Raw genomic sequence first — 144,179 nt, 5'->3', positions numbered from 1 at the left:
AAAAGTGTGGAGAGCAAAACTTTGGGGAAATTTTTACCAAAATTGTTTTAAATATGTGTGATATCCGCCTTAAATTTTGGCATTTGATTTTAAAGCACAAAGTATTCTTGTGAAGAAGATAGGAAAATAGACCATGACCTTCTTAATAAAGGTACTAGATATTTTTTAATTCTAGGTTATTCTTTTCCTAGAAATTTAAACTTCCTTATCTCTTAATTCAGTATTCATCATGGGCTTAGAAATCCCATTGATTTATACAAAGAGTGAACTGGGCTTCACATTTATAAGTGGACGGCTTGGTAAATTTATTCTCTTGGGTTTAAAATAACCACTAAGTAGAAAATTGTAGCAGCACTATCAATGCAACAGAAGTAGGCTGATAAATTAGGAATGGAAAAGAAGAATTAATTGGTATTGGACATGAAAGGAGAATTTTAGTTATAAACATTTGTGCTGTAATCTCCTCTAAACTTTAATTAAACTCTCTTGAGGTTTATAATCTCAAAATACATTTATTTTAAATTTACCCACTTGCCAGAAAGATTTATTCAAGCTGTCAGTGTTCTACTTTAAAGCATTTCATTTTGAAGTGACTGATTCCAATCATCATCCCTCTAATGAGGTAAAGTCTTTTAAAGCCGACTCAGGAAACTTCTGTTTTATTAAGAAAAAAAAAAAAAAGGAAAGGAAAGATGAAAGGAAAGGAAAGGAAAGGAAAGGAAAGGAAAGGAAAGGAAAGGAAAGGAAAGGAAAGGAGGAAGGTAGGAAGGAAGGGAGGAAGGAAGGGAGGAAGGAAGGGAGGAAGGAAGGGAGGGAGGGAGGGAGGAAGGAAGAAGACTCTTCTACTACAGGTGTGAGTGTATACCATGGTACAGCCATTTGTATAACACTTAAGCACTGTTTGGGAAAGTTGAATGTGCATATGCTCTATAATCCAGTAACTCCACTCCTAAAAGGCATAGAACAACTCTTATGCATGTACAATTGGTGACCTTAATAGGAAACTTCACAGCATCATTGCTCATGATAACAAAATAAAAGGAAAAACTCAAAAACTCATGAAGAATACATAACTTGGAATGTATTCAAATAAAGAATATCATATATATAATATAACAAATATCTAGGAATATTAAAAAATTATAGCATTGACTGAAAAAAGGGATCACATTTATAAAATTCAAAAAGAGACAACATAAGTAAATCTACCTAGTAAAAGAGTAAAGAACCATAAAGTAATGATTAGCAAAAAAAAAATTGGGGAGAGAGATAAGTTTTATAATAAGACAGAATGGAAAATTATCTGAGAGAAGCACTTAGGGGATTTATAAGTCAATAGGCAAGTACCATTTCTTAACCTGGTGGTAAACATGTGGATATTTATTTTATTATCATTATCAAATTATGTCTATGTGTATTCCCATACATTTGCATATGTATGCTGGAATAAAAGTTTTAATTAAAATAAAAGGTACTGTTAGCCAAATGATGGTAGAAATTTCTAATTCACATCCCTCCCAGAACCATCAATTTGAACAACTATCCATGAACATGAAGAAAAATACCTTCACAAAAGCTACTTTCCAAGTGACAGATTATAGCACCTGGGTGAAGCACAGAAATAAGAAAAGATGTATTGAGGGGTGCCTGGGTAGCTTAGTCGGTTAAGCGTCCTACTTTCGCTTAGGTCATGATCTCGCGGTTCGTGGGTTCGAGCCCCGCATCGGGCTCTGTGCTGACTGCCAGCTCAGAGCCTGAAGCCTGTTTCAGAGTCTGTGACTCCCTCTCTGACCCTCCCCTGCTCATGCTATCTCTCTCTCTCTCTCTCTCTCCCCTAGAAATAAATAAAACATTAAAAAATTTTTAAAAAAAAGAAAAGATGTATTGAGGAGGTTAGAAAACATAGATTCACATTACCCTGTAACTTTTCTCCCTTTCCAGGCAGCCCAGCACAGAGAGAGACACTTTCCCTATGGGAAAAAGACCCACCCAACATCAGACAAACTCTTATAGTACTAGATGGCCCTTACCAGTCTCCTGTGAACCAGACACACAGCCCACACCAACACTTGCTGGATTCCAAGCCCCAGGAAAATCTCATGAACTTAAGTTCCCAGAGGCTTCCACAAATCTAGCTCTGGACACATCTCAGAGCTGGCAAATCCCATGGACCCAAATGGCGTTTGTGGCTCCAGGCTCCTAATCAACCTTTCTAATCCCAGACTTCAGGCAGGTACCTGACATTCCAAGCCCCAACCTGTGCCAACCTCCAGGCCTACCACCATGGACTTACACTCTCTCCATCCCAGTACCAGGCCAATCCCTAAAGACTTTAGGTCCAGACTATCTCCTGTGGATCCAAGCTTCCAGCCTGCCCTAGCACCAAGACAACCCACACCGCCCCAAACTCAAGGCCAGCTCTCTCTGACTCAGTCTCCAGGCCCACTCAAGCACCAAACTGGCCCCTATAGACTCAATCTCCATGTGGTGCCCCAGGTTACAAGCCCATATCTATGACCCCAGGCTATAGGCTTACCCTAGTACCAAGCCAATTTCCATGGTCTCTGACTGAAGTCCAGCTCCTATAAACCAGGCTCTCAATCTGTCCCAATACCAGTATGGCCCCCATAAACCTAGATGCCAACCCACACCAGCAGTCCCCAGCACCTGGTTGACCTCTGTAGACCAGGATGCAGGTCTATCTATGCAGGTCCCAGGTGCCTGAAACTAACAAAATTCCATTGACTGACCCTGAAGAAATAAAGATGTATGAACTGTATGAAAAAGAATTCAGAATAATCTTTTTTTCAAAAAAATCCAGTGAACTAAAAGGGAACAAGCAGACAACAAATTGAAATTAGGGAAACAATGCATGAACAAAAGGAGAGGTTAGCAGAAAAATAGATTCCATCAGAAAAAACAAACCTAGAATTAAAGAAAGTAATTCTGAGTGAACAACTCAATAGAGAGCTTCAATATCAGACTCAACCAAGCAAAGAAAGAATCAACTGTAAGGTCATTTGAAGTCATCCAGTCAGAGGATCATAAAGGAAAAAGAATGAAAACGTATGATGAACTCCTACATGAATTATGGAACATCATTAAGAGAAATAACCTATGCATTATTGGAGTTCAAGTAGAGAAAGAAAGGGAAAGAAAGAATCTCTAAAGTAATAAAAGAGAACTCCCCAAAATGGAGAGATAACTGGATATCTGACTTTATGAAGCTAATAGGCCACACTAAAATATCAGTCCAAAATTATCTTCTGATACACATTATGATAAAACTGTCTAAAATCAAAGAGAGAGAATTTTAGAAACAGAAATACAGGGGCACTTGGGTGGCTCAATCAGTTAAGCAACAAACTCTAGATTTTGGCTCAGGTCATGATCTCATGGTACATGAGTTCAAGCCCCACATCAGGCTCTGCACTAATAGGGCAGAGCCTGCTTGAGATTCTCTCTCTCCCTCTATTTCTACTTCTCCCATTCATGTGCTCTCTCTCTTTCTCTCTCTCTCAAAATAAATTTTAAAAAATACAATAAGCATCAAAAATTTTTTAAAGAAAAGAAAAATAAAAATAGTCACATAGAAAGAAACTCCAATAAGGCTATCAGATTTCTCAGTAGAAACCTTGCAGATGAGAAAACTGGCATGATATATTCAAAATGCTGAAAGAATAATACTGCCTATCAAGAATACTTACCCAGCCAAGTTGTCTTTCAGAAATGAAGAAGAGATAAAGACTTTCCCAAACAAAGCTGAGGGAGGTCGCCACTACTAGATATGCCTTATAAGAAATGGTAAAAAAGAGTACTAAAGCTAAAATAAAACTCTCTAATTAGTAACATAAAAAATATGAAAATATCAAACAAACTAGTACAGGGAGTTATATAGTCAAAGTTAGAATACTCTAATACTATAATAAGGTGGTGTGCTAATATCTTAACACCAGTATAAAAGTTAAAAGACAAAAATTTGAAAATAACTATGGCTACAATAATTTCTTAATAAATATACAATATAAAAACAGGTGAATTCTAATATCACATACAAAATTATGGGGAGAGGAGTAAAAGGATAGAGTTTTCATATACAAAGTTAAGTTGATATTTAGCTTAAAATAGACGTGTGTGTCTGTATGTGTGTATATAATGTTTTATGTAAGCATCATGGTAAACACAAAGTGAAAACCTAGAGTAGACACAAAAGATAAATAGAAGGTAATCAAAGAATACCATTATGGAAAATCATCAATCCACAAAGAAAGATAGCAAAAGAAGAAGAGAGTTACAAAGGAACTACAAAAGAAAAACCGAAACACAATTTGTAAGATGGCATTAGTAAGTCCTTACTAATTATCAATAATTACTTTAAATGTAAACAGATTAAGTATTCCAGTCAAAAGACATACAAACAGTGAATTAATGGATTACAAAATAAGATTCATCTATATGCTGCCTATAAGAGACTCACTTCAGTTTTAAGGACGTACCTAGGCTCAAGTTAAAGTGATGGAAAAAGATATTCCATGCAAATGAAAAAAAAAAAAAGAGAGAGCAGAGATAGCTATTCTTATATTAGACAAATTAGACTTCAACCAAAAAAACTATAATAATAGACAAAGAAGGTCATTATATAATGATAAAGAGACCAATTAACCAAAATATGTAATAATTGTAGAAATACATGTACCCGGGGTGGCTCAGTTGGTTAAGTGGCCCACTTTGGCTCAGGTCATGATCTCACAGTTCATGGGTTCAAGCCCCACATTAGGCTCTGTGCTGACAGCTCAGAGCCCGGAGCCTGCTTCACATTCTGTGTCTCCCTCCCCCTTTACTCCTCCCCTGCTCATGCTCTGTCTCTCTGTCTCTATATCTCTCTCTCCCCCAAAACTAAATAAACATTAAAAAAAAGAAATATATGTACCTAAGATCAGAGCACCTAATAAGCAAATACTAACAGATCTAAGAGATTAGAGGGGCACCTGGGTGGCTCAGTCAGTTAAGTGTCCGACTTCGGCTCAGGTCATGATCTCACGGTTTGTGGGTTTGAGCCCTATGTCAGGCTCTGTGCTGACAGCTCAGAGCCTGGAGCCTGCTTCGGATTCTGTGTCTCCTCTCTCTGCCCCTCCCCCACTCATGCTCTGTCTCACTCTGTCTCTCAAAAATAAATATATGTAAAAAAAAATTCTAAAGAGAGATTAGATAAAAATCACAATAAAAGTAGGCAAGAAAAATAAAGAATTCCGTTTTCAGAGAATATGGTCTTATATGTGGAAAATCCTAAACACTCCTCCAAAAAACTGTTAGAACTAATAACCTAATTCAGTAAAATTGCACAATACAAAAATCAATATAGAAAAATAAGTTATTTCTATACAGTAACAATGAATTACCTAAAAATGAATTAAAGAAAACAATCCCATTTACAATAACATCAGAAAATAAAATATCTAGAGGTAAATTTAACAAATGAAGTGAAAGATCTATACACTGTAAATTACAACACATTGATAAAAGAAATGGAAGAAAACACAAATAAGTAGAAAGATATCCCATGTTCATAGATCAGAAGAATTAATATGGTTATAACATCCATCCTATCCATGCCATCTATAATTTCAATGCAATACCTAAAAAATTCTAATAGCACTTTTCACAGAAATAGAAAAAAATCCTAAAACTGGAATGAAACCACAGAAGACTTCAATTATCCAAAGCAATCCCAAGAAAGAATCAAGCTATAAGCACCAAAGTTTCTGATTTCAAACTTTATTACAAAGCTGTAGTAATTAAAATAGAGTGTGCTGGCATAAAAACACATAAACCAATGGAACAAAATTGAAAGCCCAGAAATAAACCCATCCATATATGGTCAACTAAAGTTTAACAAAGGAGCCAAAAATAATAAGGAAAGAATGGGTCTTCAATAAACAGGGTTGGAAAACTGTATATTCACATGCAAAAGAATGAAACTGAAACCTTATTTCACACACACACACACACACACACACACACACACACACACAAAACCACTCAAAATGGATTAAAGACTCAAATCAAAGATCCAAATTTGTAAAGCTACTAGAAGAAAAGTAAAGGAAAAGCTCTTTGACAATGATTGGTCCTGGCAGCAATTTTTTGGATATGATACCAAAAGCACATAAAGCATACAAAATCAAATATAAACAAGTGGGCCTACATCAAACCAAAAAGCTTCTGCACAGCTAAAGAAACAATAAGCAAAATAAAAAGATAACCTATAGAAGAAAATACTTGCAAACTATCTGATAAGGACTTAATATTAAGAACACATAAGGAACTCCTACAACTCAGTAGCAAGGAAAGAAAACAATTTTTAAAATGTTTAAAGGACTTAAAAAGACATTTTTTTCCCTATTAAGGCATACAGGTGGCCAGCAGGTACATGAAAAGATGTTCAATATCATTAATCATCAAGAAAATGCAAATCAAAATTACAACAAGGTATAATCTCACACCTATTAAAATGACTATTATCAGAAAACAAGAAACAAGTGTTCGTGAGGATGTGGAGAAAAGGGAATGCTTATACACTGTTGTCTGGAATATAAATTGATGCAACCACTATGTCAAATAATGTATATGTCCCTCCAAAAAATTAAAAATAGAAACAATATTGTACTATATTTATATAATGTGATAAATTATATTATACTACACTACAACAGCAATCATGTTATAATATACAAATGTACTAAAGTATCACAATGTACACTTAAATTTATATAATGTTATATGTCAAATACATTCAATAAAAAAAATTAAAAATATAAGGGCCATATGATCCAGCAATCCTACTTTGGGATGTATACCCAAAAGAAATGAAATCACTATCTTGAAGAGATATTCACATTCTCTTGTTCATTGCAGCATTATTCACAATGGCCAAGGAGGGGACATAACCTAATTGTCCATCAATGGATAAATGGATAAAGAAGGTGTGAAATAGCTATACAATAGAATGTTATTCAGTCATAAAAAAGAAAGAAATTCTGACTCTTCCAATTACATGGATGAAACTTGATGGCATTATACTAAGTGAAATAAGTCAGAGAAACACAAAAAAAATTGGACTCATAAAATTAGTGTGTAATGGTGGTTGGGAGGGTCTGGCGGGTGGAGGAAATGAGGACATGCCGGTCAAGGGGTACAAACTTCCAGCTATAAGATGAATAAATTCTGGGGACCTAATGTATACATGACTTCTTCACAAGAGAGGCTCTCCTTGAAGACAGATGTTATGGTCTTATGTACTGTAACCGTGCACATCAAATTACCTTTGCCTAGTCATGTATACATGACTATAATTAAAAGTAATGTATTATATATTTAACAGTTGTTGAGAGTAGATTTTAAATGTTATCTCCACCAAAAAAAAAAAAAAGGTAATTTTGTGAGGGGATAGTGGTGTTACCGTATTGTGGTAGTCATTTTGCAATATATATATACACACTCAATCACCATGTTGTATATCTTAAGTATACATGCCATATGTCAATAATATCTCAATAAATCAGGGGGAAAAATTATAATTAAAAAGCACTGGACTAATCCTGAAGAATACAGTATTTCATTTTAAAAAGGAATTTGGTAGTATTGTGATTGATCTGGATGCTTGTAATCCAAATAATCTATACACTTTAGAATGCTGTCCATTTAGTTTTATAATACACCAGTTATTCCACATTAATGGGGTGAGAATGACAAAGACAAGTCTGTAATAGACATATCATAAGATGGCCTTCACAATCCCTGCGTCCTGGTATTCATGCCCTTGTGTAGTACCTTTCTTCCTCTTGAATGGAGACATAACCTGTAAATTGATCCTTACTGACAGAATAGGCAAAGGTAATTTGATGTGCATGGTTACAGTACATAAGACCATAACATCTGTCTTCAAGGAGAGCCTCTCTTGTGAAGACGCAACTGCCACGTATAAGCTGCCTATAAAAAGGCACGCAGCAAGGAGCTGAGAACAGCTTCCAGTTAATAGGCAACAAGAAACTGAGTGCTGCCCACAACCACATGAATAAGGAAGTAGATTCTTCCCCAGTCAAAACTCAGATGAGACCACATCCTCATCTGTCATCTTTATTGCAGCTTTGTAGAACCCAGCTGAACCATACCTAGACTTTTGACTCACATGGGGTTTAAGGATTACTGGACTCCCATTAATACAGGGAGTAAAATGGAAATAGAAGAGCTGGCAGTGACAATGAGAGACTGACATTGAGGTAATATTGAGGTTGAGAAAATGTTACTGACAAAGCCTGGGAGTGGCCAAGTAGTGAGTGATTAAGGCAGAATGAGCCCAGTCATTGGAGTATACCAGAGCATGTAAAGGCTCATCTCTGAGGATACTGAAATAACCAAGAACTACACCAGTGGTAGGATATGGAGAATGACATTGGGCCATCTTTAAGGAATAGGAAGATATAACCAGAAATCTGTAGATCAGACTATAAGAGATGATGAGATTATGGGCATTATAGAAGGAGGGATAATGGGCAACTAATCTGGTGCATGGAATTCAAAGCTGAAAAAAGTTTAGGAAAAAGGAAAAGACAATAGAAGAATGGCCTTGAAGCAAAAATGATGATCAAGGAAGTTCCTTCTGCCACCTCCAGAGAAGATAGCCAGCAGTGAAGAAGTCTGGAGCACCAAAGAGCTCAGGGAAGAGCCACATTTCTATGGCATAGAAGTGCCTTAGAATTAGACTTCAGAGTATGAGAATTTCTTTTTAGTAAGGAGAAAATCTTACTAGTTTGCCTATTATGGCAAAACTTGACTTTTTTGACTTAAAGCAGGAAAGGAAAACAACCAATAAAAAAAAAAGACTACTATACATTGATGAAGCCTACTAGCACTAACCTATGCATCTGATTTAATCTCTATTTGTGGTTTCAATCTTTGTAAGCAGTGATTTCCCCAAAAGCCGATTGCCCTGAATCCAAACTGGAATTGTAATAAACATTTCCTTAAATGTCTACTTTCCCTTAGGACTAGTTTTATGGGGAGTTTTCTTGTTAATTATTACAATAACTATGACAAAGTCAGACTCCCTAAAGATGTTGAAGAAGGCTATAACCACAGAATTGATTTTACATGCATCTTACAGGTAACCAGCAGATTTCAAAATGCCAGCTTATGCATTTATAATAGGTCTCGAAACTAACATCTTGACAATCATATATTAATATGTGCTAAATAGAACATTAAACAATTAACCACACTAATCTTAAGAATCAATTACAAGAAGGGGCGTCTGGGTGACTTAGGTCATGATCTCACAGTTTATGAGTTCAAGCCCCTCATCGGGATTTGTGCTGACAGCTCAGAGCCTGGAGCCTGCGTCAGATTTTGTGACTCTCTCTCTCTCTGCCCCTCCCCCACTCACACTCTGTCTCTGTCTCTCAAAAAATAAATAAATGTAAAAAAAATCAATTATAAGAAAAAGAAATATATGTACTCTTCCATAGGAACTTTTTATGTGTATTTAAATTGTGTAGTTGATGCTACTAGGAAGTGAATGTTCACTATAGACTTCATTTGTAAAAATTAAAACACCTAACTCTTCATTAATAAAAAGATTGATAAATCATGAAATGTTCATACTATTGAATACAATAAAGTCACAGAAAGAATGATACAAATTTCTATTAGCGTTTCTAAAACTGTGATCCAATGATCATCTTCATCACAATTACCAGCGTTTTTGATTAACAGATCCTTGAGCCTCACCCCAGACCAACTAAATTCATGGGACTTAGAATTTTAATTAGAACCTCAGCTAATTCTTATTTATGAAAGCTTGAAAATAGCTATTATATATTCCAAGAGGGACAGATCCCTAATTGTTAAAAAAAAAGGCAAGATATGGAATAATATATGGAACACAAGCCTGTGTTTATAAAGACAAAACTGTAGAGCTATGTGTATATTTGCGTGTACTTATGTGTATAGCTGTGCATACGCTTGTGTAGATTAATATGTGTGTGTAGCTGTGCATATGCTGGTGTATATTAATATGTGTATGTAGGAACATAAACAAGTAATATGGAAACGTCCAGGAAACAATATAGCAAACGATAAGTGAGCACAGAGCCTGATGTTGGGCTCAAACCCACAAACCGTGAGATCATGACCTGAGCTGAAGTCAGACGCTCAAGTGACTGAGCCACCCAGGCTCCCCTCATTTGATAACTTTAAAAGAAGAAAATCATATGACTAAAATATAATTGCAAACCAATGAGAAATGTAGAAGATTAGTGTCTTACCATGAGGGATAGGACAAACTTCAAAGCAAACAGTAAATACCAATTTTTTACCAAATGCATATCAAGCTCTTCTGGTCATCAAAGTGCACCACTCACATCTCCTATTATTATCCATTTTTGACTCATAGTACCAACAAACCGTGCTCTGATTCCACCACCACACGGGCACCACTGACACCATACCTCCTACAGGCTACTCCCAGCTAAAGAATCAGTGCCTCCAGGATCCTAAAGCAGACCCCTTTCCATGAAATATGACATTACACAGCCACTTGGTCTTGAAAAGTGACCATAAACCTTGCCAAAACTTTCTCAGGACTTCAGTGCCAATGAAGACTCTTCTCACTGAAACTTTCTTTTATCAACCCTTTATAGGGATTAGACTTGCAATGTGGTCTGAGAGCTCTCTCACCTCCACTGACTCTTTCTCCAGTTTTCATCACAGGTATTTTAGCCCAGTAAATAATCTACAGTTCTAATCTTTCTTTGGTACCTGTTTGTTAGAGAATCCAAATTAACAAACTATCTGAGTCAAAAGCCTGAACTCTTAATAAACGCATTGTACTACCTGCCAAGTAAAGTCTGTAACTTTACAGAACATTTCCCTACTTTTTAACAGAAATCAGCCAGTCAAATGAACAAATCTTTCCCAACACTGTCCCCAGATAAGCCCATTACTTGTCTAGAATGGCCTATCTGAACACCACCACTTGACTTTCCAACACCTTGAGTGAAGATTTGCCCAGAACCTCAAGAAGACCAGCTCAATTAACCCTTCCTTCATTCATTCAGTAAAACTTTGAGTACTTACTATATGAGAATTACCATTCCAGGCCCTGAGTATGCAGTGCAGACTAGGTCTCTGCTCAAATGTAATTTATAATCTGGAGGAGAAAAACAGACATAAAACACAAACTATCACTAAAAATTACAAAGAGTAGGGGCACCTCGGGGGCTCAGTCAGTTGAGCGTCCAACTTCAGCTCAGGTCATGATTCTGCAGTTCCTGAGTTCAAGCCCCACATCAGGCTTGCAAGCTGTCAGCACAGAGCCCTCTTCAGATCCTCTGTCCTCCTTTCTCTTCCCCTTTCCCTTTTGTGCTCTCCCCAAAATTAATAAATATTAAAAAATAATTATAAAAGCCCCGTGAAGGAGAAGAAACAGAGTCTCATGAGAGTATAAAAGAAGCAATTTTTAAGATCAGAAGGTGAAAGGCCTTCCAGAAGCTATGACGTATAAGCTAAGACAAAGGAAGAAATTGAGCCTGTCACATGAAGTTTGGGAAAGAGCAATTCCAGCAGAGAGACGCGCAGGACAGCCTGCAATGAAGAAGAGCTTTGTGATGGAAACAGCCCAGGTGAGAGGCTTGAAAATAGTTACCTGGGGTTAGAGAGGTAAAAAAAGGTCAGATCATTCAGGGCCTTGGGGGCCATGGGAAGGAGTTAAGATTTTATGAAATCGCTGACAGGTGTTAAAGTAGGAGCTGAGGAGGAGAAATAATAATAATAATAATAATAATAAAAAGGCTAGGAAGAATATGGTCCCATTTCAGTTCTTAAAAGACTACCTTGGCAGGCTTTTGGAAACTGGCTTAGCTGAGCATACAGCAACAAGAAAATGAGCTGAGCGACCAACGGTGAGGACAAAGGTAAAGGTTAAAGGGGCCAAACAAGAGCCTGATGCAATCAAATGCATCAGAAAATTGTGCAAATTGTCCCACATGTGGGACATCCCAAGAGATCCAGCATTTGGATACTTGCCATGCAGTCAGATGTTCACAGCCACTACTGGAAATAGAGAGCAGTAATCATCTAAGAGAAGACCACAGCCACAGCCACTTAAGTAAGAACATTTTTCTTTCCTTCTCTTTCCTATCCATTTGAACACACTGAGTGCTAGGGCACTAGAACCTAGAATGGGCAGGAGAAAAGGTATATAGCAGTGACTCCCATCATCAGCATCCCCTGGGATTTTATTGAAAACAATTATTCTCAAATCCTTCCAAAGACCTACTGAATCAGAAACTCTGAAGTTAGGGCTCATCCATTTGTGTTTCTAACAAGCACCCCAGGTGATTCTTATGTATGCTAAAGTTTGAGAACCAGCCATTGTAGCGCTGAACATAGAAATTTTAAGCTGTACTGGGATGAGCCTTAATAACTATAAGTGATCTCAAAGTTATGGGATCTGCCTGACATGTTATTAAATGATAGGAAAGGGAGATTGGAAAGAACACAGTTGAAAGTAGTGGCTTGAGAAAAATAAAACCCTGGTGATTAAAAGTTATGTATTTCTTCTTTAGGTGCATTGACAAGAACTGCATTTAGAATTTTATATTTGCAAATAACCTATTGCTTGAACAAGAGTGGAATGATATTCTTATTTTATTTTCAATATGAAATCTGATCCTAGGTTAAGCAAATACCTGCCCACAAAAATTGTGTACTCAAAACAGCCTGGTCTTCCAATATGAGAAAGCAGAGATTACCTAATTTCAGTTCCTCTTCACAACATCCCACACAACATCAAACAGATTTCCTTAAAATAATATAAGCAGTTTCCTATGAAGAGATATGGATTGGTATGATGAGCATCTGGTCAATTATTTACATATGCTATTTCTCTACTTCTACTTCTAAATTTACTGCTTTAATTGCATCTACTAATAGTTATTGAGTGCCCAGAATACTCCAGAGGCTGCCAGTTGATAAAATATCTTAGGTAAATTTGCTTCTAGAATTGTCAACTGAATATAGTTTCCTTATATTTGTCAAAATGTTTTATCCACAGTAAATCAAAAAGACCTATAAGTCATGAACTGTGTACATTTAGCCTTTGTATATCAAAGCCAGCATAGATGTAAACAAAAAAAAGCAGGGTCCTTGAAAAAAATTACAGAAATTATTTTAAACAGTTACCAAAAAAACTTGTTAGCAATTATTCCTGATATACCTGTTAGACCACCTTTTCCAAAGGAGAATCATTGAGGACAGAGCCCACAAACACAAAAGGAGTTGGTTATTCAGGTTTATTTTAGTCAGGCCTGATGGCCCCTCCCGAGCACCTGAAAAGTCCTCGGAAGAGCGCGCCATCGAGCCATAGCTTAGGGTTTATATAGGGAGAGGGGCGAAGCCTGTGTACAGAAGCAAGAATTTTGCGGTTAGAGGTGGGGGTTGCTTAACAGTCGCTTGAAGAACATGTTTGTTCTAATCACAATGTTCACTAAAGATTTACATCTCAGGGGCTTGCTGCAGCCAGGAGGAGCTAGGTTGCTCAACCCCTGACCTTTTACCCGAAGAGTTTGAGATCAAACAATGGTTGGTATGTCCTCATTTGCAAGCCCCTCGCCTTTTGGCTCAAGGGAGTTTTTACATACCTACTAAGCATTTTTTTCTGAGCACAAGGAGGAAAGACACTGTCCCATGCTCACTCTGTAACTCTGCATCAACACTGTTGAAACGGTGATGGCTGTCTTTGCATGTTTCAAGTAATATTAACAGTGCTTTCTTTACATTAAGAATTAAAAGATGCCAAATGCTATGCTAGGTTCTTTACTCATCCTATTTAATCATCACAACAAATCTTCCAGATGGGAATGATTATACCCACTTCAAAAATGGAAAAACCAAAGGTCAGAAAGATTAAGAAAACCACCAAGGTCATACCAAACAGTATATCTAAGATGAGAACCCAAGACTATCTTGTTCTTAAAAACTACCGGTTACTGTCTGAAACATCCTTTTGAATGCACAATTTAGAGGAATGAGGGTCCACAGTATCCCTATCATGAGGGAGAATCAATGCCATTTAAAGAAGCTACTTACGGGGAAGCCTGGGTGGCTCAATCAGTTGAGTGACTGACTTTGATATTGTGTCAGGTCATGATCTCTCAGTCATGAGATGGAGCTTCAAGTCAGGCTCCACACTCAGTGCAGAGTCTGCTTGGGACTGTCTCCCTCTCTCTCTGCTCCTCCCCCACTCATATGTGCCTGTACTCACACTTTCAAAATAAATAAACATTTTTAAAAAATTTAAAGAGCTACTGACATGAGCAGGGAAGTGGCAACTAGGAGACAGCAAAAGTGACACATTTCTTCACTTAGCCACATAAACCTGCAAAAACATCTCCCATTAATGGTTTGTGATTGCCCAGCCTCTAGCCTGAGGATGGCTGAAAAAGATAAAGGACTCATCTTGCTCCCAGAGGATACTACCACTCTTTTGGTTAGATTGGCTTATTGTGAAGGTAATTTTTGAAAAACACAAGATTCGCAAAATATACCAACAAGGGGAAAATCAATTCCTAGGTGATCTTAGCAGGTTTAGCAAAGCCACAGAGTCATAGAGATAGGAGAGCATGGAAAAAACATACTGAAGTCTTAAAAATACATAGAAACAAACAAACAAAAAACAGTATTTAGATTTTGTAACCTAAATTCTTAGGAAGATGGATAAATGATGATACACTAAAAATAACCCAAATAAGAATCCCCAAAACACATCTGCATGATTCCAAGTTCTTTGAGCTACAAAAAAACGAATGTAATTGAGTTGCATTAAGAAGTCTCTATCATTTAAATTTACTTTTCAAACAGATGTATTGCTATAGATCTGAAGCTATCATATCCAACCTTCACACCACTTAGCTCCCTCTGCTACTAAGAGTCAAAGGGATCCGGTTCCATCTGTATGTCACAACAGTGACATCCAGTGGCTAGTTCACTGAAGTGCATTTTCAGGGGAAAATTATACAACCTCCTTTACAAAAGTAATGAAAATTTTGGCACTTAATGTTTTCAAAAGTCATTTCTAGTATACGCCTTCATAAAGTATGAAAGGGTAGAGTGAAGAATTGTTCTCTTTAAGCAATTACATTCTGCGTTCATGATTAACACTTATATAAAACTAGAGAAATTCAGCACATAAACTGAGTCTGGAAATAAAGCCATATCTGGTAGGCAGTTACTGAAGTCATCTTTTAAGTAAAAACATATAGAATTCCTAATAACTCACTTTTATACTACTGTTTATTAAAGCAGAGGGAAATGTTTGACTAATGATTTTTGTTTGTTTTCTTCAACCTACAGTTTCTACTATATGTGGTTCTGAACTTTAGATCCTACGCAGTAGCATAGTGTTTTTCTTTAAGAGGAAAAAATAGAAACATTTAGCAAAGTGTTTCAATTAAAGAATTATACAGTTTTCTGGGGAATACATAATCCCAGAATACAGCTGGCACAATGGAACAATCTATGGTTGTTCTGGCATTGTGCAGGTTTTTTAGTTGGCAGGTGTAAATATTCAGGAAGAGATTTCACTACACAATGTTTTTTGTTTCTTCATTTTTTTGTTTTTGTTTTTGTTTTTTTTTACTGTGCGAAGAGCTAAAGTTCAAACCTGCAAGAAAGAACCAACCTTATATGTCAGCCAAACTGCAATAATCTGGGTGGGGGTATGATGTTGTAGAAGGCTGTGTCTCTATCCTAGCCCAATTCTGAAGCATTAGTATAGAAGTAACACTAAATCAGATAAGTGTGGTCCCTGTAAAGTGTTTCTCATCTCAGCCATAAGCACATGTAACATAATCATCACTAATGGCATCCTTCCAACATTAATTAAATCAAGATCTTACAGAACATCTTATAGTGCGAGGGGAAGGGGGTGAATAAAAAGACAGAATACAAAAAAAAAAAAACCCACAATGTCTTGGATTAATGTATACACCCAATGTTATCTGCCTCTGTGTTCTCTGGCCTTCTGATCACCGCTATTTACAAGTTGACACAAACCTCCCATGCCACATAGGTGAAGATGTACGCACATCTCCTTTCCCCCAATCATACTCCAAATGATCCTTATAGGGCTTACATTTACCTTACTCACCTCCTGTTATCATATCCTGCCTCTGCTGAATTCTCTCTAGAGTCTGTACCTGTAGCTTTGCTTCACTCTTATCCCAGCTAGACTGAAAAGTAAGTGGCTTCAAAGCAGGAGGCTTTTCAAAGAGTCCTGCTCCTTGTCCTACAACAGAATTCAGTTCAGGCTAGTCACAATATCCTCTCATTTTTTTTATTCAAGCAAGTCAGCGATGCTTTCATCTATTCTCTCCTTCCAGACCCTGTCCTAAGTTCCATCTTGTCATGCCCAAGGGACATAATTATATCACCAGAATATTCTACTACTTGCATATGATGTGCTTAAAACACATCTAGATACAGTGGGCTGATCTACCAGAAACTAAGCCTGATGTCTTCAACAGAAGAAGCTGAAACAAGCTCTGTGTAGTTTGGAAAAGAAAGTTACTGTGGGGTGGACCTGAAATGTCCATTTTTAAAAACAAGCCACCTCATCTCTGCACAACAATCCGAGATCTCAGCATAGGTCAGAGCAGGCTTGAGAGCCAGGGGGTCCTTGGAGGGAAACTGTGGTGTGCTGGTCAAGTATAACAAGAAGCACTCCAAGCTTGATTGCAGATGTTGGTTAAACTTTTCATTTCTATTAATGAGTAAGATGAATAGCGATGAATGATGGAACTTAACTCATTTGTTAATGATGTGGGAGCAACTGTTTTTGCTAAGAGAATAGTTTTCAAACACTAAAAAATAATTTTGTATGCTTGTCTCAAGGCAAAGATGATAGACACAACTTACTTTTCAGTTTAATCCGCATTATTAACATTTTCTCCATCACTTAAGTCTAGACCAAAGATCAGCAAATTGCAGCCTGCAGGTGAAATCCAGCCTGCTTGTATTTTTGTAAGCAAAGTTTTATTGGAATTTGGCCACTCTCAGTGTTCAAGCATTGCCCATGGTTGCTCATGAGCTACAGTGGCAGCGTCAGGCATTTGGGACAGAAGCCATATGGTCTGCAAAGCCTAAAATATTTACTATCTGGCTCCTTACAGAAAAAGTTTGCCAACCCATTCTGTACTCTCTCCCTTTCTGGCACCTTCTTCCCTCCATCTTAGGAATCAGCATCCTCCTCTGACTGATCAAAGTCCCTGCTGCTCCCAGTGACGACTGACCTGTTCCATTGCTTCTCTGACCTCCTTTTCACCCATGATATCTTCATTTTCATCTATTTTAACTAAAAGTTGGGGAATCAGTTGTATAATTATTTTATAGTAAGTTTTGACTGTGTATTAGATGCCATCCTCCTACTTTTAAAAAAAAGGAGCTTGGAGCTTGTTAAAGAAATCTTACTGAAATAACATCTGAAGAACATCAATATGTTTACAGCACCACCAGCCATGTTCCTGTCTTCTCAGTTTCTGTCACAGACTCACCAGGGAACAATAATGGAGTGGAGAGCAAGCCAGAGCCATCTACACTTCTGGGACCTATTTCTGAAAGGCAGTCACTTTCCATCAATTCTCTGTGAAAAGAATGAGACTAGGTCTGGCCTTAAGAGCTATTTTAAATTAAATTTGGTTCATGTATCTCCTTACCTCCTTTTTTTTTAAATTTTTTAAGTTTATTTTTGAGAGAGAGAGACATAGACAGAGGGTGAGTTGGGAGAGGGGCATAGAGAGAGAAGAAGACACAGAATCCGAGGCAAGGTAGGGGTTCTGAGCTGTCAGCACAGAGCCCTGACACAGGGCTCGAACTCATGAACCACAAGATTATGACCTAAGCAGAAGTTGGCTGCTTAGCCAACTGAGCCACCCAGGGGCAACATCCTTACCTCCTTTTCTTTTCTTTTTAATTTTTTTTGTTTGTTTTATTTATTTTTGAGACAGAGAGAGACAGAGCACGAGTGGGGGAGGAGCAGAGAGAGAGGGAGACACAGTATCTGAAACAGGCTCCAGGCTCTGAGCTGTCGGCACAGAACCCGATGTGGGGCTCAAACCCACAGACTGTGAGATCATGACCTGAGCTGAAGTCAGATGCTTAACTGACTGAGCCACCAGGTGCCCCCCTTACCTCCTTTTCTAAGGCTTTCTCCTACCTCTCTCATTTCCAGATAAAGATTTTATAGGAATATTTATATGTTATACCTTCTTTTTGAGAGAAAGAAAGAGCAGGGCAGAAGAGTGAGAATCTTAAGCAGTCTCCAAGTGGATCCCGTGGCAAGGCTCAATCTCACGGTAGTGAGATCATGACCTGAGTATTAATCAAAAATTAGACTCTTAACCAACTGAGCCACCCAGGCACCCCAGACATTATGCCCTTTGTGTTTATATTTTATATGAAGCAAAATTATCAAACCTTTGATAAATGTCTTTCTCTCAAATTTCCAGAACTTGACAGCTTCCCTTGAGGCTTATGTGTCTGCTTTTCCTTATAATTACTTACATTTTTAAAAAGGACTTTGTTTATTTTATATCATTTAAAAATACAAATAACAGAAAGAAAACTGAAAACCTACCACTCAGAAATAATCATCATGAAATATGAGGAGTACACTTATAGTCTTCTCTCTACACAGACACACACATGCACACCCATCATTAGTTACTATTTTAGACACTGCTGTTTTCACTGAGCTTTATATAGTGAAGATCTTTCATTATCATTGAATACTCTTCTACAACACCATTTGTATTGGCTATTTCTTATGTGAATATATAGGTAGACAATGATGAATGTTAAAAAATAGTTTTATGTACAGTATTCCATGGTTAAACATATTTTAAACACTGCAATAAATGCCTTAGGAACCTGTCCAGTAATTATTTCCTTGAGAAAAACCCTTTCCTCAAGGATTAGATATCTTTTGATACAAATTGACTTTTGATACATATCATTAACTTGCCTTTCCAAACTATGGTACTGTGATAATAGTAATGATCTCCGAAGTGGAATTATGAGTGGTGTAAATTACCTTTTTTATTACTTATCAGTTTTTCCATGTTTTCCATAATGAACCAATTGAGATATATTCAGGAGCATCTCTGACAATAGATAGATATATAGGTACATAAATAGACATACCAAATTGTGTACTTATGGGTCTAAGCTGTTTTTTAGTTATAAAATATAAAACAAGTCTTAAATGTAAAGTGCTTCTTTCATTGTATTCAGCCATTTAAAAGCAAATGGTCTATGCTGTACATATGCTTCAAAGTGTTAGAATAATATAACAGAATCTGTATCTTTAATGTGTACATTAGTGTCTCTCTCTAAAACATAAATGAGATCATTTTCCTTTCTACCAATAGAAGAGTATGTTTAATGAATATACTCTCAAGTGTTTCATGTCTTATTTCATTACCGACAGTAACAACCTACTTCTGCCATCTTCCTAATGACAATTTTCATTACAGAGATAAGAACAGGCATTACATTTACAAACTCAGCATCTCAGGTATAACTCCTACTCCTACTCCTATTGAGGGATATTTCCATCAATTCCTCTCATTTTTCTGTTCAACATTAATCAGCTCTGTCCCTATAAATATGCTATGTTTCATTTAGAGATAATGTTTAAAGTTAATCAACTGCCTACATTGTTGTTTCACTTTCAGGAACCATTTAGGTATGCATTAGGGGAACACAAATATTAAAGTTGTAAATGTGTTTCTTAATGAATTTACAGCAACATTTCATTAATTTGAAACCTCTTCATACAAAGAAGTGCAGCATTGGAAAAACCTCAACATTCTATTCAAGTAATTTGTGAAAGTGATTGTGCCCAGAAGGAGGTTTTCGGAGCACAGTTTGAGGAGGAAGGTAAGGAAGATCACCTTGAGTGGGCTTGAGATATTTCATTGCCGTTTCTCAAACTATACAGAACAGTTCCGGCTTGACAGTTTTCAGCAAATATCCAGACCTTTCCTTCCACAGATAATTCAAAACAACATAATTGAATTTCCTACTTACTGGTAGTTTGTGTCCTCAACCTGCCTTTAAACCTGTCTCACCATTCTTATTTATCAAGTCAGTGTGGTATGGATGTCACACAATGGACATCAGAATGATTCTTCAAGGAGTTCTTATAGTAGGAAACTGAAATTCCTAAGAATGGGTTGTATGCTCTATGCATTATTCATTCAACAAATATTTGCCAAATCATTACTGAGTGCTAGGCACTAGGCTAAGTAATGCTCCCCCTGTTCCTTGTAGATTGCATTTCCTATATTACTTTATTTGTTCCAACATTACTATGATATTTTAAATGTCCATTTGAATCATCCTTTGAATAACTTGGCTTCTGAGTTCCTTAATTTGGTTTTTCCATAGCATATCCTGAAAGAAGCAGTTGGCTTCAGGTAATTTTTTAGAGAGATGATTCCCAGAAGTTAATGGTGAGGGAGAAGGAAGGGGTGTACGCTACTGTATTAGTAGCAAGAATACACAATAGCCACTCAGTCCTTCTGAGGAACCATGTTAAACTGAACTGCCTTTCAAAGACAGGAAGCTGGGGCATTTGTCCATCAACTCATGATCCCAACTGGTTTAGATTTGTCACCAGAAGTATATACTCCACAATTCCAGACTACCCTTGCTTGCTCCGAGAGAGCTCTCAAAGGAAAACTTTGAAGCAGAAAAGCAGAGGCAAAATAGGTGCTCAACGTAGGAAAGCAAAACATACAAGAACTGTATGCCACCGCTGCTGATGAAATCCGAGCTAGACCAAGGGAATGTGATGCAGGGCATGAATACTGTCACTACTTCTTTTTCAGTAAAATCTTGTTTTCTACCCATTTCAGAGAGTCACTCGCATAGTCAACTACTGGTATTGTAGTCACTTCTTCCCGACTTGTACTTTTAAGAAATCCCTTCCCCACTCATTGCTTTCATCTTTCAAACTTACTGTCTCTAGCACCTGGTTTAAACAATTCTTACTCCCTATTACATCCTATAGTCCACTAATCCAACCACCTTTCTACTGGCCACCATTCTCCTCGTGTCCTCACTTCCTTCCACTGTCTAAATACACAGTCCATCTTTATCATCATTCCCTTGTACATATTCTCAACTCTTTTGCCTCTCTCCCACTTTCTCATTCTCTTGTAGCAAAAACCCGAATACAGGGTAAGTTCATCTCTCCATCTGCTTTGTGCCTGCGTCCTGTAGCTGAATGAATCTAGAGAAAACCTGACTATTCTCATTTCAAAGGGATAATCACTCTGCACAAGTAGCCTCTTAATGCTGCCCAGCAATCAAACCCTATTTCCCTGGTTCCTTCACACACCCATCCTAGATGGTTGTTTCATTTCTCACTTCTATTCTCGCTTCAATCCTCCGAAGTTCCTCTTTATCTTCGTTTCCAGTTGATAATCTTGCTTCCTGTACCTCTGAGAAAATAGAAGTAGAAAACAGAAGTAATTTGTTTTGAATTCTCCCTAAGCTTCATCACCACATCTCATCACATATGTGCCCATACACTCTAAATTATTCTCCTCTTAATATAGACCAATTGTCTACACAACTATCCAAGGCCAGTGCTTCAACTCATTCACTAGATCCCATCAACTTTCTCTTGCTTAGAGATATTGCTACTAGAAATACTCCCTCTTTCCTATATGATAAATGTTTCTCTCTCTGTTAAATCCTTCCCACAAGCATAAAAACATGCTAGTGTTGCACCATCTTAAGTTATCATCATCGCCACTGCTACCCTCATCATCATCATCACCATCATCTCCCTCATTACTTTACTATACCTCCAACCTATACTCCGTTACACTCCTTCACTTTATAACAAAACTAATTTGGAGTTGCCTATTCATTATCTCTAACTACACCCATTCTTTTTTCGAACCAAACCAATGCAATCCCAGCCAACATTCTCTTGTTCAAGGCAAAATATGAATTGCCTTCATATTTGACTATTATATTCAATAAGAAACATTCATTCCTCATATTCTTTGACACATCAACAGCATGTGACACAGATGATCATTCACTTCTTTGCGAAATATCTTTATCATTTGTCTTCTAAGACATTTCAAATACTTCATTTTCCTTAGTGGCTACTCCTTCTGAGTCATTTTTGCTACTTCCTACTCATCTTCCTGTTTTCTAAACATTGCAGTACACAACTGCTCAATCTTTAAGCTTCAATCTTTGAACTTCATGTAATCCATCCATTTCTATAGCCTTAAATTCCATCAATATACACGAGTTACACATTTACCTCTATCCTGGACCTCTCTTAAAAATTTTTCATTGGCTATTTTGACATATAATCTATATTCAATAAAATTATACAATTTATGAATTTTGACAAATGAATACAGTCAGGTAACTACCATCAAAAGCAAGATATGGAACATTTCCTTCATCTAGAATGTTCTCTCCTGCTCCTTTGCAGTAAAACCTCCCCCCACAACCTGCCTCATCCTCTGGCAACCACGAATCTGTTTTTTGTCATTAGAGTTTTGTCTTTATTTTTTTAATTTTTTTTAATGTTTTATTTATTTCTAGGCAAGAGAGAGAGACAGCGTGAGCAGGGAAGGGTCAGAGAGAGAGGGAGACATAGTCTGAAACAGGCTCCAGGCCCTGAGCTGGCAGTCAGCACAGAGCCCGACACGGGGCTCAAACCCACGAACCGTGAGATCGTGACCTAAGCGAAAGTCGGATGCTTAACTGACTAAGCCACCCAGGCGCCCCAAGAGTTTTGTCTTTTCTAGAACTTCCTTTCAATGGAATTATACATTATGTGATATTTTGAGAATAGCCCCTTTCACTTAACGTAAAGTTTTTGATACCCACTCATATTATTACGTCAATCATTAGTTCTTTCCTATCTACTGCTAGGAAATTCCATGCATTGATGTACAACAATCTATTGATTCATTCCCACTCAAGGAAAGTTTGAGTTCTTTCTAGCTTTATCTATTATAAATAGAGCTGCCAAAAATATGCACATGCGGATATTTCATTGTGATTTTACTTTGCATTGCCTTCATAACCAATAATTTTGAACATCATACATAGGCTTATTTAGCATTCATACAACTTATTTGGGAAAGTGTCTACAAATCTGTCATATTTGTTGTCCTATATTTATCTTATTATTTTTAAGTTGTAAGAGTTCTTCTATTACGGACACAGGTTCTTCATCAGATATATGTTTCACTAATACTTTCTTTCCATCTGTAGCTTGCTTTTTCCTTTTCTTAACAGTGTATGTAGAAGAGCAAAAATTTTACATTTTGATTAAATCTGATTTTACCACCTTGTTTTTAAAGAACGTATGGTTTATACATTTTGTATCCTAAGATATATTTGCCCAAACTAAGGTTATAAAGTTGATTTCCTATGTTTTCTTCTGTAAGTTGGTTTTAGCTCTTATGTAGGCGCATAATCCACTTACAGCTAATTTCTTACAAAATGTGTGCTAAGGAGTTTCACATGGCTATCCAATTGTTCGACACCATTTATTACAACAACTCTCCTTTCCCCACTGAATTACCTTGAAATCTTTGTTGAAAATAAATTGACTACACATGTATGTATCTATTTTGGGATGGTCTATTTATTTCCATTTTCTTATATATCTATTCTTATGCCAATACCGTGGTATTTGATTACTGCAAAACTTTAAAGTAAGACTAGAAATCAGATAGTAAACATTCTCAAATTTTGTTTTTTCAAAAATTGTTTTTGGCAACTTTAGCACTTTTAATTTGCATAAAAATTCTTGAATCAACTTATCAGTTTTTACAAAATAATAAAAGGTGCTAGGGTTCAATAGGTTGCATTGAATCTACAGATATATTAGGGAGACTTGACATTTTAATGATAATTAATCTTTCAATCTGTGAACCTGGTATATGTCCCCATCTTCGAGATTTTCTTTACTCTCTTCCAATAAATTTTATATTTTTAAGTGTATAATTCTTTCACATATTTTATAAAACAAATATTTCATATTTTAAAACTAGTAAATGCTTTAACACCATTAAAATTTATTATTATATTAAGTTCAAATCCCAATTCTTGGTTGTGAATTTATATAAATACAATTAACTTATTGAATATTGACTTTGTATCCTGCTACTTCGCAGGATTATGTATTAGTTCTTTCTTTTTCTTTTTCTCCCAAGTACCTTCTTTGTAGATTCCCTAATTGTTGTTTTAAATGTAGATGATCATGTCATATACAAATAAAAGCTGCTTCCTTTCCAATTTTTATGTCTTTTGCTTCTTTTTCTTATCATATTGCACTAGCTAGAAATCACAATAAAAATAGTAAATAAGTGGTGAGAATGGACACCCTTGCCTTGTTGCCAGTCTTCAAGAGAAAGTATTCAGTATGATATTAGTTGTAAGGATTTTGTAGATGCCCTTTATCAGATTGAAGACGTTCTCTTCTATTTCTGGTTTGTAGGGTTTTTATCATGACTGGGTGTTGAATTTTGAGGAAAAAAAATGCTTTTACTGCATCCACTGAGGTGATTACGAATTTTATCTTCTTTATTTTTTGTTAATTGGTGAATTCTATTTATTTTTGAATGTTAAACCAACACTGAATTCCTGACATGAACTTTCATTGGTCAAATTGTATTATTCTGGGGTTCTTGGGTGGCTCAGCTGGTTGAACATCTGACTTCAGTTCAGGTCATGATCTCGTGGTTTGTGGGGTCGAGCCCTGCATCAGGCTCTGTGCTGACAGCTCGGAGCCTGGAGCCTGCTTCAGATTCTGTGTCTCCCTCTCTCTCTGCCCCTCCCCCACTTGCATTCTGTATCTCTCTCTCAAAAAAAAACTGAATGAACATTTTTTAGAAAAATGTATTATCCTATACAAATTACAGCCACAATGAAATATTACCTCATGCCTGTTGAAATGGCCAACAGCAAAAAGACAAGAGATAAATTCTGGCATAGATGTGGAGAAAAGGAAATCGTTGTGCAAAACTGGTGGGACTGTAAATTGGTACAGCCCCTAAGAAAAACCATGTGGAGGATCCTTAAAAAATTAAAAATAGAACTACCATTGATTGAGCAATTCCGCTTCTGGGAATATATCCAAATAATGAAAACACTAACTTGAAAAGATATACACACTTCCATGGTCATAGCAGCATTATTTACAATAGCCAAGACATGGTTACCAGGGGTAGAGAATGGAAGGAAAAGAAATTGAAGGAAAGTAGTCAAAAGGATTAAGCTTCTAGTTATAAGAGAAATAAGTAGTAGCAATATACAACATGAAAATTACCACTAATACTAATGTATGATATTTAGGAAACTTGTTAAAAAGCACACCCTAAGACTTCTTATCACAAGGAGGAATTTTATTTCCTTTACTATTTTCTTCTTTTTTAAATATATTTGAGCTATAAAAGATGGATATTAGCTGAACCTATTGTGGTATTTATTTCACAATATACGTAAATCAAACCATCATGCTTAATGCCTTAAACTTATACAATGATGTATATAAGCTATTTCTCAGCAAAACTGGGATAAAAGATGTATTATCCTTTTTTATATATGGTTGAACTGTATTTGCTAAAGTTTTGCTTAAAGAATATTTCACTGATGCTCTTGAGTTTACAATATGTTATTCTAACAGCTGAGTTAATCAACTTGCAACATGTTTTCCAATGATCTCTATATTCTAATGCTCAAGCCCTAATGTAGTCTACTCCCACATTGAGTAGAGATGACCTGTGTAAATAATAGTACACAGAAAACTAACAGTGTGTGGCTTCTTAAGCTAGGTAAAAAAGATATTGTGACTTCCAACTGATTGTTTTGTTATTGTTGTTGTTGTTTGGTTGGTTGGTTTTGGGTTTTTTTGCATCACTCACTGAGGAAGCCAGCTGCGGCCCTGAGGACACTCAATAGCCCTATGGAAAGTTCACACAGAAAATAACCGAGGACTCTGGCCGAGACCTAGCACCAACTTTCTAGTCACCTGGCTACCTGGGAAGCAAATTCTACATCCCTAGTAAAGTGTTCAGATGACAGCAACCCCTTTTAATCTAAACTGCAACCTAATGAGAGATCTCGAGCAAGCGCCACCCAGCTAAGCCCATCCTAAAGCACAAAACTATGTGAGACAACAAATGTTCACTGCTGTTTTAAGTTGCTAAATTTGGGGTAATTTGTTATTCAGGAATAGGTAACTAATACAACCATCTACCTTCAAATGATAAGTCATTTCATGCACATTATGAGGAACTTTCAACCTGATACTTCTAATTCACCATCCTGTCCTTTGAGCTATTTTATAATATACTTTATTTCTACATATGTTTTAAACCCAACAATATGTTATTTCTATTTCACTTTAAGCAATCCTTACCTTTTAAAGACTTAAAAACTAAGAACATAAAGCATTTCATATTTACCATATACTTACCATTTCTGGCACTTCCCATCCCATAATAAAGATCCAAATTTCCATCTGGTATCATTTTCCTTCTGCCTGCATAAGTTCCTTCAGCATTTCTTGCTGACACTAATTTTGTCTGCATTTGTTTTTCTGAAAAGTGTTTATTTCACTTTCATTTGTGAAAAATCAGAAAGCTGGGTATAGAATTCTAGATTGACATTTTTAATACTGAGAATTGCTGGGGTGTCTTTGTGGCTCAGTTGGTTAAGGGTCCAACTTCAGCTCAGGTCATGATCTCGCAGTTCGTGGGTTTGAGCCCTGCGTCGGGCTCAGTGCTGACAGCTAGCTCAGAGCCTGGAGCCTGCTTCTGACTCTGCTCCTCCCCCACTCACACACTCGTCTCTCTCTCAGAAATAAACATTAAAAAAATTTTTTTTAATACTGAGGATCGTCTTCTGTCTTGCATAGTTTCTGACCAAAAAAAAGTACTGATATGAATATGTCTTTTTTATTCTGGCTACTATTAGGATCTAGGATCTTATTTTTATCATTGCTTCCTAAATTTTGATTATAAAATTTGAATATAAATTTGGTGTGGTTTTCTTTACAATTTTCCTCCTTGGGATCTCTTGGGTTTCTTGGATCTGTACACAGAGTTTTCATCATATTTGGAAAAAATCTGGCCATTTTCCTTTAAATATTTTCTGCCCTCTTCCCACCTTGCTTCTAGGATTTCAATTCTAAATATCTACCATCTCCTGATATTGTACCTCAGGTCTGTTCACTTTTCTTTCAATCTTCTTCCTCTCTGTACTTCATTTTTATGGTTTCTATTGCCCTGTTCTTTTCTTCTGAGGTTTTTACTTTGTCTACCCCATTTATTCTTCATCTTGGATATGTATTTTTTATCTCTTGAAGTTTGATTTGGATCTTTTTCATATTATCCATTTCTGTTTTCATCATATTCTGTTTCCCCTTACTCTTGTGTTAATATGAAGTAAATTGTAATAACCAATTTCAGTTATTCTATCACCACTGTAATTTCTAGTTCTATTTCTATTTATTGACATTTTTCTTGTGATTATAGGTCATGTTTCTGCATTTGAATTTCTGGTAATTTTTACTGAATACTGGACATTGAGACCTTACATAATTGGGTGCTATATTTTGTTGAGTTCCTTTTAATAGTGTTGGGCTTTCTTCTGGCACACAGTTATTTTGAATCAGTCTAACTCTTTTGAGGCTTATTTTTAAACTTTATTAGGGAGACTTAGAACATCCTTTAGCCTAATTCTAATTTAGCTTCACTACTACCTGACTACTAAGGTACCCTTCTGAAGTTTCTCCAATGCTCCATACAACACAAGGTCTTTCCTCTCTGACTGGTGAAAATACCAGTCATCCCAGTCTCACGTGAGCTTTAGGAATTATTTAGGTTATTGCTTTTCAGTGGTCCTTTCCCCTGCCTGGGGTAGTTTTCTCTCTCACATGCATTTATCAGTACTCAGACAAAGGTCAAGAGGCCTCTGCAAACTTCTGAATCAATCTTTCCCTCTCTCTCCCTCCTCCTTTCTTTCTCACTATTTCTCTTCTTCCCTCCCCTCACCTAAAATGACTCTAGCCTACTTGGCCTCTCTGAACTTCTGTCTTTATCTTCTCTATTCAGTTATACCACCAGACTTTGTTTGAGCTTTCCCTCCATCCACTGAAAACTGAAAACTGCCTCCAGATGGCAAGCCAAAATAGGGCAATAAGGTTCACCTTGTTTTTCCTTCTCTCAGGATGCCCAGGACCTGTTATCCAATGTTTTGGAAACACTGTTTTCCAACTTTCTAGTTCTTAAAGGTGGAAGAATAAATCTAGTCACTGTTAATCTTTCATGGCCAGAAGAAGTGGTGTTCTCCTGAAGACTTTATTTAAATACCAAACCGCTCATTGGACACCTCTGTTTGCAAATATAATAGGCATATCAAATTAACATATACAAAGTTTAACTCTGATCTTTTATGCATGCCCCAGATAATGTCCCTCTTTCAATCTTTCCTTCCTTCAAACATATATCCAGATTCTTATCCTACCACAACTACCCTATTTCACTCTAGTTTGCCATCACTGTTTTCCTAAGTTATTATAATAGTACCCGCATTAATCAGACTTTACTGCATAAAAAATATCTTTCCAAATCTCAGTGGCTTTCAACATAATTTACTTCTTGCTCAAAAATCTACAAATCTGCTGTGACTTTCCTGTGCTTGACTGAGCTTTGCTGGGTCATCTTGTCTTGGCTCTAGGATGCAGATCACGTTGCTGTCTGCTGCATGTCTCTCATTCTGGTGCCCAGGCTAAAGGAACACTGACTACTTGAGATTCACTTTAGACAACAGGGCTGAAGAAAACCAGCTGTGTCTTTTAAAGCTTCATCTCTAGGTTGGCATACAGTAACTTTTCACTCACATTTCATTGGCTAAAGCCAATTAAATGAGCAAATCCAGTTTAAGTGGGTGGGTAAAATTTATTCCACCTAATGTAGAGGATGGGAATGGGAATGTTTGTTGAATAATGGTCTACCACAGCTTCCCAGTTGTTCTTCCTGTTCTTTCTCTGGCCCTTTACAGTGTGTTCTTAATATAAGATTCAGAATAATCTTTTTAAAACATTCCAGGTCCCTTCTTTCCCAAAAACCCATCAATAGCTACACGTTTCACTCAGAGTCCACACAACGGCCTATAATGTCTTGATCAATCCGGCACCCAGTCAACTCTCTGATTTCATTTTCTACTATATCTCCTCACTTTCTCAGTCCCTGTTACATAGGCCTCCTTGTGAACCTGGAATACGCCATGCATATTCCTTTTTCGTATCACCTCACGCCTGTTCGGATGGTCATCATTAAAAGACAAGAGGTGGTACAATGGTGGTAAAGATGTGAAGAAAAGGGAAGCTTGGTACACTGTTGGTGGAAATGTAAATTGGCAGAAACATTATGTGAAAAGTATGGAAGATCCTCATAAAATTAAAAATAGAACTACATTATGATAAAGCAATTCCACTTCTGGGTGTTTATCTAAAGAAAACAAAAATACTAATTAAAAAAAAAATACCTGTACCTTTATGTGTCATTATTTACAATAGCCAAGACATGGAGAAAGCCTGTGTCCATCAATAGATGAATGCATAAAGAAGCTGTGATGTCTGTGTGTGTGTGTGTGTGTGTGTGTAAGAATATTATTTACTCATAAGAAACAAGGAAATCCTGCCACTTGTGATAACATGGATGAATCTTGAAGGCATTATGTTAAGTGAAATAAGTCAGGCAGAAAAAGAAAAATACTGTGAGATCTCCATTGGAAAAAGCGTGGGGTAGGGGGTAGGGTCAAGGTACAAACTCTCAGTTAAAGGACAAACAAATACTAGGGATGTACTATACAATATGAAAACTATAGCTAACATTGCTGAATGATAATATAGGAAAGTTTTAAGAGAGTAAATCGTAAGAGTTCTCATTATAAGAAAAACTTTTATTTTTGCTTTCTTTATTGTATCTATATGAGATGATGGATGCTAACTGAACTTATTACTACAATAATTTCACAATATATGCAAGTTGAACCATCACACTGTACACCTTAAATTTATATAGTGATGTGTATCAATGATTTGTCAATAAAACTGGGAAAACAATTTGCTTCTCAAAGCCCTTTTGCTTAGATTGCCTTCTATCTAAAACATTCTTTCCCCAGATATCTCACATGCCTTTCATCTTTCCTCAAACATGACTTTCTTAGTGAGCCTTCCCAGAATGCCTTATCATTTCAAACCATTCAATACTCCCTAGCCATCATTTCTCCATTACTTTCTCCATAGGACTTACTATACTTTACATTGTTTATTGCCTGTCTCCTCCCATTAAAATGTGAACTCCAAGAAGGTAGGTCATTTTTATATGTTTTATTCACTTCTGTATCCTCTGGAATAGTGTCTTATACATAATAGGCACTCAATAAATATTTATGGAATGAATTAACAGTAAGCTAGCATACATAACAATGCTCTATTATTATAAATAACTTGTCATAACAGGGAGAACTAGTTATCCTACCAGGACAAGTTTGATGTTCAATCTGCATCTATCCTTTGAATTCAGAGACCACATCTAGACTGATGAAGAAGTTCAGGAATTCCAGGGTAGCATTTTTTAAAAATAACAACAACAACAATTTTAAGGAGCTTTTAATTATAAAGAATATCTTTGAGGAACTTACTGCAAATTTAAAACTTGTGCAAACAGGAATCATACAATCTAGGAACCTCTAGAAAGAGCATACGTTAGGGTTTTTGATCATTTAGAGGAGGAGGTCAACCCCTATTCATCATTTTACATATATATATATATATAAATTAGATATATATATGGAATTCAATATATATGATAAGGCAATATATATGATAAACTGAATTTTCTTCATTTTTAAAATGTCTCTCTCCTGTGCATATGGAATGTAAAACATGCATACTAAAACTGAAGAAAACTCAGTTTTATGGTCTCTGAAGGGAGTCTATAGAAAGTAAACTTCGAGGACCAATAAAATAAGGTACACAAAAGTGCTTGACAAAGTTTAAAGAAATTAAGTTTTAAAAATGCAAAATATATTTTTTGTTTTTTATTATGATACAAAAGATAAGTCAGGCAGTTGGGTTTACCATGGCGTCTGTACTGTCAGGACAGGAAAAGCTTTGGTGCCCACTATCAGGACACATGGACAACTGTAGCCCCTTCAGTAGAGGGCACTGGTAGCAATGGAAGCATGGAGAAGGGGAAGGAAGAGAAGAGAGCTAAGTTATATAGTTAATTAGGGGCAGAAAAATCCTGCATGTCTCTAAGCTTGTGCTTCTCCAACTTTAGTGGGCAAAGTTCTTGCTATAAATCCAGATTCCCGTTCCACCTCCAGAGACACCAATCATGTTGAGTATGGGCTGGGGTCCAGCAAACTGCATTGAACAAGCACCACAGGTAGTTCTGGTGGTGAGGATGGGGTATCTGGCTTCAGAAAGCACTGCTTTCAGGCTCAATTCGCTCTCTCTCATGCTCCTCCCTCTTCATTTTAGGTGCGTTCTTAATAATGGCCAGAAGGTGGCATGTATCACACCTAATTCCAGAAATGTAGAATCAAATGTTCTCACATGAATTGAAGAGATATAACATCCAGAATATGTGCCTTCTGTTCCCAATGGAGACAACACAAAAAGACAAAAGTTAAGGAAAATGAGCAGCAGAAAGGCAGCACACACCATAACTACTATCTCCACCTTGACCACTAATACCACATGAGATAACATGCATTCTGAGAATCTTTTTCATTTTGAAATTGTAGTGTGCAACTCTTGGAGCACCTAGGTGGCTCAGTCAGTTGAACATCCAACTCTGGATTTCAGCTCAGGCCATAGTCTCACAGTTCTTGAGACTGAGATTGAGCCCTGCACTGACAGCCCCGCACAGAGCCTGCTTAGGATTCTCTCTTTCTCTCCCTCTCTCTCTGCTCCTCCCCTGCTTGCATGCTCTCTTCCTCTCTCTCAAAATAAATAAACAAACATTAAAAGAAAAAAAGAAATTGTAGCATGTAAAAGTATTGGCATATAGATTGTTCTGGATCTTTTTAAAAGCTGTCTGTTGTTTGGTCTTGCTTTGAGCCTAAATGTCCATCAACTGATAAATGGATAAAGAAGGCATAGTTTATACACAAATGAAATACTACTTGGCAATGAGAATGAAATCATTCCATTTGCAGCAATGTAGATGGAACTGGAAGGTATTATGCTGAGTGAAATCAGTCAGCGAAAGACAGATACCATGTTTTCACTCATATGTGGATCTTGAAAAGCTTAATAGAGGACCATGTGGGGAAGGAAGAGGAAAAAAACAGTTACAGAGAAGGAGAGAAGCAAACCATAAGAGATGCTTAAATACAGAGAACAATCTGAGGGTTGATGGGGGTGGGGGAGAGGGGAAAATGGGTGATAGGCATTGAGGAGAGCACTTGTTGGGATGAGAACTGGGTGTTGTATGTAAGCGATGAACCACAGGAATATAGTCCCAAAACCAAGAGCACACTTTACACACTGTATGTTAGCCAATTTGACAATAAGTTATATTACATATGTATATTAAATATGTTAAAAAATAAAATATTAACAATTTTTAAAATTTTTAACTAAAAAAATAAAGGAGTTAGGTTTTGCTAACAGCCACATAAACCTAAAAAATAAATAATAAAATAATAAAATAAAATACTGTAACCTACTCAGTTTTTCCTTTGAAAATGGCAGTGACAAACTCTCAAGGTACTTTACTTCAACAATTCCCATGATGTAATCTTTTTAGGCTCCTCCCCTCATACCAGATAAGCCTCTCAGTTCAAGGTTGTGAAGAAGTGATTGTACAGTCATCAGAGAACTTGCTCCTAAGTCTGCCAAAGAAGAAGGGAGAGTGCCTGAGAAGACCAAAATAAAGAGAGCATCCCAAACTGTTCTCTTCTTCCTGGTACTCTCTGGGGATGGCGGGGGGGAGGGGGGGTGTGCAGTGGTAGGGGGGTGATAATGGGTTCTGTATGCTCTAAAGAGCAAGGCACATACAAGCAGTTACTTGTATCTCATTATCTTATAATTCTCTGCTGTTAGCCCTGAACCTCTGGGAAACATTGTTGGGGGCAACATAGTAGACTCAGCTGGCTGTGGTAAATTCCCAAAGGGGTGTGTGTCCTTAGCTAGGCCTGGGTGCTAATAGTGGCAGGCGTCAACATCTTCCCTGAGGGCAAGGGTGGTGGTGTCACTGATGATTAGTGAGATCCTCAAGGGATGGAGGATTTAAGGCCTGGGCACCAGGTCCAGTTGTCCCTCCCCCGACAGCTGAATTGTTTAATTAGGTGAAAGGTTATGTTGTGTAGAACAACAACAAAATTACTCTTTTACTGGGCTTCCAAATATTCCAACTTTTAACACAAGCTGCTTTGTAAAGGCTGATTACAGTGACTTTCTTCATAATAAATAATTAAAATAAGATGCATCAAAATCTTGTCCTTCTCTTTACAATACCAAATATGGGCTTTGTTTTGAGAGGAAAACTCTAGTTTCCTTGTGGAAAATTAAGGAGTTCCTGTAAGAAACTAGAATGACACACCAGAAGGGATATCCTTAATGGGGACTAAAGAAGAATAAATGGGAGGTTCTTCACAAAACTAGACTGCAAGATGGATTATAATTTAGTCAGTGTTACAGTTGCGGTCGTACATCAAAGACTGAATGTATATTCTTTAACTTGTCAGAACTGAGCAGAAATAGGGCCAGGGACACAATGGAAGCCAAATGAAAGTTGCCAGCATGACTGACTGGTTTGCTTACTTGGAGCCCTTTGAAATGTGAACTAAAAATATTTTCTCTTCCCTTCCAAAGACTCTTTCCTTCCCCAAAACTCTCCTTCCAATTCTGCTTTCATTTTGTTACTTACTTTCTACTCTCACTCCTGTCCAATTGTGCCACATCACTTCTTTGAAACTTATGTTTTTGTCTTTCTTATTCCAACTCATTTCTTGTATGCCTTTCATGTTTTTCCTTCACTAAGTTTTTTTCCTAATTCCATAAAGATGACTCTAACATTGTCTAAAATAATAAAATAAATATTGTCTTACTTATTTTTGATATTTAGTGGAAATTATATATTTCTATATCTTTATAAGGACAAGATGTTAATTATTTCTGTTTGGGTTAAAATGCATCCAGTGCTATATACAATAGGTACTCATTGAGAATATCAGGGAAAGCAATTTTACTTAGACCACAGTATCTCCTGGGACCCTTCATATATTTTATCTTGAGCCACTATAACTATGGTTCATGGGTTAACAGCACTGGCATCACCTGGGAGCTTCTTAGATCTGAAGGATCTCAAGCCCCACCCATTCCTGTTGAATCAGAAGATTCCCAGGTGATTCACATACACAAGAAGGTTTGAGAAGAAGCACCATGTTAGAGAAGATACAGAAACCTTCAAGTTTTCTTTTCTGCTAGTTGACTGTGAATGTCCAGAATTTCATAATTAAATGCTACTAGCTTAGTATATCAGAGCACAGAACTAAAGGCTATCCTGGTGGCTTAAAAGACTTAATGTCATGTACATTACATGACATTACAATCTAAGATGGTGACTCAGATACAAAGGAGAGTAAAACAGGATAAAATATTTAGTACTATTGTAGTAGGGGATCATGAATAATTGGATGTTCTCAATAAAAGGTACCTGTTGTTATAGCCCTGTACAAGTGTGCATAAACAATATACGTATTTCCCTAGTCTTTATTTGGATGTCTGACTAGCTGGAGAAGCTAGACATGTATAACCAGTTTAGTCTTAACAATCATGTTCAGAAAACTGTATTTAGACTTCCGCATAATTACTCCTCAACATAAGGCCTCCCGTGGGCTGGCAGGAGTACAAATTCTTGTGGCACCTTTGTGAATCACTTTGTTCAATTCATATATGTATCTTTATGTAATGGCTTTTAATAATAAGCGATATTTGGAGATGAGATTAGAGTAACTGACCCCATTAAATTGGTAGTTTTCCATCTTTTATAAGGATTTACTTTGCTCTGGTATTCCATGTTTTCATTACTGGTTTTTATATTATCTTTGACTGAGATTCTGAGTCCTCTATTCATGAAAAATCAAATAAAGTCCTTCAGCTATGTTGCTTTGTAATTGGGAAGCACAATGTGAATGCTTCTTATCATTCTCCAGTCACACACCTACCTAGTGGGTGAAGGGTAGAATTCAGTCCATAATTTGGTGATCCAGGCTTTACTGGCAAGCAAGTTGACTGAAAGGTTACAATTTTGATTGACTAGAAAACTGTTCTGCTCTTTTTTAAGGAATTATTCAAAACTATGATCTCATGGGAAACACAGAGGGTGTTAAATCTGCAGCGTTGGCATCAATCTTTAAGAAATGTTGTAAATGGGGCACCTGGGTCTTGGTCAGTTAAGTAGCTGACTTCGGTCCAGGTCATGATCTCATGGTTCGTGGGCTCGAGCTCCGCATCAGGCTCTCTGCTGACAGCTCAGAGCCTGGAGCCTGCTTAAAATTCTGTGTCTTCCTCTCTCCTTGTTCCTATCCTGCTCATGCTCTTTCTCAAAAATAAATAAACATTAACAAAAAAAAATTTTTTTAAGAAGGAAGTTTGTAAAGAACCAGGGGCACCTGGGTGGCTCAGTCAGTTAAGCATCTGACTCTTGATTTTGACTCAGGTCATAATATCTGGGTTCATGAGATTGAGCCCCATGTCAGGATCTGTGCTGACAGCCCAGACCCCACTTGGGATTCTCTCTCTGCCTCTCCCCTGATTGCATACCCATGTGTGCTCTCCCTCTCTCTCAAAATAAATAAATAAACTGTTTTTAAAAAAGAAATGTTGTAAAGAACCAGAAGTATGATTCTCTTTAAAGGAAACATAGGAACTTCCTTACTCACTAATAATTTGACCCGCTGTGATAGGCATTGGAGACAGGAGCTATAAGGGGTAAGCCAGCACCAAAATCCCAATATATAACTCCTTCCGAATCCAGAGAGAGAAAGAAATGAAGCAGCATATTTTTACCATCCTTCTATCTTCAAGAGTGAGAAAAGAGATCACAGAACATGAGGTATTAGAGACATAACATGAGGCCTTCTTGAAGAGGTTTACAACATATCTACCTCAAAAGGAGAACAATCTAATTCTGGAGATGCCAGGACACCACTCCATGAAAGAAGGACTCTCAATCAGTGCACGTTGCAGGAGAGAGAGCTAAAAGGTATTCAGCAGCCCCACGAAAAGCAGTTTTCCTGGAAGCACAGATCATAAAGGCATAGACTTTAAAGGATATTAGTGTTTATTAATCTTGCTATTTCTGGTACCTTACATGGTAAATAGTGGATACTTAATGAATAAGGAAAAGACTCAAGATCTTAAGCCTTAGGATCACAGTAGATGCAAGAAAACTATAAAGTTGGGTTTTTTTCTTGCCCTGATATTAGAAAGATGAAAGTAAAAGAAAACAGTACTGCTTTACAACAAAATAGCAGGTGTATTTAGTAAGGATACCTAAAGGGTCTGCACAGTCATTTGTTTTATCTTTTACTACTTTATTCTTCCACATTTATGCCTAGCAAATATTTTAAATGATTAAATACACATACTATGTATGTTTTATGTTCAGATATTGATTGGGCAATTACTGATTTTAACATAAAATGTTAATAATGGTTATCTTGTAGGAGGTAGAAGGAGTGATACTGTGAGAATTGGGGAGGGCTTTCATTTATTCATATCTGTTGAATTTGTACGTACAAATATGACTTTTTATTGGAAGGAAACCTCCACCCCTTTGCCTCATGTTTACTTAAATACACTATACTAATGTTCCTTGCATCTCCCCTCCTTTACAGACCCCTTCCTAAGATTTATCGGATAGGTGAATTAGAACAAGACACGAGGTCATTCTCAGGCCCTTTCTCAATCTTTCAGAGCTGGTCTGTCAACCAGAAGCATGTCTTTTATTGTCTCTGCTACTTATGGTACCCTGCTTTATGCCCATTTCCCCCACGAACAGAAGGAACAAACATACCGGAGGGCAAGGATTTTGCCTGTCTTACTCACTGCTGTGTCTTCAGCATCTAGAACAATGCCAGCACTAACAGAGTGTTCACTAAATAAATACTTTTAGACTCATTCAATAAATTCCTCTATTTTTTACTATGCAGTGAGTTGCCTGCCCGGTCCAGAGGCTGGCAGCTGTCCAGCAGTGGACAGCTGAGTGGACAGTGGACACTCAGTGGACAGTGACTGAGCCCACTCACCTAATTCAGAGATGAACTTGTAAAGTCCACTAAGGCTGCACCAGCCTTGAGTGTATGTGTTTGATCCACTGCTGCTCAGCACGACAGTTGCCATGTGATACCTATCTGCTGACCACTGACTTCAACTCTTACTTGGCTCCAAGTTCAAGAGGAGAAGAAAGATATTGTTTGGTAGGTATACTCAAATCGCAATACTTTTATCATTAAAACTTTTGCTTTGAAATGGACTTATTTTATTAGAGAGCTATATTACTTTTTAAAAGCAATGTCAACTAGACTGTGTGCTTCTATCACTCTCTAACATGTATAAGCAAAGAGCCCGTGTCTAATAAGCAAATATACTCATTACTAAATGCACTGTGGAAAGGGGGCCCATGAGGAATGAGAGCACTACCCTCTTTTCACTTACCTCTCCAAGCTCTCAGCAGGAACTGTCCCCAAGCAACCATCCAACATGACCTATACTCTCAGAGTATCCATGGTCCAATAAAACATCCCGACCCTGAGATGGCAAGTGTGAAACGATATTGGGTTAACAGAAAGGAACACTAAGCTCCGCCTAAAAGGCCAGCATACTTTTGCTTTTTCTGTGTTCTCACAAAGCCAATGACTATCCAGCATATTTCAGAGGAACAGAGACCTCCACATGTACCTTTGTATGCCACTTGCCCAATCCTTGCTACAGCTCCCATGTACTACCCACTGAAGACCAATGAGGCAGTTTGGCTTCTCTAGGCCTTTTACAAATGCCTCCTAGGCTGGGTTGCAGAAGTCTGGGGTCAGCTGCTGGAACTACATGCTTATCAATTAATAACCAGCTCCACAGAATGCCTTGCAAAACTACTACACATACACATATTTATTCGTTTAGACCACTGCTGACCTCGAAGATTGTTCATAGACTTAAAAACAAACAGAGAGGGTGAGACACAGACACTTTTGAGGATGGTTTGGAAGTTTCTTACAAAACTAAGCATACTCTTACCATATGATCCAGGAATTGAGCTCCTTGATATTTACCCAAAGGAGCTGAAAAGTTATATCGACACAAAAGTCTATACAGGGATATTTACAGCAGTTTTACTCACAATTTCTAACACTTAGAAGCAATCAAGATGTCCTTCAGTAGGTGAATGGATAAAAAAAAACAAAAAACAACTGTGGTACATCCAGGCAATGGGATATTATTCAGCTAAAAGGAAATGAACTGTAAAGTCATAAAAAGACATGGAGGAAACTGTAATACATATTATTAAGTAAAGGGTAATCTGAAAAGATTACATATTATATGATTCCAACTGTATTCTTTATGGAAAAGGCAAAACTATGGAAACAGTAAAAGATTAGTGGTTACCATGGTGTGGGATCATGGGTGGGAGTACGTAGCACAGACAAAAAAAAAATTTTATGTTTAGTTATATTTGTTTAGTTATATTTGAGAGAGAAAGAGCAGGGGAGGGGCAGAGAGATAGAGACAGAATCTAAAGCAGGATCCAGGCTCTGAGCTATCAGCACAGAGCCCAACGAGGGGTTCAAATTCACAAGCTACACAGTACAGACGATTTTTAGAGCAGTGAAACTATTCTGTAGGATACTATATATAGTGGATGTATGCCATAATATATTTGTCCAAACCTATAGAATGTACAACTCCAAGAATGAACTGCAATGTAAACTATGGATTCTGAGTAATCAGTTGTAATGAATGTACCACTCTAGTGAGGGATATTAATAATGAGCGAGATTATGCATGTGTTGGGGCAGAAATATATGGGAAATCTCTGCACCTTCCCCTTAATTTGCTATGGACTGAAATTGCTCTAAAAATTAAGTCAAGGAAGTTCATATTCTTCAAGGAAAAAATAAGTGAAAAAGAGGTACATTCCTGTCAGAGAATTATTGGCACTATTGTTCCTTCTACTTAGTGTTCTAAGGCAGCAGGGCCATATACTGCAAACAACATTCAAACCAACACAAATGTTAATAGAGAGAATGGATGTGTTGAAATAGGGCAGGAGTGCTGAATATGCCTCCTTCCTTTCCCTGCTGGTTCAAGACACTGCTGTCTTCTTGCCAGATACTAGTACATAGGTTGGATTCATACCTTTCCCAAATCTTAAAGCCTAGAAATACATCTTCCAACAAAACCTTAACTAGCAACAAAATAACTCTATAGTCAAGCAAGTTGGAAGTGATATGGAATTCATTTTAAGTTGGATATTGGCTGAACATTAAAATCAATAGTTTAAAGGCCCACAATAATTTTACCAATTAAGTTGGCTATAAATTGAGAATCATTAGCTTCTTAAATTATTAAAATTTCAGTACATAAGTAATACAGCCTGGTTATATATTTCAATTACACTCAGAAAACGTACCACAGGTAGGGTCAAAACATTTTTTAAGAGATTGATAAAATGCCTGAGTTGTCTGCTAGAGCAGAGGAGGAAACAAAGCAAGGGGAAAAACAAAAAACAAAACAAACAAAACACACACACACACACACACACACACAAACCACAAGAAACCACACACAAGAAATACCTGCAAAATAAAACCAGAACTCCAATCACTTGCTATGCTTATAGACAGCAGACCTCCCTCCAGATTCTTTTAGGAATTCGTAGTTGATCTGAGTCCCTAGATATATGGTGCCCCTACAGTAAAGGTTTAAGTAAGACATCTGTTTGTTCTATACACCACTGAATGCCTTCCACATTTTCTTCTCTGGAAACTCAGAGAACAAGTCACAAAGTCTCCCTCAGAGACAAGACTGCCAACTAGGCCAACTTCCTTAGCAGATGATTATTTTTAACTTGATGGAAACATTGTAAAGGGAGACTTATTTTGTTGTTTATTTGTTTTGAGGAGACACCTAAGATAGCGAGAAATTGCCTTAGAATTCAAAGTCAAAGCTAGACTTTGTCAAATAGTACAGGAATCTTCCCAGTTTCCTACATACTCACCGTCTAGCATGGGGAAGTGACATTAACCCAACATTATTTACTAAGCCATAGTTCTAAGTGTTTTCTTGGATTAACCCACTTAACCCTCAAAAAGATCCTACGAGATGGGACCCTATACGATGAAGTAACAAAAAGAATAAGTAACATGCTCAAGATCAACATCACAGGGATGATGAAATAAAGAATTGAGATTAAAACCCAGGTAGCCCTGTGGCTAGAGCCTATACTCTCAACTACTTCATTGGTGGTTTTTAAAATTTTTAAATATAACCTACTATAAGAAATATTTTACTATAATCCATTGAAGAAATATGCTCCATAATACAAGCCAGTACATGCACATATATGTTTGTATTAGATATATAAATATATATATAATTGAAACCAATATTTTATTAAACCATTCTTACTCTTACTTCATGTGATACATTGATATTTTCTATTGTAGTTTATTTTTTAGAACTACTGATCACTCCCCACCAAAGCAATTTCAGGATCCAGTAAGTGTCATAACCTTAAGTTTGAAAAACAAGGCACTACCTTTCTTTTCACCACCATAGGAATTTTGTGAGGATTACCTAGGCTAATATGTGCAGAACATTTAGCACAAGGCCTCATACATACTGTATGCTCAATACATGGTATTATTATTGAACTTGTAAGCTAGCTGTAATTCTAGGAGCCAGAGACACTGAGGGGAAAACCATGACTGGACTGTGGATGAATTTATTGCCAGTGAGTATCTTTCCCTGGCAGTAAGATAGGGAATTTCCCCAGTATTTTTAACTTGCTCTGTAATGGAAATCCACATTTGGCAAGAGAGCTGACTGGTGGCTAACCCTGGGTTTCCTCTTCTCCACTGGAAAGGGCAATTTACATGTTGCTATGCCTCTCTGCTGGAATCCTCAGTAAATGCAAGTCATTCATCTATGTTTATATGCAGCAGTATTCTGGACACTAGGAGCTGTACAAAATTTGTCTTCATAAAGGAGTCCAGCTGAGAAGATGCATTCATTTCCTAGTGATGCTTTATAAATTATCACGTAGTGGTGTAAAGCAACACAAATTGATAATCTTCCAGTTCTAGAGGTCAGAAATCAGAACCGGTCTCACTATGCTGAAAACAAAGTGTTGACAGAGCTATTCCTCTCTGAAGTCTCTAGGGAAGAATCTATTTCCATACTTTTTCTAGCTCCTTTTTAGAGGCTATTTATCTCCCTTGGCTCCTAGCCCCAGGCCCCTTGCTCCACCTTAAAGCCTCCAACAGCAGGCTGAAACTTCACATCAAAGCACTCTGACCTTGACAATGACTTATCATCTCTCTCTGAATCTTCTACCTACTTTCACCTTTCAAGGACCATAGTGATTACATTGGATCCACCTGAAAAATCCAGAATAATCTCCCTATTGCCATGTAAGGTAAACTTCAGAGATTCTGGAGATTAGGATGTGGACGTCTGGAGGGGTAGGAGTGGCAACTATTCTGCCTAATTTGGGAGACAAACTACTTATAGTAAAATATAACAATATAATGACACATAACGTTTATTGATCATTTACTAGGCATTGTGCTGACTGCTTGACTTGTCCTGGCTCATTTCCTTGTAGAGAAACCAAGGCTCCGAGACATAATGCAAATTGACTAAATTCATACAAATAATGTCAAACTCAGGTCCACCTGACTTCAAAGATAGTGCTATTAAGCCCTTTCCTACAAAACTAAATATTAAATGTGTATACATTTAGTGGTAAGCAACTTCTCCCCATCATGAACTCCTTTTACTCTTTTCCCCAAGGGACCTTATTTTGAAAGATTTTGTATATTAAATGTTTTTATTCATTAATCAAAGATAATTGATGTTACTTGTAACATCTGATAGCTCTGAGCTAATCTTTTTGCCTCTTTTTGGATTTATATAGTTCCAGACAAAATAATGCAACATACCATTTGTTTAATATGTTTTGGCATCATTTTGGAATACTGAAAATGGGAACTCAAATAACCCTCTTTGTAGATGCCTAGGAGTTCAAAGAAGAAGAAAATCAATGGGACTGAAGAGCTGTCAGGAAAAAATGGGGTCTGACTTAAGTCTCAAAGCAGCAGAAATTTCACACAAAACAACGAATGGACAACATGAATGATACCTAGGAAATGGGAAAAAGTACACATAAAGATGAGATGTGGGTAGCTTTTTAGGGCTAACTAGAAAAACAGACTAAAAGGGAATATATAAAGCATTGATGCTTTGAAAGATGAGTGACTAAGGTTAAATTTAACCAGGCAGGAAAATGCAGATGCTGAAAAGTTTCTGAGAAGTTCTTTGGCTTAGAGAGGTTAATCAGCTAGAAGAAAAAGAAAAAAGTAAGAAACTGGCAATTGTATTTTAATTTACTTTTCAGGAGAGATATTGGATTGCTGAGAGGCATGGATGGACGTGGGGACCAAGTTTTCACTATATCCCCTTTTGATACTTATAAATTTTTACATAGTAAGAATTAGCAATATATATATACATACATTATATATATAACATACATCTGAAATGTATTGATATGGGTATATAAGAGTATCTTTACAGACTCAAGGCGCCATACAGTAAAACGAGGCTTCTTAGTACACTTAGGAGCTCAGGATAAACTACTTGTCATTCTGCCCCTCCCTGCCCCTGAGTAAAACTACTTCAGCAATTTTCTCATTGGCTTAAACAATTGCTCCTTGTTATTGTTTTTCTTTGTTTACCAACCTCATTCTACACTCAACTCAAGGTTGGGCTAGTGCCCCTGTATTTTGCATTATTTTTATATGTTTGCCCAACAGGGATGAGAACCGACTTCAGAACTGACTCAGAAATCACACAGGATCATGTCATTTACCCTCACAATGTGCTCTGTGCTGACAGCTCAGAGCCTGGAGCCTGCTTCTGATTCTGTATCTCCCGCTCTCTCCTCCCCTCCCCTGCTCATGCTCTGTCTCTCTCTCTCAAAAATAAAAATAAACATTAAATAAATAAATAAATAAATTACTATGCAACTTAAATGAATTTTTTTATCACATAGATCAACAGGTATCCTACTATGATCTTGTTTTTAAGAGCTAACTAATGAAATAACTCCATCACTGGTTTTGTGATGTTGAACCTTTGCACTTTCTGAATAGTGCATGCTTTCTTCGTAGTATTGGAAATCTCAAGAGTCAAAGCAAGCACCCTATGATGCTGAGGCAGCCAACCTGCTGCATTAGTGCTACGAGCAGTAACTGAGGCATCTGAAGGCTTGGGAACACTTTAAATGTTTGGGGGCTTAGGGAAAGAGTTGCATTAGAAAACAATTCCTTAATCAGATTGTGACTTAACCTGCATTCAAAGCCATTGTATTAAACTCTTTTTAAAAGTTTAGACATTACACATGAGATTACATAAACAAATGAGTTACAGAAGGCGTAGGAGAGATAATAGACCAAAACTGACTGGCACAGCTAGATCCCAAAGCCAGTGTGGTTACTCTCTGCACATTTTACTAACTTCCATCTGTAAGAGTACATGCTTTATTGTATGAATGAAAGTGTTACATTAATTACCTAATACCCCTGCCTTACGTTAGTCAGTGCAGAAATCTTTATTGAGCTCCCCACAGATAAGTAATTTTAGAAACTATGTTAACAGGAAAACATCCAAGGGTGAATAACTGCTAAGCCTCTAAGAACCATAGTCTCTTCTCTTGGAACTCCTTGAAGGCAGTAAATACCCTGTGTTTTTCTATATGAGCCTAGCACAGTGCTTGCCTTCAAATGACACTAAAATAAAATAAAGAAAACCTCAAAGCAGAGCCATGATTCAAAACTAAAATTAATGTGTCACAATTAAGGAAGCACTTCCACATATGTTATCTCATTCACTCCTCTCCTAACCCTTATGAATGAAAACAGAAAGTGTCGGTAAGGTTAGGCAATGTGGATACTAAAATAGAGACTGAGCTTGAAATTGAACACAATACTATTAACATGTTTTTATATGTGTGATTAAGGCCAGGAACACATTATATAGAATTAAAGCCCTTGCCCATCCACCCACAAATATAGATATTACAAACTCATATTTTGGAGTTTGTAACATTTTATTGTCCCAGAGTGTAGCAGAGTACAGACTTAACTCACTATGGTATTTGCTCTCTTGCATCCTGCAGGCCCACGCATGATCCTGAAATGCATGGTTTTCATTCTTGGACTTTGTAGTCCTCTCTTAATGCACTGAAAAGTTTCTGGGAACAACTTTTCTCCTAACTGTAATACCAAAAATCATTCCTTCTTTTGGACTACACCTTCAGATCACTTGTTTTCCCAATCACTTATACTCTAGAAAATAATAGTGATTCAATTTGTCATTTATTACCTATCTAGCAACCTCCATGTTTAAGCTCGTATACTACTGAATTTCCTTAAGTATTTCTTTTTTCAATTTTTAAATGTTTGTTTTTGAGAGAGAGAGAGAGAGCAGGAGACGGACAGAGAAAGAGGGAGACACAGAATTGGAAGCAGGCTCCAGGCTCTGAGCTTTCAGTGCAGAGTCTGACATGGGACTCGAATCCACAAACCATGCAATCGTGACCTGAGCCAAAGTCAGCAACTTAACTGACTGAGTCACCCTGACACCCCGTCCTTAAGTATTTCTGTTAAATATTTGTGTTTATATACATGTTTATTACATGTATACAATCTGCTATGTCTCCAGAGTAAAGTTAAATAACTAATGTAAACTCAGGCATTTAGTTCAGATGTGCCATTTGAGTACTCACTAAGTAAAAATATACACAATGCATTTATTCTATGGATTCATCAACTAATCACAAAGAAAATATGAAGAAAGATTCAGGGCCTCCTGGCTGGCTCAGTCAGTTAAGTGTGGGGACTATTGATTTCAGCTCAGGTCATGATCCCAGTGTAGGTGAGATTGAGCTGTGTTGGGCTCCCCACTGGACATGAAGCCTGCTTAGCATTCTGTCTCTCTCTGTCTGCCCCTCCCTCACTTGCACTCTCACTCTCATGCTCTCTCTCTCTCAAAGAATAAAATAAGACGCAAATTTATGGTATTTGATTCTTTTTTATATGTGTAGGTCCTAGTTCTACCATAGCTTTAAGATATATATCAAAGACTTAATAAGAGTTCTCTGATGCAATGAACTTGAATCAGACTAACTGGTTTACTCCCAGTTCTAACATCTTCTATTTATAATACTTCAGGCCAGGAACTCTACTCTTAGGCTCAGTTTTTCCATCTTTAAATTGGAAATTATTGAGTAAAACACTTATCACCACTAAGTTTATTCCAGTATTTCCTTCCAGGAAGAGAGTCTGTCATTGTAATAACATATCTGGCATCTTGCTGCATCCATCCCACTACTACTTTCGAGGGGAATAAGAATAGCTTACTTGGCTGGTGAGTTTAGGAACATAGAAGCTCATCTCCTTTCTTTCTTTTCTCTTTGGAATCTTCCTGCCTTCAAAGACAACACATTCTGCCTTAATCATACATGCAACACTGCCTAAAAAGGGGTCAGGCCTCAGTTTATTCTTCCTATGATTAAGTGGGTACAAGATTAGCAAACCCTGGGGCACCTGGGTGGCTCCGTTGGTTAAGCGTCCAACTTTAGCTCAGGTCATGATCTTGCAGTTTGTGAGTTCGAGCTCCATGTCAGGCTCTGTGCTGACAGCTCAGAGCCTGGAGCCTGCTTTGGATTCTGTGTCTCACCCTCTTTCTGCCCCTCCCATGCTCATGCTCTGTCTCTGTTTCTCAATAATAAATAAATGTTTAAAAAAAACTTTTTTTTAAAAAGCAAACCCACTTGCCCAGTATCTCTAAATCATGTTCTCCAAAATTAGTATAAAGTAGGCATTTTGGTCTCCATCCCCACTACTCTTTTACTTGCTTCTCAATTGGCCTTGAACATTGAGTAAAGAATACATTTGTTAGCCACATCATAACTCAATAGGGATAATGGCTAGAACATAAGATTATCTTAATGATATTGTATTTTATAGAATATAAAACATTTTTAATGTATAAGTAGGTAGCACTGCAATTTTAACACTTCTTTTATCTATTTATTTCATGGTAAATTTTTAAGATTCATTTATTCATTCAATGAGATGACAGAGTTTTGACTAAATCTGCTGGGAGGAATAAGCTTAAGTTAATACCTAATTATGCTTAAAATAAAATATCTTCCATCCAATGTTTCCATTGTACATGGTTTACTTTTTTAACGTTTCATAAAATTTTAATTTTCTTAAAAAATTTTTTAATGTTTATTCATTTTTTGAGAGACAGAGAGAGATAGAACATGAGCAAGGGAGGGGCAGAGATAGAGGGAGACAAGGAATCCAAAGCAGGCTCCAGGCTCTGAGCTGTCAGCACAGAGCCCAATACAGAGATCAAACCCACAAACTGCGAGATCATGACCTGAGCCAAACTCAGATGCTTAACCGAGTCAGCCCCTCAGGTGCCACTAAAATTTTAATTTTCTAAGTAGGTGTCAGAAAATACTACTGCACTGGACACCGTCTAGAGTTTAGATAATCATTGGAATATTGGCTGCAAAGATTTTTTTTAAACCTGGTACTTTTTTCATAACTTTACCTCTACCAACTACAAGGATTTTTAAATTTGAACTTAAAACTCTGAATAGAAAAAAAAAAACCTGAAATGAGCACACCAGATAAATCTGCATGCTTTTAAGTACAGAATTGCAGCCTTTAACTGGCTATGACAACATCCTTCCACAGTTTAAAGTGATAGTAGGTGAGTTAATATCATGCTTGGTCATTGTCCTAGGCACTGGTAAACAAAATATACATGGCCCTTGCCTTCATAGAGCTCACATTTGAAATAAGAGAACAGCTACACACTATACTTGTGGTGAGCATAGCATAATGTACAAAGAAATGAAATGGCTATGTTGGACATCCAAAATTAATGTAGCACAGTGTTTCAACTCTACTCAAAAAAAATTGTTTTAAGAAAGAGCATGGCTACACAGTTTTCAAATCACTTTTCAATATTTCACAAACCAGGATTAAGAGTCATCTTACAAAATTGATAATTCCCACTTAAACTAAAACTAGCTAGGCTCTAAATGCTTCATTTTGAAAAAGGAAACAAATATTTATTGGATATTACCTTATACATATAATCCTGGTTGATACTCGTAACACCTTAATTTTTCTTTTATTTTTTTAATGTTTATTTATTTTTCAAGATAGACAAAGAGTGAGCAGGGGAAGGGGAGAGAGAGAAGAGGACAGAGGATCTGAAGCAGGCTTTGTGCTAACAGCAGAGAGCCTGACGGGGGACTTGAACCGACAAACTGTGAGATCATGACCTGAGCCAAAGGCAGACACTTAACCAACTGAGCCACACCTTTAAGAAAGGTTCATTGAGGGGTGCCTAGGTGGCTCAGTCAGTTAAACCTCCGGCTTCAGCTCAGGTCATGATCTCACAGTTCATGGGTTCAAGGGCTGTGTTAGCCTCTGGGCTGACAGCTCAGAGCCTGGAGCCTGCTTTGGATTCTGTGTCTCCCCTTCTCTCTGCCCCTCTCCCATTTGTGCTGTTTCCCTCTGTCTCTCAAAAATAAATAAACATTAAAAAAATTCTTTTAAAAAAGGTTCACTGAAACAAGGTTTGTTGAAATCACATGTTACCAAAGGCATCATGCACATTGGTTGATGAGGAAGATGACTTTTAACTCACAGCCATCAGATTCCAAAAACCCATATTTTTTCTGCTAAAATGAATCAGTTAATGTCAATTATATCCCAAGTCAAAGTTGTTAGTATAATGAGAAAGATTTTTAAAGAATAAAAATGATGACTATAAAGACTTTAGTCATCAGCTTTGTAGGAAGCAACATAGAGAGCTTATTTATCTTTTTGTGTGCCGTATAATATACCAAAGATCTATTCACTCAATAAATGTTGGATTAAATTGTTAATATGTAAAACGAAAAATCAAATTATACCCAATAGAATTAGTTCCATAAATTTTAAGTTATTCCTAACAGTAAGCTATTATTAAAGAGACACATCGACATTTTTACAATCGTTAGACTGAACTGTTTTAAAAGATATTCTCACTCACATATAAAATAACTCCTCATATGATAGTGTGTTGAGCTTTTCCAAATCATTCACACTCCATCTCTCAGTAGTCTACTACCACTTTGTGAGAGCAGTTGAATAGCTTCAGGATGCAGCAATATAATTTTTTTGATTCAGATCCTGGCTGTGCAACTTACTAGCTGTGGGACCTTACACAAGTAATTAACATCTTTGTAGCTCAGTTTCCACATCTGTAAAATGAGAATAACAGCAGCATCTAATGCTCAGTATTCTGTATTAAATGAGTTACTATATGTAAATTACTTAGAAACGTTTCTGACACATAGCAAACATTAAGTAAGTATTCTGTTATAGCTATTGTTCTTGTTTTAGAAATTTGGCAACTGATGTCTATACCCTAATCCACAAAGGACTTGAAAAGAGGAGATTGTGGAGATTATGGCCAGACAGAGTCTTCTTTGGGAGTTCTAGGCTCTCAAATAGCACCAACACCACAGACAAGTCACTAGAGAAGTCAGAGGAGCCAGCTCTCTGACCGAGATGCAGACAGTGAGGACTCCTGGCTGGGTAATAACTGCTGAATGAACCTGACAAGGTTCTCTGGCCAAAGACCACATCTTTCTGGCCAAACTGCACATCTGCAGTTCTAGAAAGCTGGGTTTATTGACTCTTTGCAAGGAGAAAGAAATGTGTATCATGGGGACCCATAGAGCATCTCAGTAAAAAGATGTTAGAAAAAAACATATTACAGAATTTGGCCTTGTGTTAGGTGATTTGGGAGGGTATTCAAGAAAACGGGCATCTTCCCTGCCTTGGATGCCGTCTGGAAGCAGGGGTAATTCTCTGATTATCTTAATAATTTTTATCCATGAGACGAATGAAGTTGAGCTAAAGTAATTAGTAAAATAGCAATGGTCACTCATTATTAACCAAGAATGGAGGATATTTACTCTCTTTTGTGGTTTGGACAATGTTCTTATTTCTGTTCAGATGTGATCATGAAATGTTCCTATGTTGGTCTTGCTCCACTACAATTACAAAGCAGTCTTGTCTGAGGTTGATCATCTCTGAAAGTGCTTATACTCAACATGAGAACTTTACGGATTCACTGTTCAGTGCTACGCCAGCTCCTAATAGGGGCTGCCTCTCTCTTTCTCAAAAGACATGAGAATGTTTTGCTTGAAGGGCAGGGCTGCCCAGGAAAAGAACAACTATTACTGATATTATTTATATATATTGACAGGTTAATAGTCTATAAAGTCCTTTTATATTCATTGTATAACTTGAGCCTCTCAGAACAATCCTAGGCACAACTCCAGGGATCCCGTTCATAATATATTCCATGTGACTGGTACCTCTCCAATGTGAATTGTCCCCTGGGGTTGTGCAATACGTTTGCCCCATTCCTTTTTGCAATTATGAAAACTGAGTCAGAGAAACTTCTTGAGCATTCTCTATTTCCCAATAAACCCTAGAGTTCTCTCTGGCAACCTGTTCAGCTGCTGATGTTAGATCCTTGATTCAGTCATAGTTTCCATTTCCACAACAATTTCTTCAGCCTACTCTGTTATAACCTAGACTACACTGGCTACTAAACAAGAAAAGCTCCACCCTCTTCATCTACAACTTTGTGCCTGCCCAAAACAGGATGCTAGAAAGATTACTGAACTTACAACCAACCTCTTTCACACAGTCACTTCCTAGCGGGGGAAAAAAAGTATGTGTGTTGCATAAACAATTAATATACCATAGTATATGTTGCTTATAATATCAGAATGGCAGATGGAAAACATGATATTGAGTTCTGAAGAAATTTTAAAAAGTAGAATATCCTGCTAAATTCAGGGGGTGAAATTTTTGAATGCAAACTGAGCCGCTAAAAACATAGCTTTCCACAGTCCTGAAAACCTGTCAAGGAAAATGGAATTTCCCACGAAACATCCATTTACAGTGAATTTTTGTCCAGCACTATTTCTGTAGCTGGGAAATTCCCTCTTGCTACTAAAGTTCTGTCCTGAGACATTATATAAAGTGAAACTGAAAATAGAATACTCTACTGACATATCAAGCAGTTCTCGGAAAGACCATGGGCTCTGATTCAGATTTGTTGAGGAAATCCTGTCACAGTAATTTGCAAACCCTGTGACTCTGGGTATTTCATCTAACCTCTCTCTCATTGAGTTACCATGCATGCTTCTCACCTCTACTACATGAGAGTACCCCAGACTTCCCTATCAGAACATTTATTACACTCTATGTTCAGATTTCTGTACCTCTTAGATCACTAAAAGCATTTAGAGGGCAAGGACCATGTGTACTTTGCTATCCTTGTACTTCCAGGACCCAAAGTTATGGCACATAAAATATTTATAAAATTTATTTGTTGCCTTAGGGGAAACGGACTGGCGATCTGGAGAATCAGGAAAGTTTACTTTTTCTTTTACACACCTCTTTATAATTTTCAATATTTTACCATGCCAACTTGGCATGCATATTTATTTTTAATTAAAAATAATATCTACATGAAAAGAAAAAAGGTAGAAAATGTTTCTTGCCAACAAATAGTTGGTAAAGGAACAGTAGTCACCCAGTACTGTCCAGCTGCCTTTCTTATTTAAGCAGAGGATCAAAGTAGGTGATTTTAGGCAAATTATTTTCCCTATATTCTTCTACATAATAAACCATATGTATATTTTGAGGACTAAAGTATAAATTTATTTGGATTTAATTTTTATTTTATTATGAAAAAGTGATAGACCAGTTCTATCTTAAATCCAGAACATTCCAGTTGAGATTAGGTGGAGGAGGACAGTGAGGGGAAAGATGAATTGGGCCTTTTGCATAGTGCTGCAGTCAGTTAATCAGAGCCTTGAAAATACAGTACCACTTTTCCTTCTTTGCCACTGTTCTTTGTGTGTTTGGCTCTATCAGTGCACCTCCTGGAACAAGATGGCTGAAGCATTACACAGCTACTCTGGAGCCCCTTGTCCAAATACTATGGAAATAGCACCAAAGTCCCTAACTCCACCCACTAGCAATCAGCACTTTTTAGTAACCAATTTTCCCTGCATGGAATACTTCCGAAGATTTTAGTTGCTGATCATCTTACTCTGAATGACCACAATAAATCCTTCAGTCTTTCAAAGGGCTTCTGTTTCTTTAGTCACATAACTAAGATCATGCCGATGTGGAAAGATCTGAGTCAGAATATATATACTAATTGAATGTTTTCTGCCAAATTATGCTTTATATTTTTACTTTTAAAAACATAATAATAAAAAAAACATAATAATAAAATAAAATGAAGTCTTAACAATATGATCTGTTTCAATGAGCAAATAAAACAAGCAATTTTCCCAGGCTATAATCTAAAATGTAAAGAAAAAATTTCCTAAAGTTTTACAATCTAAGTGAAAGATATTTTCTATATAGCATGCTCTAGTGGTTTGTGGGTTCAAGCCCTGCATTGGACTCTGTGCTGGTAGTGCAGAGCCTGTTTGGATTTTCTCTCTCTACAGCTTTCTCTGCCCCTTCTCCACTTATTCTCTTCCTCCCCCCCTCCCTCTCTCTCTATTAAATACACTTAAAATTGATATTTTCTATATAGTAATTTATTTGGTTAATTAACGAAGAGAGGTTTCTAGTAGTTACCTCTAGATTCTGGACTTATTTTGTTCTGGTCTACATTTTTGTTTAATTAAAAACACAGAAGGGAATGAACATAGCATCTACTGAGAACGTGCCATACACTATTTTATATATATTATTTTACTTCATATTTATAAAATTTGTTAGAGCAATAATTTCACAAAGGGAGAGAATAAGGCTTAAAGAATTAAACAGGCTACCCCAAGTTACACAGTTCACAACTAAAGAAGCAGAGAACTGAAATCAGATATGTATAATTCCAAACATCACATTTTCTGGAAAAGATAGCCAATATAGCAAAGTACACATTTAAGAGAATCATGTAAGGGTAGAAGGGTGGACCTACAAAGATATAACAAAACAATATGATACAAATGAGATATTACTGTGTACTTATTAGTCAGCTAAAATAAAAGAAACAGAGAAAATATGAAATGCTGGTAAGGATGCAGCAAAATGGAGTCTCTCCTATACTGCTGGTGTGAATGTTAAGTGGCATAGTCACTTGAAAAGTAGTGTGGCAGTTTCTTTAAAAAAAAAAAACTGAGGAATAAAAATCTATGTCCACATAAGAGCCAGTATGTAATTATTCATAGATGCTTTATTTGTAATAGCTAAAACCTGGAAACAATGAAAATGTCCTTCAGTAGGTGAATGGTTAAAGAACTTTGGTGTACATACTGTACCATGGAATACTGTTCAGCAATAAAAAAATAACTACTGATACAAGAAAAACTTGGATGGATCTCAAGGGCATTATGCTGAGTGAATAAAGTCAGTCTCAAAATATCACATATATATCAATAACATAACATTTGTGAAGTGACAAAATTATAGATATGGAGAGAAGATTAGTGGTTTCCAGGCTTTAAAGGATGGAAGCGGGTAAGGAAGAGGGGAGGGAGATCTTTGTGGTAATGGAATAGTTCTGCATTTTGACTGCAGTGGTGGCACAGGAATCCATGCATGCGAAAAAATGACATAGAATAACATGCACACATTGCATGAATGCTAAATTGCTGGTTTTGATATTATATTGTAATTATGTAAGATGTAACCATTGGGGGATACTGGGACCTCTCTGTACTATGCTTGCAATTCCCTATGGATCTATTATTATCATCCCAAATAAAGTTTTTAAAAATTGTACCTGAGTATATTAGTTTCCTGTGGCTGCCATAACAAAGAACCATAAACTTGGGGGACCAAACCACAAAAATGTATGGTCTCACAATTCTGGAGACTAGAAGTCAATATATTAACAGAGTTGGTTCCTTCTGAGGACTATGAGAAAGAATTTGTTCCATGACTGTCTCCTAGTCTCTGGGAGCTTTTGGTGTTCCTTGGCTTATAGATAGCTTTCTCTATGTATCTTCACAATATTTTCACTTTATATATGCCTGTCTATGTCAAAATTTCCCCTTTTTATCAGGGGTCATATTGGATTAGAGCCCATCCTAATGACCTCATCTTAACTTGATCAGCTGCAAAGATGCTGTTTCCGAATATGGTTACATTCACAGATACTGGGGGTTAAGACTTCAACATCTTCTGGGGGAACACAATTCAACCCTTAACTCTCTAAAAGAATCAATTGGACAAATGCAGGAGAGAAAACGTGACCTACAGGCAGTTTATATTAAAAGCAAGCAAAGAAACAAGTTAACAAACAAAAACTTCCAGTTTTAGTGGACCACAGGTCCAACCTAAATTAATAGTTTAATAAGACTGTTTTTAAAAAAATAAATATTGCCATTCATTATATAATAGATTCAGATCAGAGACACGCATAGCCACATGTGCCTCTCACCTATCAAACTTCATATGGAATTTTCTAACCTATTTGGATTTCAGAGGATGGTGATGGAAGTGAAGTAGATTCTTAGGAAAATCACCATCAGTCTCAAAACCAAACTAAAGTAAATGAGATACATTCAGATGCCCAAAACTAAAGATGACATAACTGATTTCCATGTATTCATTTTATAAATCCCTCATATCACCTTAAAGAGTGGTATCCCCTGGGGCGCCTGGGTGGCTCAGTTAGGCTACCGACTTCAGCCCAGGTCATGGTCTCATGGTTCACAAGTAGGAGCCTGCATCAGTCTCTGTGCTGACAGGTCGGAGCCTGGAGCCTGCTTTGGATTCTGAGTCTCCCTCGCTCTGTGTCCCTCACACTCTGTTCTCTTTCTCAAAAATTAAAACAAACAACAAAATTTTTTTAAAGTGGTATCCCCTTTGTGTTTGTTGAATGAATGACAAAGCTCAATTGTCTAGGTAGAAGAATTGGGCTTTTTCAAGACAGCATAAGCAGCTAATACGAAGACCACAATTTTGTAAAACTCAGTGTTAGAGAATTTTAATAATAGAAACTTCTAACTAATGGAAACATCTTGTTCAAAATGTAGTTTGTTCCCTACCGCCAGGAAATGCTCAAAAGAAGCTGGGCATCTCTGGGAGGTGTTCTTTAGATGGGAGATTGTACTAGTTCTTCAACCTTTTTTTTTTTTTTTTTTTTTTTTTACGTTTTCCGCACTTTCACAGAAAGATATATAGCTTAACTTTTTAGGAATTTCTAAAAATAATTTCACTTTTCTCTGAATGCTAAATAATAAAGATGCAACTTTAGATTGAAAAACGTTTGAGGAAACTGCTATTATCAATACTATATTAACAGGTTGACTTTAATATTCTTTATTAATAAATCTAAGATGAGAAATGTTTGTTTTCTTCCAATTGAGGTGAAAATTTTAATATAGCTTAATTACCAGAAAAAGCATCATTTGTCAACAATTTTAAAATGACATGTTGAATTGATTGATCATTAGAACGCTAAATGAGAAACATTATGTTCATTAACTGCAAAAATGTCTATTTCCCTGACTTTTCATAATTACAGACTCCATGTCATTACAGGGTTTATCAGGTATTTTTTGAGATTTTTGGGGGGTAAGAGATACTAAATGTGCCCTAAATGTTAGTTTCCCATACAAACTGTTCACTGTTACGTAATTACAGAGACTTCCCCAGCCCTTGTGTTATCAAATCTTACTAGGTGCTTTCAGACTGAAAAAATTCAGAATATGAGATGTTTGAAATTCTTAAATTTAGGTGGTTTACTTTTTAATTTTCCATCTTTTTTCTAATTAAAGAGATATTAGAGATTTCAAACGGCTATTTCCTAAAATAGAACTTGCAGTATAAACAACCTCAATTCTCAGTTAATGGAAAAACAATCCTTAATGTAATTTTACAGAATTTTGAACAGATGAATTCAACATACAGATGTGATACTTGTCTTCTCACCTAGTTTGCATAATTTTTTTTTCATTTGGTTGATATGATTCAGCATCAGTATTCTTTAAGTTTTCTGTCTTTAGCCAATTATGGAAATTAATTAAACAATATATATGACTAAGAATACATTTTGAAATTGCATAATAGTGAACACTATCATGAAAGCTAACGATGTGTGATCATGACAAATAAATTGAATCCAAATATTTATAAATTTTGCAAGAAAAAGAATCTTAGCATTTAAGATTAAGCACTGAACTCCAGCAATCAGCAGGCCAACACAGTAGCATCTATCTCAAAAGAAAATGAAAGCAACTGTGTGGAAGAATAGCACTCATTGTTTGCAAGAAAAAAAAAAAACTTGGTACCACCTCAGTGAAGAGAAATTCAACAGAAACCAAAATTACAAATGGGCATAACTCTTTGGTCCAACAATTCACCTTCTAGGAATTATATATGTAGATATAGCTGTACATGTATAAATAATATCTGTGAAGATTATTTATTGCAGCATTATTTGTAATAGCAAATATGTGGCAACAATCTAAGTACCCACCAGTGGGGGATACATTATGGTATAGGCATTAGCCATTAGAAAGAAAGGATTAGGAAACTTCTTATGTAATTGCATGGAAAGATATCCAAGAGAGATTATTAAGTAAAAAACAAGCAAGGTGAACATAGTGTGAAACTAATTACATAAAGTGAGAGACATATATACATCCACATATAAAGTTATTTTATGTTTAAACCTATTAACTTTTTGTTGAAGGATAATATACAAAAAAGTGCATGTTAAGTGTAACCCCAAAGAATGTTCATAAAGTGAAGACACCCACGTAACTGGCACCTAGAGTCTAGGTCCTAGATCAAAAAACAGAACACTACCATCACCCCAGATGCCTCATCATGCCCCTTCTAGTCACTACCCTTCTCCCTACAAGACTAGTAGTAGTAATCAGTATCCTCTTTTTCAAAAAGCATAGATTAGTTTTATCTTTGTACTTAACAGAAATGAATCCATACAATACATATATATTCATTTCTGGTTTTTTTCATCCAACATTATATTTGTGTGACTAATTTGTTGTACATTGTTCAATCTCATTGTGATTGGTGTTCCATTGCATAAATATGACACAATTTATTTACCCATTCGACTGTTCATGGGTATTTAGATAATTTCCAGTTTGAGCTATTATAGACAGCGCTGCCATGAACACTCTAGCTTTTGCATGTGCATGTCCACGTAACTAGAAGAGGAACCGCTGAGTCACAGAATCTGCGTAGCTGCAATTTTAATAGAAACTGCTCTACAGTTTCAAAATTGGTTGTACCACTGACACTCCCACTAGCAGGATATGAGTGCTCTAAATCTTCACCCACACTTGGTATGTTCTTTTTAATTTTAGCTAGCATTTGTATAGCGGGATCGCATTGCAGTTTTAACTTACAGTTCCCTAATAACTAACAGTGTTGAAGAACTCCAACTCCTTCATTTGCTGTTTGCTATTAAGATATTCTCTTTTGTGAGGTGTCTAGGTCTTCGTCCAGTCTTCAATGGGAATATACTTTTAAATGTTGAACCGTGTGAATATAGTACCTACATTTTAAGGAATATAATTAAAATATAAATTTTATAGAGTTCTATGCTTAATATTCTCTTCTTCTTGGACATTTGTAATATACTAGTATTGCAAAAGCTCTGAAGTCTTCCTTTTTTCAACATCACTGAACAGTTTGTAGAAATGCTTCTGTTTGTGTATAATATTTATTTTTCAACAAACTAATAATTGTCTTTTTCACTTAGATTTTTGTAAGTTTTTTCCATTTTTATCACATATTTCATTTATCAAACATCTATCAATATAATTTCCCAAAAACTCAAAATTAAATAATCTATAAATTCAATTATTTTAACTAGTCTTTCTCTTGGAGTCTGCCATCTCCTTGCTCCAAGGAAAAATGGTTGCTCTCTAATTCTGCCACATCCTGGGGCTTACCTTCACATTCTCTTGGTCCTGTTTTCTGGATCCCATGTCTTTCTCTTTGATTTTAGTCCCATGTTTTGTTGGACCACATCTTTCAGTAGCTTCCTTTATTAAAAGAAAAATAGAAGAAAGAAAGGTCATTTGTATCCTTGTATATGTGAAAATATTTTTTATTCTGCCTTTAAACTTGATAGTCTGGCTGACTATAGAATCATAGGTTGGAAGTTACTGTCTTTCAGACGTTTGGAGAAATTTTACTTCCCTGTGTCTTAGCATAAGTGTTACTGTTGAAAAATCTAATGTCATTCTAATCCTGATCAGTTTATTTTTGTTTCTTCTTTCTGAAAACCTTTAGAATCTTCTAAAGGGTTTTGACCTTGTTAATGATGTGCTTACATGAAGGACTTTTTTTCATTCACTGTAGGTACTTGGTAGCCATTTCAGTTTGGAGACCCCTGTCCTTCTTTGATCCTGCCAAAATTTCTTGAATTATTATTTTGATCATGTCCTGCCTTCCTATTTTTTGTTCACTTTATCTGGAACTCTTAACTGACTGGAAAAAATGAACGAATGAATGGGAAATTTTTCTCAGCACTTTTTATAGCAAAAAGATTATTAAGCAACAAAGCATCAAACCATATCTTTACAGCTAAGCATTTTATTTAAATAATCAAAATTTTAAAACACGGTGTTTCAGGGCACCTGCATGCCTCAGTCGGTTAAACATCCAACTTCTGATTTTGGCTCAGGTCATGATTCCAAGGTGGTGAGATAGAACGCAGGGTTCAGGGAGCCTCCTTAATGTTCTCTCTCTCCCTCTGCCCCTTTCCAGGCTGCCGTCTCTCAAAAATCAAAAACAAAAAAACACCAAAAACACAGTGTCTCATTACAACTTCCCAGTATTGTAGAATATAACAGTGCTACTCTCATTTCAAGCAACACAAAAATACAGGAAGCACTGGTTCTCTACAGGCAGAAATCCCCTATTCAAGTCAGGCATTCCTTACTACTGTGGCCTTAGAATTCATTAAAATGCCTAGTATGGGGGCCCTGGGTGCCTCAGTCCCTTCAGCATGGGGACTTTTGATTCTGCTCAGGTCATGATCCCTGGGTCATGGATCAAGTCCAGAGTGGGCTTTGAGCTGAGGTAGGAGCCTACTTAGGATTCTTGCTCTCTCCCCTCTCCCCCCTTTCTCCCACTTGCTCTCTCTCCAGGAAAATAAAGAAATAATAAAAATAAATAAAATACCTAGTATGGACTTGGTATTGTATACAGTATTTGCACTCAACACTCTACAAGATAGCCATCCCAATAGAAACGTGTTTTGTTCTAAGGCAAAAAACGGAAGGGATGTTTGTTTTTGGTTGACATTAAACATTAATTGCATTCTTCCCAGATCTGTGAGAAGGAAATGTTTGCAGTCTTACCTGGAATCAGAGGGATTCTAAAAGTTTTTCACCCTCCATATAGTTATGGACGGCGAAAGAGAGGAGAAAAGTAGATCCCTAGTAGAGGAGCAGGGAACGGGAGCTACACCCGCGAACTCGTTGGCCAAGTTCAACCCTGACCAGCTTTCTCACCAACGTGTCCCTCCTCACACACCTGGAAGCGAGGGAGGTAGCCAAGTGCTTTTACACATTTACACCCAACCCGGCTCGCGGGGCTCTCTGCGGGGCGCCAGGAAGTCACCACCACGCCCCCTCCCCACCCAACGCGCTTCCCGGGCAGGCGCGGAGTCCAGAATCCGGGTCCCCAACCCACACGCGCCAGCTGTGGGGTCCGGCGACTCCCCCAAGACGCGAGGCTCAGACGCACTCCCTCCCTGAGGGAGTCCTCCCATTGACCCATCGGACAGCAGGCTGCCGAAAGGAGCTTTCTTCCCCTCAGAGAAAACTTTTCCAAACCTGGGAGTTGCGGGGGAAAGAAGACAAACAGCGTCCCTGGCGCCCTTGCCCGCCCCAACCCCGCGCCCGAGCCCCTGCGGGTGTCGCCCAGAGCGTGGGGGCCGCGCAACGCGGCGGGGATCCCGGGGCCCAGGCGGGGCCCCTCTACCCGCCTCAGTGCCCGCCGCTGACGTCGCCCGAGCAGTTCGGGGAGGGAGGAGCTCGGCCCGCCCGGCTCGGGTGGCTGGCGCGCCTGGGAGGGCCGGGTCGGGCGAGGAAGCTCCTCCTCGACGCGTAGCCGCCGCACTGTTGACCCCGGTCCCCAGGAAAGTCCGCTCCCGCTCCAGCGAAGCCGCGGCTGCCGTGGGTCGTGCGGGCAATGCGCTGCCTCGTGACCTAGTCTCTGGCACCGGGGGGCGGGTCCCGGCGCCCGAGCGCGGCCGAAGAGCCCCGGAAGCCGCCGAAGCGGCGGGCACACCCAGAGCCGGCCCGCGGCCCGAGCGCCCGCGCCGCGCGCGACCATGAGCCGGGAGCCTATCTGCAGCGCCCTGCCCACCATTCCCTACCACAAGCTCGCCGACCTGCGCTACCTGAGCCGCGGCGCGTCGGGCACCGTGTCGTCCGCCCGCCACGCAGACTGGCGCGTTCGGGTGGCCGTGAAGCACCTGCACATCCACACCCCGCTGCTCGACAGGTAGGGCGCCCGCGCGCAGCCCCGAACCCCGGCTCCCGGCCGGCGGGCTCGGGAGCCCAGACGGCGGTGACACTTGGGGTCGGCCCCACCCCATCGTCGCCTCTGGCCAGTCCCTCGAGGCTTGGGGCCCGCGTGGTGGGGAGAACGGGCCTGTGTGGAGGAGCTGCAGCCGTCGCATTCCTCTGCTCACGTCTCCCCTCCACTGCCCCTCCATCTCCTTCCCTCTTACTGCTGGCCTTCGTCCCTCCACACGCCGAAGTCGAAGTCTGTTTGGCGTGGGTTTGCTCTTGTTCTTGTTTTGTTTGCGGTTTACTACGTGTGGTCAGGAAAGTTTAGATACCAATCTCCACTTGGCTTAGTTTCTCTTCTCACTCCGGCAGGGAAGCCTCTCCTCTGGGGATGTGTATTATTTGGCTAATAATGAACTGAATCAGAAGACTACTACATGGTCAGAAATTTTGAGTGTCTCTTACATCCTGGAACCATTTACATGCACTGTCTAGGTTTCAGAGGAAGGCTAGCATTCGTTTCTGTTTCCAGAAGAAACATTTCTAACCCTATACCATTGACCTGTGAGCGAACATACTGATCAGTAGGTCTAGTGATTGGTCTTGAGTGTTTTCCTTCCAGTAGGGATTTAACTAGGCCCCGCATTCAGTCCTCAGTGAGTTAACATCCATGATTGCGACATTCGCCTCTCCTCCCCTTTATCTAATGTCAGAATTCATCATACTAGATGCCTGATTGGTGAGAGGCTGTTAGTATCTAATATGAAATAAATTCCTCAGCTTCAGCCCTGCCGAAGTTACTGTACTTTCATCTGCCTGTGGCTTCTCTTTGCTGTGTTACTGTCAGGTTTGGATGGGCCAGATCTCACGGTAGGTTTGAGACTGTTCCCGCTTTGTGCATATCATAATCCAAGTCTAGTGATAAATGAGATGTGGTGTCTGGTTCACCCGGGCCTTGCGATCTGTGGAGCAAGTGCTGGGCACATGTGGGTATATGTATGTAGTATGAAGAGTAGTGGTTGGTTAGAAAGGGTGAATTGATTTTAGAATCAGCTATGTAAATGTATGGACATCTAGCCCTGGTGAACCCTTTAGGTATTCTAAAGTAAATTGATCTTCCCATCTCAGATGCTGCTCCTCAAGATTTTAGTTTACGCAAGATTTTACTTTGTGCTATTTGAGAGCAAAGGAATGAAGAAGGAGTTCCTTTTCTATTCTTTTTAACAATTTTCATACCCTAAAATTCTTCACTAGGAAATTCTGTTGTCAAGAAGCCACAAGGACCAGTTAAACCCTCTGGCATTACTGCATCACGTTCTTTCTCACACTTGTTGCCTATGAGTTAACATTAGCAGTATTTCTATAATCTGAGCATAGGGCTGGGCTATGCAGTTGACTCACAGGGTGTCCATTTCCTCACTTATAAAGTGAGAATAATAAATACATGTACTTCTTGGGCTCTGGTGCAGAAAATGTTTGCATTGTTCTTTGAGACCACCTGGAAGAAAAAAGTTTATTTGCAGTTCTGTGTTCTCATTTTAATGATTGGTGAGTCATTCTCCCTACCCTGACTTCTGCTCCATGAGTGGGCCTTTACCAATAGTCTCCTAACTCCACATGTGTAGATGAGTCGGTTTGGTTGTTCAAACATCCTGTGTGGATGACCTGTTTTGTGATTCAAATTTTGATCTGGGTAATATTGGTGATGTGCCTATAAAAGCTGTATTTTACTTTTTTTTTTTTAAGTAAAAACCTATTTTTGACTTTTTTTCTGTTTTGCCACTCACTCAATCTTCCTGAAATCTGGCTTCAGGAACTTTCCTTGATTCTTTCCTTTCTATGATCAAACACTGGAATAGAAAACACAGGCGTTGGAGTCTCACAATTGTGATTCAAATCTGACTCCAACTCTACCTACTAGAAAATTATGTATCTGAGCCTCAGTGGCCTCATCTGTAAGGTGGTGATAATAAAACCAGGTTTAGAGGGTTGGTCTTCAGATGATAGCCCATAAATAGTGGCTGACACGTAGTAGGATCACAGTAGAAGGAAGAATGCCTGATACTCTTAATGGGAGAAAGAACAAGTGTATTAAGTATCACTGAGACTTCCCCAGCATGCTCTCTCTATAGTCTTTTTTTTCAATGTATCCATAAATCTTCAAGTCCATCCTCTGTCTCCCTGAGAGTACTAAACAATAATACCTCGTTCTTGTTGATCTACATCTCTTGAGGCAAACACAGAACTGTTTCACTTTAGGCAAGATAAGTTAGAATAAGCTTCATAAACTGATATAATTGGTTGTCTTAGAGTTGAAGTATTAAGTGGCTAAAGAACAGGGAGAAGTAAAAAAGCTTTTTACTTTATGATCACTTGTGACTCTTGAATTTTAAAATATGTAAGTATATTACGAATTTTTTGCTTTATTTTGCTTTTTGTTTTTAAAAGCAATCCTTATAGTCTGGTCTGGAATGTCTGTTGTTTTCTTATTTCAACAGCCATTCATCCAGAGCTTGGGTGGTTTAAGCACCACCTAATCATCATTTCTTACTTAATAAGCTTCTCCTGGAGATGTTTCTATTCTGTTATTTGCTACTACCACCACACATCTATCCAGGGTAAAAACCGGTGACATCTCCAATTCCTTTGCCTTTTTTTTTTTTTTTTAAATATATCCACCTTAAGTCAGTCAGTCACCACAACCTGGGTATTCTATTCGGCTAGTGTTTTTCTTTTCATTTTCACTGTGACCTTTATAGTCTCAGACTCTCATTGCTTCACATCTTCGTTAGTATTATGATTTTCTAATATTACAGAAAATTATAATATTCTGCCCCTTTGTGCTGATCCTACATTCTTCTCCCAACTTAATCATCCTAAAAGTTCGTTCTGCTCATGTCATTACCCTGCTCTAAAACCTGCAATCATAATTTGGTGACTGCCAAATAAAGTGTAAACGCCCTCACCTGGCTTTAGGGCTCTGAGATGAGGCTCTAGCCTGCCCTATTCACCTTCATTCCTTTTACATGCTCTGTTACATATCCTGATTCATATTAAACTATTTGCCATTTTCCAAATCTTTACTATAACCTCCTTGAATATATTTGATACATATCTATTAAATATCTACCGGGTGCCAGGCCCTGTTTCTTGTCCTAGGGACACACAGATGAAAAAGAAAGGCATATTCCCTCCCCTCTTGGAGACCATAGTCGTCTTGACTGCTCTTTTACCAGTGGCTGATATTCTATCCATCCTTAAAGTATAGTTGAAATCCCTCTCTAAAGATTGACAACTCCTCTAGCTCTAAGTTTACTCTTTTTCCTGTTTCCTAGAGTTCTCTATTTCCTTACTTGATTACTTAGTTATTTGTTTTTGGTGGCATTTAACACATTCTACCTTATGTTTCAAGTATGTATTTTCTTTCTTTTTTTTATATGCTTTCCTTTTTTTTAACTTTATTGAGGAATAATTGACAAATGTAATTATATATATTTAAAGTGCACAACATGATTATTCGATAAACATATACATTGTGGGATGATTACCAAGATCAAGATAATTGACATATCCAAAGAAGACCTACAGATGGCTAATAGGTATATATGAAAAGGTGCTCACCATCACTAATCATCAGGGAAATGCAAACCAAAACCACAATGAGTATTTATTTTTCTTAAAAGATTTCTGGGCAGCTTGAGGAAACAGACCATGTTTATCTTTATATTCTCTATAATGCTAAACATAGTTCTTTATTCATAATAAATGTTCAAAACTTATTTATTTGTTTTGTGAATGAGTAAGCAAATGAACCTGAGATCTAGAGTTACCCCAGGGATCTGTTACAAGTATTTACTTGTTGTAAGAGTTCTTTTCCTGAATTCCATTGTATAATTTCTAAGTTTTTGACCTTTATGCAGCTATTTTCATCTAGTCATTTAAATCTACAATCTGGTCACTTAAATGTATTGGGGTTTTTTTGGGTTTTTTTAATTTTTTTTTTAAATGTTTTATTTATTTCTAGGAGAGAGAGAGAGACAGCGTGAGCAGGGGAGGGTCAGAGAGAGAGGGAGTCACAGACTGAAAAAGGTTCAGGCTCTGAGCTGGCAGTCAGCACAGAGCCCGATGCGGGGCTCGAACCCACGAACCGCGAGATCATGACCTAAACGAAAGTCGGACGCTTAACCGACTAAGCCACCCAGGCGCCCCTTAAATGTATTGTTTAAATATCTGGAAAAAATTTACATGGTATGCAACCATAAAATTTAACATAGTATCCTAATCAAATGTAATATTCTAATACAACATAAACTTTAATTCAAACAGCAATCATGCTAATATAGATAGACATAAACTTACTAAAATATTGTGTCCTTTCCTTTCCTAGGAAAATATAATAATAACCTGTGCATAGCACTTTTTTTTCTCTCAGTGGCTTAGAGAACTTACTATGATCTCTAAATAGACCTGTGGAATATATAGGGCAGGTGTTATCTCTACTTTAAATATAAAGAAACAAAGGGACAGAGAAGTTGCATAATTTACATGAGGCCAATTAATGGAAAAAAATCTAGGTTTAATTAATATTATAGGTATGAGTATTGTGTATTTTTCATTACTTTGAAATAATTATGCATTCTTTCTTTAGTGAAAGAAATGATGTTTTAAGAGAAGCTGAAATTTTACACAAAGCTAGATTTAGCTACATTCTTCCAATTTTGGGAATTTGCAATGAGCCTGAATTTTTGGGAATAGTTACGGAATACATGCCAAATGGATCATTAAATGAACTCCTACATAGGGTAAGTATGCATTTTCACTAGCTATAATTCTGTTATTGAAGCTATCTTGTGTTTTGGATTTACATATGATCAGATTATTTGGAGATATATAGATTAATCAAAATAAGAGTAATGCAAAACATTTATAGTAGTAAAGTTACACAATTTATGGCTTCTTTTGTGTTGTTAAAAATATCATAGAGTCAGGCCATGCATTCTACAGGACTGGGGTTATTTTGCTTAGGATACTTTTTCTGAGGTTTAAACTGAATTCCAGTATCCACAGGTAATATATACAGAAATGGGAGTAGGAGAGAGAGGAGATAAATCCTGCACACTATATAATCTGCTAGGTAAACCAGATTGTATTTTATGTTAAAAACAATTTTAAGATTCAGATTATTAATAATACCAGCACATAAAGTTCTGAACAGGCCAAATAAATCTGTCTCTGATTACCAAATACATTAGTTTCCCAATACTAGACAATGGCATGAACCATTTACCTTTTTATCAAGGTACCAGTTACTCAGGTATTGATTGCAAATCCCATCAGTGAGCCAACTAGAGGGGCAGATCCTACCATAAGCAAATGTGTGGATCCTTATCTCACACTATATGTATTCATCTATTGTTGTTTGCTTGATCTTTTATTGTTAATATTATCTGCATGAAGCCTGCTTAACATTGCACCTCTCTCTCCCTCTGACCCTCTACCCTGCTCTCACCTTCTCTCTCTAAAAAACAAAACAAAACAAAAAAAATGAGTATAAGTATAAATTCTAATATTTTCTTCCCACACTCCAGTACACATTAGGTACTCTGGTACCCAAATTTGAAGCCCATTAGAAATTATAGAGCCTCGTTCAGGGGACTGCCAACTCCTAGAAGGAATCAAAACGTATAGAGTGAGTGCTCTTCTACCTTCGTCTCCATGATCAAAAATTTCCATATAATACTGTACTGCACAGAGGCCTCATTACTTCTTTGAACTACATAATTTTCAGAAAAAGAAAGTTACCTTTTTATAGATTAAAAGATTCAGTTACTCACTGAGATGGGGGTCTGTGTATACCAGAGAAAGTAATGTTTTATGTCTCTTTTGGTTTCTTGTGTTGTAGTATTAGGGTGGGATTTATCTTGAAAGTACTCTTCCCCCAACCTCAAAAAGGATTGTTGGAAAAAATCAAAATACAATGTAAACACCAAGTATTTTGAGCCTGTCAATAAGTGGATTAACCTGCAATGTTTAATCAGTGAGCTATAAGCTTACCCATTCGTAGAAAAGCGTATTAAGAACAGATTTGAACTTATATGAAAACCATACTTTTTCATGTCATTTAAAATGTACTCAGTAGCATGGTGCTTAATGATTCATTGTCAGATCTTCCCAAATTATCTAATTTTTCTGAGTATATTCATTCTCCTGGGAAGCTACACTAACATGTTCAAAAAGTTCAGATTAATATCACTTGTAAGTACTAGGAAATATAAAGTATTCTGTTTTAAATATATCTGTATTATATATGCTTAGAAATGAAGATGATCTTTGTCTCTTTCACAAAAGCAAAATGTACAAAGGCTAATTTTTCAAGTTAGAATACAAAAATTATGATAAGAAGCATGAGATATTAATGTGTAGTAAATATAATATGGTCAGAATTTTAATTGATGGAATGATACTTAAAGTATGGTTTCATATCAGTAGGAAAGTTAATATATAAATTTTGAATTAATGGTTTGTTAGGTACTAGAAAAAATTTTGTTTTTGTGTGTTTGTGTGGGTACAAAGAAGACCCTATACAAAGTAGTTATATTACCAACATAAGCCAAAAAGGAAATATCAGTACTATAAAGTCATTATTTTCTCTAAAAACTGAGAAAAATAAGATAATGTTAAATAATGTCAAATTGATACTATTATACTACGAAATAAAAATGAGCATATGTTTTGACCTTGCTTTATACTGTATTTCCACATGGAATATTTATTTTTCTAAGTGGAAATGTAATGAATATGGTCACTTATTTTGGTTTTGTTTATTTTCATATGTATGAAGAAAATGGAATATCCTGATGTTGCTTGGCCACTGAGATTTCGCATTCTGCATGAAATTGCACTGGGTGTAAACTACCTGCACAATATGACTCCTCCTCTACTTCATCATGACTTGAAGACTCAAAATATCTTATTGGATAATGAATTTCATGTTAAGGTAATTCGGGAAAAAGTTTATCTGCATCCTTGAATTTAATAGTTTTAAAGACATTTTAGGGTTGTTTTCCTCCTACCTAGCCGATTTAACATCTCTCACTTTTCCATAGCCTACAATTCTTTTCTTCAGGGCCGCTTCCTCCTGTTGCAGTGGCTTAGCTATTCCTAGATGCCAGAGATAGATAGAATTATGGCCCAAAACACAGTCATTATGTCCTTAATTCAGATTGTCACATAAACCTTTGTTTTCTTTTGATTTTGAAGTTCTTACAGATTCATGTGTGTAGTTCTGTGTCGCTTTATCACATGTGTGACCACCCTAACAATCAAGATACAGTACTGTTCTATCCCCACAAAGCTATCACTCCTGCTACCCCTTTATAGTCACACTCACTCCGCTCCACTACCCCTAACTACTGACAACCACTAATCTGTTTTCCATCTCTAGGATTTTGTCATTTCAAGAATGCTGTATAAATGGAATCCTGCAGTATGTGGTACTTTGAGATTGGCTTTGTTTATTTAGCATAACACCTTTGAGATCCATCCAAGTTGTTGCTTATATCAATAATTTGTTCTTTTTTATTGGGGAATGGTATTTCATGGTATGGGTATACCAAAGGTGTTCAACCATTTACCTGTTGAATTGTTACCTATTGAATGACATTTGTATTGTTTCCAGTTGTTGACAATTACAAGAAAACTCCTGTGAACAATTCCTGTGCAACTTTTTGAATGAACATAAATCTTCATTCTTCTAGATAAATGCCCAAGAGTGTACCTGCTTGTGGGGGGAGAGGGAGGTGTTTATTTTTTAGGAAACTACCAAACCGTTTTCCAGAAGGGCCATACATTCTACCCAGCAATGTATGATTGAACTAGCGTTTCCACATTCTCACCAGCATTTGGTATTGTCACAGTTTTTTTTAATTTTAGCATTGTAATAGGTATAGAGTGATAACTTATCCTAGTTTTTGTTTGCATTTTCCTGATGGTTAGTAATATTGAACACTTTCTCATTTACTTATTTGCTATCTATATATCCTTTTCAGTGAAATGTCTCTTCATGTCTTAAGCCCATTTTCTATTTGAATTTTTTGGCTTTTTATTCTTGGGTTTTGAGAGTTCTTTAGATTTTTTTAGAGAGGAGTCCTTTGTCAGATATGTAGTTTGCAAATATTTTCTCCCAGTTGGTTGTTCTTCTCATCCTTTTAACAGAGTCTTTCTCAAAGGAAAAGTTTTAATTTTGATGAAGTCCAGTTTATCAGTTTTTCCCCTTTATGACAATGCTTTTCTGTCATATCTAAGCAGCCTTCATCAAACCATAGATATTGAAGATTTCTCCTATGTTATCTTCTAAAATTTTTAGACTTTTATGCTTTATATTTAAATGTAGGACCTACTTTTAATTAATTTTTGTATAAAGCATAGGATTTAGGTGCAAGGCACCAGATGTAGTGATTTCATAGTTTACATCTAATGGATGACAGCAAATTATAAAGTAGTTACTAAGTAACTCATACTAAATTTAACTCTCTTTTTATTTTATTTTGCTACACCTCTTATAATAATATATAATTGATTATTGTAAATATCAAAAATGTTCAAAGAAAAATGTAACAGGGAAGTTGGAACAATGGGAAAATTAATACAAAAAGTGTGGGAAAAGTTAAATGAAAAACTAAACTTCTGTTAAAGGCACTTCCTCTCCCTAGAATAAAATGGGAGGGGAAAGGAAACAGAAGCAAGCTGCTGCCTCAGTATTAGTTAAAAAAAAGAAACTAATCTGTTACATCAGGTATAAAACTATGCAGGTGATGGTGGTGCCTTAATGGTCATCTAGTCCCCTGAACCCTCATTACGATAGTTCCCTGCCAAGACAAATATCCTGTGACAGGGAGTCTTAATATCCATACTTAAATGACTGTGACATTTTCTTATATGATCATTCAAAACACCTTCCCTTTGTTTCCATCCATTGGTCCTAGTTTTACTGTTTGTAATCACCTGAGTAAGTCCAATTCTACTTTCACATGACAGCCCTTTCAGTTTTTGAGGAAGGCTATAATCCCCATTCCCCTCACATACACTTCTGTTTTGTTCTTCTCCCTTCCTTAGTTCTTTCAACCAATTTCCTTATTACATGGGTTTAAGCACAGGTGTAACCAGATAATTCTGTGCTTAACTCTCAAATTTTTATCCTCACAAATAAAATTCCCCTGATGTGACCTGGTGAATGTACACTTAGATGGAAGTGCCATTTCCCAGGTCCCTAAATACTTAATACTTACTGATTCATCAGGTGTTTGGGTGTGGTCATATCAAAACATTTAAATTGGGCTTAGCATCAACAACAAGCCCTGAGAGATTCTTTTTTTCAGGTGTTGTTCCTTAAGCCACATCTCTTTATCCCATACTTTGCAGAATACTTCTTGAACATCATCAAATTTTATATTGTTAGATTTGAGTGGTTACTTCAGCCTCTTAAGATCTATTTCAGTGTTATTTTTGTAGTCCAAGGATTTTAACTGTGTTTCCCAGCTTTGTGTCATCCTCAGATTTAATTAGCCAGTTTTTGTATCTTTAAGTCATGATTAAATATTAACCAGTACAGAACTCAGATCAGAGCTGTACAATATGCTGCTAGGAATCACCCTCTAGGTCACTATAATCTTTAATTAGCACTTTTGGAGAATCATCATTACTTTTATTTGGAATACTTCTAAGAAAGCTGTTATATAGCCCATGTTTCTTCATTTTGTCCTTAAGAATATTATCAGAGTCCATAAATTGACTACTTTCCCAGGTATCCTCCTGGCTTATTCCCTCATCTTCTTCAGAGTGGCTTTCCCTGATAATGCATCCAATTCCTCTCTTTGTACCTTGATTTATGCTTCTTCATATTATTTTCATCATCTGTCATAATATTTTTATTAACATGTTTATTAACTATCTCCCCTAATTAGAATAGAAACTCCATGAGTACTGAATTTAGTCTCTTTTATTAACTGCCACCTGCTCAGTACATCACATTGAAGACTTTACCACGTATTTGTTGAATAAACAAATGAATGAATTCCAGATCTTCTCTATATACCAGACAGGCCTGATAACTTAATAGTCAAGTATGTTACTTTGAAATAACAAAATGTTTTATAATCAACGGTTTTAACATCTATTCTTTGACAGTCACACTACTGTCAAAAAACGAAATGAGGGTCACCTGGGCGGCTCAGCCAGTTAAGCATCCAACTTCAGCTCAGGTCATGATCTTACGTTTCATGAGTTCAAGCCGCGCATCGGGCTTAGTGCTGACAGCTCAGAGCCTGGAGCCTCCTTCAGATTCTGTGTCTCTCTCTCCCCTTTGCCCCTCCTACTCGTGCTCTGTCTCTCTCTCTCTCTCTCTCTCTCTCAAAAATAAATAAACATTTTAAAAAATTAATAAAAAAATAAAAGAAATGGGTCATTCTCTTATTCAGTAAATATTTATGGAGCAATGGTAGTAAGGCAGGCATTGTGCCAAGCACTGGAATATATCACATGAGATTTGAAATTGACCACTAGTCAATATAATTTGTTTTTCATGACTTCTTGCTGAGTCTTCCACTAATTGCTCATAATATATCCCTGTTATTAAATTTTCTAAATATTTTGAGCAAGGAGTAAGCATAGCCTCTACCAGTATGTAGATTTGCAAAATCAATACATTTTTTCCTTTTCAAAAGTCAGAATGACATTTACTTTTCTCATATCCTATACTATCTCTTTGTTCTGCCCTAAAAAGAACACTAATAGCATCATGGAGGTATTTGCAAGTATAGTAAAATCTTGGATTGCAGGTAACTTGTTCTGCGAGTGTACCACAAGATGAGCATACATTTCTAATAAATTTTAACTTGGTAAACAAACAATGTCTTGCAATACAAGTAATACATGACACTGAATGTCACATGATCACAACTGAGGCAATGGTTCTTGAAATTCGCTTTGGTATACAAGTGCTTTGGATTATAAGCATGTTTCCAGAACAAATTATGCTTACAAACCAAAGTTTTACTATTCTCAATAACCTGAAAGATACATAAAATAACCTGAGATTTGCACTTCTTGAACTTTTAAACATCCGTGGACTTGTGTTTCTTCATCTCAGTCTGGAAACTAAAGAGACAACAGAAGCAAAGTAATAGGTGATGATTTCTACTTTCTTCTTTTCACTGATCAATACAGTATCCTTCCTTGGTCTTTATTTGATATGAATAGAATTTAAAGTAGTTTGACTTTGTTTAGTTTTGTAATTTTTATTCATTTTAGTACATAGAGAGCTGTGACCTTTCTAATATAATTCTTATAAATTATTAGCATTCTTTAACATATATCCTATGTGTCTCTATTTTTTACGTTATAAATGTCAAAGTTCAGGGGCACCTGGGTGAGTCATTTGGTTGAGCATCCCACCCTTGGTTTTGGCTCAGGTCATGATCCCAGGGTTGTGGGATCAAGTCCCACATGGAGCTTCATGCTGAGCATGGAGCCTGCTTGATATTCTGTCTCTCTCCCTCTCTGTGCCCCCTCCCCTGCTCACTCGCTCTCTCCCTCTCTCTCTAAAATAAAAAAAAGTCAAAGTTCATCACTGACTCATGAAAAAGTAAGTTATTTAACCTACCTATCATCTTGGAAAAGCCTTTAAATGAAGTACAAAATATCTTTAAAAATACTTAATAAAATTAAATGGGAATTTACACCTTGCTAGCATTTTCTGAAGTAAGTTTTTTCGCTGACTAGAAACATGATATCTGAAAGTAATTTTGATCAACTGAGACTTTTCTGCTTTAAAAAGAATACATTAAGTTTGGTTATCTGTCTGTCAGGTGTTCGTTAGTGCACCTTAGATACAAATGAACCAGTGAAATGGCTAGGCCTCTTTGAAATGAAAATATTTAGATGTACCATACTTGCTTTCTCTGCTATTCTGTCAGTCCTATATAGAAAATGGAATACTTCAGGAGTAATCTTCAAAATGTTTTGCTGCTGCTGACTTTATAGTTTTATAGATATGGGTAGTATATGTAAATGAAAGTAGCTATTCTAGTAGGGTGGTAGGATTGTGGGTGATTTTTATGAGTAGTGTGTTTTAATTTCCTCTACATTTTAAAATCATCTTCTTAATTAAAAAGAAAGCCTTTAGCTTTGAAATGCATGTTAACATCTTGCATAGAATGGGGAAGTTCTTATCTTCTGTCTTCATGGCTGAATGATTGATTTATTAAGACCTTCAAGAAATCATGGACCTTTTATTCTTTCCCTCACATTATTCACTTTTTTCCTGTTGAAGATCCAGATTTATTGCATCATGCCTTTTGTAATGGTATTGTTTGTAATAGAGAAAGAGGAGAGGTACGGCTCCACATGAAAACCAAACTAAGCTCAGAGAAGGAGTTCTGGTTTAGGTTTTTAGGTCAGTTTAAAAACAGAAAGATGATGGGGCGCCTGGGTGGCTTAGTCGGTTAAGCGTCCGACTTTCGCTTAGGTCATGATCTCGCGGTTTGTGGGTTCGAGCCCCGCGTCGGGCTCTGTGCTGACTGCCAGCTCAGAGCCTGGAGCCTGTTTCAGTCTTTGACTCCCTCTCTCTCTGACCCTCCCCTGCTCACACTGTCTCTCTCTCTGCTAGAAATAAATAAAAACAGAAAGATGAAGATCTTAGGTGAGAAAGCACATAAGGAGGCAAACTCAGGAATACATTTTCTCTAATACTATGTTCAAAGCAACATTTAGCCCAAGAGTTTGCAAATTATGGCTCAGGTATAATGTGAGACCACATCTCAGATTTTTTTTTTTTTAGCATTTTTCACTTGTGACACTAAAATAAATTCTACTTATAGTAATGCTTATTACTCTAGCAAATGTTCAACTGGAGTGCTGTCTTTGCTTTTAGAAAGTAGGTGGAAAGAGCAGATTATATTGAAGAGAGATTATATTGAATAAGAGTGTTTTGTACACAAAACACTAATAATATTAACACATATGGATTCCTTATTATGTGCCAGATATTGTTCTGAGGGCTTTGCTTAGAATAAGGCATTTAATTTTCTCAAAACAACCCTGTGATATAGATAGTGTTGTTATCCGCACTGCACATGTGTGCAGATGGGTAATCTGAAAGTTCACACATAGTTAATTAACTGGTAGAATTGGAATATAAATCTGATCTAGGCTCCAGAACCCATGTTCTTAGCCACGTGGTATATTGACTTTCACAACCAATCCAACTTAGCTCGTCACATATTGGCACCATATTTTCTCTTGGTCTTTTCCATTTTTTTTTTCTTAGACTTACCCTTTTACTTTAATAATGTATGGAAAAATTCATATAGTCTGCCCCCTCCATTTTTAGTGTGGGGCCATATATTTTTTTAATATCTAATTTATCTAAACACTAAACAAATTGTTTCTTCTATTAAAACAAGTAAAAATTTAAGAGTTAATTGAAACACAAATGATGTGCTGGATAGAGCTCATTTCCCTCTGTAGATCCTAAATTATGTAGTGTGAAGGTTTAAGTAATTCAAACGAAACATTTATTTTTAAAAATCCTACTCCCTTTTGTCCATTAAATACTGTTTCTGTTCTTATATTTTGTCTTCCGGTTTTAAAAAATAAGGAAGTTATTTTTTGAAATAGAGAGTTATAAGGTTAACATCTGCACAAAATTTACAAGTGAAGCAAAACTGTAAAGGAATATCAAAAGCACAGAATGTCACTGATAATTCTTCAGGCAGTCCTTGTCATGGACATAAATATGGTTTCTATGCTAAGTAGACTGTTGCCAACAGTTGTGATTCTTTTAGCAGTAGGCATAATTCATAATAATGACCTATACTATATCGAAATTTTACTTCACAATTTAAGCTTACTGTTTTTAGGGCATTATAAATAAGAACATATGAACCTGAGTTCCAAACAATACCCAGCGGCAATCATATTAGATATTAATAGTTTAGGAGTTTTGTGGGGTGTAGGTGAATTTTGAAAGCACATGCTATAAAACTACTTGTCTCAAAAAGTAATGTTTGGTGTATATGCTCATTCAGAATTTAAGGCACAAAATACTCCTGCTTAATTTTTCAAAACTCATTCTCCACTTTAAAATCTGTGATACTATGCTGAACTTCAAATCAGTGTCTGTTGCTTCTAGAGTTATTAGGTTCAGCACTCTAGAATTTAATTAGTAAAGGAACTGACAGAATATATAGGAAAAAATATTAATTTAGAACATTTCCACAGGTCTCATATCTAAATACAATGAGTATAAACAAAGAGAGTCAATTCTTGTTTTTTTTTTTAAAGAAAAAAAATTTTAATTCAATTATTTACTCTTTTCCCTTACAGATTGCAGATTTTGGTTTATCAAAATGGCGTATGATGTCCCTCTCACAATCACGAAGCAGTAAATCTTCACCAGAAGGAGGGACAATTATCTATATGCCACCTGAGAACTATGAACCTGGACAAAAATCAAGGGCCAGTGTCAAGCATGATATATATAGGTATAATTTCCTACTTTTGCTCAGAGTTAACCTTGTTTAAAAATAAGATTAATCAGAATTTTGAAGCTACATTTAAAATGTGATTTTTATTCTTCTCTCATAAGTGTGGTAAAAATAGAGACCACAGTGATTAATATTTTTCAAATAAAAGATTCCTTGCTTTAGGCTACTTTTACATCCTTGAAAAAAATCTAAAGCATATTTTATTGTCCTATCAACTTATAAGATAGTACTCAAAGGGTTTTTTTTAAATCATATATGACATTGATGGAAGAGGGAGGGAAACAGTGTGGTCAACACTTAACACTACCAAAAAAGATAGTATTTAGACCAAAAAATGTCAATAGAATAGGACTACATGAGACCATCTTTTTTACTGCTGTTTATTTTGTGTGAATAATAGATTCATGTAATTAGAGGTCATTAAAGAATCATCCACAACAAATTATCCTTGCCTATAACTTCAAATTTTTATTAGAGTTATTTGCTAATTTTTTAAATTGGATTAATTTCCTTTCAAAACAAAACTATATATAAACATCATCTTGGTTGTGTATGGTGATTCTTTATAAAGCATTTCACTGCCTTGTCACTTCAAAAATGATATCTCCACAGTCGGCTTTTAAAATCAGTGCTATTTTAGGGGCGCCTGGGTGGCTTAGTCGGTTAAGCGTCCGACTTTCGCTTAGGTCATGATCTCGCGGTTCTTGGGTTCGAGCCCCGCGTCAGGCTCTGTGCTGACAGCTCAGAGCCTGGAGCCTGCTTTGGATACTGTGTCTCCTTCTCTCTCTGATCCTCCCTTGCTCACATTCTCTCTCTCTCTCTCTCTCTCTCTCTCAAAAATAAATAAAACATTTAAAAAATTTTGTAATGTACTGTATGTATATTTTTTTTAAACAGCTATGCGATTATTACATGGGAAGTCTTATCCAGAAAACAGCCTTTTGAAGGTAAGTGTAGTTTTTTTAAGTCTTTGAAATAATTTTTTTAATGTTTGTTTATTTTTGAGAGACAGTGTGAGTGGGGAAGGGGCAGAGAGAGGAAGACACAGAACTCGAAGCAGGCTCCAGGGTCTGAGCTGTTAGCACAGAGCCCAACACGGGGCTTGAATTTACAAACTGCAAGATCATCATCTGAGCTGAAGTCAGAGGCTTAATAGACTGAGACACCCAGGTGCCCCTCACTTCCTTATTCTAGATGACATCATGTCACTAGGCCACATTCAGAACTATCTAAATAAAGCCCATCTTATTTTGAATCTGCCTACCATTCATTTTGTGGAAAACATACTATCAAAACATAATAATTTATCAATTCTGAATCCACTATATCTTGGAAACTGTACCAGATTAAGGGTCAGGAAAATGTAGATTATAATTCTTGTTCTGACAGTAATGAGCTCTGTCATCACGTCACTAAATCTCATGAGTCCTCTTTTTTTTCCATTTGCAAAATGAAAACTTTGAATATTTAGTTTTAAGATTCATCCAGCTCTAAAACTCTTTGTTTGAAAATTTAATTTGTGCTTCTTCTGTAATAACCAACAATCATTGAAGAATAATTTTGAAGTTTCTGATAGCATTGTCCATTTCTTTATTTTGAGGTTTGTATGTGTCAGCTTGCTGTGTAACAACCTCAGAATCTCAGTAGCTTACAAAATAAACCTGTATTTCTCATTCACATTAGATGTGAGTGGCCATCCATGGCTATGCTAGGTTTCACTGAGTTCTACTTGAGCTGCACTGTATTCACATCCCATTGGCCAAATCAGATGCATGACCAAGCTTAAAATTAATAAGGTGAGGTGAGGCTATAGACTCCACAACAGGAGGCAGACAAATCTATCAATGGCTGGAATATATATTTGTGTGTGTGTGTGTGTGTGTATATATATATATAGAGAGATAGATAGATAGATAGATAGATAAATATATTTGTTTATATTATTATATTATTATATATAAATATATTATATATTTATAAATATATAAATATATATATTTTTCTTTAACAGAAAGGGAGGTAATGCATTATTCCCAAGAGTTTAAATTTCTCTCATTTATGTACTCTATTAGAAAATATATTTCTAATAAATGAAATATATTTGTTTTGACAGAAGTCACCAATCCTTTGCAGATCATGTATAGTGTGTCACAAGGACGTCGACCTGACACTAATGAAGAAAATTTACCGTTTGATATACCTCATCGAGCACTTATGATCTCTCTGATAGAAAGTGGATGGGCACAAAATCCAGATGAAAGGCCATCTTTCCTAAGTGAGTGTACAGTTTTAATTTGGACATTTGGAATTACAAAAACAGTGCCTATACTCTTGTTTCTCTTCAGATCTCATAAACATTTCACCTTTTACAAACATAGTGACTATACTATGACTAAAATATTCCTTGAAAAATTACACAAGTTAGATGACAAGCTTAAAGATTTTCTTTTAATTCAGTTGCTGTTTTTATTTTATGAGATGAGATTAGAGAGATAAGGAGAAGCCATTGGCTATCATCAAAAGGTTAGACATCTACTTCAAGTACAGTAGAACAGCATTAGTGTGTGTGTTGTATGGAAATGACATGATCTCATTTAAGTTTTGGAAAGATCACTCTTGTTGCTATGTGGAAAATTAAAGAAGGGCAGGAGTGGAAGCAAAGAGACCAACTAGCCCAACTAGTTCACTAATAAAGGTGGTAATCCTAGATAGAACAATTAGATAGAATTGAGATTTATTTTAGAGGTAGAATGGATCATCATGTAAATGTAAACATAGGAGAAAATTGTTACAACCTTATGTTAAGCAAAGAACTCTTTATATGATATCAAAAACAAGATTCATGAAAAAAATGATAATTGGACTTGGAAAAACTTGAAAATTTTTTGTACTTCAAAAGATGTGATTGGGGCGCTTGGGTGGCTTAGTCAGTTAAGCGTCCGACTTTCGCTTAGGTCATGATCTCACGGTTCATGGGTTCGAGCCCCGCGTCGGGCTCTGTGCTGACTACCAGCTCAGAGCCTGGAGCCTGTTTCAGAGTCTGTGACTCCTTCTCTCTCTGACCCTCCCCTGCTCACGCTGTCTCTCTCTCTCCTAGAAATAAATTAAAAAACAAACAAACAAATAAAAAATTTAAAAAAAAAAAGATGTGATTAAGTGAAAAATAAGCCACAGACTGGGAATCATCTTTTAACTATAAAAGCAATGAAATATATTTTTTATTCACAGTTTGTATTCAGTGCTCATCAGTACTATATTTAAAAAATCAGAAGTTTCTTGTAATAGATTCACATTTTATTTATTTCCCAGAGCTACGTGGGAGGGTATGTATCTCCCTTGTCCCCAGAGCTACTTCCAAATATTCATTTCTTTTCCATTGTCTAAAAATTCTAGCTCCTCTGAAGATCATACCATTAGGCAATACTTACTTTCCTACAGACTTCCTAGTTTTTCCCTATTGTTTTTTGGAGACTTTGACTTTTGGCTTAATGATTTCTCTATGCTGCATTTGTCAGTTACTTAAAGGAGCCCTCTGCACATCACAGAGCTGTCCCTCTGTATTACATCTCCCCTCTCTGGTACTGTGCTCTGAACTCTATCTGTCTCAGTCTACCCTGACACTCAGCCCCATCTCCTCAATTAAATTTCCACTCAGTTGAGAAGTGAGATCCTACCTTACTTCCTCTTTTATGCTGCAGCTAGAAATTCTCTCTAGACAGTAATCCCAGGCAGTCCTCAGGCTCACCTTTATTTGTTTCCCACCTCTCTGAGATCAATGTCCTTTGTTGCCCGTGACCTAATGTTTTAAAAACCACTGTTTCATGTATTTTGTCTGGTTTATTTATTTATTTATTTATTTTTTTGGTCATTTTAGTCAGGATGGTAAATCCCACCGGGGCTATCACTCCATCTTGGCCAGAAGTGGGAGTAAATTGGTTTCTCTAAATTAATGGCCAGAACTAGACACTAAACACTACTCAACAATTATGTTTCTCAAATACATCTCTACAATTCCATTCTCAAATAGATCAGCTGTTCTTTTTTTTTTTTTTTAATTTTTTTTTTTAATGTTTTATTTATTTCTAGGAGAGAAAGAGAGACAGCGTGAGCAGGGGAGGGTCAGAGAGAGAGGGAGTCACAGACTGAAACAGGCTCCAGGCTCTGAGCTGGCAGTCAGCACAGGGCCCGATGCGGGGCTCGAACCCACGAACCGCGAGATCATGACCTAAGCGAAAGTCGGACGCTCAACCGACTAAGCCACCCAGGCGCCCCAGATCAGCTGTTCTTAAGGGGTGGTACAAGGATCCCTGCAGTAGTTGGTTCCTGAGACTTTCACAAGGATTCACAACATCAAAGCTGTTTTCAAAATAATAAGTACTAAGATACTGTTTTCCCTTTTTATTCTCATTTCTCGTGAGTATATGGTGGATTTTTCCAGAGGCTAAATGAGGTATGATAGATTCACTGCTCCAGCAAATAATGGAATGTTTTCTCATATAATCTGATGTTTTAAAATTTTCTCAGTTATGAGGCGCCTGGGTGGCTCAGTCAGTTAAGCATCGGACTTCAGGTCAAGTCATGATCTCACGGTTTGTGGGTTCGAGCCCTGCGTCGGGCTCTGCTGACAGCTAGCTCAGAGCCTGGAGCCTGCTTCAGATTCTGTACCTCCCTCTCTCTGACCCTCCCCTGCTCACACTATCTCTCTCTCTCTCTCTCTCTCTCTCTCTCAGAAATAAACATTAAAAATTTTTTTTAAATTTTCTCAGTTATAATTTCTAATCTAATAAGTATCAATAGATATGACCCACATATACAAAAACTATTTGGGACACTCAATAATTTTGAGGAGTCCTGAGACTAAAAGTTTGAGATATGCAGTCTTATATCAGTGATTATCTTGTATTACTGTAGAAGACACTTAAGTCCCTTTTTTTTTTTATGTTTCCAAAGTGAAGATGAAATTCCAATTCAATCCCCAAAAAAAGAGAGTATAGGAAGAATATTTCTAGCTTCTGTGTGCCCCTCAGTAGTCTTCCTCAGACTTTAACTTATTTGTTAATTTTGGAGAAAAACTGAGCATGCTTACCTGGTCCCTTCTCAGTTTTTTTCCTTCTTTTAGAAGTCAGCCTGTCTAAAGGATGCATACATTTTCTGCTCCCCCATGTGGAAGTAGATGAGGCCTGTGGCTGAGTAAAGCTGTGAACTCTTTTCAAGCCCATTGGCTACAGATCTAAAGGTAATTTCTCTATTTATCTTTATTGGTCATAAAGGTGATACTTTGGTCATCATTTATCATTTTTCTTTGACTTTTCTTGATAGATTCTGAGCTTAGGAAAGGAAGACAAGGTTAATACCTTAGCCTCTCTTTTTAAACTTTTTTTAATTTTAGAGAGAATGTGCAAGTGGAGAGGGGCAGAAGGAGAGAGAGAGAGAGAGAGAGAGAGGTCTTAAGCAGGCTCCACAGTCAGCATGGAGCCCTATGCCCAATGTTCCATCCCACGACCCTGGGATCATGAGCTGAACCAAAATCAAGAGTGGGACACTGAACCGACTGAGCCCCCTAGGCACCCCCACAGCATCCCTTCTTAAACCTCCTTCATCCCATGCTCTGTTTTTCCTTTGAGCAGATCACCTGTTCTCAAACTGCACTAAGAAATAGAAACCATAAGAGAGTACTGCCTCATACAAGTAGTCCTAGTTCTACTACCAGATCCACAAATTTAGTTGTACTTGTGTCCATCTTTCTTGCCTTATCTCTTTTCTGGTGGAAAAAAGTACCCATAAACTTACACCAAATGTAAACATACCACTTATGCCCTGGATGCAAGTCTGAAGCCCCCTCCAGCTTCTAGTCCTTATATTCTGTTTCTGTTCTTGCATTGCCAATCTCAGCCTGTTTGCTGGGTCGTTCAGCTGTCATACAGATATATTCCATTATTATCTCCTGCCTTTATATAGGAAAAGAATCTTAACTCCATATCATCCTTCAGAATCACCTCACTTTTCTGTCCCCATTCAAGTCTAGATACCTTGTAGGAATTATCCATGCTTGTTTTCTCTGCTTTCTAATTCAGTTTTTAACAAACTTACATCAGTCTTTCATATCTCCACTGAATCTCCATTGTTGGAGTTACCAAGGATGGTAATGTTAGAAAATACTGCTTCTCTTACTTGGCTTCTCACCAGAATAGACATTCCCTCCTTGAAACGTTCTTTCTGGTGGCCTCAAGACAAAAGAAGCTACACTCTCAGTGTCCTCTCTTTCTCAATCTCTGTTTCTTCCTCTACTCAATTTCTAACTGTTGGAATGCTTCAGAGCTCTAACATGGGTGGGTCATTTACTATCTATACTCTCCCCTAGGTGGATCCAGTCCAGACCATGTCTTTATATACCATCCATTAGTGATGCTCAATTTTATATCTGGATCCCTGGCCTCTCCCTTCAGGGACAAGTTTATTTGTTGTTGTTGTTGTAATTATGATTATTTCTGTTTCTTGGCTATTCTGAATAATGCTGCTATGGCTGTTCATATGCAAGTCTTTGTGTGAACATATGTTTTCATTTCTCTTAGATTGGTACCTATGAGTTGAACTGCTGGGTTCTTATCTTTCATTTTTAAAAAACTCCCAAATGTTTTTCCAAAATGGTTGCATCATGTTATATTCCCATTTTTAAATTGGGTTATTTGTCTTATTCTTGTCAGAGCTCTTTATATATTCTAGATAATAAGTCTTTTAGCAGATCCATGATATGCAAAAAATGTTCTCCCAGTCTAGGGCTTGTCTTTTCATTTTTCTTAATAGCTTTTTGAAGTGCAAAAATTTTCTGATTTTCTGAAGTGCATTTATCAGAATTCTTTATGGACCCTATTTTTAATGTCCTATCTAAAAATTCTTTACCTAACCAAAGGTCACGATGATTTTTCTCCCTTGTTTACATTTAAGTGCATGATACAATTTAAGTTAATTCTATGTATGGCATGAAGTAAGAGTCTAAACTAGTTTATCTTTTTTCATGTATTTATCCAACTGTCCTAGCTGGATATCAGTATTTTCAACACTCGTTGAAAAGATGATCCTTTTCCCATTGAATTGCCTCAGCATCTTTGCCAAAAAGCAATTGACCATAACTATAAGGGTTTATTTTTAGACTCTCACGTGTATTCCATGATCTATATTTCTATCCATGTGCATATAATAAAGCTCTTAACAGAGTTCAATGTCATAAGTTTGGGGGAAAATTGACCTAGTGAGGGTCTTATCAGTTAACTATTAGCATTTATATTTTTCAATTTAATAATTAGAGCAATCTGAACTCAATATTTTTTCTTATGTAGAATGTTTAATAGAACTTGAACCAATTCTGAGGACGTTTGAAGAGATAACTTTTCTTGAAGCTGTTATTCAACTAAAGAAAACAAAGGTAAATTGCTAAATGAAACAATGGAAATTGAACGTTAAATAAACATATTATTCATGGATATTTTCAGCTTAGTTTAATTCAGTTTTTATCTATCTACTTTTCACAAATACAGGCTACAGTATTAAGGCGGTAGAGTTTATCAGAGACTAGGAATACTGTTTTCTCTGTCACTGAAGAGTTTTTCCATTTCATTCAAATGGCCACATCCAGATTTCAAAGACATTTCCAGAACTCCTGTATATCAAATATAAATTTTAAATGTATAATGAATACCAGTTATATACAATGAGTGCCCTAAATCACTAGAGTTTTTTTAACCTATATTTCTTTCCCTAATGTTTTAATATACACAGAGTAATAGAAGTCTGGGTTCTTTCATTTCACTTTATTTAATGTTCTTGGGCTTTTTTTTAGACTACTGCCAACTTAAGCTATAGAATTGTAATAATAATTGAGACCAAAACATGTCTTTTTTTATTGCTATATTTTGTTTTGTTTTCCCACTCAAACACTCCATGTTACATAAACCAAAGTAACCACTGGTATAAATTACATAGAACAATTGTCTTATTTACTCATTCTGGCTTTTGTAGATCAGAACAATTGTAGGGACCTATTACTGAAAGGTTTTCTTATTATTATAAATTTGAGGGGCATCTGGGTGGCTCAGTTGGTTGAGTGTCCAACTCTTGATTTTATTTCAAGTCATGATCTCATGGTTCATGGGTTCGAGCCCCACATTTGGCTCTGTGTTGATGCCCTCTGTCTCCCCTTCTTTCCCTCAAAAATAAGTAAACATGTTTTAAAATTTATCAAAATGTATTTAAAAAGTACCAGATAGTATTTCAGGGACAAAGTAAGCATAGTTGAGCACTTGCTGAGTTTCATTAAATTGCATTTGAGGTATAATAATAAAAATAATCAGCTATTAACCAAAGTCTTAAGTTGTAAATGAGCATCGTCTACAATTTATGTATCACTACATGATATTGATTGCTTCTTGCCATTTGCTGTATCTTTTGACATAACCTTGGTCAGTTAAGTGCCTGACTTCTTGGTTTAGGCTCAGGTCAGGATCTCACAGTTTCTGAGTTCAAGCCCCACGTCCAGCTTTATGCCGGCAGCATGGAGCCTGCTTGGGACTCTCTTTCCCTCTCTCTCTGCCCTTCCCCCTCACACTGTCTCTGTCTTTCTAAAAAAAATAATAAAACTTAAATTTTAGAAGAAATTTTGTTTTTTTAAATAAAATAGTTGAAGTACACATTTTCAAATACCTGAATACCATTTAAGAATAGCATTGCTAAATTACTTAAAAAGCATTACTTTTTTTGCATGTTTTTAAATAGCTATACTGTTTTTACTCAGACTTGTAATATTTTTTTTAATTCAGTATCAGTTCTGTGAAACTGATAGGTGAAGAATATCCTCTCTATTATATGGATGAGATAACTGAGGTATAGGAAAGTTACATAATACCCTACATAGGTAGTTAATGACAGGGCCAACAGTAGAATACAAATTTAATAAGATTTTTCATCAAGAAACTTGTGAAAACAAAGACCACCAATTAAGGTGATTTGTATGAGGTTCCTACTTTTTTTCATCTCTTTGAAACAGGTCCCATAGTTTATATTTTCACAAGTAGCCTTTCCTATATCTTAAATAGTAAAAACTGAACCAAAAGGAGTTTTTCCTTAATATTCCATTTAATTTTGTTCTAGGGATTGATTTACTACTTCATAATTCATTTGAATAATCATAACTGATTAGTTATGAAAAATAATGTTACTAATTCAAGGATATTGCATTATCAAAAATGTTTCAGTAAATTTAAACGCACCAAAAAACCTTATATAACAGAGACAGATCCAAGGAATAACTCTAAATATTCTAGGTAAAAATGTATTTAACATCTTTTTATTGGACTACTTTGTGCAAAGTGCTGTGGTAGATAGATTATATATACAGATGAATAGTGGTTTCTCCTCTAAAATTCCTTACCCGAGTAATGGAGAAGACAGTAATAAGTATGAATAATGGAGGGCTGGGTGTAAAACCCACAATTTGTAAAATTATGTAGAGCAGTTGGCATTATGTTGGTTTAGAGAAAAAAAAGCATACTGATAGGTTTGTTTTTGTTTTGTTTTTAATATTTTTTTATTCATTTTTGAGAGAGAGAGAATGCGAGCCAGGGAGGGACAGAGAGAGAGGGAGACACAGAATCTGGAGCAGGCTCCAGGCTCTGAGCTGTCAGCACAGACCCTAATGAGGGACTCAAACCCAGAAGCAGTGAGATCATGACGTGAGGTGAAGTCAGATGCTTAACCAACTGAGCCACTTAGGCACCCTGATAGGTTTGTTTTCTAAATCACTCACAAGTGATGGTAGGTAATCCAAGATTGCTTTATAGAGATGGGAATAAATCACTAAATGACTTTAATAGAGAGGTATAGCATATAAATAAATCATCTGTGTAATAGCTAGTAGCATTTACTGAATGCTAACTAAAAAATCTTAGGACATTTTGTTCATAATCCTCCATACAGTATTCCTGCAAAGTAGGTACTCTTATCTCCAGTTACAGATAAGTAAACTGAGATTAAGTAAACTGAGATTAAGTCTCATGCCTAAAATCCAATAGTTCGGTATCCTGGAATTCTAAACCAGACCTGATTGGCTACATGGCCCCCACCATTCCAATAGGTCCCTCTGTATCCTTTACTTACTCCAGCCCTCACTTTCTTATCTATAAAATGAAAATAATACTTGTACTTACAAGTGCATTGCCTAGAATATAGTAAATGCTTAAGAATTATGGATAGACACATACACATACATAAATTGAAATTTATTAAGTACTTAGTTTGTATCAGACACTTTATATTCATTATCTCAATCTCTTAAAGGATCCTGCATGTAGGTATTAGTCAATGTTTAAAGATAAATTTGCTCAAGGTAACCCATTAATATGAGGTAAGATTCAAAGTTTGTTTCTCTATAAAGTTATTACTCCTGTACTACACTGTCTCTACATTTAGGTCATACATTATATCCTCAAATGATGTAATTTTACTGTCCATTGATTGTGTATAAACCTATAAATTATGTTAAGTAGATTGTGTTTTACTCATAAAGTTTCCTAATCGCCTTCAACTAAAGTACGTGGATGCATTCATTCCAGTTACAGAGTGCTTTGAGCACTATTCACTTATGTGACAAGAAGGAATTGGAGTCATCTCTGAGCGTACCTGTAACTCATGAGCCACAGGAGGTAAAAAAAAAAAAAAAAAAAAAATTATGTTGATAAACTCAAAATGTGAGAAGAATACGAAAAATCACTAAGTCTTAATTCCTTCCTTGATATGTGGGAAGCTAAAGCCAGGGAGATTTGAGGATTCATCAGGTAGCCCATGGCAGTCTCCAGTTTGAAATCCAGTGCTTCTAATTCTCACACCACTGTTCATCTCATTGAATCATACATAGTCCTTGCTTCTCTGTTTGCCATTAACTTTTGTCCCTGTCATTATTTTACATAATGAGCAGTATTCCTGTGTGGTGTGTAGACAAATCATTGATTATGGTTTTACCATTATATTTATGCCTTCTTATTCAAATGTAAACTATCCAAATGTCTACCCTTGTCCTTACCACCTTCAGTGATTACTGAAAGGAAAATGCCATTTGCATGACTATCTAAAAGGAAAGATTTCTTTAGTAGCATTCATTCATATGTCAAGTAAATAATTTTTTCTAAGAATATGTAAAACTTATTTTATATATGTTTCTTTAATTTTGTAATTTTAAAGTTATAGTCGTTTTTGTTCTTTTTTTATAAGCCAAAAGCAAGAACTACTTAGAAATTAAAATTGTATGACTTGTAAAATGATTTTCTATCTGTCTAAGTCATTTATCCTCTGTTTACTCTAGGAATCATGTGGCTCCTCTCAGCTCCATAAAAGTAGTGCTTCGGAAGCCTCAAAGTCCCTGTCAGCTCCTGAAGACAATGATTTTTTACCTAGTATGTAAACTTTTCAATCAGTATTACTTGCAAGTTTTCCTTTTTTTTTTTTTTAAGATCAAATCATTGGTAAGGAGTCATGGTTTATGTGCAACATGTCTTTCATTTGCAGTCATAACTCATTTTTTTTTCAAGTGTCAGAATCTAAAGATGTGAAAATAGTACTGAGACGTTCTACAAATACATTAAAATATTGAAGGCATTGTCTTAGACTCTAAAAAAAATTATCTTCTAAGGAAAGTGTAATATTTCTAAATAACCATAGTAAAGAAATAGAAAGTGATATGGATGTAGAGCTATGGTAATATACTGGAAAAGTAACAGTTTTTTACAGAGTATTTCACAACAACCTTGTGAGGGAGTTATTCCTCATTTTACAGATTTTTAAGATCAAGACTTCCTGGATCACATAGTTAGTAGCTGGCAAACCCAAGACTGGAAGCCAGGTCTTTTGATAAATATTTTCATGTCACTCCACTACACCATGAAGAAATTGTTTCTGACTGAAGGTTGGACCTATAGTTATAAAGATGGGCATTCCAGGCAAAAGGAACAACATAGAGGCACAGAAGCAAGAAAACACAAAGAAAGTGAGTAGTTGGGTTTAGCTGGTGAACAGGATGAATTAATGAAGATAAAAGATCAATAAGATGAAGTCATACCTTCACAATTTCTAACACCAGGCTAAGCTATTTGGGCTTTTTCTCTTGGGTAGGAAGCAACTTCTGCAAATTTTTGAGCAAGGGTGTGACTTGATAGACAACTCTTTTGCTCTAGGAAGATCCATCCTGGCTAGAATAGGTGGCCTGTTTTGGAAGGAAAAGGAGAGTAAGTGGGGAAACCAATTAGTTAGACTTTTGGTCTTTTACTGCAGTACATGATAGATTATGAGCCCTCAGACAGTAGAAGAAGGAAGAAACAGTGAAAGGAATGTTATGAAGGACACACTGAGGGATTTTATAGTTCTCCACTTGTGGGAAGAAAGACAAAAAAAGACAGACTGAACAAGTTATCAAGCCTGGTGACTGGAACAGAAATGGTTGAAATGGATTTTAGAGTTAGATGTATAATTAAGTTTTTAGTGTTTTGTTTTTAATTTGAGGTGCTTAGCAGCTCATCTGAGGGTGATTTCCAGCAGGCTGTTGAAAATTTAAGACTAAGGCTCAGTGAAGACAGAAAATTTAATTACATAGATTTGGGAAGAGAGGTGACAGTTGACACCCTGAGATTGTACAGGATTACCAAAGAAGGGTGTAGAAAGACACACATCATAAACAGATTTAGAAGACACATTTAACATGCCGAAAGAGGAAGAAGACACAGAAGAAGAAATATGGGATTAAGAAGTAAAATTCCATGATTTATAATTTATATAAAACAAACACAGAAGATGGTAAGAAGTAAAATTCCATGATTTATAATTTATATAAAACAAACACAGAAGTATGGTAAAAAAAAAAAAAACAACACATTCCTTATAAGCCCTTTTGTTCTAAAATGTATTTACTTGTGGATTAGATTTATGAACCAGCTTTAATTACAGTGAAAGTGCAAAGACATTGAATACTATACTCTGTATGATCCAGATGTTGATATTTTAGCTAATAGGAATACCTAAGGACTCTTCTACCCTTAATGAAGATACTGTGTTTTGTAGGAAAAACTCAAGACGTTTCTATGCTGTATCACAATCCAGTAAATCACGGTTGTGATAGTCACATTTTTGCGACTCAATCACCTCTTGTGGCTCAAAAGGTGACCTGTTGTGATCACAGGACTATCCCATGCTCTTTAGCAGGAATAACGCCACTCTCAGCTGAGGGAAATTCAGGTAAGTGTATAACACTTTGTAAATGATGCTGTTTACCTCACACCTATATATTTAGTAGATTTGCCATACAGTTAGTTTTATTTGTCTTCATTTCTTCAAGATGATAAATATATACCTTCTTAAGTAAGAATGCCCTCCAATCCTAGAAGCTATGAGTGCTGACATGTAATAATAGGCCCACATGGTATTCCATGAACATCTGTCTAGGGAAGGAGTGCCAAGAGGAGGTGTGACTTAGTATGTTACTAAAAGTAGAGTTATTTTTGTTTCTTTAAAAATATTCAGGTATCCTTTATATTAAATATATAGATAGACTTAGATATATAGGTATCTATAAAGGAGTAAGGTTTGCTCCTATAGATTTGTAGCATATAAAAAGGCTTTTTCTGGGAAGGAAACTGAAGGGAAAAGAAGAGAGAACCCAAATATCTGAATATTTCCTGAAAATTAACAGCATCCCCCAAAATACTTATATTCCATATTAGCCTAATCATAGTAAATTTGGGTTTTATTCCTTATTCTTTTTTCATCCAATTTTATTGATAGCTGTATGTATATCTGTCCTCAACTCATTTGTTATCCCTTGCTCTTCTGCAGAGCGGTTACAACCTGGCGTAGCCCAACAGTGGATCCAGAGTAAAAGGGAAGACATTGTGAGCCAGATGACAGAAGCTTGCCTTAACCAGTCTCTGGATGCTCTCCTGTCCAGGGACTTGATCATGAAGGAGGACTATGAACTCATTAGTACCAAACCGACAAGAACCTCAAAAGTCAGACAGTTACTGGACACCTCTGACATTCAAGGAGAAGAATTTGCCAAAGTTATAGTACAAAAGTTGAAAGATAACAAGCAAATGGGTCTTCAGCCTTACCCGGAAATACTTGTGGTTTCTCTATCACAATCTTTAAATTTATTTCAAAATAAAAGCTTATAAGTGACTCTTTTTTAAGAAAAAAAAAGTCATTCTATAAGAGTATTTTATCTTTCTGTTGCCTTTATCATATTGTTTTTATAAAATCCACATTAGACGCTTTAATGGAGTTTCTTCTTCAGATAAATATGTCTTCTTCCATGACATTACAGTTTTTTTTTTTTAATTAATATAGTAGAAAGTTTGCATTTTGCTACATAGTTCAGTTTGTCTCTGGTTAATTGAAATTAGTTTTCAAAATATAATGTTATTCTCGTACATAATAACGTCTTAGGGTATCATACATTTCTCATGGAAGCTATTTTCATATTCACTTTCTTTGTGGATTATTTATTGTCTAAGATACAGTTTGGCTTTTTGAAATGTAACCTTTATATTTAAATAAGAGATAGTACAGCGTTTCTCATCTATAGTCCCAGCTTCAAATCCTCTCTAAAAAGTTCATTAAACTTTATAATCCAGATTACACTTTTAAATCTTATTCATTAGATTCTCTTTAAAAAATTATTTCAAAGGTAAAATACAAAATATATGAAGAAAAAAATTAATCTTTCAACATATGTTTCCACCCTCATTTGTGACCACAACCAGCAATCAGGGTAATCAAAGTTAACAACAGGATGTTTATCCTTCTGTACCCTTCTTCCTACTCGTATGTAAAGTATATGCTCATCTGGGAAAGGGTCTTTCATTAATATTGTCATTTTTTTAAAAATATTTTTATTTATTTCTAGGAGAGAGAGACAGCGTGAGCAGGGGAGGGTCAGAGAGAGAGGGAGACACAGACTGAAACAGGCTCCAGGCTCTGAGCTGGCAGTCACCACAGAGCCCGACGCGGGGTGAGATCATGACCTAAGCGAAAGTCGGAAGCCACCCAGGCGCCTCTTAATATTGTCATTTTAATACGTTATATGGCACTAATTTTTGCACTTAATAATACATCATGTGTAGCCTTCCAGATCATAGTAAATCTAACTCACTCATTTTAATTGCTGCATAATATCAAGGCTGCATTTTTATTTTATTAATTTGTTCACCAAATTTAGCCAAAACAGTAAAGATTGGTTAACAGCTTATGTCACTAACTGAAAACTTACAAGGAATAGTCTCTCTTCTGAAAATGTTTATTAGCGATGTCAGCAAAAAGTGTGATGCAGGATGAAATCAAAAGTACAGACTTTCATCAGATGCATAGTATTATAAAAAAGAATAAGAGTAAAAGTTACTAGAAGGCCATCGTAAGACTCTGTGCTGTCAATGCAGAGCCCACTTCAGATCCTCTGTCCCCCTTTCTCTCTCTCCCCCTCTGTCTCTCTTTCTCTGTTAAAAAAAAAGTAAATATTTTTTTAAATTACCGTAAGGTATTGGGGCAATTAAATATTTTATTAAAATTATAAAGTAAGTATTTTAATCTCTCATTTGGCTGTGACACTAACTGGTGGTGCCTCATTCCTATGTCTCTAAGAAATACGGAAATTCGTAGGGAAAGATGGAAACCCAATTAAGAAGTATATGGGTTATCTATTCTATCTCATGTTAGGATAAGGATTTAGTTTGGGAAATAAGTTGAGAAAATGGGATTGTTTTAGGTAGCACATAGACACAGCACTAAATAACATTTGAGTCATATGGTAAGGAAGTTATTTTCTGTTCTTGAGCCTTCTAATCAAGTAAAGGAGAATGACACAGTTGTACTGTCATGTTCTTTTTTTTTTTTTTTTTTTACAAATAGTTTATTGTCAAATTAGTTTCTACATAACACTCAGTGCTCATCCCCAAAGTGCCCTCCTTCATGCCCATCTCCCCCTCCCCCCCACATCCATCAGTCCTCAGTTTTTGTCAGCATTCAAGAGTCTCTCATGGTTTGCCTCTCTCCCTTTCCCCCACCATTTCCGCCCTTCTTCTCCCCCTTGGTCCTCCGTCAAGTTCCTCCTAATCCTCCTATACGTGCAAACATATGGTATTTGTCCTTCTCTGCCTGACTTATTTCGCTCAGCATAACACCCTCAAGGTCCATCCATGTTGCTACACATGGCCAGATTTCATTGTTTCTCATTGCCATGTAGTATTCCATGGTATAGATAAACCACATCTTCTTGATCCATTCGTCTGTTGATGGACACTTAGGCTCTTTCCATGTTTTAGCTATTGTGGAGAGTGCTGCTATGAACATTGGGGTACATGTGCTCCTATGCCTCAGCATTTCTGTATCCCTTGGGTAAATTCCTAGCAGTGCTATTGCTGGGTCATAAGGGAGTTCTATTGTTAGTTTCCTGAGGAACCTCCACACTGTTTTCCAGAGGGGCTGTACCAGTTTCCATTCCCACCAACAGTGCAGGAGGGTGCCCGTTTCTCCACATCCTCGCCAGCATCTAGAGTTCTCTGATTTGCTCTGTACTGTCATGTTCTAATCCCCCTTATTAAAAAAAAGAATAGGCTTTAGGCTCAGAACTTCAGAAACAATATTTAGCAAGAATTTTACAGTTTTGTTAATTGTATTTTATTTGAAAATGATCCATATATCACAAGTGGTACTAATTTTGCATTTAAAATATAAAAAGTTTCATTTTATTCCAATAAAAAAGATAATCTAAAGTACTGAATTATAGGCAGAATGTGAGTGTACCAGCTATCATTGAAATAGTATAAGGATGACAGTAAGATTCAGTCACTTAAGGAAGGGACCTAATAATCTATAATTATCTGTTTTTTGACTAGATAGTATTAGATAATCTGAAAGTGACATTCTTTGTAGTGTATTTTAAAACAGTCACCCACAAGTGTAGTCCACAGAACAGCTGCATTAGCATCACCTGGAACTTGTGAGAAAGCAAATTCATGACCCTTATCTCAGACCTGAATCAATCTCAGGTAATAAGGTTCAGAAATCTGTGTTACACTTGACCTTAGCCAAAAGGCCGAGAAGCGATAAGGTTCAGAAATCTATGTTAATAAACCATCCAGACCATTATGTGTGTGCTAAAGTTCAAGACCCTTTGTTTTGAGGAAACACAATAGAACTATGCACAAAATAATTTCCCTTTAGTCCACAGATCTGTTTTCCTTATGCCTGTTTGCCACATTTGTCTTGAGGAGGTATAGTCTCAGAACTGAGGTATAATTAGGAAATTTAACTTTTTTTTTTTTGCATCCACTTGAATTCCCAAAACAACATTAGACATGTTTTGCATGTTGGAAAGACCACTTAAACATGATAATCAGATCAGTTGATTGAATCTATCACTCGGCTCTTTAAAGAAGTACTTTAGAAGAAGACAGACACTTCTGACAGCGGGAGAGCAGAGCTGACGTGGGGCAAGACAAGAAGCAAGACTGAATGCTCTGAAAGTGATACTAGAGAAATGGGCATCACTGTGAAGGACTGGGGCGTGGCAGCGGCAGTAGTCAGCAGTGGCAGCTGGTCTTTGTCTCCCACCTGTCGGTAATCCTCTGTCCACCCACCTTCCCCCACCCCACACACCCCACGTTAGTTTCCTAATGATGAAAAATTATGACCAGTTGAGAGAACAGGAGAATCCGTAATCTTTCATGTTTACCCATCCTCAAAGCATCTCACTGGTTTCAGAAATGTATTTCTTCTCTATAATCTCAACTCCCCTCTCTCAAGCCCCGTTTCCAAACAACCTCCTGCTTTCCCTCCCCATCTTCCCTGGACTTTTTTTGGTTGGTTGGTTGGCTTTTTTGTTTTGTTCTGTTTTTCCAAAGTCACACACCCAGATTTCTTTTAGAAACAAAATTCCTCTACTTGATTTGTCTATCCCTTCTCATCCTTTTCCTGGAAAAGTATGCTGCCTTTACTCTTGTTGCCAATTTCACTCTTAATCTTTTAAAATTTGATGTCATAGAATTAATGAATCTCTAGGTTGAAGGGAATAATTATGCATGGTTATGCCTCAAATTCCTCATATAAAGACATTAGATAAGTATCTCATGATCAAAAGCTTGTATTGATGATGGGGGAAATTTTTACCTATTCAGGCAATGTGCTTCATCTCCAGTCATGTCAGTTCTTTTGTACATTGATTTAAAAATCTATTTCCCTATTGTATATACCTATTGGCCCTAGTTCCAAACACTGAGATAGTATATGTAGAATATCTATTCCCTCACCCACATGGCAACCCTTTATAATAGTTCCAGGTAACTCTTCTGTTCCTGATAACTTTGTTTGTACTTTAAAATAATTCCTTCTTCTTTCAATGGTTATTTAAGAGGTATGATCTGTATTTTTTTTTTAATATGGTACCCACAACTTCATCTGATACTTCTAATCCATTTAGGTCTTACCAGCACAGTTGGGATATCTCCTCCCTTGTAAAATATTAAAAGCCCATTTTTAACAGTCATATGATGCTGAGTTGATATTTAACTATGAGCTAAAAATCCTGTCTTTTGTAACTATGCTGTTTTGCCTTATTTTTCCTTTTCCATACTCAAAATTGAGTTGGGTTTTGGGCTTATCTATCCCTCCTAATTTTTCTAAATTCATTCCTAATTGTAGCCACTCAGTATAGTTTTGATTCCTAAATCTGGAATCTTTCAGCTTGTCATCCAGAAATTTGACAAAGTTGCTGTTTGTAATTTCCTCCAAATTGCTAATTAAAATGTTGAATGGTACTGGGCCAAGAAAGAGTACAAAATGTTACAGGCTTCCTCCCTTGACAAAGCTCAACTAATCATCACTATTTACGTACAACTATGCATCTATTCACTAATGAATATAATGGAAATATTCTTAAAGTGTTACACATTATAATAAAAGTCTATGTAATCTATATGTTTAACCAAAATAATATCTTTTTTTTAAAGCATTGGCTTATTTTTCATCTACATTGAAACACACATTTTTCATCTAAAATGTGTGTTTCTATGTAAGCACACTTTTGGGGTCTTGGGGAATGAGTACATCAAAATATTAAAAAGGAACTTGTCTCCTGTCCTTACATAGAAACAATATGATATTTCTCAGGCTCTGCTTATGAAATCTAGGTGCAAGACACTGTGCCCACCAAAATCTCATGATTTATGTAGACCAGCTGTATAAAGAATCCCCGAATTCAACAGTTGAAGAAAATAACTGAGAAAAAGTCTAAAGAGAAGACAACCTTAAAATAAGTATAAATAATACCCTTAGAGAGATTTGAGTGTGTATACCTTTAAAAATAGAAGTTGCTATGAAATAGACAAAAGAGGGGCTCCTGGGTGGCTCAGTCAGTTGAGCATACAACTTCAGCTCAGGTCATGGTCTCATGGTTCATGGGTCCCAGCCCTGCGTCGGGCTCTGTGCTGACAACTAGCTCAGAGCCTGGAGCCTGTTTCGGATTCTGTGTCTCCCTCTCTCTCTGACCCTCCCCTGCTCACGCTGTCTCTCTCTCTCAGAAATAAAACATTTAGGGGCGCCTGGGTGGCTCAGTCAGTTAAGCGTCTGACTTCAGCTCCGGTCATGATCTCACGGTTCGTGGGTTCGAGCCGCGCATCCGGCTCTGTGCTGACAGCTCATAGCCTGGAGCCTGTTACAGATTCTGTGTCTCCCTCTCTCTCTGACATTCCTCTGCTCACACACACTCTCTAAAAAAAAAAAGAAAAAGAAAAAGAAAACATTTAAAAATTAATTTAAAAAGTAGACAAAAGAAAAATCTAGAAAAATTTCAAACTATGATCTCCAAAATAGTAACCCAGAAATTTTTTATTCTTGAAAACTGTCCCACTTCCCATTCCGCTACTAACCTAGGAAGTTCATTATGGTAGAAAACAGAGCTCTGAGAAATTTCCCCTAGTGAACAGGAGGAGAAGTGAGGCCAGCATTACTGGAGGTGGTGACTGAGGACAAGGGAGCCATGAACTGAAGCCACAATAGTAGACAGAGGCCAGAGTCACACAGGACTTTGGGGAAGAGTTTGGACGTCGTGATATGTGTGATGGAGGCCACTGGAGAAATTCGAGCAGAGAAATGACATGACGTCTTTTGGTTTATATGTTTGAAGATTACTAAAGATGACTGGAGGGGGGTTAGAGCAGGGAGAGCCATTTAAGAGACTGTTCCATAGATGATGCCTTGACTACAGTGAATAGAAATGGCCAGATTTCAAAATCGAACTGACGGAATTTTAATACATTTTTAAGATTACTGTAGAGAAATCCCCAGTCATTCAATGCCAGACTTCACCTTTCTGAAGTGTATCATGCCATATCTGTTTAATCTTCAAAGGTCCCCCAAACATCCACAGGAGAGAGGCCAATTTCCTGGTGGCAAGAAACCTTTTAAGTTAGCAGCTATGTAGTTTTTAGGCTCTGCTTCTACCATCACCCTCTCTATGTCCTAAACTTCAGCTACACTAGACTACTTGGGTGGTTGTTGTTTTTGTTGTTGTTGTTGTTATTGCCTTGCACATACTGTGAACTCTACCTGGAATACCACTTACTCTTCCTCTCATGCACCCCAGAAACTAAGAGTCATCATTCCCACCCCTAAGGACACTCGCATAATCCCAGACAGGGTAGTTGCTGCTTCCTTCATGAGCTCATTGCAGCCCAAGTGATTTTTTCATTGTGTTCTGACTTTTTGCAGCAGACAGAGAGCCCTGAGGGCAAGGACTGTGCTTTGTTATTTGTGTTCCTAGAACCTATGTCTCCTGAGTTCAACTGCTTATGGAAATGAATAAATGAATGGGTGGATCATGCTGAAACTTGACTCATAGTGTATTCACTCAGTGACAGCATTTCAGAACTTTCTCCTGGGTATCCTTCAACCATTCTTTACGTTATTTCTAGTTTGAGCCTAAAGTTGTTTTTGTCTTTCTCTTGTACCACCTCATGAATAGCATCTTTTTTTTCTTCTCGTTAACCCACAGGAATGTTCCAGCACAAAATGGCTGGTCATTTTTCTTTGTGCTGTGGTAAACATGTCACACCCAGTAACGGAGAACCAGCAGGAGACAAGCAAGGCAAGAACCAAGAAGAAAAAGTCCAAAGTAAGCATAATATCAACGTACTGAATGACATCTGTCTCACAGTGGGACATATGAGGCTCAGGCATATTATATCACCCACAGAGGTTCTTAGGCTTTTCCTGAATGTTTGAGCTATTACTGCTTTTTTTTTTTTTTTACTGTTTGGGACTCCATCCAGTAGTCAAGGACAAGCTATGCATACATCTTGGAAGCATTTTGTGGATTTACTGTCTTCATCTGACTTTAGTCATCTTTACTCATTGAGCCAATATCATAGACAGGCCATTAAGGCAATCATATTTATGAAATTTATCATCACACCAATTTGGACAAATTGTGAGGCCCCATATAAGAAAGGAAAATGGATCATGACTGCCTGCATATGTGAGTATATTACTTTTCCCTTCAGACTTAGAGAATCTTACTCTAATCAGGGAGACTTCGTAGGCTATTTTAAAGCCCTGTCAACCTAATATTTCAGATTTAGCTGAAGGCTGGTCTATTTATGGAAAACAATCATCTGTATTTCTGATAATACTAAGTTTTTTAACTCAGGGCCTTCATCTCCCTGAAAGTTACATTCATTTATTTCATGTTGATTTTACTTACAAATTTTATGAAAAATAACTGATAACTCCAGGTTCATTACCCACTAACAATTCATGAACCTGGACTGATAGTTTAATGCTGTTCCATTCTATACTCAGTTATGAACCTTCTACACATTAGAAACTGTGGGGACATAGAAATAAGGTCTTCCACCATTAGCATGTATTCTTTTGAGAGCATAAGACACATATAAAGAAGAGCATAAGCAAAAATGACGTTCCATCAGAAAAGCATGAACAAGTGCTATAATATTTCACAAGTGAGGGAGCTCACATTTGCATTGGGGGTCAGAAGAAGTTTCTTAAAGAAGGTGACTATCAAGACAGACTTTGAAAAATTGGATCTTGGCAAAGAGAAATATAAGAGCATGTACAGTATTCTATCTGTAGAAAACAGCCAGGCAAATAGATGAGGACAAGCAGACAAGAGAGGTATTCTGTGAGAATGTGCTCCCTAAGGGGTACAACAGGTGCACTCCACTTTCCCCACATACACAGAAGAGAAGCCTGGTGAAATACAGGGAGGCTTTGAGACCAAGTTCTACTTTAGGATCATTTTCCAAACTCAGCAAGGCACTTTCATCATAGGTTGTAGAAGGATAGGAAAACTAAAAGTAGTTTTAAAACTACTGTGTAAATAGAAAGTGTAGGATTTTTGTTTTTTTAATCAATGGACTTTTATCCTGACCGCTTCCTGACCACTGATTCCTCTGAGGGCCCATGCCTCACATGTAAGCAGCACAATATTGTATTTCACTCATTATACTCATTCTTTGTATAGGATCTATAACATTTATTAACTAGATGAATGTGAAGTAGGAGAGCAGAGTGAAGGATATCTTCATGTACATGAAGACCTTGATGCCCATCTTAATTATATTGATGAATGGCTATTTTGTTTTTAAAGGTAAGACCAAAAGCTGGGCATATGTGGTTAAATAAGCAATCAAACAATACCCATGAAATAGTTAAATGAATATGAACTACTATATTACATGAATATTAACCTACAATATAGTTCTCAGAGATGAAGCTAGACTGTTGAGGAGGCTCCAAGTTATGTTTCTGAGTTTCAGGTGTAGCCACCATGAAATGCTCCAACCATAAGAACAATAAACGTATCCAGCTTTTCAGTTCTCAATAGCTTTTTAGCATAATTATCTCATTTAATCATCAAAACCAACCTGTGTTACCTAATGGCCATTTTAGGAAATCCAAATATTGTTTATTCACAAAATATATCTTTAGTAGTTTTTTAAAATAATTTTGACTATGTGGGTCTGAATCTGGGATAGGCAAAATTAAGAATATTTTTAAGAAGATTAAGTATAGGCCATAAATGTTTAAGGATAAGAAATATTTACAGGCCACACTGTCAAAATACACAGCAATAAACAACAATGGTTATTAGAAATAATTTTTTTAGAAATAGTTTTTTTAAAGTAAGGAAACTTTGAAAACATTATTGGAGAGAATGTCAAAAAGCACTAACAGTTGTGTGGGGTGATAAGGAATTTTTACTATTTCAGGCATAAAATAACTTAGTCTTTTTTAAATTTTTTTATTTTTTTTAACGTTTATTTATTATTGAGAGACATAGAGAGACAGAGCATGAGCATGGGAGGGGCAGAGAGAGGGGAAGACACAGAATCTGAAGCAGGCTCCAGGCTCTGAGCTGTCAGCACAGAGCCCGATGCAGGGCTCAAACTCACAAACCACAAGATCATGACCTGAGCCAAAGTCAGACGCTTAACCGACTGAGCCACCCAGGCACCCCTAACTTAGTCATTTACAGAAGAAAAAAAAGACCCAAGTTCTGATTATAATCCTTTACCCTTTTGTTCATTCATATAAAAATTTGCAGTAAAAGATTTAACAATACACTTTTATATGTTCGTATTTAGCTATTTACAGGTATATAAATATATGAATAATTGATATATATAAATCTTTAAAATATTAACTTATCAATATATCAAATAAAACAATGTATATATATTTTTCAATGTATATAAATATGTATTTTTCAAAATGGTAATTATATCATAATAAAATTATCATTTTGAAAAACTATAATTTTCATAAGAAGTAAACATAAATACATATTTAAAAGCAACCTATGGAATAAATAAGGTGGGTTTTGTTCCATTTTGTGGGTCAGGAAGTGAGAACAGGGTAGATGAAGTGTTTTCCCAAGGTTACCCAGGGAAGACACTTGTGAAACCTCTCGTTTGACAAATGCTGGCTCTGGACCCGGCACAATGCTATGCTTTAGCTAAACAAAGATCAGGGCATGCCCCTGTCCTTGAGGACCACATCCTGTCTTGTGTGATAAGATCAGAATCTTAGATATGTATGAATTTTGTTTAATGCCATAACAACAGACTGTGGAAAAGGTACTCTAATATCAAGTCAGGTTCCAATTTAACTCTAGCAGCACAGGGCCACTTGAGAAAATTACTAAATATGCCAGCTTGCAATTTTCAGAGCCATTAAATGAGTGCTCTCAGGTGAAGGACCTACCAGTACCAAAAATTCAATGAAATGTAGAGCATTAAGAATTGGTGCTTACAGGTCTAAAGTCAACATTCACATCATTGTGTGATGAATATACCTTTTCTTATGAGCTTACTATTTTTGTAAGATACCTACTTTTTAAAAACCTTCCGATAACGGTATTTGTTTTATTTAGTACTAATGTACTTGTAAGCCATGCATATTAGCACCATCCAAAGTTCCAATACCTGAAAGTAAGCCAAACCTTCACAAAATTATTTTTCAATAAGCATGTATTTGAATGCTTAGAGGGGAAAAAAAATGAAAAAGAAGCATTCTTGCCTTTAAAGAGCTCAGATTGGAGATAAAAGCAGAAAACCAAAACCAAAGCAACTAGCCAAAGGGTACATGTCTCCTAAAAACAGTTATATCTTAGGAACTGAAACATCTTTGCCAAACATGATCTGGAAATTAGAAAGAAAGAGACCCACGCGGAACTGAGAGGAGAGCCCAGAGAAGACCAGTTGACTGTTTCCCAGGAGAACTGGAGATGTTCTAATATTCCCTTACCAGACTTCAGGTTCTGCCTTCAGTTTTATAAAATCAGAGATGGGTCCTGACATTAAGCTGAGTGTGAATCCATCCATCAGAGTGGTTCACTCAGATTCTAAGATTGATAAATAAAAATCAGAACACAATTCCATTTTATTCACTGAGCATGAGAAATAGAACTGTCATTGGGTCTCCATGATTGTTTGAAAAATACATTTCCTTCCACTAGTTAGATAGGTGCTGAAACCATAAATTGTAAACGAAAGAACACAGAATAAGGTGTGTCTGGTTATTTCCCCAACAGAAACACCACAATCAAGTCCTTAGACTTGAGTACTCTTTCACCTAAGAGACGCCTAAGTGAACACAACAAGGTCCACTTCTCTGTCCTTCTGCCACCTGTCCAGTGTCCAATCAGCCATTCTTTAAATATATTAGTTCCTCCCAGAAAATTAGTTTCCTTTCAAATTATGAAATATCTCAAATGTACAAGCATTCCATGTCCCACACATTCTAGATGCCATGTTTGTTTCAGACTTTAAAAAAAAAAACCAAAACACTATGAATAGAACTGAAGCTCCACTTTTCCATCTTCCTGCCATCACCTCCACCCTTTTCTTCCAAGAATAACTTCCTGATGTAAACATGAATTTCTCCCATGCATTCTTAAAAAATCTTATGATACATGTATATATCCACAGTAGCATCATTTCCTAAAAAGAACTACATTATACATATCTATTTGCAGTTTCTGGTTTTCTCTCAACATACTTTTTAATGTTTATTTATTTATTTTGAGGGAGATAGTATGTAGGCAGGAGAGGAGCAGAGAGAGAGGAAAAGAGAGAATCCCTGATGCAGGGCTCTCACAACCATGAGGTCATGACCTGAGCCGAAATCAAGAGCTGGATGCTCAACTGACTGAGCCATTCAGGCACCCCTCCACATACTTTTTAAAAGACATGACCATGTTGATAAATGTAGCACCGCATTTGGCATAGCACACTATAGCAGAAAGTGAATTTTATTATTTTATTCATGTAGGTATATATGTATATATGTATTTTATTATATGTTTATGTGTAAGACCCCAGATACAGAGCTCACAGGGCTAAAAATCTAGGTGTAGGCAGAGTTGCATTCCTTTTTAGAGACTCTAGGAGTGAATCCTTTTCCTGGCTCATATAGGCCATTACCAGAATTCTGCTCCTTGCAATTTTAAGTCTGAGCCATTTTATGCTACTGTCCTTGGAGAGTTGTTCCCACCTTCCAAGGGCTGCCTTCACTTCTAGGCTCATCGTCACTTCTCAAAGCCAACAAGGACAAGTAGAACCTCTCTGTAAATCTCGACCTCTCCTGCCTCTCCTCCAAATGATACAAGGCGACCTCTTCATCTTCAAGTCTGATTTGTACCCTGAATTCCATCTGTAACCTTAATTTCCTTTTGCCACCTATGCAACATATTCACAGGCATGACATTCGGTTTAGACTGAGAGGGACAAAATCTGCCTGCCACAGTGTTAATGGCTCAGAATTTCTTCTTTTGTTACCTAGCAGGTTTAAGGAAAGATATTTTCTCTGATGGGAAGCTATAAATATGGTTGCAGGAAAATGAATGTAATTGACTTCTTCAAAACAAAGACCATATCAGCTTATTTCTTTCAGGATGACAGTTTTTTAATGGATCAGAGAGAAAGTGAGAGAAAAGATGCCTTGGAGAAAGTGCTCTAATCTCTGAAGAGAGTCATTACCTTTGACTACATTCTTGTAGTCATTACAAGAAAATCTTCCATTTGGATGCAATGCTTGTATTCTTGGGTTCTTTTTCAAATGTTCAAACAGTAAAATGTCCATTTTTCTTCTTTGGACTCTACCACTGGCCATTTCTGTATCCATCCCATTGTGACTGTCCTTTATTTGCTGACCAATGTGGCTTACAATGTCATCTTACATTTGCCTTCTCTCCCAAAGCTGTTGTTGTGGTAAGTTTGAAATGATCTACTGATCCTTGTCTCTGTTGAAAATTTTTTTGTAAGAAGAAAATATAGGCAATTTGTACCTCTCTCTGTTAGATAGGTTGTTGAAAAAAGATGAGGAAAATAATAACATGGGAGCACTGTGAGAATTAAATGAGCTAATACATGTATGTCTTACCATAAAGTTTGGCACAGGAATCAAGGTTCACTGTCTTCTATTCTTGCTGTTGCACTAACTCCAGATCAGGAAGAGACACTCCTTAATGTCATAATTATCAACTAAGGATCACATTATGCATACCAGGCAGCATCAGGAGGGGTGGTTCTGTTTCCCAGTGGAAACTTAGAATGGACCCACAAAAACAGGCATAGGATTTTCTCATTAAATCTGCTTACAGCCAAAGTAGTTGCCAGAGTTGAAATGGGAATTTTCCAGCCATGTTTACATTACTCTATTGGTGACCTGAGTGATTTTCAAAGGGCTGGTGTTAAATTATTCAGTTTCTTGCCCAAAGAGTAATACTGTATCTATAACAAATTCATACGAGGCGATTGGTTGATAAGACTTGTGTGAGGAATTGTGTCCACAGTATCCTAACTTACAGTCTTGTTTCATTGTTTTTCTTTTTTAACCTTTCAGTTTCACCTTTGGAAAAACTCTAGATTAGATACCCCTAGATCTGATTCCCAAATTGCCTCATTTTTATAAATAGATATTCTAATTTCCTATGAAGTCAAGAAAAAAAGAAGGAAATTGAGTCCATTTCATTCCAAATCTCTGAGGTTAGTGCTAAAAATAAACTAGGTTCCCAATATTGAGTTTTCTTTTTGCTAATAACTTTCTTTTCTTATTCCCTCCCTGCCCGCAGACATTTGGTAATAATGTCCTAAGCCATGTTCAGAGAATAATTCCTATTACAGTGGCTATGGCTTGTGTCAGTAAACTGAACTCAATCAATCATTACAGCATCCAGGTAAGAAAATCAAATGTGCTGTGGGTCATTTGTGTTTTCAAAGCTCAGCTAAGGGAAATCAATAACTGCTTATGTTTAGTGTCACTAAAGAACAACAGCCAAGCCTTTTGAACACCTCTTGGTCTTGCTTTTACCATCAACCTATTTCAGTGATTTCAAATGCTAAAGGAGAGATTCTGTTTGGTCATGTTTGTCTTTTTCACTAGTCAATGCATAAATGCGGCTCATTTTAAATGGACTCTAAAAAAGAGTCAATCTTTTCCGGGATGTGGGAAAGCAGGGTTTGCATGAAAACTGTTTAGTAACATCACATACTGCAAATAGTTATTGGTCAGGGATAATTGCAAAGCAAAGTACAAATGTGGAAATGTGCTGAGTGAATGAATCCAAAGGGAGAAGAGCCAACTGATGAACACAGCAAAACAAGCTGTGGAAAATCAATGCTAATACATACCCACTCACCCACTGTACTTAAAATCAGATCCCTTGATAGGCCACCTTAGCGCTACAGCTGGCTAGCAACATGATGGGCCATGAGAAAGCTGTTCAACAAAGTAATTCCATGGAGAGAAGAGATTACTGTATAGGCGTGCCTCAAGGAGATTTGGGGAAAATGTCTCTAATTTTGGATGGTGTGTAGTAAAGATGGAGCAGTTCCCACCCTCCTCTGAGTCTCAGATATTTTTATTGAAATGATAATAACAAATCAATTTTGCTAATCTTATTTCATTTGCTATAACAAACCTGTGAGATTGTGGGTAATGATGGTATCATTAGGAGTTGGGTAAACCAGCTCATTCAATGTGACCTGACAGATATATCCAAGGTCAAATCAGTAAACAGCAGAGCTCAGGACTCACACCTTCCGATTCCTGTCCCTATGGCTTTTCCATCTCACCATGCCTTCCCTTGCTATTAATGACTGAGGACTGCTTCTGTCCAGTGAAAGATAGGATTTGGCTCTCATTTTTCATTTGCTCTTGGTGGTTTTATTTAGCGGTTGCACTAAACCTCAGTGAGCAGCACTTAGTCCTATCTGCTCTTTTCTCATCCCTTTCCTTACTCATAATAAGCAACGAAACAAAATGACAAGTACAAGGGGATTTCCAGTTTTACTATCCTGTTCCTGTGTGGTCTTTGATTTTTCTGGAGTAATCAGAAGAAAAATAAGTACCTCATTAGGTGTGCCATCTGAATTTCTTTTTCTTGCCCTAAATATTTACAATATAAATACCAATTGCTGTGTTTGCTGAGTATCTAACTGATGACAGCCAAAGCCTCTCATTCTTCACACCCATTCTTCAGGCTCCTTCATGTGGCCCCAAAGGAAGGGCACCTTCCCTGTGGTGTAGGCATGATCCATGTGGAATGATTCACACTGGTCTCTGTTCTTTTCTTCAAAATAAGTAAATCCATCTAACAGAAACTGTTCCTGTCAAGAATTCCTCACTTGTCCCACTCATTTTCTATATTCATTTACTGGAAAATATTCAGCTCTCCACCCAACTATAAAATAAGGAATGCAGGGGCCTATATCTTGCTGAGTCCCAAGGGGGAACAACATCTTAAGGCTTCTTATTCTATGAGGAAACTAAGACCCTGGGCCAAAGACTGAGCAGAGGTAAACAAGATGCAGATTCTGAGGATAAGAAGGCTCCTAGGAACAGTAAGTAATGCTTTAGCTGAGTTGTCATGAATTAGAAATTTCCCCATGGTGAGGGAAACAGGAAAAAAGGGATAGTTAAAAAAGAGAGATTATATTGGAGAAGATATTGAACGTAAAATGGATAATTTGTACTTAGTTGCTCAGTGTTTACTATGTGCTAGACACTAGATGTCATCACCAGATGGGGTAAGTGATTGACCTGGGACAAGACATACAGCATCCAGATGATCTTTTGAATCAATAAAGCACATCATTCCAATCTTCTGTTTAATAACCTCCAAAGGGAGGTAAAATCCAAACTCCATAGCATGACCCACAATGCTCCGTATGATCAGCCCTGAGAATTTCTACAACTCTTCTCCTGCCACATCCACACTACTCCAGTCCCTCTGGCTTTCTTTCTATTTTACACGACAAATGTTTTGTTTCTCCTAAGCATTTACATTTATTGTTTCCTGGCCCCCTTATCCCTCAGCTTTCAGGTCTTAGTTCAAAGGCTTTGAGAAGTCTTTCATTATCACCCTAAGATAGAAGCCATCTGTCCCCAACCCACTACCCAAGGCTATCTTTGTCCAATCTCCCTATGTTACATATAATCTCATAGTATTGATTAAATCTAAAATTACTATTTACTTTGTATTATCTGCTTTCTCCAACAATGCTGTTAGCTCTTTGGAAACAGAGATCTTAATCTGTCTCTTAGACACTGCTCTATCCTTAGTATCTAGAGAACTTAAAAATCATCAGTTGGATAAAGGAATGAATCACTGTCATGAGGATGAGTAAGCTGAGGAGTGTTCACAATCAGGAGAAATGAGATTATTTTAAAGATATTTCCTGGGTAGAGTTTTCCAGAGTAGAAAACTTAAAGGCTGAGTTGATAAGACATAAATAATAATCCATGAGGAACTACATTATAAAAGGTTCTTATGAAAGAATCTTATTATAGCAAGCATGACTATATTCATTGTGAGTGTATTCATCGTGAAATCCTGGAAATACATACCAATGAGTTCAAGTATTATACATATATCACTAGAAATACATTCTCTGTGTTGGTAGGCATGGTAATCAGGATGAATCTTCCGGGGGAAGACACTTTCAACTCTCATCATTCCTTCTGCTACTGGTTCTATGCCAGGCTCTCCATTATAGTATTAATGGATGTAAGGAAAACACAGCCTGAAAGACCAAGGCCAATCAGAATGAGTAAAATATACACTATGTGGAAATGCCTTACTATGTTTCTTGAGAATTTTTTACCTAGTGTATATTAATGCATTATTTATATGTATTCTTATTAAATTTTTTATTTTTATGTATTTTTTAACATTTGTTTACTTTTGAGAGACAGAGAGAGACCGAGCATGAACAGGGTAAGGGCAGAGAGAGAGGGACACAGAATCTGAAGCAGGCTCCAGGCTCTGAGCTGTCAGCACAGAACCTTTATGTGGGGTTCGAACCATGAGATCATAATCTGAGCCGAGGTTAGATGCTTAACTGAGTCACCCAGGAGCACCGATTTCTTGTTGTATTTTTTAAATAAAATAACCTATGAGAAGCACAGACAACTTTTGAAAACATCATTCTTTACTCAACACCTATATAGCTAGGAATTTATTCTAAAGATAAAATTTAACAGAACTGAAAATATATGTGTGACAATGTCAACTATATCTTTAGTCACAAGAGCAAAAACAAACCAGAGAAAACATCCATCAACTTGGTTGGGAATTATATGAATAAAAAAAAGATATCCATATAAAACAGAAATATTTATATGACAAAATATTGAAGTGAAAATAACTTAATGCAAAATAGCATTAGTAGTATGATATGTTAGGTCAAACACAGACTTTGTAATATGATATCCATGATCATACATCCAAATAACAATTAATTACTTGTGACCCATATGACTTGGGTATGGAACTCAGGTCATGATCTCACAGCTTATGGGTTCAAGACCTGCATTGGGCTCTGTTCTGACAGCTCAGAGCCTGGATCCTGCTGTCTCCCTCTTTCTCTCCACCCCTCCCCTGCTCTGTCTCTTGAAAATGAATAAATGTTAAAATAAATAAATAAATAAATAAACTAAGAAATACCAATAGCACCAATTCTATTTCATAGGGATAATTTTTTTTGTTAACTAAAATTCGTTTATAAAAATTTTAGTGAAATGCTTCATTAAAAATATTCATATGAAAGTCATGGACTCTGAAAAGTTGTGAAACACACATTACATTTTAGATTTAACTTTCATATCTCAACACTGAAATGATTAACAGAACCTGCTGCTGTGTTATGAAGTGCTTTGCAAGGCTAACTATACAAACTTCCCTGTGAACAATACATAAAAATTAAGAACTAAGGCTAAGCAAAATGAAATAAAGTACTAATCACCTAGCAAAGCTATGGCTTTCATTTGTTTTCTTGAATTGTTTTCTCATTTACCATCATAAGCCATTTTTTCTTCAGAAGAGCATATAATGAAGCCTCATTCAGGTATAATTAAGAGATGTTGCTGGGGCACCTGGGTGGCTCAGTGGGTTGACCATCCTACTTGGGCTCAGGTCATGATCTCACGGTTCGTGGGTTTGAGCCCCGCATCAGGCTCTGTACTGACCACTTCCTCAGAGCCTGGAGCCTGCTTTGGATCCTGTCTCCTTTGCTCTCTGCCCCTCCTCCACCTGTGCTCTGTCTCCCTGTCTCTCAAAAATAAATAAATGTAGGGGCACCTGGGTGGCTCAGTAGCTTAGGCATCTGACTTCAGCTCAGGACATGATTTCACGGTTTGTGGGTTTGAGACCCTTGTTGGGCTCTGTGCTGACAGCTAGCTCAGAGCCTGGAGGCTGTTTCAGATTCTGTGTCTCCCTCTCTCTCTGACCCTCCCCTGCTCACGCTCTCTCTCTCTCTCTCTCTTTCTCTCTCTCTCTCTCAGAAATAAATAAAAACATTTAAAAATTTTTTTAAATAATAAATAAATAAATATAAAAAATTTTTAAAAAGAGAGGTGTTGAACTGTTAATAGAAATGAAAGAAGGAGATAATGATAAATCACAAAGAAGAGGAAAAGAATGCAAAAGGAGTGAAAGAGCATTGGTAAAGCGTCTAGATGCAATGAGTTAGAGCAATAAATCTGGGTATAATTTTCACAGATGGCTCTGATTCCCAACAATGGTATAGGATATCCATGATCAGCATTTAATTTTACTCGGTAGTTTCATTTCAATTCAGCAATTCTAAATCTATAAAATTTACAAAAGTTGAGATAATATGGCATGCTGTGTCTGGCTCATGAATTCACACTGAAGGCTGTGATACAAAACCCATTACCCTGCTTACCATACTGCCCCCACACTTTAGTGCTAAGGCTGTGGCGATAGCATATTTGACTGCAAAAACCAACTGGCTTGTTGGTTTCTATAACACTGGCAGCACTCGATGAATATTATAAATTCCAGCAGTCATTTTTATCACCTCTTTTGTATGTTTATTGGGAGATTTATATACTCTTTTACCTAAAGACGTTTTTATTTAAAATTGGTTTTACCAATTTAAAATATTGCAGGAATAAAAAAAAAAATATATTGCAGGAATATATCCCAAACTATTTCAATCCAGATAAGGGGTTAATGTGTTTCTGAAACGTAAGGCCAGATGAAATGACTTTAGCTTCCCCTTCTCTTTGTGCTTTTCCTGACCAAGTGAAGTTTGGGTGTTAGGGAGTTACCATAAGGCAGTCAAGAGTCATGAATTCACATGACTCAATTTTCCTGAGTTAAGGTCATCTTAAATGTCATACCAGCTCTGGATTTGTCACTGTGTTAGCAAAATTAAGTCTATAACTCTTGACTCACTGCTTTTGTTTCTACCATGAGGTGTAGCTAGGAGGTGGAGAAGAATAGGGGAGACAATATGGAAGCGTTTGTAGGTGCCGTACATGGGGAAAATAGAGCTCATCAAATAAAGAGCATAGCAAGTGCTCAAGAGAATAAGCTAACCGGTAGTTCCTATATTTACATTCGCATTTATTTTTGTTTCCTTTTATCCTAGCTAAGACTCTTTCTGTAGTTTATCGCTTGTGTGCCCTCTCTATGAGACACAATCAACTCCTTAATTGGAATTGAAATTTATCTGGAATTCCTGCATATTTCTTGAGAGTATATTTATCAACAAAAATGACCTTCAAATTTACAAAAACAATGGGAAGAAAACAAACTCAATTTTGTTTCCATTATACTCTGTGACTTGCAATGCCAACCATGCAAATGGGATAAAAGCTTGTGTGTGTAAAATGCGAGGACTTCCCTCTTTCACTTCCCTCCAAAATACACTCACACTCAAATATCTGTGAGTATTTAGCAGTGTCTAGCATAAACCAAGCACTTAACAAATGTTACTTTCCATTTCCTTTGTAGAGAACCATATACATCACCAAACATTGGCTTAGGGAATTAATGGCTAAAGCAAAAAGCTGGGAGATAACTCAGCTGTGAGAAATGTGAGCGTTGACATCAAAACTGGTTTTGAATTCGATTTCACCATGTTACAGTTCTCTGTCCTTAGGAAAAGTACTCAAACTGTGATTCTCAGTTTCTTCAAACACAAAGTAAAGATAATACCACTATGCCACAGGATGGTTATTAAGTAATAAGCCATTGCATGCGAAGCACTTAACACAGTACCTAGCACATGGTATATTCCCAATTATAAAAACAAAACATTTTAAATTTAAAAAATAGTGCATACTTACTAATCATTAGAGACATGGAGAACAGAATCACAATGAGGCATTAGGATGGCCACTATAATAAAAAGAAAAAAGAATATACAAGTATTGGCAAAGATGTAGAACCTAGTAGGGAAGGTCCTCAAAAAACTAAATGTTAGAATCGCCATGTGATCCAACAATCCCACTTGTGAGTATATATCTATAAGAACTTAAAGCAGGATCCCAAAAAGATATTTACACACCCATGTTCATTGCAGCATTATTCACGATAGCCAAGAGGTGAAAGGAGCCAAATGTCTATTGATAGACAAATAAAGAAAATGTAGTATATATGAGCAATCAAATACTATTCAGCCTTTAGAAAGTAGGAAACTCTATCATATGCCACAACATGGATGAACCGTAAGGACATCATGCTAAGTGAAATAAGCCCGTCACAAAGGAACTAATATTGTATGATCCCACATATATGAGATGTCTTAGGGTTGTCCAAATTATGGAAACAGAAATTAGGAGGGTAGTTGCCAGGGACTGGGGTGGAGGGAGGGTGAAATAGGGAGTTGTTCAATGGGTATAGGGTTTGCAAAAGAAAAAGAGATCTCCAGAGATCTATTACAATGTGAATAAAGGTACTGTACATCTAAAGAATGGTTAAGAATTTTACATCATGTATATTTTTTACAATTAATTATTTTAAAAAATAAGTTCATTCTAAAAAAAGGATGTGTCTGTAAGGATGTGCTGTCCAGTGACTTCTCCAGTGCCAGAATAGAAAATGGGAAGAAGAAAGGAGAAACATAGCTGAAGAAAGGAAAGCATGACTTTCAGTGCTGTAAATATGTTTGTGGAGTTCCTTTAGATTAGTGGGAGAGGAAAGGATGTGTAACATAGAAAAGGCTGATCAGAAGCAGCCTTTACCACTCAAATTTGGGAATACTCAAAAGAGGAGAGTGGAAATAACCCATCATGAGTAAGCAGGTATCTGTCAGTATATTTGTATAAATGCTTTGCCTCAGAATTGGAAATGAGAAATGCTGTGAGGAAGGACACACAACTTTGAGGAGGGAAGGAAGCAAGCATTGCAGAAAAAGCCTGTAGTGTGATGTAAGGATGCTGAGTTTGAATCTTCTTTCCAACACTTGCTTATCCTCCTTGGGAATGACCTTATTCATTACTAAAAATGGGAATGATCATGTTTTTCTAACAGAAGTATTGTGAGAGTTAACTCAGGATATTGTGCCTAAATCATTCTTTTTTTTTAATCCCATGAAACAGAATACACATTTTACTTATGATTTTTACAAATAAGCAAATAACTGGTTAACAACCAGAACACGGAGGGACACCTGGGTGCCTCATTCGGTTAAGGGTCCTACTTTGGCTCAGGTCATGATCTCACAGTTCATGGGTTCAAGCCCTGTGTTGGGCTCTGTGCTGACAGCTCAGAGCTTGAAGCCTGCTTTGGATTCTATGTCTTCCTCTTCTCTCTGCCCCTCCCCCACTCTCACTCTGTCTCTCTCTCTTTCTCTTTCTCTCTCAAAAATAAACATTAACAACCAGAACAGGAAAAAGCCATAAGTAATTTCCATATGCCTATTCACAGGGCTAATCATTTATTATTTTGATATCTCCTATTAGTCTTATATATAGATGTCAATATTTATTCAACAGGGAAGTGTGGGATGATTCTTTTAATCAAAGTGAAAACCTGCCAACTCACTCCTATGCATTGTATGCTCTTATTAAAACAAGGATGCACACCTAATTTCAAGAATATACACTAATGATCTTAAGAAGACCATTAATAGAACATTACTAAGTAGAATTACAATCATAAAGTAACAAGTTAACGAAAGTAAAGCCCTTCATTAAAGTAGTTATCGCTTATTTGAAAGCTCACAGTTTCATGTCACAGTGCTCAGGGTTTTTTGCCAATGTTTCCTGAATATAAACAATAATAACATCACTCCACTCCACTTCACTGATCGATTCTTGATTTTTATCAACTGAGAACCTTTCCATGTAGGTACCTCTTTGAACTTGCTCTCAACATATCCTGTTTCTGTGCATACAGTAGGAAGAGGAAAACTTCCATGTATATGTGAGCAGAAAGAAAAAGATGAGTAAATAAAAGGCTATCAGGAAAAGCAGAAATTTCTATGAAAATCTCCAGCACATTTAAAAAAAAATTCTAAATTATCTTTCTGAAACATTCAACCTGAATGTTAGCTGTTATGCAACAACTTCTTTAAGGTGAGGAACTTGAGGGGCACCTGGGTGGCTCTGTCAGTTGAGTATCCAACTTCAGCTCAGGTCATGGTCTCATGGTTCATGGTTTTGAGCCCTGTGTTCAGGTCTGTGCTGAGAGCTCACAGCCTGGAACCTGCTTTAGATTCTGTGTCTCCCTCACTTGCCTCTCCCCTGCTCATGCTCTTTCTCTCTCTCAAAAACAAACATTAAAAAAAAATTTTTAAAGATGAGCAACTTGAACATTTAAACAGAAACAAATGATGTATGCTTTGTCACATTTCCTTACTTCTCTAAGTAAACCAAGGGTACATCATGGAGATTCGTCTTCAGTTTGGCTTCACATCCATGGCATTCTGGTTTAGAGGAATGAGCACTAGAATTGGAGACTGAATTCTAGGCCTATCTTTGTCCAGTGATGTGACTATGGGCCCTTTACCCTAACTCACTGGCTTTATTCTTCAAACTTGTGTAAAATTTCTACCATTAGAGATTAGGAATACTGCATTTTATAAGAATTCATAAATCTGAACGTATCCTCTAGGAAAAAAAATGCCTGCTTTGGACTCTCCTACAAAGACAACATACGAGATGATGCCTTGGCTTGTCTTAGTGGATCAGGAGAATAGAGAAAGCCTCATTGGGGGGTGTGAACAGATACAGTTGAGTGAGGCTGAGCATCTCAATGAAAGGAGAAATATAGTGGGCTATCGTGTATCCTTATGCTCATCTCCGGGCCCCAGCTGGCTGAGATCTGGAAGTGACGTAGACTGAGGAGAGGTTGTTAAACAATGGCAGGAGAACAATTGCTCAAAAGTGTCACCAGGAAGCAAGGAGACAGACATTTTCCCTGATACTTTTCAGTGATGTTCAGAAGCAAGAATTATGTCTGAGATTGCGTTAGAAAGGTAAACAATAAAATTCATTTCCAATAAAATTTAAAAAGAGTTAAGATAAATAGATAGATAGATAGATAGATAGATAGATAGATAGATAGATAGATAATTAGATCTGCCCTTTATATTGATAATAACATGCACATACAGATTTGGCAGGGGAATAACGCTCTGTTCTTTGTGCACATTCAGGTAGTTCTGAGCATTTCCAATGAGAATTCCCAATTTTATTTACAAATGTTTATTATTATTCTGAATTGTATTTACTAATTTGATGTAGCAAAAAATGTTTGTGGGTTTGAGCCCCGCACCACACCAGGCTCTGTGCTGACAGCTCAGAGCCTGGAGCTGCTTGGGATTCTGTCTCCCTCTCTCTCTCTGCCCCTCCCCCACTCATACTCTTTCTCTCTCTCTCTCTTGCTTTCTTAAAAATAAGTATAAGTTAAAAACAAACAAACAGAATTGTTAGGAGAACAGCAAGGAAACTGAAGTACAAACACAAACACAAAGGAACTTTGCAATCAATAAAACACTGTGTACGGGACTAGTCAGGTGAACAGTCTGCTGATCTAGATGATCCATTCAGACATATCTTTTCATGGGAAAGAGTTATTGCAACACAGGTCAGAGGTGATGGACTGAATCTAGTGCCTCAGCAGGGGACCTATTACATAAGAGATATTTGATCAGCAAGTTCTTCAGAATTTGCTGTTCATGCCTCCTGTATTCACCAACAATTCACTCCTTAGACTCTGATCTTTAGTTTCTCCTCTACCTTAATGCCCCTGAGGTATTAACATTGTGTATGGAGTTCTTTCAAACACTTAGACTTTAAAAAGACAGGAACAAAAAACAGTAGCAGATGTATAAAATCCAAAGAAAATTTAGAGTTGTGCTCAGCCCTCTATGAATAATGCCAGGAAAGCTGAAGCTTTAAATGAGGTTAGACTTGAGGGGAAAAGAAATTAAAGGCCAGAGATAATAAAGACAAAAGGGACTCCTTATCCTTATTGATGATGTCATGTTTAACACTTAAAAAAAAAAATACATAACTTTCATCCGACTTTCTTCTTCCCTATCAAAAAAAAAACGATAATCAATGGAAAGTTCCAAACATTTGAAAAGATAAAGCAAACACATTTAACAGGGCACTGAAGTTCATTTGATAGGTGAGGAATGGTACAATCATTTAGCTATTTTCAGTGTTCAAGTGAAATAGTTTCTGGAGAACTAAAAGGAGTGAGTTGTCAGTGTTGCCAAAGGATTACTATCAGTAATCTTTGAAAAATTGCAAAGAATGGTTGAGATGCAAGAGAACTGGATATAGAGGTGCCCTAATTTAAGAATAGAGAAAAAAATTCTCTCTTCCTAGAAAGAATTGCCCCATATGTGGGGTAAGGTTGCTGTGATTCCCATCAGAACTTTCTAAGGATAGGTTATCACAGAAGGGGGAGATGGGCACAGTGGCTTCCTACCAAAGCTGGCTGACTAAACACACACATTTACCTTTCTTCCCAAATCCCAAAGAAATGTCAGAAGAGTAAAATTAAACCAAAATAAATCTAAATAAGCTTTAGAAAATTCAGGAGGGGGTTACTAATAGTCAAGCTGAACAGTGAGAAATTTCTGGAATATATAGATACTGAAATGAAACAGGGCTGTTAACCCTCAAATCCAGACCATGAAAGAAAACTTTAAAAATACAAGTTTTCCCTTAAAGACCTGAATGTGAGACCTGAAATCATAAAAATCTTAAAAGGGAGCACAAGCAATAATTTCTCTGACGTTAACCATAGCAACATTTTTCGAAACATGTTTCCAGAGGCAAGGGAAATAAAAGCAAAAATAAATTATTGGGACTATATCAAAATAAAAGCTTCTGCACAGCAAAGGAAACAATGAACAAAACTAAAAGGCAACCTACTGAATGAGAGAAGATATTTACAAATGATATATCTGATAAAGGGTTAATATCCAAAATCTGTAAGTTGCATTACATTTACTCAATGGATTATTATGCTGCCCCATGAAGAGGCTTTCATATTGAAATACAAAAAATATGTATGTTACTATTCATTAATGCATCCAAGAGACATTTTTGAGCTTACTGCATCCTAAGGACTGTTCTGAGGAACAACAGTTCCTTAACAGTTCCTTAAGGAACACTTAACAAAACAAACTCTCTACTCAAAGTCCTCCTGGCCTGTGTATTTTGGTGTCCCAGGTGTTCAGTTCTTAGTTCTCTTGGTTTTAACTTCTGATGATATCTAGAATTCTGTCTTCAGCTCTGGTCTCTATCTTGAGCTCCAGACTTACTTACCTGCTCTCTTCAATTGGATATCCCATAGTCACCCCAAACTGCTAGCTACTGGTGCACATCCAATCTGGAACCAGCAACCTAGAAATCAGTTAGATTTTGCTCTCACTTCTTACCTCCCATCATTGGGCAACCCCTGCTTCTACAGCCAAAGAAGCCACTGAGCTTGCCTCCTGTCATCTAAGTCTATCCCTTTTTTCCAACTCATTCCCTGGTTCATGTCATCATCCTTTCTTCCTTGGGTTCCTTGATCTTCCTTCCTGCCACCACATTACCTCAAATCTACACTATACAATGCTGTTTATGTTTTTCATAATATACAAATATGATTATGCTACCATCTTGCTGAAGATCCTTTACTTCACAATAAAGTGAAAGATTCTTATCATTGCCATATAAATGGTGGGAAGTTACAGAACAACATACACAGTATGATGCCACTTATATATTTCTATCCTCATACCCATATGTTTATATATAGAGAGAAAGATACTGCATGTTCGATAAAGTGTCTATAGTTGTAATCTCAGAGTGAGAGAGGGTGAAGGTGATTTTTCCTTTCTTTGTACTTTTATGAATTGTTTTATATATATATATCAGAATCCTTTTCAAAAAATAAGCACATTTCACTTTTACAGAAACAATAAAATATTTAAAATATTAAATAAAGAGACTCTTCATTATCTGGCTTTGGCTTATTCAGATTTCTCATTTCTCTTCTCTTTTCTCCTAGTCCCCCCCCCTTGGCCCCTGCTTCATACTATATTTATTAGTTGCTTCCATTCACTCAGTAAATCATGGTCTTTCAAACATTCATACCTCCAGTTTCCTCTGCCCAGAAGGTACTTTCCTCCCTCTTTGCCTATCTGATATCTACTCATTTATCAGGCTCAGGTCGGGTATTGACTCTTCCAGGAGGCTTTTCCTAAGCAATCCCTTCTCCAACCTCCTGTGTTGACTTCTGCGAACACTTACCACACTGCCTCGTACCATCTGGGGCCTCCATCTTTGTAATGAATGAATCCAACCCCCATTATCCACAGATCCCTTATGAGACTGACACCCTGAAATTGTTCCATACAATGTTTCCCAAGGAAATCAGGGAAGCACTGTTTGCGGAGATAAGAGCTTAAGGGCGAAGGTTTTGGTATTTCACTCCCCAGGTTCAAATTTCCAATTTGTCACTTGCCAGCTGTGGAAATCTAGACAAGTTACTTAACCTTTCTGTACCTTAGTTGCCATTTCTATAAAGTAAAAATACTACTAGCCACATCATTGGGTTTTGAAGATTAAGTAATGTCAATCATAAACAAGTTTCACACAGAGTAAGCATTTAATAAATAGTTATTATTATTATTATTATTTGCTACCCCTCATTGACCTATAATCTCCTTGAGAGCAAAGCTGTGTTCTTTACAACTCTATCACCAGAATCTTGGATATAATAGGTGTTTCATGGTTTGACAAATAGCTATATGAACTCATATATCTTTTTCTTTTTTTTAATGTTTATTTATTTTTGAGAGACAGAGAAAGGCTGAGCACAAGTGGGGGAGGGGCAGAGAGAGAATGAGACACAGAATCCAAAGCAGGCTCCGGGCTTTGAGCTGTCAGCAGAGAGCCCGACGCAGGGCTTGAACCCACGAACCATGAGATCTTGACCTGAGCCAAAGTGCGATGCCTAAACAACTGAGCCACCCAGGTGCCCCTGAACTCATATATTCTTGGATGTTGTGAGAAATGTTTTCCCTTTATTTAATAATTACTTCATGATTATTTTCTCCGTGGAATCAATCCTCCCCTAAGAGCAACAGGAGAGAGTCTGCAATACTGGAAAACCCTCATATCTTTCCAGAGGTTGTACAATGCCCAGATAACCACACCGGGCTTTGAGGGCAGCTGATTGTGCTCTCCCCTGTCTTTCCTTCAGAATGTCCTTTGCTTCCATTATTTCTGATGTGTATTATATTTTCCTGAATTTGAACATGTCTCTCTTCCTTCCTATGTCTTTCCTCCTCTGCCCATACCCTGCAACTTTGATGAGAGATATTGAATAATAGCAAAAGGAGTCACACAGGAAGGTGCAGACATCCAATCCAGCCTGGAGTTTCTGGGATAAGACCTGCCTTAGATCATTCAAGGGGAATTAGTAATTGACATAAAGTCCCAGTGAAAAGATTCCATTCAGTGACTCACTGGGACCTTCAGAAGAAATGAAATATGCTTTTTCAGTTCTCATTCCTGGTCACTTAAAGTCCATTTGAAAAATAATTTTCTTGAACTTGTTGGAAAGATGAAATGAGATGACAGACGTGGAAGGGTTTTTGAAAAGTAAAAATGCAAGACACCTGGGCAGCTCAGCGAGTTAAATATTGAACTTTGGCTCAAGTCATGATCTCACGGTTTGTGAGTTTGAGCCCCACATCAGGCTCTCTGCTGTCAGCTCGGAGCCTGCTTTAGATCCTCTGTTCCCCTCTCTCTCTTGCTCATGTTCTCTCTCCCTCCCACTCTCTCTCTCAAAAATAAATAAACAGAAGAAAAAATTTTTAAGTTAAAATGCATAGACTATCATGTTAAATTTTGAGGATAAATTATCCTGTTTGTGTCTTCAGGTAATCAAAATTGGCAATTTTAACCAATATTAATTTTCTTTTCTTTTCTTTTTTTTTTTTTTTTGCTTTTATACAAAGACTTTTATTTATTATTGCAGTCTCATGTCATAACTTTGACATAGTTAAATTGTTTTGATTTTTTGTTAAAGAGAGCTGCATATGTCTTTCTACAGATAGTGTCTGTGGAACTCCTTAGAGTAGAATGAATTAAATTAGTGCACCCATAATAAACACATTGCATCTAAGATGATGAAATACCTTGAATTTATGGAAATGACATTCCTAAGAAGTTAACCAGTATTAATTTTAAATGACAAACATTTCTAAATTAAACACAAGAAAATCTACAAATAAGTTTCTTTGTGTCATTTTCTTAAAAGTATCAGGAACCGCGAGATCATGACCTAAGCGAAAGTCGGACACTTAACCGACTAAGCCACCCAGGCGCCCCGCGTCGGGCTCTGTGCTGACTGCCTGCTCAGAGCCTGGAGCCTGTTTCAGTCTGTGGCTCCCTCTCTCTCTGAGCCTCCCCTCCTCACGCTGTCTCTCTCTCTCTCCTAGAAATAAATAAAACATTAAAAAAATATATTAAAAAAAAAGTATCAGGGGCTATTAATTTTGATGAAATCAGAGACTTGGGAAATATTTTGACAGTAACCAGGCAACCTCTGGTGAGTCGTAAGCTTGGCATCCTTTCCCACAACAGGAATAACCACGAAAGTGAGAGAGCTGGACTCTCTCTGCTCTCCATTCAGAGGCAAGGCCATAAGTGTGGTCTTCCTGAGATGCCCCAGTATCACACAAGTGCATCACAATATTTTTAAGTTAGCTGCTGACAGATGTATACTGTACTTTATAGTGACAGGGACTTTCCTGAGCTAAATGTCTACTAAGGAAGTGGTGTTTTAGCTAATCTGTAAGGATAGTGACAGAGAGGATTGAGGTGCAGGCCAGTCTAGAAGGAAGGAAGGAAGGAGAGAGGGAGGGAAGAAAGAAGGAAGAGTTAAAGAAGAGATAAGGTATATCTGCTATCTGAGGACAGTGAATAAACCAGTCTGGCAGCAGTAAAGAATTTATAGTCAAAATAGTGGCATGTTCTTGGGGCACCTGGGTGGCTCAGTCAGTTGAGCATCCGACTTCAGCTTGGGTCATGATCTCACAGTTCCTGGGTTCAAGCTCCGCATGGGGCTCTCTGCTGCTCTCAGTGTAGCTGGCTTTGGATCCTATGACCCCCTTCTCTCTCTGCCCCTCCCCGACTTGTTCTCTCTCTCTCTCTCTCTCTCTCTCCTCTCTCTCAAATCTCTCAAAAATAAACATTAAAAAATAGTGGAGTGATTGTTTGTAAAAGGGAGTCTCAGAAAAATGGTTGAGAGATTTCATCCATGTGCAAAAGAATTTAGACGCCATTGAGCCAATAGGATGAGGTAGGAAAAAAATATGGTTTTTGTTTTGCTACTGAGGACACTCTCCCAAACCTCTTTCTTGAAATAGAAAAAGTACTGTTTGGGAAAGTCGGGTGATGAGAGATCTACGTAAAATAACCAGCTCAAGAATTGGCCTCTGCTTTCTTCACCAGAGAGTGTATCATCTTGCTGGGGTTTTGCTTCATGTCAGGGGCTTATTTAGTCCTGTGAAATAGGTACTGTTATTATTTATCTTCATTTTTCAGACAAAGCGTACCAGCTTGCCCAAGATCACCCAGCTAGCAAGGGTCACAGCCAGGACATGAGCCCAGCAGTGTGACTCCAGATCCCTAGGTCCTGTCACTGAACTGACTCTTCCTTCAGGCCTTGTAAGTAGGGCAATAACAGGGTAAGATGGGGCTTTGGAAATGTCATTCTAGTGCTAAGGTAGGGAAGATAGGGGGGAAACAGCAAGTGTCCAACAGATGTTTCTGTTCTAATAACTATTTTAGCTTGCAATCTGCTTATGTGTAATCATTAACACAGGGTTTGAGAATAGACAATACGTAAGAAGAGTTGTTTTGGTCTAGAAAATCAACACTCACAACCAGTACCATGTTGGGCTCTTTGGGCTTTTGAAAACACATTTAAAGAGGGCTCCTGGATGGCTCAGTGGGTTAAGCATTCGGCTTAGGCTCAGGTCATGATCTCATAGTTGGTGAGTTCGAGCTCTGCCCCTCCCAAACTTGTGCTCTCTCTCAAAAACGAATAAACATTAAAAAAAAATTTTAAACACATTCAACGGCATAAAAAAAAACAAATGGTCTCTCCTTGCTGTCTTGCCCCTGCTCCCTTCAGTGTATTCAATAAACTTCTATCTCCTTATTCTGCCGTGGGTGAGTTCTTTCACCGCCCATGTCACCGGCCTCCACCCAATCCGGTCGCCCCACATTTGGTGGCCAGTACATGGAGCCTTTGCCAGCCTGGGGCTCTTCCCAGGTTGTCTGGGATTTTCTCGGGACTTTCCCTCAGCAAACTGACTCTAGCAGTCCTTGGGGAACTGATGACCTCCGGGGGACGTTACTCCTTGGTGAGGATCTGAAGCCCCAAAGAGAACCAGTAGGACTCTTCTTTCCCAATAGGGTAAAGGATTTCCCCTCTTGCCCTTCTTTCCCTCTCCTTTCTCTCTTCAGCCTTTGCTGGCTTAACTAGTACTCCTCAGACAACTGAAGGTGTCTGGCCAGGACAACTTCTTCATGTGGTCGAAGGTCTGAGGGCCACCAGGCTGGACTCCCTGTGAAGGGAAGGACCCCTTTTCTTTCCACTCCCACTCTGTCTACAGCTCATCCAGGCCAAATCTGCACACATTACAGGCTTGCTTGGGACCCTTTCACGACACTAGCTGACTCTTAGCCACCTTGCTTCTTTCAGGCCCCTCCGTTTCCTTTGTTCCTGTGCCTCCAGCCACCATCTTGATGTGTAGGCAAAACACGTTTCTATGAGTCTGAGTGAATCCAACAATTCCATATACAAATGGTGGTTGAACAAGGATCCCAGCCCATACCATCAGGTGGCCCATCTCCCCTAAGTCCCACAGACATGGCCATCAGGGAATTTACTCAAAATTCTTATTAGCACATTAATATACCATGTTCTAGTCTAAAACTACACAAAACCCTGAAAGATGGAACGAGTTTAGGCAGAGACAGGATTCCACCTCCCTTTCCAGCATGAAGCAGTTACAGAAGATGAGACCTCTGTCTAAATGCCAAAGACTTGTCATTGTTGATAAGGTGGGAGGGGGTGAGTAGAGGCCACTTTTAGGCAACATGCTTGAGCAATGCAAACTTGAGTAAAGTAAAAGGGCCCACAGCCACCATAGCCACCACCCCTTGGCTGAATGCAAACAGGCTCATTAGGCAACCCTCCTCAAAACAGCCATGAGCCCTAAATGACCAATGGGCTACTTACAACTGGCCACAGGTACCAAAAAGGGAAATTCCATATGTTCCCATACCTCCTCACTTCCTCCTTAACTGTAGCCCCCTCACCACTGCATCCTGGCCAACAGTTTCTTTCTTGCTGTCCTGCCCACTGCTCCTTTGCAGTGTCTTCAATAAACTTCTATCTCTTTTTAAAGAAAAGGCACGAACATAGCCCTAATGGTTCATCAATAAGACTTACACAATCTCTGTTTTTCCCATAGTGGTAACAGCTATTCCCTCCATATCCAGGGAGTAACCCTCATCTTACTGTCAGCATACAAATGAAGGAGACCCCTATTTGTTGGACATCAAGGAGAGTATATTGGAATAGGGCTGGTGTATGTGTGTGTTGTTGTTGTTGTTGCAGGGACAAGGGGTGTCTTATACAAACAAAGAGATCTGGAGTATTGCTTTATTCACCCTAGGCTATAATCACATGAAACATTTTCTTTTTTTTTTTTAATTTTTTTAATGTTTTATTTATTTCTAGGAGAGAGAGAGACAGCATGAACAGAGGAGGGTCAGAGAGAGAGGGAGTCACAGACTGAAACAGGCTCCAGGCTCTGAGCTGGCTGTCCGCACAGAGCCCGACGCGGGGCTCGAACCCACTAACCGCGAGATCATTACCTAAGCGAAAGTCGGACGCTTAACCAACTAAGCCACCCAGGCGCCCTACATGAAACATTTTCACTTATAATTTCCACTTTTAGTGATGTTTTCAAATTATAGTTTTATTAAATGTTTCTTAACACAATTTCTGACTCAAGAAATATGCTGTATAGGGGCACCTGGGTGGCTCAGATTGTTAAACATCCGACTCTTGATTTCGGATCAGGACATGATCCCATGATTCATGAGATCCACCCCCACATCAGGCTCTGTGCTGACAGTGTGGAGCCTGCTTGAGATTCTCTCTTTCTCTCCCATTCTCTCTGCCCCTCCTCTGCTTTCACACTATCTCCTTCCCTCAAAATATATAAATAAACATTAGAAAAGGAAATATTGTCAGAGACCGACTCCGGCCAGGGTCCAGAGGTCCCTGAAGGAAGGATGGACGGTGTCAGCGAGGGAGGGATGAGAGAGTCCTGAGAGTCTTTCTGGTCACCAGGCAGGCATCTCTGCTCTGACTGGGGCTCAACTTTATTTTATCATTAAGTGTTTGGGGGACGGCACAGAAGTGGCATTTGTCTTAGACAATGATTTCTGATAACAAACTTCTTTGATATGTGAGAATTTCCCAGAACATAGATTTGTAGAAGACTCCTGCATAACCTTTATCAATAGTGATTGAGGTAGGGGATTTAGATGCTTATCTTATGGGGAAGGAAGGCATCTTTAGCATACCAGACAAAGTTTTTAGCATAAAAGGGTGAAGTTACTTCTCTGTGAGCAGGGGTCAAACAGGTCTTTCAGAAGAACACCTTTGCTCCCATAATCACAAAAGAAGAAGTTCCTCAATAGATTCCTCCTCAGGGAGAAATCAGCATATACAAGGCCAAAATAAGTCACTCCAAATACTTTATAACAAATGCCTTTGGGGGGGGGGGGGCAGCTAGTGTTCCAAGCAGAAACAATTGGGTGAGGGTGGATATCTGCCCTTAACTCTAAATTAGGCTCTTTGCCTCAAGGCCAGACTCAAGCTCTCTTTATTATGTAAGTCTTGGATCGGCAAGTCCCATAGGAAGAGCTTTTTGACAATCATCCACAATGCTTTCATCTGAAGTCTCTTTGGAAAAGGCAGGGATATGCTTTTCCTATGCATATGCAATCTGTGTGGGTAATATCGGTCTGATCTGGAATATTGTGAGGCCTGGTCAATACCAGCAGCCTAACTTCCAACATGAGCCAGTAGTAGCAGAAGGAGATTCCAGTTTTCGTTTCTCATGGCAGGAGCTGTGCAAACGCTACCATTTCCTCGCTGTGACTGTCATCCTGCGAGGCCAGTGTGGCTCCCAGCAAAATATGTTGCATAAAACTAAGTACAATGGAAAGTAACTGAATTTAATGGAATTAAAACCAATTGAATCATATTGCGAAATATGTACAATATCAAAGTCCTTAACTGCATCTGTAGCATGACACTAGAGGGAGCTCAGCATTAATTTGTATTCTAAAAGAGTCCAGCACACTGGCCATCACATCACGAGGCAGTTTGCATCCTGTTGGGCTGTGTGTAAAGAACCATTGTCATTATTTTTGCTCCTAAAGGCAAGTGATTGAAAGCAGCTTTCCTGCTTTTCATGGTATTTGGAGCAAGCAGAGATGCCTGTGTCTCTGTGGCGCCGCTGTCAAAATAACACATACACTTCTCTGAATGCCCCCTCTGAAGTGGCTCATGTTATTTGCAACGGTCCAAAGTAGAACGGATGAGTAAAGATTGGAACCCAATGCACGAAACGTGCTGCAGCCCACTGTCTCAGAAGGAAGGTCTGCGTAGAATGGTCAGTAACACAATCTGGGCTTCGAGGATGCTCCACCTTGAAATCTGCAGTGTTATTATAATATATCATAAATGCACCTCTTGTGATAGATGCATTTAAAAAACAAACAAACAAGGGAGACCTCAATTTTATCACCGTTTATGGCCAAAAAACACTGAACTTTGGACTCAAGCTGCTTAAAAATATATATGTATATATTAGATGAGACTTTTTAGAAGACAGTAAACATTCACCAAGTCCTGCAGCTGAGGGCTTTTGCACAAAAACACAAGGCAATTCTGGGCCTCATAGAAATAATCGGATAAGCCTTGTAAATAAGAATGAAAAAGATAAAGGGGTGCCTGGGTGGCTCAGTCAGTTAAGTGTCCGACTTCAGCTCCAGTCATGATTTCACGGTTTGTGAGTTTGAGTCTCACATCAAGCTCTGCACTAGTGGTGCAGGGCCAGCTTTGGATTTTCTCTCTGCTGCCCTCCCCCATCTCCCCATCCCCTCCCCACTTGCTCTTTCTCTCTCTCAAAATAAATAAACTTAAAAAGAACAGAATCAAAAGGGTATTAACATCACATGTATTTTTTCACAAGCCTGATTTGTAGTGAATAATTAAAGCATAATGAAACTAAGGGTTCCAATATTCCTTTCTACTTTCCAGGCAGGAGACAGTAAATATAGGCCTTAAGTTTCTCAGGATGTGGTTATTTGCATGTCCTGGGGAAAAAGCTGAAGTTCATAGTCACAGACCCTTCAGTTTGGAAGGAGCTCAGGAGCCATTGTCCACCTCTTACCCACACAGAAAACCTCCTGCTGCCTGTGGTCTTCGCGGGGCTCGGGGGCACGGAGAAGATCCCGACCACCTGCAAAGGCAGCTTCATCTCTTACTGGATGGCTCTAACTCTGCAAAAGAGACTCTGCTATCTTCAGAACTTCCTTTTTCTCCCATATAACATTGTAATTTTATTCTGATCCTGCCCTTTGGCTGAAAGTCAAAAGTCTTCTTTCGTGTTCTCAGGAAAGGCCTTGTGCATATTGTGTCCATCATTTCCCAGCCCCATGCCCTCCCCCAACCAAAGCTTCTTGTAGCCAGCCGAGAGAGTGCCAGCTTGTCTGCAACATTTTTTGTTAAAATACACTTTTATCATTCTTCCCTTGGGATAAAACTTTGTAGAAAAATTAGAAAACTCAGACTTTCCAAACAAAGAAAAATGACCTTACTACTTAGAATCCATTTGTCTATGTCGGTATATACTCTTTATTAAATATGTTCGCAAAAATAGATGATCATCCATTTTGTTAAAAAACCTTTTGTTTTTATGTAACCAACCAATAAATCATCTATAACATTTTTAAAGTTGAATAGTACACCACTGTGTTTTTATAGCATATTTATTTAAATAATTCACTACCATTGGATATTGGAGTAGTCTTGCATTTTGGCTATTAGAAAACTCACTAAAAACTTCTGACAGAGGGGCGCTTGGGTGGCTTAGTCGGTTAAGCGTCTGGCTTTCGCTTAGGTCATGATCTCGCGGTTCGTGGTTTCGAGCCCCGCATCCGGCTCTGTGCTGACTGCCAGCTCAGAGCCTGGAGCCTATTTCAGAGTCTGTGTCTCCCTCTCTCTCTGACCCTCCCCTGTTCACGCTGTCTCTCTCTCTCTCCTAGAAATAAATAAAAATATTAAAAAAAAAAAAAAACTCTGACAGAAGCATTTGTGTCAAGACATCTGTGTTATTTTCTTATGTTTGAGTTTCTTAGTATTTTGGAAATTAAGATCTTTTCATCTTTTTAAAAGTGACTCGTTTCAAAAGTAAAATATATTTATTTACTTCCTCAATAACTTCTTATGAAACATTGTCCAAATCTATCACCATCTTCACCAATCTTAAAATTGAGAAATTTATAGGGCATCTGGGTGGCTCAGTCAGTTGAGCATCTGAGCAATTGGTTTCTGCTTAGGTCATGATCTCATGGTTCTGTGAGTTGGAGCCCCGCCTCGGGCTCCGTACTGACAGCTTGATGACTGCTTGGAATCTCTCTCCCCTTCTCTCTGCCCCTTCCCTGCTTGTGTTCTCTCTCTCTCTCTCTCTCTCTCAAAATAAATAAGTAAGCTTTAAAACAATTGAGAAATTTATTTCTGTCTGAACACTTTTTCTGAAAAGTCATCCCCTTCCCCCAACATCATTTTTCTAAGTTTTCTGAGCCCCCAGTCTAGGTTAGGTCTCTGTTATAATGTCTCATTGTATGTTTTACTTGTCCTTCCTGGTACTTTTCATGATGTAATTACATGGTTCACTGTATGATGGTTTATTTAACTCTATTGACCTGTTAAAACCACAAGGACAGAAATCCCATCTGCTCATTCAACACAGTGTCTCCATTGACTCACCCAGTACCTAGCAAAAAACATGTACTCGAAACCCTTCTTGAATAAATGGAAAGAGTTATAGATGTTCAGTGACTGGGGTTAACAAAGTTCACCATCTCAGATAGACAAGAAATTTGAATTAATATTCTATCTTCTGAGTCCTTATTCTACAGGGCTGGCAGAAGACTTAACCTCAGTCATACTGATGGGCTTACCATCTTGCCTACCTCACAGCCTACTGAGCCATGGATACTGGATCCCACACAGGACGATGGCATTGAGAGAGGAACTGGCTGTTGATCCACATGTTACCTGTCTACTGTTCCTTTCTGCATTGCCTCGCTAAGTATAAGGCTTTTTCAGCTTATGTGACATGTCTGGGACATGTGAAGCTTCTCAGAAGGCTGTCTGCACAACGGTCTGCATCCGCAAATCAATTTCTCAAACGCAGTGTGCATAAGGATCACTTGAGGGCCGTTGTTAAAATGTAGATCCCCAGGTTCCAATGCTGAACATTCTAATACAGCAGGTCTGGGGTACAGCATAGGAATCTGTCCTTTTAACAGGCACCACCCACCCAAGGTGACATGTATGAGGTAGATCACAAGTTGAGAAACATTAATAAAGGATTTAAAAAAAAAATACTTGCAGATATATCATTTCATCCCTTCAGTTATATTTTAAAGTAAGGAGGACTCGTATTGTCTTCATCTTTTAGATGAGGAAACTGAGTCATTAAAAGATGAGAAGGGCACCCCTGATCTTTTCCACAAGCTGGCCCTTTAATTATCACAGAGACTGAGTTTATCTTATACATAAAACATGTAGATGTTTATGCGCCAAACTGTATATTCCTTGAGGACAGCAAGCCTTATTCATTTTCATATTTCCAGTACTTAGCAAAGCATAATAAATATTTAATGAAAGAACTAATTTCTGAATATCTTTCAAACAAAGCATCCTTTGAAACATTTTTAGTTTTTCCCAAATGACAAAAGTTCCAGAAAGAAACACACATACACACACACACACACACACACACACACACACACAAAATCCCTTCAAGCTACAATTTTCACAAAATATAACCCTTGTTTTGTTTCCTAATAGCTGAGCTAAAGGTAACTTTCTCACAGTTGGGGAAGGATCATGAGGTCATCCAATGCCACCCTGGAATGGAATGCTCACTTGTTGCTTGTTCACGGAACTGATGAGGCCAACAATCCTTTGTCTTTGGTATAATCAGACTCTGAAGTTCGTCCAGGCCTCTAGGTCCAGGCTGCCCATGCTGGCTGCCTCGTTTCCAGATAACCGACCTTGGTTCTGCTGACTCAGGAAGTCAGCTCTGAGTCACACAGGGCCCCTATTCAGATGGGACCAGTTTCTTAACCTTTTTTTTTTTGCGGGGGAACGGGAGACATAAAATCCTTTGAAATAAAAGGAGACTTCTATGAATCCTTCAACTAAGGTCAATGGACACCTTAAACAAGATTTTAAAACCATTTTGTGAAACAAAATGTTTTCTGATTACTCTTATAAAATATTTTCTACTGGAAATAATTTGGGTTAGAGCATAGCTTTAAGTGGTTTATCTAGTAAACGGAGAGACAATAGAGTGATTTTTGATGCTCATTCTGACCCCAAACATAGTTTATTCAGCATCGCTTGTTCAAGGCTGTTCTTTTCATTCTACTGGCGGCAGTGGGATGTTTGGGGAAAGCTTATATTCCCATCAAAGGTAAACACAGCTGAAAATGGAAGGAAATTTGGTCTGGAAGTTTGTATAGTTACAGTACTTAATGCAAAGGAAACTGATCAATATAATTCTATTTTCACAGACAGAGCATGGCAATATATCACAAATTCAAACTTGAAGTTTAATGTGTAAAATGTTAATTATCAAGGGTTATAGTCTCTTCTCACACAGGTAAAGGTAACAATACGTGTCAAAGCATGGAATAAGAGAAGTCTCTCTCCAACTACTCCTAGAATCAAGAGGATACCTTGACCAGTGTTTTTGACTTTACAGTATCTGCAACTGCAAATAGCACAGAGTGTCCTCAAGCACTTTCTTGGCAAAACCAGTTTGGAAGCTTTTATCTTACTGGTAAGATATGTTTCTCTTTTGTAATACAGCACCCTGTGATGAGTCACAAGGACAGGAAGAATTGTACCCTGTATGAAATTTCTAGGTCAGAGGCAGAATAACAAAGGAATATCAACTAATAAGACTATAAAGATAAGATGTTTTACCAAGCTATTGTTGAGTCCAATTATAGTGTTCCAACCAAAGGACTGTATTTCTTCTGATAAATATTATCATTTTATCCATTTTACAATCAGGGAATCCAAGCTTTGGAGAATGTAAACAACCTCCCCTACCCAGCAGTGAGGAAACAAAATCGGCCATATGACTCCATACCCAGTACCACACTAATGCCAACACACTTTCTTTAACTGAACGTATGTGAAAAATCCTATGGTTTAGCTAATTCGGGTACTATGGGAAGCAACATTAGTGTGAATAACACAGAGTGAGAATAAAAGACAAAGTTTCTCAAACTTTGGAGTAGGTTTCTAATCCTATGTCTGGACATGAGTGTTGTTCATATTCTGAAATTTGACAAAACTGTCTTGTTCTCCAAAGCCAGGGTAGGTAATTCACTATCTTGATTTTGAAACAAACCTCATGCCTACTTCCATTTCAACTTTTGGATTGGAATTCCACAAAATGTAGTTACAGGGATAAAAGAACAGATTTAGAGGCACCTGGGTGGCTCAGTCATTATGCATCCAACTCTTGATTTTGGCTCAGATCATGATCTCACAACTGTGAGATCATGCCCTTTGTGGGGCTCCACACTTAGCGTGGAGCCTACTTGGGACTCTCTCCTTTCCTCTCTCTGCCCCTGGCCTGCTAGTGCCTTCTCTTTCTCTTTCTCTCTCTCTCTTAAAACAAACATACATTTTTTTAAAAAACATTTTTTAACACTTACTTATTTTTGAGAGACAGATCATGAATAGGAGGGGCAGAGAGAGAGGGAAGATACAGAATCTGAAACAGGCTCCAGGCTCTGAGCTGTCAGCACAGAGCCCAACATGGAGCTTGAACCCACAAACTGTGAGATCATGACCTGAGTCAAAGTCGAATGCTCAACCAACTGAAGAACCCAGGTGCCCCCAAAAATAAAAAACATATTTAAAACCAGGATTATCTGAATATCTGAAAAGCAACGTGGTTGCTTTTTTTTATAACACATAACTTAGGGGTATAAACAGGAAAGGTGATAATGTTAACTTAGGAACTATTAAAACTGACCAGATGAATGTATCATAGGAGAGTAAAAGGCAAGATTGATTTGGTATAAGTCTTATTGTTCACGCATTCACAGGACTAGGCAGGTGATGTTTCAGTGACAATATGCCTTGCTATTTCGAGATTACTGAGGAGACAGAAAAATGCTTGCGACTAAAACTGTAGCTGAACTAATTAATTTGCAATGGTGCTTTCAGACTGAAATGTTATATTCTAAGTTTCTAAAAGAATTACGCTTTGTTGTCAGCTAAGGATTTTGGAAAGTAATAGACATATTAAAATTTCTGATAAATATTTTCCTATTTACAGGGTTTATAAATCACTAAAATGCCTGCAGCTCTGGTAACAAGGAAAGTCTAAACAGTGAGAACTGTTTTATATGATATGGGGTTTTGATTTTCATTAAATAATATTAAATCAACAATAAAAGCAGTGTATACCTTTAGAAAATTTAAAAAGAAACTTTAGGGGCACTTGGGTGGCTTAGTAAGTTAAACATCCGACTTCAGCTCAGCTCATAATCTCATTGTTCATGGGTTTGAGCCCCATGCCTGGCTCTGTGCTGACAGCTGCTTCAGATTCTGTGTCTCCCTCTCTCTCTATCCCTCCCCGACTTGTGCTCTGTCTTTCTCTCAAAAATAAATAAACATTAAAAATTTTTTAAAAGATGTTTAAAAAAAGAAATTTTAAAAAGAAAATTTTTAAGTAAAATATATTGAAAAGTAAATACTGAAGACAAATCCCAAACCATCTAAAAATAGAAATAATGATAATAATTTTTAAATTTTTTATTTGAATAATAACATTTTAATGTATTTTCTCCCCATCATTTTTCTAAACATAAATTTAGAAAATATATATAAGTTGAAATCCTGTACACCTGTTTTGCATTCTGCATGAGTTTATCCTATCTTATTTAGCTATTCCTTTGTGGTCAGAGAGACTATTTTAATTTTTATGAATATAAATAACATTGTTGCAAACATCTTTTCCTTTTTTAAATATATTTTAACATTTATTTGTTTATTTATTTATTTTTAATTTGTTTTAATGTTTTATTTATTTCTGAGAGAGAGAAAGAGAGACAGCATGAGCAGGGAGGGTCAGAGAGAGAGGGAGACACAGAATCTGAAGCAGGTTCCAGGCTCTGAGCTGGCAGTCAGCACAGAGCCCGACATGGGGCTTGAACCCATGAACCGTGAGATCATGACCTGAGCCGAAGCTGGAGGCTTAACCTCCATGAGCCATGAGATCATGACCTGAGCTGAAATCAAGAGTTGGACGCTTAACCGACTGAGCCACCCAGGTACCCTGTGAACATCTTTGGATATAGACTTTTCTCCATTTGTTATTTGTGCAAGATAGATTCTTAGGAACAGAATTGTTGCTAGCAATTGGATCAAAAGATATAATCACTTAATATCATATAATATATAATCAAATACAATTTTGCTCACCATTGCAAATAATATTTTATTCTTTCTATGATGCATTTTAATATTTCTGAAATCAGAAGGCAACATATAATCCATGGTGTCAACAACACGGTTTGCCTAGGATCAGTCCCAGACCTGGCTGTCATTTCCTGTGTATGTGTGAATGTGGCGGCTATACCTGGTGGTGACAGCTGGAGCTCTGTGACCCTCCCCAACTCACTCAACAGACCTGGGAGAGACCATTTGAAGGAAAAATGAATCCTGGTTATTCTCCAAACACTTTCCTTTGACACTTTCTGCCAAGATGATGAAAGCACAGGTCTCAAAACTTACAAAACGGTTTTTAGCCCATTAGTGCTCACTTAGAAGGAAGGACATAACATCTCACCCTTGATGACACAGAGGACAAAATTATGGACACAAACAACTCCAGGTGAAAGAGTGACACAGGAGAGTTGAATTCCAAATTTAAAGAAGTTGGTTTATATTTTTCTTCTCTTTTCTTTTTAATTGTTTATTCATTTTCGAAAGAGAGAGAGACAGAACACGAGCCGGGGAGGGGCAAAGACAGAGAGGGAAACAGAATCTGAAATAGGCTCCAGGCTCTGAGCTGTCAGCACAGAGCCTGATGCAGGGCTCAAACTCCAGAACAGTGAGATAATGACCTGAGCCAAAGTCAGATGCTTAACTGACTGAGCCACCCAGGCACCCCATATTTTTCTTTTTTATACATGATCTAATATTATAAATAATACAATTTCATGTCTAAAAAGGTCTAAACTCAGTAAGTATAAAATCAGTGTTTTAAATGAAAGAAATCATTAGGTCAATGTATATGGCAGGTTTTATTTCTTTCTTAGTGATAAAATAAAGTTGTATCTTAAGATACATCTTCAATGTACCAGGGCACTTGTATTGCCAAATTACTTTTCATAAGTGTTTAAAAACACTTACTGGTTTACAAGCCAGCAGTTTATTATGGTGGGAAAATAGTTTTAAATTTTTAAATTCTATTAAATATAGAATACATTAGAATAAAATTAGAGTAATGCAGCATATAAAAAATTATGAAAGGCTACTTAAAAGATGAAGTTTCACACATTTTTCACCTTGTGTGAAATAGGTAAACAATGAATAATTGGTGATGATAATGCACTTATTGCTGTAGCAGCAATTTTAAAATATAATATTATTAAGGTAATATTAAACATTCAATGTTTAATGTGAAATTATTCTTTCTAAAAAAAGTTTATAGTATAGAAAATTTATAATAGATTTACCTTCAACTCCTTCACAACTAATATATGTTAGCTTTCCTAAATTGTGTCTCTTATTTTATTTTTTAAATTTTTAATATTTATTTATATTTGAGAGGGAGAGAGAGAGAGAGAGAGAGAGCATGAGCAGGGGAGGGGCAGAGAAAGACAGAGACAGAATCTGAAGCAGGCTCCAGGCTCTGAGCTGTCAGCACAGAGCTGGACATGGGGCTTGAACCCACAAACCATGAGATCATGACCTGAGCTGAAGTCAAATGCTCAACTGACTGAGTCACCCAGGCACCCCTTAAAATTGTGTCTGTTTAATTGTTAGAACAATAACAGTTGGGTTCAAATCAAGATGAAGCAGTATCTGGAAGTTCAGGAGACCAAGATAATAAAAAGGCACAACAAGATGATTTCCCTTATTAAGCATCTACAGAACCAGGTCAACCACACACAGCATAGCAAACAGGAATTTCATGCAGTAGGTATTATTATCCCTAATTAACAGAGAAAGAAACTGTGCCTCAGGCCAGGTATTCAGTGTGACTGGTGGTCAGTGACAGTGAGAAGTATTTTGAAGCCTATGATTTACCATCGTTTTCTCAATTTGTAATAAAGTATTAAGTCTCCTCTAAAGCCAAGCAAAGTTCCAATCACTGACTTTATAGCCATTCGACCTAAACAAAATATTTGCAACATGTAAGACACATGATTTATATCCTTTATAAACAAATTACTCCTATAGACAATGTAATTGAAAAAAAAAAAAAAAAAAAAAAGCAGTTACAGATATGACCAGTGCAGGGCAAGAACTTTCTCCATTATCCTCTTAGCATGGCAAGCTGAGCCTAAGAATTTTTTTGGTATAAGACAGATTGAGAAGAGAAAAGGATACAAATTCATGTATTTGTGTGTGTGTGTGTGTGTGTGTGTGTGTGTGTGTGTGTGTGTGAAAGGGGGAGAGAGAGAGAGAGAGAGAGAGAGAGAGAGAGAGAGAGCGCTTTCACAAGAGATTGAAGACCCAGAGAAATGACCAGAGCAGGGAGCTTTTATACTCCTTAGACAAAGCAACAACACATTTGTGAAGAATTGACAAGACAAAGGAATGTGGGGTAGGGATAGGAATCAACTAGGAAGATAAGGATTTGTTCAACAAGGTTTGTTTGTACAGATTTCTTGGCTCCAAATTCCCCATCTATGGTAAAAAGAGTATCTTCCTTCCTTCTGGTAAAGGGAGGGTACTTTTCACATGGGAGTTTATCTCCTGCTTTCAGGGGGAAAAGGCATTTTAAAGTACCCTTCTTGCACCTCCTGCTTCTTAGGTGTCTTTAATTTAAAATATTCAATATGCCAAAGTAGTAAATTCTGAGGTGAGAGATTCTGGTCTCCTTTACCAGGCAAGTCTAAGAACGTAAATACAAATGGCCAATAAACATAGGTTAAAACTTAGCCTTACTAATGAATGGGGACAAGAAAATTAAAGTAAGATATCAATTTTACTTATCAGGCAAAAATTCAAAATATCACAGGAAAAGATAGTCTTATATATTATTTTTAGGAGTGTAAAATAGTACCTATCAAAAGAAAAGAATAAAAATACACATATCCTTTGCCTCAGTAAGTGAATTTCTTATTATCTTTTGAGCAGAAATATTCATATAAAATGGGCAAAAATATCTGTTCAAGACCATTCTTAGTAGCATTTTTGAAGTTATTAAGAATTGGAATAAATTTAAAGTAAATCAGTTGAGGACCGGTTTAAAAAGCTGTGGTACATTCTTTCACTAGAATAAAATTCAGACTTAAAATAATGAAGCAAATGTATAAACAGTTGAAAGGTACACGTGATATGTCACTGAATAAAGAAGCAAGTTTCAGAATAATATGTTAGTCATGATACAATTTGGTTAAAAAAAGATATGCATATCTTCATTTGCATAAGGAAAGGTGTAATAGGATGAAGACTGAAATTGTTAAAAATGATTACATCTAAGGAGAGAAAGTTGTAGGGGAAAGTAGATAGGGAGGAAACATTAAATTTTGTAAGATTTTATAATTTTTCATTACTTCCAACTTTTTAAGTGAAAATATGTCGTAAGTCAAAAGAGAGAAACATTTTAAGAAGTGAGAGCAACACACTCCTCAGGCAGTGCTGCATGGATAGAAACTGACTTGAGAAAATCTCAAAGGGAAAGTCAAACTCAAGCAGAGTTGGAAACCACTCAGTTCCCCTAATTGTTTCTCGAATTGCTTCCAACCCTAAAAACTGAAAGGTGCAACATTTTGTTTTGTTTGCTTGATTTTTTTTTCCCATTTGAATTATTAAAGTGCAATTTACGGGGCGCCTGGGTGTCTCAGTCGGTTGTTAAGCATCTTTCAGCTCAGGTCATGATCTCATGGTTCGTGGGTTTGAGCTCTGCTTCAGGCTTTGTGCTGACAGCTCACAGCCTGGAGCTTGCCTCTGGCTCTGTGTTTCCCCCTCTCTCTCTCTGAGCCTCCCCTGCTCATGCTCTGACTCTGTCTCTCTCAAAAATAAATAAATATTTTTAAAAATTTTATTTAAAAAGACTACTAAAGGGGAATTTGTTCATCTGTATTAAAAACAAAACAAAACAAAAAAGCAAACCACTTTTCATTATAGAAATTTTCAAACATACCCCAAAATAGAATGATATAATGAGTGCTCATTATCCAGCTCCAACAATTTGTAGTATTTTGCCAATTTTGTTTCATCTATCCCCCCAGTTCTTCTTCATTTTCTTTTTGGCTAGCATTTTCATGGCAAATCTCAGACATCATATGATCTTATAGTAAATCATACATATGTAAAGTGGATAACGGTAGATAGTAGTATGACAACTCTATTTTAGTTTTTAATTTCATTTAATTTTTTAAGAAGGTTCTGCACCCAGCATGAAGTCCAATATGGGGTCCAAACTCAATCACAACTCTGAGATTAAGACCTGAGCTGATATCAAGAGATTGATGCTTAATTGACTGAGCCACCCAGCTCTATTTTAATTGTCAATATTTACAAAATACTAGAAAGTCTTGTATTTTCTTATTCAAAGATATTTCAACATATCTGAAATTGGATGCAAAAATAAATTTGACATTTATGTCTTTCCCCTTTTAAATAAATTTGCTCTTAAAAAACCCAAGTAACTTATTTTTTTTAATGTTTATTTTTTTGAGAAAGAAAAAGAGAGGAAGACACAGGATCTGAAGCAGGCTCAGTGCTGACAGTAGAGAGCCTGATGCAGGGTTCAAACTCACAAATCTCAAGATCATGACCTGAGCCAAAGTCAGATGCTTAAACAACTAAGCCACTCAGGGACCCCTAAAATCCAGGAACGTTTACAGGATCTATTTAATTTTGGACATAGTATAGATTATAGCTAGAGAAAAATATAACATTTTGCCTATGGCATCATTTTAGGTCTGTAGTCCCCTCAATTCCAAAATGCAAAAATTCTGAAGACTAAATGCTTTTTTATAATTGTGGTGTAAACTCATGAGGCAGCAAAAGCTGCCTGAAATGATATAAGGCTATTTATCATTCTTATTCATTTCACTTAGTGTGAATGTTTATCTTGTTATGAACATATTAATGTGTTTGATTATAGGCTGATTCCTCAGACCCTGATAAGATTATTATGTGCATGATAAAAGGCATATGTTTAAAAAAGAGTTGGAAACACATATGAACCCAGTGTTTCATATAAGAGGTGGTATTTTATTTGATTTAGCTGCAGAAAACTTACATTCTGTATTTTTAATCCATTTATTACATTACTGACTTGCATCTCGTAGTCTTCTCTCTGCACAATATATTCATATGGCTGAGGCCCATAGAAGCAGAGAGAACTGTGTTTATAATTAAAAATACCAAGACCTTTAAATAGAACTCAGCTAACACATGACAAGTTTTTTCCTTTAGAATTAAACTTGTTTTTTCCAGAATAGAATCAAATGCTAAAATCTTGCATATATTATTAGAGCCATTTATGTTACTTCTCAAACTCACCCTGATTTAATATCCCTTACACCCCAAGGTCCACAGTCCCTGCCCCAAATAGTATAAATGGAATGATTATAGATCAGTAAACAATGAAGTATATTTTGTCTTTTAGGAAAAAATATGGACCAGTTCTACAGGAATTTTCCAAAATAGAAATAGTATGTCTTCCTCACATGTTGACTTTTGAACTTTGGAAGTGTTTTATTTTTATAATCTGAAAAGAAAAGTCTCAATTGTCCAATGCAATCTCAGTCCACAAGATCCAAAACCATAGTGAACATCAAAAATAGTAACAGCAGTGGGGAGCCTGGGTGGCTCAGGCAGTTAAGCGTCCAACTGCAGCTCAAGTCGTTCATGAGTTCAAGCTCCATGTCAGGCTCTGTGCTCACAACTCAGGGCCTGGGTGTGGTGTCAGATCCTGTGTCCCCCTCTCCCTATGCCCTCACCCTCCCACACTCTGTGTCTCTGTTGCTCTCAAAAAATAAATAAACATTAAAAAAAATTTTTAATAGAATCACAGCAAAAAGCATGTTAATTCTAGAAGAATCATTTGAAGTTTAAGAATTAGTAAAACACTAAAAATAACAAAAATTAAGGAATAATTATTTACACAAGAGTATTGGGTTTATACTTTTTCTTCAATGGTCAAAAAATCAACTCCAGGCCTTATTAAGAATTATACATATTATAGAGTTTTATTTATGAAACTACCAAAAAATAGATAATCTCATCATCAGGATGTTAATCAAAAGTTGTAAAGTCTAAGATCACTGAAAACTAATAACCTGTAAGGTTTTATCATTTCCTTTGGCTGGCAAGAAGTCGAGTCATTATTTATGACAATTAATTTCCTCTCAGAATTGTTACAATAACTGAAAAGGCATGTGATCTGAAAGAAAGAAAGATGATCTTCCTCTCTTTTTTGTCTAGTCTAATATTCTGGTTTATGTATTCTTTAATGTTTGTATCTTTAATGCTATAACAATTGCTAAACAATTTTTAAGCGAGTCTTCTGTGATTCACATGATTACTGCTGTGATTTTGCTTTTGATTGGGTGGGTTACCCACAGTCAAGAGCAGAAACTCTATCTATCCTACTTCTAGTTCTCCTTCCCAGCGTACCTTACCCCCACCCCATTCCTCACAACTGAATCATCTCTCCCCATCATTGGCCTCTAACCTGTGGCACAGCAGAACAGAATAAGGGCAGGGTCCACAGCAATCCAAGGTGCCAGGGCAGAGGCAGTAGCAGCCACCTATTTAAAAAGAACCAGGATATGAAGAGTACAGCATAGGGAGTATCGTCAATAATATTGTAATAACACTGTAGGGTGACAGACGGTACGTACACATAACATGGTGAGTGCTTTGTAATGTATATGCTTGTCAACTCATGTTGTATACCTGACACTAAGATTGCATGTCAGCTATACTTCAATTAACACAAAAATTAAAAATAAAATAAATAAAATAATAAAATAAAATAAAATAAAATAAGAAGACCAGGAAAAGGAGAAGACCAGGAACAGTACTAAGCCAACTGACAAAGGTATGACCACGCTCCCCATGACTGCTGCTGCACCGTGGGTCACCTCACTTATAGTTCACCTTCAGTACGTCCAAGTGGTAAGGAGTATCTAAGCCAGTGCTCACCTCCTCAGTGTCATCCTGAAACAGATACCCTGAAGCAGGCTGCATAGAATCAGCACCAGCAGTCCCATCAGGGATAAAAAGAAGTACCGATATAATGTGATCTTTGAGGGGAGATCTCACAACTGCTAGAGCTTTACACTTAAAACAATGAAAAACAATGCCTTGTAGTGTTATTTACACATTCACATATGCTGTATCATTTTTCTCTCTCAAACAAATATATAAGGTGGGTAAATCAAGGAAAGGAAAACAGAAAAGTTGAGAAATGCAATGATGTATGTGTTCAATCATTCACATCTGGGTAGGCATAGATCGGATGTTCTCAGAAAACAATCGTTGAGGGGGCGGGTTGGAGATCCAGATATGGAAGGCTGGAATCCTGACTTCCAACATATCTGAGCCGTGTGAGCTTGGGTAAACGATTTAACCTCCCCATGCTGTACGTGAGGATTTTCACAGGCCTATGTTCTGGCATAGCTGTCAGGCTCTGTAGTTGTTTGCTCTTATTCATGTCCCATGTAATAGCCTTTTCTAATCTCTCGATATGTTTTTAAGTAAAAGGAAAAGTCAACATTTTTGCTTCTGGTTGATAATTGCCTTTCTAGACTTTCACCCAATAGCCAGTGACATTCTAAATTAAGGGAATATCCTGGGAGAAATGGCTTTTCTAGAAAGGCACTACACGTGGAGGGTAAAAAAGTAATGACTCACCCATGATAATCTGTCAGAAGCCCAAACCCACCTTCTCTCAGAATGTAAACGAGCAACCTGGTGACTTGGAGCTATTCAGGCTTTCCTTCCCTCTAAGCAGTTAAGTACCTGCCCTTCTTCATCTACTTTTTCCACTCTTCCCCATTGCCTAGATCTAACTCAATAATTAGGTGTTCCTCTGCCTCATTTATGTGTAATGACTGACATGCAAACATTACTCATTATAATGTAATCAGAACTAAAATATCTTTTATAGTGAAAAAATTTCCTTGGTATATTTATGAGGTTTAAGTGGATTAATGTATAAATGCTCTTAGGAGTGCCTGAAGAATATTCTGTGTTAATCACTATGTTCCCCTCTTCCTTATTCTCACCCATTGACCACTTAGAATCATGCCAGTCACACATTCTGCATACTTTGTTATAACCACTTTCACCAAATTAACATCATATCTAAGGGGCAACAACACACAAAGACGTGGCTCCATTGATCTCACTTCCATTCATCTGAGGGAGGCGCCTGGGTGGCTCAGTCAGTTAAGTGACTGACTTCTTGATTTCCACTCAGGTCACAACCTCGCGGTTCATGGGTTCGGTACCCGTGTGTTGGCAGTGCAGAGCCTGCTTGGAATTCTCTTTCACTCCCTCTCTGTCTGCCCCTCCCCTGCTCTTTCATGCTCTCTCTCTCTCTCTCTCTCATTTTCTCTCTGTCTCTCAATAAAAACAAACAAACAAACAAACTACAAAAAAAAGTTCATTTGAGGAAGAAGTCTTGGAGAGAATCTTAGCTCTGGACTCACTGGGCCTTGACTGTGGGATATTTGAGTTATTTGGAAGTGGCTATAGGTTCATGGTATGAACCTGGAATTTGTCCTAATGGTAGAGAGCTTGTCTAATCTCTATGTGGAATGAAAATGACAGCAATGGGCTGTGGGAAAGGAGGGTTGTGAGCCTATTCCTGCCTCCCAGTCCCCAGTCCACCAAGCCCTCTGCACTCCTGTTACCAACTACGTTTCTAACTTCTCGTAAGGATTGTGACGCTGCTGACCTAGCTTAGCCAGCCAGTAAGCTCTGCCTTATTTACATAGTTATGAGCTTGATTTTTCCCAAAATATAAGGGACATATGATTCTTAAGTTTTTTCCCTTTACAATTTTATCCAGCTGGTGTTTCTGAGTCTACATTTTCAGATCAAATTAGTTTTTCCTAAAATACCCTCTGTAAAAAGTACAACATTGCATCTTCAACTTCTCTCATTCAAGGTTGTTTGATTCCAGATAAGACCTTGTTTTCCTGGTAAAGAATTGCTTACCTTAAAAGAACTTCCCTCTTAAAGCAGTGACCAACCTGATACCTAATACAATCTGTGTGTGGCATCCATTGGAATACAGCATAGTTTGGTTTCCCCTCTTCCTTTGGAAGAATTCCCTGTCAGCCCATGGTCATATTTGGCAAGAGGAAGAGAACTGTGATAGATGGGGCCACAATGACCTAGCTGTCTGCAAACAACTGGATTTGATACAAAAAGACCTCAACAATCTGAGCCAACCCAAACTTACATTGCACTGGGGAACACACACACACACACACACACACACTCAAGGGTTCAGAATGGAATTTGCCTGGTTTATTGATTAAGTAAGTCCCATGTTTTATGCCCAAATGTTCAATGGGAGGGAATACTGTTAAAAATGCTAGATATAAAATATAAGATATACTATTAGGAAATTATTAAATTATTATTTAAAAAAATATTTAATGAAAGCAGGATTTTAAAAGTGTATATATGTATATATGTATTATGAGTTTATATGAGCATATGTATGTATATTACAGAAGGGAATGTGCAAAAATATTAACAGTGATTACATTTAGTGGTTTGATTCTTATATTCTCATTCCTCTCTTTATAGAAATGTATACACTTTTCTTAACTTTATGTAATAATCAGGTATTGCTTCTAAAGTAAAAATTCAAATATATATTTTTAAAGGAAGAAGGTTATTAATTTAAACATGTTTGAAAATTATTTAAATATAAGTGCTTTTAAAACATCCAGATATTTGATAAACCCCAAAGCGCCTATTCCTAATAACATTAATTTTTAAAAAATTACTAAACTGCATGTATCTGAAATATCTGTTTTCTCCTTAATATTGTCCATATCTTTGGGTATAATAAAAATTTATACTTTTATAAATTTATTCATTTTATAAATATATCATTTATTTAGCTTAAACATTTATTTATTGCTTGATTACTGATTTACTCAGATATAGCTGCCTATATCAGCCTAAGTACATTATGTAAAATATCATTGACCTTGGAAATCTTCACTCCCGAGAATCCCAAAATGTGAGCTCTGTGTCTACAACTTAAATCGAGGCCTTATCTTTAACGAGGATGAACTTTAGCTCAGCGCTCCTAAAAGTGACCAGTGTTGAATCCTACTTGCTATTCACTAATAATGTTTTGAAGGAGGTGGTAGAAATTAAATGAACAGCTTTCATAATTAGAGTACTTAAAATATCTCACTACCTCTTATTTTATACCGTGTCCCTACTTCTTCGGTTATGACTGTAGCACTTTTCCAAAGGCCCAGGAAAAGCATACAGTGATTGACAATAACGAGGATACAGAGGGAAGAATTGGGAAGAACAGTAGAGACCAGATGGTTGAAATTCTGTCCAACAGATTCCTTTGTACAACGTGCTGAAGGCTGGTTGTCCAGCCTCTGCCTGAATAATACCCCAGGAAGCAGGAAGCTTCCTTCTTCCTGAGGCAGCACATTGAATGCTGACCCGTGCTAATTTCTGCTCCTATTTTTATTGTTATCACTACTGCTTCTGCTACTGCTCTTATGACTGCTAACTCTGTTGTGTTTGCACAGACCTATATTATCTCAGATCACCTTTACAAAAATCCTTTGAAGTAAAGATGTGAAAAATTATTATCCCCATGTTATACATTAGGGGACACAATTTTGAGTTTAAGCAACTTGTCTACATCACATTGTTAGCAAATGCCAGCCCACAACTGAACTAAAACCCATCTTTTCCTTTTACATGAATTATTTTTCCCTTTGTTGGAAAGTTTTCCTGCTCTGAGCCAAAATTTTCTTACTTGTAATTGTCCCCTACATTAATACAAATCACCCTCCCCACCACTAGGAGCTCCATTAATGCTTCAAATCCAACTCGTTTGACTTTGATACAGACTATTAGAAGGAAATTAATTAACCAGATTCCCCAGGAGGTTAAAAAGAAACAGGCAGCATACTATGATGCGTCTGTTTGGATTGGTATCTAGTTCAGCTACTAGAGAGAGAAATTCAAAATAACTGGTTAAATTTCTTTTTCATGAAATGTGGAGAAAAGTCATCAAGTGTTGATAGCGTGATTTCACAGACTATTGCACATCTTTATTGCCCCAGGAAAAACTAAGAGGAATGAACTGAGTAGAACGTTTACAGAGAAACTATATAAAAAGCTTGTACTCAGAATCTAAATAAGCGGATAAAAAGATGCTCAAGAGTATTAATCATTCATGAAAAGCAAACTACAATGAAAATGAGATGCTACTTTACATACTACCAGAACATCTAAAATTAAAAAGACTGACATCACCAAGTGTTGTTGAGGATATTGAGCAACTGAAATTATCATTCACTGATGGTGGGGATGGAAAGTAATACAGCCACTTTGGAAACCATTTCTGCATTTTCTTCTAATGGCAAGGATATGCCATATGACTCAGCTATCCCACTCCTAGGTATTCCCCGGAATGAAATAAAAATATATCTACAGAGATGTTTACAGAAGTTTTATTTTTAAATTTTTTGCACATGGTAACTCCAACTGGGAAATAACTTCAATATCCATCAACTGGTAAATAGGTGTGGTAGCTTATATAAGGAATACCATATATGAAATACTACTCAGTATTGTTTGTTTTTTTTTTTAAAGGACGTTCCAGGGAAAGAAGAATGCTGACACAAAGGCTCAAAGACAAGAACTATCTTGGTGTATTGCCATAACGGCTAAGATTTGGATGTCACTGGAAAGCTAAAATGGAAGGGCTTAACCAGCAGTTAAAATAGACTTCATACCCTGAATTCTCTGCAAAGGCTTAAGATTGATATTTTTGGTGAATGGATAACTTCTGAAATTTGATTTGGGTGGGAAATGGAAAACAGACAGGTATTGAGATAAAATAAATAGAAAAGAAAATATTTGTTCAGCAGAGCATGAACTGACGTATTGTCAGGGAATCTTAACCTGTGTAGGTAGGCTAGGGAGTCAAAGGCAGGAAAGAGAGCGGTGGCACCCACTGGAATTTTCTGGAGTGTGTGATTTAAATATGTAGGATAAGTGAGATCCACAAGTATATTTCTATGTCATTTCTGTGTGTTTGCATTAGATAATACAGTTTCTCTTTCAGTGTTCAGGTTAACATGGTTGATACATTATGAAAACCAGAGAAGTAGTAACTGTATCAACACTATTAGAAATATGATACTTTTTCAAGAAACCAAAAGACTATCTATAGAGAAAAATAGAACATAATATTTTCTTCTGTCAATAGAGTAAATAAAGCTTTAACTCTATTTTATTTCAGGTTTGGACTCTAAAATATACCTTCATAAGATGAAGCCAAGAAGTGTAACACATCAATGAATTACATAGGGTTTGGGCCATTCCTCAATGTAAGAAAGTAAAAAGCTTTGTTGAACAAAACCCACCAGCATGGGATGATGGTAGGAACGCCCCAGATAGAAATACGAAGCAGGAAGAAAAGCTGGACTTATGGTCACTAGAGAAAAGCTGGAACTGAAGAAGTGGAGGAGGCAGTTACCAGCATTGTAATAAAGCCAAGTTGTATTAATGGAGGCTTGTTGCCAACCACTGTCCTTGCAACAGGCTTTTCCTTGCCTGAGTGCCCTGCCTGGGCCTGTACAGTCTTCAGAGGGTAACCAATGATCATGTTGGAAGGAAGTGATGTATGTGTGAAGGCATGAACAACAAAGAGGGGACTGAAGACTCAGTGTAATGAATCCGCTCCAGTAGCCTCTTCTCTGAAAGCTTATGGCCCACTTGGCCTCATTTAATTTGTAGCTGTGCCAGGATATCTAAACTCAGTCCATGTGTGGACTCTGCCTGATGTGTTCAGGTCATTCACCTTGTGACTCAATTCGGGTAACTAGATTTTTGTTGCAGGCCAAAACCCTCCTGCCCATTTTGACTTAATTCGGATTGAAAAACAGGCCTGCTTTGTTCGCATGTCAGTGTCATTGTCCATTAGTTTTCTTGTACTTCAGTCTATTCAAAACTTTCTTGGCTTTTGCTAGTCCCTCTCTCATAGAATGGTGTCCTGACTCTGAGCAATGAGCAATTAGGTGTGAATTCTACTGCCAAAGAAGTTTTTCTGGCTGTAATTACATGTCAAATAACAATAAAGTATTATTAAGCATTGTGCACATCAGTAGTAAATTCAAGTTTAAAGTACTAGTTTGATCCTTTGAAAGAAATAGGAGAGGGGCACCCGATTGACTCAGTCGGTTAAGCGTCTGAATTTGGCTCAGGTCATGATCTCATGGTTGGTGGGTTCAAGCCCCACATCGGGCTCTGTACTGACAGCTCAGAGCCTGGAGCCTGTTTCAGATTCTGTGTCTCCCTCTCTCTCTGCCCCTCCCTCACTCATGCTCTGTCTCAAAAATAAATAAAAGATATTTTTAAAAAAGAAATAGGAGAACTATTTTACTTTACCCTAGGAAAGATGAACAGTAAGACACCTTATAATATTAGACAAAATTCAGTCAACTATTTCAAGGGGAAAATCATTTACTGCCTTTGTATCTAGGATACAAGTAAATGTGATTACACTAACAAGGAAATAGTTAATAAACTCAGTCGGAACTCACAAGGAGCAAAAAGACTTGTATGTATCGGGGCGCCTGGGTGGCTTAGTCGGTTAAGCGTCCGACTTTCGCTTAGGTCATGATCTTGCTGTTTGTGGGTTCTAGTCCCGCTTCTGGCTCTGTGCTGACTGCCAGCTCAGAGCCTGGAGCCAATTTCAGAGTCTGTATCTCCCTCTCTCTCTGACCCTCCCCTGCTCATGCTGTCTCTCTCTCTCTCCTAGAAATAAATAATATATATATATATATATATATAAGACTTGTATGTATTAAAGATATTCATAAATTTAGGTCAACATATTCAGAATGAGTTGGTATCGAAAGGACCTCTTCCTCCTACCACAAACACATGGATCAACCCAAACAATAGAAATTGTGTATGTGCTGTCAAGCTAGAAGTTGACAGGAAATTCTCCAGATTATAGACATAAAGAAATGGAAAATGTGGGGCAGTGATTAGTGGGTAGGAGTACAAGCCCGAACAGCTTACACCTTAGAGTGACACATGTACTGGTTTGATAAGGATAGGCTTGCTTTGCAGCTGCTGCTTCAGAGTAATTAGAACAGTTTCCCCTTCTAATTTTCCAAGTGCCCTGATTTGGATGCTAAATTATAAGGTCCTCCCAGCTAATGGACATGTTGAAAATAGATATAATGCTTGAGAGCAGGCTGCTGGGATTCTGAGAAACATGAATGAAGTCTGTCCTAGCCAAAAGACCTACCTATAAACTTCCTGCCTATAAGCAGGAGTCATAAGGAGGTGACCTTTCCATGAAATGGAAAAACTTCAGCCACTGATCCTGCTTAGGAAAGTGCAAGGAAATGGGGCACCTGGGTGGCTCAG

The 144,179-nt window shown here is 37.2% G+C and overlaps 1 protein-coding gene and 1 long non-coding RNA gene across 4 annotated transcripts; one reads left to right on the top strand and one right to left on the bottom strand.

The window, feature by feature from the left end:
• Positions 1-31,036: 31,036 nt before the first annotated feature.
• Positions 31,037-59,195, bottom strand: LOC120237328. Of its 2 annotated transcripts, XR_005529923.1 has the most exons (5): positions 58,881-59,195; positions 57,465-57,557; positions 37,850-37,942; positions 32,854-33,018; positions 31,037-31,773 (listed from the first exon to the last, which is right to left on the bottom strand). It is a non-coding gene; the product is annotated as an uncharacterized LOC120237328 (long non-coding RNA). The 2 variants fall into 2 exon arrangements; XR_005529922.1 differs by lacking the exon at positions 58,881-59,195 and having other exon boundaries at positions 57,465-58,163.
• Positions 59,196-59,690: 495 nt separating this feature from the next.
• RIPK2 (receptor interacting serine/threonine kinase 2) lies at positions 59,691-89,266 on the top strand. Of its 2 annotated transcripts, XM_039240589.1 has the most exons (11): positions 59,693-60,030; positions 64,687-64,840; positions 66,880-67,035; positions 74,421-74,578; positions 75,479-75,528; positions 76,695-76,856; positions 81,919-82,004; positions 85,186-85,275; positions 85,932-86,022; positions 87,680-87,853; positions 88,451-89,266. In XM_039240589.1, the coding sequence occupies exons 1-11, from the start codon at positions 59,858-59,860 to the stop codon at positions 88,786-88,788; spliced, it is 1,632 nt and encodes a 543-aa protein (XP_039096520.1). In that variant the 5' UTR covers positions 59,693-59,857; the 3' UTR covers positions 88,789-89,266. The 2 variants fall into 2 exon arrangements, with proteins under 2 accessions (XP_039096521.1, XP_039096520.1); XM_039240590.1 differs by lacking the exon at positions 85,186-85,275 and having other exon boundaries at positions 59,691-60,030.
• Positions 89,267-144,179: the final 54,913 nt, after the last annotated feature.

The sequence above is a fragment of the Hyaena hyaena genome, unplaced genomic scaffold (assembly GCF_003009895.1).
Source record: "Hyaena hyaena isolate Hyena2069 unplaced genomic scaffold, ASM300989v1 scaffold_177, whole genome shotgun sequence".
NCBI lineage: Eukaryota > Metazoa > Chordata > Mammalia > Carnivora > Hyaenidae > Hyaena > Hyaena hyaena.
The sequence above is the reverse complement of the archived record's forward strand: the minus strand, read 5'-3'. Positions and strand labels throughout refer to the sequence as shown.

Bases quoted from the DNA above. Each gene is read 5' to 3' on its own strand.
- RIPK2 (XM_039240589.1), top strand. From the start codon at position 59,858: ATGAGCCGGGAGCCTATCTGCAGCGCCCTGCCCACCATTCCCTACCAC. The intron at 76,857-81,918 runs GTGAGTGTACAG...TTTCTTATGTAG, and splicing joins TGAAAGGCCATCTTTCCTAA to AATGTTTAATAGAACTTGAA. The intron at 85,276-85,931 runs GTAAAAAAAAAA...TGTTTACTCTAG, and splicing joins TAACTCATGAGCCACAGGAG to GAATCATGTGGCTCCTCTCA.